Source organism: Pinus tabuliformis, chromosome 4_2 (genome assembly GCF_031772625.1).
Source record: "Pinus tabuliformis cultivar Carrire ecotype Pingquan chromosome 4_2, CPIR1, whole genome shotgun sequence".
In the NCBI taxonomy this organism is placed as follows: domain Eukaryota; kingdom Viridiplantae; phylum Streptophyta; class Pinopsida; order Pinales; family Pinaceae; genus Pinus; species Pinus tabuliformis.
The window spans coordinates 211,344,358-211,476,471 of record NC_142304.1 but is presented as its reverse complement, the minus strand read 5'-3'; the positions used below and the strand labels follow the sequence as shown (position 1 = coordinate 211,476,471).

Genomic DNA, 132,114 nt, shown 5'->3' with positions numbered 1-132,114 from the left:
TTGTAGGACTGCATATGTCATATCTTCAATTTCCATGTCTTCAAGCTCTATCTTTAGTTTTTGAATTTAAAATTTGATGATCCTTGTTGCCTCTCCATGTTTGTGGTTCAGTTCTTCTTTGATCTCTGTTATGGCTACTTTTGCTTTATGTACCAATTGTTCCTATTCAAAAATAATTTCTATAGATGTCCACATGTTTAATAATATTAATACTAATATACTAAATGTAACATCAGGATCACACACTCCTTCACCTCATTACCAATGAATGTATATTTATACGTAATCATTAGGGTCATTGTAATCATCATTCATCTTTTTCAATATTTTATCATATTTTTAATGAAACAATTGTGAATCTTGTAAAAACAAGGATTGTTTATTCCAATTGATTTCACTTAATTTGGAACACCATAAAAGGATTATGGTAAAGACGCAAGCTTTATTTATAAAACTTAGACCATTCAATGACAAACCCTACAAAAAATAGCAAACAACATAAAATACAAAGCTAGTCATGGAAATCATCATTACCCTCACAAGTTTAAAGTGGAAAACGATCTAATTGCATATCCCAGAGAAGTTCAAAATCCCTCACATGAATTCCCTCTTATATTGTCACTAATATCATTGATTATGCATGTGTACTAGACATTCTTCCTTATGTGGGTGTCCACTTATTTTCAATACAATGATTTTATAACACAACTTGAACCACTAATTGACAAAGATCTTCATTTCAATGCAACAATAAAGCAAGACTAGATCCTAGATTAGTGTTTGAAGAACACACAAAATAATCGTATTCATTTGTTTCAACATGTTTAGGCAAGATGATACATTGCACAATCAAATGTTGCACCAAATCCTCAAGAGTTTTCCTCATTTGCATTCTAATGTAATTGAGACTAATGCATTGGAGACCATTTCCCAAGGTGGGGTGGCTAATCCAAACTCCAACTCAAAATTAAATTTCAATGCAAGTATGCACAATGACAAAGTTAATTCAATGCATGTAACCAAGGAAAAGATTTAGAACAACAATGTTGCACCCTTAATGTCAATGACAACAAGGTTGTATACATTGATGATGTGTCAAGTCACCATATTGAGGCAACTCAACACTAGAATGTGTCATCAATATCGCATATGTGCAAAACATGTGCATCCCTCATTGTGCCAAGCACACAACACAACACAACATATCATGTGAATCCCTCTTAGTCACATAATTGGTCCCATGCTAATAAAGGACCTTCAAGAGTTTTCTAAAAGTTTTTTATGTCCTCATATTTTTAGGCAAAATCTTGTCAAATGATTCCAAGTAAATTATTGCACATCTTTCAATGTAAAATCTTATCCACGTACTTATACATGGATCACATCCACATGATGTATTAATAACTATCATAGATCCATCTTAACTTTGAATCTACCAAGCCAAAAGGGATCTAATCTATCAAGATGCAAACCTATTTTTGAGTAACTTGAGGAAAGGTTTGCACCTTGAGATATTAGAAATTATTTATTACACATCTCTATACATAGATTTATTGTTCATTATAATTCTATTAAAACTTGAATGATACATATAGCTATATACATATGCATATGGCATTTTCCTTATGTGGGTCACCACCTATTTTCAACAAAGTGATTCTATAGCACACCCTAAACCATCAATTGAATAAGATCTTCAATTCAATGAAACAACAAAGAAAGACTAGATCCTAAATTAGTGTTTGAAACACACACAAAACAATACAAGATGACACATTGCAAAAGCAAATGTTGCACCAAATCCTCATGAATTTTCCTCATTTGCATTCTAATGTAATTGAGATTAATGCAATGGAGACAATTTCCCAAGGAGGGGTGGCCAATCCAAACCCCAACTCAAAGTCTAATTTCAATGCAAGATTGTTCAATGACAAAGTCAATTCAATGCATGTAACCAAGGTCAAGATTTACAACAACAATATAGAAACACTAGTGCCAATAACTAGGATATGTCAATGACTAGCCTGTATCCATTGATGGCGTGCCAAGTCACCATACCAAGGCAGCGCAATAGTAGAATGTCACACCAATATCACCTATGTGCAAAATATTTGTAGACCTCATTGTGTCAAGCATGCAACACAACAAAACATCGCATGTAAATCTCTCTCATCCACATAATCGGCCCCATGACCTTCTAGAGCCTTTTAAATGGATTTTTATGTCCATGTCTTTTTAGGGAAAATTTTGTCACATGATTCCAAGTAAAATCTTGCACACATATTTCAATGTAAAATCTTATCTACGTCTTTCTACAAGGAATTACATCCACATGATTGTATAAATAACTAGCATAAATCCATCTTAAATCTAGATCTACCAAGCACCAAGAAGGATCAAATATCTCAAGATGCAAACCTCTTTTTGAATGCAAAAATTGAGGAAAGGTTTGCACCTCGAGAGATTAGAAATATATATTTCACATATCTATCTATAAAAATATTGTTATTTATAATTCTATTAAAACTCTCATAATACATATTTATAATTTTTAATATGATATGCATAGAATAGATTATATATTTCTATATATATGTATAAATCTTAGAAAAAGTAAGTTGGGGTTCTCTGAGGTGGTTGGGCATAATGGTTATTTTACCCACCCAATTTCAAATCCCCGCTAGTGACATGATGAGCATTGTTGTAATGGCTTCATGCCTATGAATATTGTTGTATTGGCTTTGTGCCTTGTGAACTCTTAAGTGAGTATACTTGTGGGCTGGCCTGGTATCAGCAACCTCACTCTAGCCCTCGAGCTAAGAGGGAGGCTGATTTCTTTCCTCAAGGAAAAAAATAAAGCTTAGAAAAAAAAAAATTATTGTAAGTTTTTATATGGTTATTAACTAAATTTGAACATGTAGTTTTGAAATACAAATCCTATAAATCAAAATCAAAAGATTGATATCAAACAGTGATGCAAATAATCAATTTGAATAATGAGAGGTACTATTAACCTACCTACTCTTGAATTGTTATACTTACATCTCAATCTATATCACATCAAAATTCTCTTACATATGCCTATTCTTTATTCATAAATATTATGTTAGATTCATAACATATGTTCCTCTACACAAACTCTTTATAGTTGTTTAGCATGTTTCCTTAGCCTCCACCATGTCCTCAATTGTCTTCTCACTTGCAAATGTCCCTTAATATTGTGAAGATTTAGATATCCCCATAATATTATAGAGATACATCTTATAACTCTCCAAATCTTGATCACATTTTTTTATCCATTGTCCTTGTGAGAATATAATATACTATGAACATTTCGCATCAATGCCTTAATTCATTTTTAGTGGGTTAAGAAAACCACTAGGATAAAATAAAGCTTCATGCATCCATGGATAACACACCAGGGCAGGTGAGCATAAGAAATTGTTTGGGCGCTCCATTCATTTTTTCAAATAAGTCCACACGTTCTTTGTCGCATAATGATAAGGAAAATGTCAACAATGTCACTAGAACTATCAATAATTAGTCATGTGTCATATCTAATGAGCAGGATTTTTGAATCCTTTTAGTTGATTCCAATGAATAATCCCAATAACAGATGAAATATATTTGTTGTAAAAAATGAAATATATTTGTTGTAAAAGTTGGCGATGAAATTCCTTGTCTCGGGAAAGTTAAACATAGTGAAAACAAAACCAACCGCCTTTCTAAATATTTTAGTTAGTTGTATAATATGAGTGTCCCCATCAATATGTGTGCATTATTTTGTTTCATGTGTAATGTTTTTTCCGAAAAGAGAAGATCAGCTAACCAATTTAATTATTTAATATCATTTTTAAGGTGATATTGAGTAATTAAATTAATAAAATGATTATTGAGTTACTAGAAATTAAATAAAAATAAACTTTGTAAAAAATCACTTTATTAAAAAAAAACCATTGTTTTCAGAAAACCCATGGTATTTAATAAAAAACTATTGTTTTCAGAAAACCCATGGTATTTTGATAGTCATCACGATAAAAAGACGGCACAAGATCATTTAAGAACATGATTTAGATTATTGTGAGTTGGATTTGGGAGCTCTAGTAGCTTACTGAGTGAGGAGAAATGAGTTGGATTGGGGAGCTCTAATACCTTACTAAGTGAGGAGAAAACCTTTGTATAGTTCCAGTTCTAGTGTTGGAAGACACCCTAGCTAGTGCGATTAGTTTAGGTGGTGTAAGATTCCAGTCCTAGTTTAGGTGGCGTAAGATTCCAGTCAAGAAAAAGAGCCACTTCTGTGGTGAAGTGGTGTTTAGCTGGAAAAAGTGAAATTTTGGAATAACTATTGAGGGTTGAAGAAGCATACATTGTCGATAAAAGAGTCCAACAAGAGAAGGATTTTGGAAAAGACCGAGTTATTCTGGTTTATGTATCAGGTTTCCTATTAAATTTGATATAAATTCCTTCTCAATATTAAATAATATAATAGTTGGATTTCGCAGTTTATTTTCCACGAGCTCTGTGAATTTTCTTGTTAATTTTCTCGGTAATCTGTGGAGTGTATTTTCTTGGTAAAATTATACAATGTATCATCGAAATATTTCTGGAAAGTTTTAATTTTCCACCAGCTCTGTGAATTTTCTTGTTAATTTTCTCGGTAATCTCTGGAGTGTATTTTCTTGGTAAAATTATACAGTGTATCATCGAAATATTTCTGGAAAGTTGTAATTTAATATATAAGAAATATCACAATGAAATCAGAGATGGTTTTCTGTCAGTCGAGGGATTTAGCAGTTGAGGTCTATCATTCGTTTCCAGAGCATGAAATTTTAATGCAGATTGAAACCCTAGTTGAATTGAACAGCCTTAAGAGATACCTGCAAAGAAGAAGCCAGAAGCCCCAGCGCAAGTCGAAACTCTAGCACAAGCAAGTGAGGTGGTTGATTTGGGAACCTTGTCTTACAGGGGCTGCAGTATTATTTTGGCAGGCCGTCGAATTAATTCCAAGAGCCAGGGCCGATTCCATTAATGATTATAGGGGTCGTGCTTATTATTTAACAGAGCCAAGTTCACCAAAGTAGTTGGGCCAATATCGACTTATCCTGAAAACCGAATTTATCCATCTGTATGGACCATATTTATTAAAATTGGGCCGAATTGCCCAATTTGAAGCGGATCTATGGGTCAGGAAATTGAAGTGTAGAGGGCCACAATTATCCGAGGGCGAATTAGTCGTTTGTGCAATTAAAACGAGCAAAAGCAAAATTGCTAACCACTAGCCCAATTCTCAGGAGTCGAGTTCATTTTCAAGGGCACAAATACACCATCTTCAGGGCCAATTTATCAGATGATTGAGGTTGAAATTTCCCAAGTCTGTGGGTGACAAAATTTCCGAAACAAGGGAAGCAAAACGAAAGGTCGAGTTTGAAATGTTGTGGAGGTCGTGTTCTAGCACTTACGGGACCAGTGAAATGCAATTTAATTGATTAAGATTTTGTGGAAATTGCAGCAGCTGTAAATGTTGACTTGTTGCATGTAGCCATAGAGGTCGAGTTGCTCGTGAAGTCACCCTGCGTGGTATGAGGAGAAGTCTGTGCCACCTTTTTTATTACTGAAAACCCTAGCATGATTCTATTGCAGGCCTAGTTGCTTGGAAGACCAACGCAGTGACCCACTAAAAACCTTAGTTTTCTCTCAGGTCGAGCTAGAAGACTTAGTTATTGTGGCCAAGATTTCCAAGCGAAATCACCTGAGGAGAAAGGGTTGAACTACAGCTACGCAGAGATAGTAAGAGTTGGAGGCCGAAATTATCATAACTGTGCTGTCGCATTTGTTTAAGGTAGAGGGTCGAATAAATCATTGCCCAGCATTTCACCAAGTTCTATCTCAGTAGTCTCTAAAGAATTCCACTTTAATAAGATAGTGCCAAAAGCTACAGCATTGCATTTTTGGTTTCCACGTTTTTATTTGATCATTGATGAATTTCAATGTGTAAATTTGATCATTGATGAATTTCAATGTGTAAATTTCGAGCAAAAAAATCTGCCTAAATTCTTAGCAAATAATTTAAGGGGATATTATCGCCAATGTTGAAGACGAAATTGCTGAAGGTTTATCTCTGGCTCTTTGGAAACGCCTTTCCACGTCATACTGCAGAGATCAAATCAAACCCTCGCTGTGGAGGCTAAGCCACATCCGAGAAATAATCAATTTCAGTGTTCGCAAATTCTCGGGCATTTTTCGAGTCCATCAATCATAAGAATACAAGCAGAGTATATTGACCAGCACATTGGGAAGATGGAGTTTTTGCAGTAGCCTTTTATTGCAGGAGACAACCTGGGTCAAGGATCTCCATCACAAGACACCCTCCTTAGCTAATTGGATGAGGGGTAGAATACTTACAAAAGGTGAATCAGACACCTTCCTAGTTAATTCGAGCAGCCTGGTTCAAACAATGACTCACTTGGGCAAACACAGATTGTTGAGACATGAAAATGAGGAGGTAAGACTTGTTGCACATTGTTTAAGTGAGCTTCTAAGGGAGGTCTTGCATGTGATCATCAAAGTTTTTGTGGGCTAAGTGACATTAGAAGTCCTTCCTTCAGTAGGAAGGACTAGGGCTCTAGAGTTGATGGAAAAGGTAAAATCATGTGTCATCATGCTTGATTTAGATTGTGATGATCTTATTCTACAAATGTTTCATCACTTCCTTGATACTATCAGTGAAGCCCATGACATAGCCATCTAGGATCACATAAAAGCGCTGTAGTCTAACGAGGCGGAGGAGTTGCCCGGAAAGTTATGGAAATTCCGGGCATATTTAGAGAAAATCCAGCAAAGGATTTTTGCAAATCCAAGTTATAGTTGTTAAACTTCAAAATTTTAGGTGTCCTAGAGGTTTTTGATGGTGCTGAATCTATTTCCACCATCAAAATCACGATTCAAAAACTGCCTTTACAAGATTTTTTGAAATTTTTTTGCCCAGATTCCAGCCACTTTTGACCGTCCGGGCAATTCCTCCGCCTCGGTAGACAACTCCCATAAAAGCTATCATTATTACCATTATTAATGAGGACGAGATTTCCCAGCCAATTATATCCTTGTTACTAGTTGTACTAAACCAACAATGGGTTATTTCTACAGTTGCTTACAAATTGGTATGAAGCATTGTTAGACAATGTGGAGGGAAATTAAATCTTCACTTGTTTGACATTAGAGAAATTTTGACGTTAAAAATAGGTCTTATAACAAAAAATGTACAACAAAATCAACCTTATAAGAACCAATAAGATTCAAAACAAAAAATGTACAACAAAAATCAACTTTATAAGAACCAATAGGATTCCATTTGATGATGTTCAAACCATGGGGGATGACTCATTTGGAGTGTAAATACATTTTTACTCAAATTTCGAGTTGGAGCACTCGTTGGATGTGGAATTTAATTTTGCATCCAAAGAGTACCCATGTTGCATACTTTTGACAGGCCCTACTACATGAAAAATGTGAACTATTTCACATTTTTCGTGTAGTAGGATCCATCGAAAGTATGCAACATGGGTACTCCTTGGATGCAAAATTAAATTCTCCATCCAACGATTGCTCCCACTCAAAATTTGAGTAAAATCATAGGGAGAATTTGAAAATACAAATTGAAAATTAGTTTTTTCTTTTTTTCTTTTTTCCCTCCAAAACTTGATGAGGTAATTTATTCTATTTTATTATTTCCACTATTATTTTATAATATTTCTTAGGAGGCCCATTTTAGACATCAGAGTTTCTCTAATGCGAGGAGCTGATTGAAGCAGAGGAAAAGGATGAGAAGATTTGTATGGATACCTTCACAGGTGAGGATGATAATACCACTTCACAAATCTCTCCTCCATAGCTTCCAAGGGATAACCATACTCAAGAAGAAATAAAAGAAGGCCTTTCAACAATAAAGGTGACTCAATATTATAGCAAGATAATGCGCTCAAGGCCTTGGGAGTTATGAGTGCTAGAACAAATGCCAATCTTTTTTTATTGGGGGGCGATTAGAGTTTCTAGTGGGGCCACAACAGAAGTCCACTCTTGAATTGTGGAGTAGCCCTCTTCAGACATACATAGACTAGGCATGCAACAACAGGGGTCCACTTGAGCATATTTTCAGGCCACAGATAGCAGATTTGGAGAGTGGCATGGATGGATGGTATCAAACTTGCAAATTGCTTTTACAGGAAGACAAGCATATGGGGATGCAGGTAGGTAATCAGAGTAATCAGAGCATCCTAATTGTAATCAGAGTAGCACAGCGTCAACATGGTGGACATTTTCAGAAGTTGCCAAGAACTAGTAGTAGAGACATTTTCGAGAAGGTCATGGACTTCAAAGGTCTTCTGGGTACCATTGACACATCCTATGGCAGAAGTCCATGGCAGTTAGACTAGCGAGAGATTATGAGTTGGTACCCTATCCAGTGGGGAATTTATGAAAACACTCTTAGCCAAGATTACAACACAACAAGAGTTTTTTAGTATGGGGGTGTCAGATTCCTTAATTGGCAATGGGATGCAAGTGGGTCATTCCATTGCATGGAAGGGATGTGGAGTCTAGCAGCACTGAGATGATACAACAAATATGTGTTGAAGCCTTCCACATACTTGTTTGGGATCCAAGAATTTTCGGTTGGATGTATTCACCCTGTATCAGAAGTAGCAGTAGTTACAGGTTCCCTTGTGTCCCATTGATGCAACAGGAGTTGAGCAGTGCCTTCATCAGAGTTAGTTGGGATCCAGGACTCCAAAGTTACATATTAGAATCGCTTGGGGACAAGCAATCTCGGGAAGGGAGGACTATAATGTCCCTTTTCGAGAATAGAAGACCAGCTAACTAATTTAATTATTTAATGTCATCTCTAAGGTGATATTGAGTAATTAAATTAATAAAAGTAATTATTAGGTGACTTAAAAATAATTAAAGAATAAACCTTATAAAAAAATCACTTTATTAAAAGAAGGAAAAGACCCATGGTATTTTGACAACCATCACAATAAAAGGAAGGCAGAGGATCATTTGAAGACATGATGATTTGGATTATTGTGAGTTGGATTTGGGAGCTCTAGTAGCTTATCATGTGAGGGGAAAACCCTTGTATAGTTCCCAGTTTCAGTGTTGAGAGACACACTAGCTAGACAAGAGAAAAAGCTACTTTCAGTTCTTTAGTGGTGTTTAGCGAAGAAAGGCAAGATTTTGGAGAAATGTTGGAGGTTGAAGCAACATACATTGTCAACAAGGAAGTCCAGCTAGAGAAGGTTTGACGAAGAACAAGTCATTCCTGCTCATCTATCTGCCAGGTTTCCTAGTAAATTTGATGTAAATTCCTTCTCAATATTAAATAAATAAAGTAGCTAGATTTTGTAGTTTATTGTCCACAAGCGCTGTGTAATTTCTCAGTAAAATATTTAGTTTAATAAGGGATATTACATGGCGCTATTCTTGTTAATTCATATATGAAAACAGGCATGCTCTTAACAGATTAGGAGTTGCTTGTAGCACCAATTGAACATCAATACATGACTGCTTACTTCAATCTACTTCGTTATCTTGAGCAGATGGACTCACTTATCCCTTTTTGTCGATTTAACTGTAAAAAGCCATCCAAACCTGAAATGTACAATTTTTTCTATCATAGAAGGATGTCCAAAACACAAGGTTGATGCAACCTGGATGAAAACATGCTAAATTGGGATCTATTTTCACATCCAGATTCCAATGACTTTAATTTAACAACACCCATAAAAGAAACACAGAAGTTTTTCATTGGCATGGAAAGAATACATGAATCGTACAAATTATTGGATTTCTTTCTATGAATGGAAGAAACAGCAGACCAGTACAGAAATACAAATGCTTTCTGGAGAAAGCTCTACAAAGCACCAATGCACAGCCTCAGATGGTTCAAAGATCGATTCCCATAAGCAACCATGTCATTAATATTTATATCTACAACATGGTCAGAGCCAGGTTGTTCACCTTATTGCATTCAGGTGGAAGGTGCACTCCACAGCGCAGATGAGAGGGAGCAATCATACAGAGTGTGTGTGTGTGTATTCACTGTTGGGTACATTGAGTATGGACACTACCAAAAACCCATCTAAACCCTGGCCTGATATGGCATTGGTATGAGATTGCATATTTCAAGGTCACATAAATCACTTACATATCAAATATTGAATCTCAAGACTTATGTGATCTTGAGGTGCATGTTAAAACTAGTTTCAAATGGTTCTCCTTGTTACAAGGTCAATTCATTTTATTGTATTTTATATATAATCACTCTGCTATTGCATCACACTGTTATGGATGAAGCAAGTGAACAAACACCAAATTTATTTCCTCGTGCATGGTAAATGAGTTCATAAACACATGATTATAGGATCACAAAGAAATGAAAATAGACGTAACATGTTCTATGACACAAATGGTTCGATAGACTTCAAAGACACCACCTCAAGAAAGATTGATAACATTATTTCAAGGAGGAAATAATAACTAGATTTAAAACTAACACAGAAAACAATCCTAGGCAAGTGCATCTGGGCAATAATTTCTAAAATAATATTTTCTACATCAAAATATTTTGGAAGCATAACATCCAACACCTAAAGGCTCACCAAAGAAATAAAAAGGAATTCGGTGCAAATAAATTTCACAAAAAAATCACCTTTTATTTATGCACTGATACTGCAACCTCTTTCTGCGTCCAACAAACATCAATAATAACAGTATGTATAACACCCATTGCAGGAGTTTTCCATCTTAATCAAACAGGCAGTTAGATTACTGTACATGACCTAAAGAATCTTATACCTATTTGCATCTTGTATTTGCAAAGGCTGTGTTTGTTTGATAGTTTCTTTTGGTATAATACAGAAATTGACTTGCATATAACATGTCATGCATCACACTCACAATGGTTACTCCTGCAAACTCGCTGGTATTTGAATACAGAGTTCATCTAAACTTGGGCAGTCTCGGATGCTTAAGCAATGTTCATTAGCTAAATGTAACAAGCAGATGAAACATAGATGCACAGAAATGTCCTCAGGTGCAGCCGCTGGGCAATCTGGAGGCAAGCTGCTCAGCAGTCCCTTAAATGACATTATAGTTTCAGGCTTTTCATCGTGTTCCTGTCAAGAAAGTGTGAATATTACAAGTTCGAAAAGAATTTATATCTATTTTTACAAAGAAAATAAAAGCATCACACGAGAATCAGAACCGCTTAACTTCTAAATAAGTCTATCAAACGTGAAGATCAATACAAATGTTATTTTAATGTCTTCAAAAAACAACTAAAGACTAAGCAACACACTGACTGGCACCATAAGAGGCAATCCGCAATAAACAACTACAATATAATGATTTGTTTATCATGGATATAAATAAACCAAAATCGTTTTAAAAGTAAATTTTCCAGCAACCTTTTGATTAAAAGCCCAGAGAGTACTTTGTTATTGTCAATATAATGTGAATAATTCTCTGCGCAAATTGCAATGCCAGTCTGTTACGACATTATCCATCGTTCCAAAATGACTAATAAGTTGCACAAACACTGAAAATAGTGTTTGCAGTTATAATATGTCAATCCATTACATTCAAAACCTATGTTTCACCAAGACTTCATGATGGGGGACCACGGGTGTGGGGAGATGCACAGAGGGGACATGTGGGAGTACCCTCAAATTTTAGGTAAATTTAGGGACAACATGGGGGGAATTCATTTGTGTGTATGTAATCCAAATCTATATTGATCCATACATAATTGAATTAAATAATGAAATATGTGGATCCATATTCATCATTCATACTGATACATGCATCATTCATACTCGTCATTCCTCAATACACCGCAAGATTCAACAATGAAATACATTGATCCATATCCATCATTCACCATTCTGGAATAGTAAATTGATATAACTCAAACTCCAAAGGCTTCTAGGCATCCCACTTTTGAGAGGGGCATGCCCAGAAGCACACTTTTTGGGGAAACGTGTCCCTCAAACTGGAAAACGTTTTCCCCTGTATCTCACCAAAAGCGGCCATGGGAAACATTTTCTCAGGTGTCCCCCGTCCCAGAGTGTGTGGGAAGAATGAGGTGTGTGCACCCCACCTTGGGCTACGCGTCCTCATGGAACATTGTGTGTATGTAATCCAAATTCATATTCAATAATGAAACATAAATATATTGATCCATACATAATTGAATTAAATAATGAAATATGTGGATCCATATTCATCATTCATATTGATACATGCATCATTACTACTCATCATTCCCCAATACACCACAAGATTCAACAATGAAATACATTGATCCATATCCATCATTCACCATTCTGGAATAGTAAATTGATATAACTCAAACTCCAAAGGCTTCTAGGCATCCCCCTTTTGAGGGGGCATTCCAGAAGCACACTTTTTGGGGAAACGTGTCCCTCAAACTAGGAAATGTTTTCCCCTGTATCTCACCAAAAGGGGCCGTGGGAAACATTTTTCCAAGTGTCCCCCCATCCCAGAGTGTGAGGGAAGCATGAGGCGCGTGCACCCCACCCTGGGCTACGCGTCCTCATGGAACTTTGTTCAAAACACCTAGGAAGTAAACAAAATAAGAGTATAGTGCTTCTTCTAGTCAGAGGTAAATGAACATAAAGTACTTAGGTTCACCACCAAGAAAAAATAGTAACAGGGTAAATGGTCTACACAGCAAAAAGAAACTAGACACAAATAATTACGGGTGATGGCATTGTGAGACTACATGTTAATACTTATGTACAATCAAGTTCAATTCTTTTGCAAAGCAACGAATCTACTTTTATTATTACAGCAGTGAGCCCAAGAGTAATTTGAGAATATGATTACAGTCAATTCATTCTAATGGAGAAATTCAATCAATTCAATTCTGAGAATCTGAGAAAACTCTTTTTAGTAAGTTGCACGAAACGCCAAAATGTCTAGCAGTTTCAGAAACGAGGACGGCCCGAAACACAACCCCCGGAAAATGGGAATGCGACCAAAACGTCATATATATATATATATATATATATTATATATATATGACGTTTAGTCAATATTAAATAAATTATAACACATTATTTTGCAAGAAAAAAAATAATGAGACATATAAATGTAATTTTAGAAGGAAATCCAAATTTATATTAACTCGAATAAATGTTTACATGATGCAAATATCCAAAATTAGCTTTTATAGATGAGGCTTTACATCCAAGGCTCCAAAATCAACCTTTATATGTGAGGCTAATCTTGGCTACATTAACATATTATTACTAATAAAACTCCTCATCCTCACCAGCAAAGATAGAACAAGATGCTTGTTCAGCAGAAGAGGCAACTCTACTAGTGCTTCCAATTGCACTTGCATCACCACTAACACAAATATCAAGCGCAGAAAGAGAGAGCTCTAAATCTGGACATTCTGCATCCACATCCCAATGTATGAAAAATGAGTGAATGAAGTGTCTTTTTAAAGAAAAGAAGAGGGCTCATAAGGTTTCTACAGAATTCTATTCTTCTCATCTTCTAGAGAATTCCTTCTGTAATTGTTTTTATTAAATTTAGCTAACATCCACGTAAAAATTGTGTTTTGGTGTTAGATGGGGCCCATGCCCTCTTTCCACTCCTTGAGATGGCTCGATAAGGCCCAAATAAAATTCTATTTTTCTTTCTAGTTTCCAAATCTCACCCTGTTGCAGCTGAAACTCCGCCAAAATGTCGTTGGTCGTATCGTTCGGTGATTCAAAATCACGAAACATTGTATAGTACGATCGACGACATTTCGGGTCGTCCTGGGTACTAGTACGCAACTGAATCTGGCATTTCCTACAACATAGCATTTTCGAGAGTTGGTTACCCTAGTTGTCCTCTATGGATGTGAAGTTTGGGGGAGTAGCATGTCAAATCACAAGTGGAGACAACTAGAAAGAATTCAAAAGCACTTAATCATTAGTAACATCAAAGTCAAGTCAATGGTCCCATATGAAATCCTGTTAGATGAGGCTTGTATGGTTCCTGATGGAGGCTTCAGAAACGATTCATTTGTTAAGTTATTTAAAAAAGGTGGAAAGCATGGATGAGCACCATTGGCCCAAAATGATTGTTGCAGAGGAACTAAAGCATAGGAAAAATTGGAAGAAGCAAAATGACAAGTGGATGAGCAAAGGGGGATATAATTGGCAAGATTGTCCTAACTCTAAAGAGGACATAAAAAATTGGGTGACTGCAACACTTTGAATTGCCATGTGGGAAAACCAGGTTAGTCGAAATTACAAACAAAACAAAAAAAATAAAAAACTGTATGTCAAAAATTTCAAATCAACACAGTCACATGATGAAAATATTTATTTGAGTGTCGCAATCAAGGGAAAGGCTAAAATTTTAATATCGCAGCTAAGGACCGGATCTCACCATCTTAGGTATGAAATAGGTAGATGAATAACCCCCAAGGAAGAGTGGGAAGAAAGAACTTGCATCTTTTGTAGGAAAGGAGCAGTTGAAACCGAAAAGAACTTCATCATGGAATGTCTGGCTTATGAGGACATTCGTAATCAATTTGAAAGCAATTTGAAGGTGGACAGTTTATGCTAGTTGTTTGAGGAAGCAAGGCTTTACAAAACAGCGAATTTTTTTATCAAGATTCATGGCAAAAGGGTTGTTTTAGAGGGAAACTTGAAAATGTGATGTTTTGTTTGGTTTGGAGTTCTAGGTCCCTTAGACCGTTGGGTCTCGTGGACGTCATTAAAATTCCTTCAATTCAATTCAATTCAATGTTAGATCGAAATATGAGAGAGCACGCTAAATTGATAATTGCGCAGAATATGTAGTTCCAATAACCTATAAGGGAGTTGGGTAGCGAACAGTGATGGCACTGTCAGGCCACATGCTAATGCCCCAATTATAATTTATTTCTATTATGCCAAGTAAAGAATCTAGATTTTTCATTAGAGCAATAGGTCCAAGTGTAGTCTGAGAATATAATTCTAAAATGTTATATTGAAATGCAGGAAATGTAGGAACCACAAGTAAACAACTAATCGCTTCCATAAATGAATAGAAACATAATTTTTTATGTATGAATTGGGTAAAACTATTGAAAATCATGATTTCAATAAAACCCTCCAACTAGATCAAGCCCATGGGGGGCAACTCAATTGGTGATTATCGTGATATGAAGTATTGTGTAAACCATGAGATTCAAAAGTTCAAATCCCCCTTGGGTGAAGCCAATTTAAAAAAACAAAAAACAAAATAACCTCCAACTAGACCATATCTAGGGAAATGGGGGAGGTAGGACCAATTGAAGCCCTTGTATTAAAAGATTGAAGAAAAACATAAATTATCATAAGAATAACATATACAGAACAATACCCACAAAACATAGAACAATCGGCGAGAAGATGTTTTGTTAAGGCACCCCTATGAAGGTCACCAGTTCAAAACTCTGTGGATACAAAAAAATCCAACCATGATCAAGGTTGGTGTGGCCTAGGTCGAGTGCAATTCCTGGGGGAATTGGCTTAGATGTTGAAATTTGAGGCAGCTTTGGCATGAATTTCCCTAAGAGAAACCCAATTACCCCAAGGAGAAGCCCAACTACCCAAGGAGAAACCACTTTGCCCCAAAAGAGAATTCAAATGGTTAAAGGAAAATTATTATTCGAATCGACTTAATATTTCTTTCTTTAAATGATGGGACTCAATCTCTATGTGGGCAAGCAATCATCAAGGCATGTGGTAAATATATTTAAATATTATTAAAAGCAAATTAATAAGGTTTTCTTCATGTTGGCCTCACAAAAGAAAGGGTCACTATTAGAATATTCTGACACATAAGAAATAGTTAAGTATAACTTGGTCTAGTGTAGAGTTAGGTAAAGTGTGTTTCTTTACTATGTACTTTTGTAACTTAATCCTGCGGTCACGATATGTAGCGATCCGACGGTCCATTCTCTCCTCGGTATTACCAACACTTGATCCGTGGCTTAACACCCGATTGGTCCATGATCTCTATTTAAAGAGCATGGTGAGTCATTTGTAGGGTAACCATTCATGAGAGAAGCTTATGTAAATTTTCATTCTTTTATTAATGAATTGCCTGAAGTGGTCGTGTTGGCTCAGGCCGTGGACTCTTTCCCTCTTTGAGAGTTTTGACCACGTCAACAATATTGGTGTATTGATCTATGATCTGTTTGTGAGCGGTGTCCTTTGGTGTTCTATCTGAGGAACTTACCCTATAAATTCCTGCATGGTATCGGAGCTTGGACCCAGGTTCCATTACCCGAGTTCCTTTTGAGGGGGTGTTGGAAGAATCACGCACCTCTATGGAATCCGTAATTTCCACCCTGGGGATCCTGGTTATTGGTTTGGAACGTTTACCAATACCTGCGGGTTTTGGTGTAATGGAAAACCTCTTATGATATCAGAGCTATTTGAGGGCCGCATCCGTTGGTGATCCAAATCTGAAGCCGGTAGAACTGCATCCGACTGTCGTTTCCTAGATCTACTGTTACTGACTGCTTTCGGGCCGAGAGGACTGCTCTATTGTGTTAGGAGCATCTGTTCCACTGAGGAACCCCTTTCGTTTGACGCGAAAAGGTTTCCGGTAGCCCTAGCTACGTCATTTTTAAGATTTGGAGGTATACAGTGTTTATTTGCAGTTTTTAGTTATTTTCTCTCTGTTTATTTCGGTTTGTTTAGCTCTTTGTTTTTTTATTACAGGATCTATACCTTTTATTTCTGTGTATGCTTTTTTCCCCACGACTCTATGCGATATGGGAAAATCAGAAACAAAAAGGAAGGATTTTTCTCATGCATATGCTCTTTTCCGCCACCCCCCTTAGTGTGATCTCGGAAAATCAGAAACATTGAGGAAAATATTTAGTTTCCGGCTAAAGCTAACTTCAAGCCATAAGGTTTGTTTTTTTGGTATGTCTGTGCTGGGTTTTGTGTTTTTTGTTTTGTAGGCAAAAAGAGTTTTATCAAGTAAGCATGCACCCCAAAGCTTCAGTGACTAAAAAAAACCCTTCCTTTTTCCAAAAATTACTAACCTTTTAATCTAGCTCACTTGGTCCAAAGCTACTCTATGAGAATGGAGGTCTTGAGTTCAAGTGTAGAGTTAGGTAAAGTGTGTTTCTTTACTATGTACTTTTGTAACTTACAATCCTGCGGTCACGATATGTAGCGATCCGACGGTCCATTCTCTCCTCGGTATTACCAACACTTGATCCGTGGCTTAACACCCGATTGGTCCATGATCTCTATTTAAAGAGCATGGAGAGTCATTTGTAGGGTAACCATTCATGAGAGAAGCTTATGTAAATTTTCATTCTTTTATTAATGAATTGCCTGAAGTGGCCGCGTTGGCTCAGCCGTGGACTCTTTCCCTCTTTGAGAGTTTTGACCACGTCAACAATATTGGTGTATTGATCTATGATCTGTTTGTGAGCGGTGTCCTTTGGTGTTCTATCTGAGGAGCTTACCCTATAAATTCCTACATGGTATCGGAGCTTGGACCCAGGTTCCATTTCCCCGAGTTCCTTTTGAGGGGGTGTTGGAAGAATCACGCACCTCTATGGAATCCGTAATTTCCACCCTGGGGATCCTGGTTATTGGTTTGGAACGTTTACCAATACCTGCAGGTTTTGGTGTAACGGAAAACCTCTTCATGGTATCAGAGCTATTTGAGGGCCGCATCCGTTGGTGATCCAAATCTGAAGCCGGTAGAACTGCATCCGACTGTCGTTTCCTAGATCTACTGTTACTGACTGCTTTCGGGCCGAGAGGACTGCTCTATTGTGTTAGGAGCATCTGTTCCACTGAGGAACCCCTTTCGTTTGACGCGAAAAGGTTTCCGGTAGCCCTAGCTACGTCATTTTTAAGATTTGGAGGTATACAGTGTTTATTTGCAGTTTTTAGTTATTTTCTCTCTGTTTATTTCGGTTTGTTTAGCTCTTTGTTTTTTTTATTACAGGATCTATACCTTTCATTTCTGTGTATGCTTTTTTCCCCATGACTCTGTGCGATATGGGAAAATCAGAAACAAAAAGAAAGGATTTTTCTCATGCATATGCTCTTTTCCGCCACCCCTTAGTGTGATCTCGGAAAATCAAAAACATTGAGGAAAATATTTAGTTTCCGGCTAAAGCTAACTTCAAGCCATAAGGTTTGTTTTTTTGGTATGTCTGTGCTGGGTTTTGTGTTTTTTGTTTTGTAGGCAAAAATAGTTTTCTCAAGTAAGCACGCACCCCAAAGCTTCAGTGACTAAAAAAAACCCTTCCTCTTTTCCAAAAATTACTAACCTTTTAATCTAGCTCACTTGGTCCAAAGCTACTCTATGAGAATGGAGGTCTTGAGTTCAAGTCTTTTATTTTGTTGAACTAATTAGATTAAGTTTGGAAAGAGGGCAGATTTTTTTTTAAATATAACATTATCATTCATTTCCGCACATTCTCGCACTTCGTCGGCATCTTCAACAACTTTTCTTCAAAAAGCCATAACTTCTTCATCCGGAAGCCGTTTTCAGAGCCGTTTTTTTTAATCAGCCTAATTTTTCGGGATCTTTCCATTGGAACACTTAGTTTCAGCGTCTATAGCTTCAATTTCTGTTAAAATGGAAAGTCCATGCCAAGTTATTCTTGACAGCACCAACTACTTCCAATAGTGGTCCTACATTGTGGATTTACTTAGAAGTAAAGGTCTTTACAGAATAGCCTCAGTCCAAGAAACCAAACCGAAAGATGAAGATAAGGCAGCCAAATGGGAAAATATGCAAGATCAAGCACGTGGATTGATAGGGATGTCTATTTCTCCAGACCTTAGATTCCATATCAGAACTTGATACTCATAATGAAGCAATGAAACAGATCACTAAAGTTATTGGATTTAAAAATGAATTTAAAGCCCATCAACTCGAAAAAGAGTTGCTTACATTGGACCCCAATAATTTTTCTTCCATTGAAGATTTTTTGTCCAAGTTCAAGACCCTTAGGCTTCTCTTGGAAGGTGTTAAGATTAAGAAAGAAGATGGTAACCTTATCTATTCCATTCTTACTAAGTTGAGACCAACCTACTCTGTGTTTGTTTCCACCTTCCATTCTACAAGAGAAGCCTTCATTTCTCAAGGACAAGACTACAAGTCCCCTTCCTTTGATGCCTTTTATGATTCTTTAATAAGAGAACAAGAAAAACTCTTACATCTTAGTCTTTTTAATCTTGGAAACTCTTCTAAGAAAGCCTTAGCCGCCCCGCAACAACCAAATTCAAAGAATCCTAAGTCATCGTATCCTAAAAAGAATGGTCCTAAACCAAACAAGGGTCCTAAGCCATTTCAGTCTCAAAATGAAAAATCATTTCAACAAAATGATAAGGCAAATAAAAACAAAGAGAAGAAGACTGATAGACATTGCCACTTTTGTAATCGAGATGGCCACTTAGAATCCAAATGCATTAAGATGATGGAAGCCTTGGAAGCAGCAATGAAGAAGCATAACATCCATTTGGAGCACTCAACAACTTCAACTTCATCTTAAAGAATAGCACTTTCTTCATGTGGTTGTCAAGCATCTTAGTCTAGATATGCACTAAATGTATCTTCTTCTCATTCTCATGAGTGGCTCATTGATTCTGGAGCTTCTTATCGCATGGCGAAAAACAAAGCCATGTTTTTTTCTTTAAATGATTGTCACACCAAAAATATATATGTTGGTGATGATAGATCTCTTAGTGTTGTAGGGACTGGAACTGTTCATATAGACAATGGTCAATTCAATGATGTATTATGTCTTCCAACCTTATCCTGCAACCTTCTATCTGTATATCATATAACTCATTCAGGTGAAGGTAAAATCGTTGAATTTTCACCTCATGATGTTGTAATTAAGGACCTAAGAGATCCTAGACAGATTTTAGCTACTGGCATTGTTGATGATTCTACAAAGTTGTATAAGTTTAACAACTTTGGGTCATCAAATCTTCCCTCGATATTTGTTGCTCATAATGATGAAGTGAACAAACTTTGGCATGAGCGATTTGGTCACTTAAACTATCGCTCCCTTCAGAATCTATGTAAAGAAAATATGGTGATAGGTCTTCCAATGGTATCTTGCAGAGATGGTGTTTGTTCCAGATGTGTACTCGGAAAACATCATCGAGATAGTTTTGAAAAACGTGCCTCTTGGCACGCCTCAACCCCTTTACAACTTGTGCATAGTGATTTATGTGGTCGACTTTCAGTTGTTTCATTCTCTGGCTACAAGTATTTCTTAACTTTCATTGATGATTTCTCCAGACGCACTTGGGTATACTTCTTAAAACTCAAGAGTGAAGTATTTAACATGTTCTTGGCCTTTAAGGCCTTTGTTGAAAAACAATCTGGACATCAAATTCTTAAGCTAAGATCTGATAATGGCGAAGAATATGCTAACAACAAATTCATCAACTTTTGCACTGAGAATGGAATTCAAATGCAACATACTGTTCCATATACTCCACAACAAAATGGTGTAGCTGAAAGGAAGAATTGCACCTTAAAGGAAATGGCTAATTGTATGCTTCAATCTAAAGGACTTAGTCTTAATTTCTGGGCAAAAGCAATTAACTGTACAAATTACATAATAAATCGCACTCCTACTAAGGTTTTAAAGAATATCACTCCAGAAGAAGCATGGAGCTCAATTAAACCAGATGTAAGTCACTTTCGTGTTTTTGGAAGTGAAGCATGGGCCCATATTCTAGATGAGAAACATAAAGCTTTAGAACCTAAGAGTGAAAAATGTATTTTTGTTGGATGTTTTGAAGATGTCAAAGGATACAAACTTACTCCACTTAAGTCCAAAAATGTTATCATTAGAAGAGATGTAAAGTTTGCTAAAAATATATCGGCCTACAAGCCTAGTTCAGCTGATGTGCCACCTCTCCCTATCCCTTCTACTTCTGAAAATATTTCTTCTTCAAATGATGACAGCAAGGATGATAATCCTCCCCCCTTCTCAGGATCCTCCTTCAGCTCCTCAGCTTCCAAAATGGCTATGTGCTACTCGGGATGCAGTAGGTGCTCTTGCCGGTGGTCCTACAGATCAGCGACGTACACGTTCTCAGTTCGATAGAGCCTTTTCTTTACTAGCTCAAGCTTCAACTAATTATGATCCTAACACCTTTACAGAAGCTTCAGGCCATTCAAATTGGGACGCAGCTATGAATGAAGAATATCATTCATTATTGGCAAATGATACATAGGATCTTTTCCCCTTCCAAAGGGACGAAAACTTGTTAGATGCAAATGGGTTTACAGAACCAAGTATGGAACAGATGGAAAAGTTGATAAACATAAAGCTCGTCTTGTTGCTAAGGGTTTTTCACAAGTTGAAGGCATTGACTATACTGAAACCTTCTCCCCTGTTGCCAAAATGAACTCTATCCGCCTCGTTCTTTCGCTTGCTGCCTCTTTCAAATGGGAAGTCCATCAGATGAATGTTAAATCTGCCTTCTTGCATGGGGACTTGCATGAAGAAATCTATATGGAACAACCTACTGGCTTTATACAAACAGACTCCAGCCTTGTATGTCGGCTTAAGAAATCCCTTTATGGTCTCAAGCAAGCCCTCGAGCTTGGTATGCCAAAATGGATAGCTTTCTTTTAAGAACTGGATTTTCTAGGTGTCATTCTGACAACACTGTCTACACCAAGAACATGTGAAGTCCAACCTTAAAAAGAAGTTTGAAATGACAAACTTAGGACACTTGCATTATTTTCTTGGTCTTCAAGTCTTGCAATCCAAGGAAGGTATTTCCCTTTCCCAGTCCAAGTATGCATGTGATCTTCTACGCCATTTTCACATGGAAGACTATAAGCTAGCCCCTTCTCCTTTCAGTCTGAAGCCAAACTTTTAGTCACTTGTACTTCCCCTGAAGTTGATGCTACCTTATACTGTCAACTTATAGTAAAACTTTTGTATCTGACCCATACTCGTCCTGACCTACCTTTCCTTTGTTGTTGGCCTTATTGCTCCATTTATGCAAAACCCACATGAAAGTCATTGGAAAGCAGCTAAAAGAATACTTCGTTATGTTCAAGGTACAGTTCAGTTTGGGATTCATTACAGTGCAGAAGCATCTCCTCTATTGGTTGGTTTCACTGATTCTGATTGGGCTGGTGACCCTGATGATCGAAAGTCTACGGCAGGTTATGTGTTCACTCTTGGTTCAGGACCTATTACGTGGGCTTGCAAGAAACAAAGTGCCATTTCTCTTTCTTCAGCAGAAGCAGAGTATCGTGGTGTAGTAGAAGCTAGTAAGGAAGCCCTGTGGCTTCGTCGGATCCTATCAAAGTTTGGCTCTCAGCAGCAACCTCCGATTACACTTTGGTGTGATAATCAAAGTGCCATTCAACTATGCAAAGATCTAGTCCAACATCAACCCAGCAAACACATTGAACTGCACATGCACTTTACCAGAAAGCTCATTCACGACCATGTTCTTGAAGTGCAATATTGTTCAATAGATTATCAAGTTGCAGACATCTTTACAAAGGCTCTCACAGAGGCTAAGTTTACTAAACTTCGATTTATGGTTGGAGTTCAAGAAGTTGTCACTAAGGGGGGATAGGCTCTAATGCCTCCTTCCTTCTCCTATTGTGTTATATTTGTACATCCTTCAATCTTGTCCCAAGTTGTTCTTAAGGGGGGATGTTAGGATATTCCGACACATAGGAAATAGTTAAGTATAGCTTGGTCTAGTGTAGAGTTAGGTAAAGTGTGTTTCTTTACTATGTACTTTTGTAACTTACAATCTGACGGTCACGATATGTAGTGATCTGACGGTTCATTCTCTCCTCGGTATTGCCGACCCTTGATCTGTGGCTTAACACCTGATTGGTCCATGATCTCTATTTAAAGAGCACGGAGAGTCATTTGTAGGGTAACCGCTCATGAGAGAAGCTTATGTAAATTTTCATTCTTTTATTAATAAATTGCCTAAAGTGGCCGCGTTGGCTCAAGCCGTGGATTGTTTCTCTCTTTGAGGGTTTTAACCACGTCAACAATACTGATGTATTGATCTGTGATCTGTTTGTGAGCGGTGTCCTTTGGTGTTCTGTCTAAGGATCTTACCCTGTAAATTCCTACAGTCACGTTGACTTTAAGGCACCCCTTGGCTCCTCGTCGATTTGTACAAATAAAGAGCCTTTGAGAGCTCGTTCACCATCACAATCACATCGCATCTTTGGAAAAAGATATTTTGATTTGGCCACAGCATATAGGAGCTATTTCAAGAGCAAGAAAAGACAAATTTTTTGTGCATCATTTATGTGATTGCAAGGCCAAGCTTAGGAAGAATGTTGGTAGTGTTTGAAGGGCAATCCTGTGCATGATTTGTCGTGGCAATTCTCTACTTAACATACCAAAGTTTTTTTGTCTTTTGGAAGGAGGCTTGAGCCCTAGTCTGGCGCTGATTTCAAGGCATATTTAGTGTCAATCTTTTGTCAAGCTATTGGAGGGTTGACACACCTAAAATAGGGTTGTTCTTGATATGCCGAGAGGTCTAGTGAATTGGTGGAACCAGGTTGCATTCCTCGATGTTAATTTTCATATTGTTCTAAGTTGTTTCAATTACTTTAGCCCAATTAAATTCTTCAATTAGCAATATTTTCAATAACAATTAATGTTTTCAATCATCAACAGTAATTGAAGATAGAACAATAAATGCAATGACAAAGGAGACAATCAAAACATCAACAAGAGACACCAGGTTTGGTCAAAGACCAGGGAAAAACCCCACAAGGGGGAAAACCCTTTGAAATTCTTCTTCTATTAGATTTCATAAAATGTTCAGCAGAGAGTGCAATGAGCCCAATACAATATCACCCAGCAAAGTTCTTCCAACAATATTCAAAAATATTTTTTTGGCATCAATATAGATCAGAGACAACTCTTCCTATCTGCGGTCAACTACGGTCAAATTTCAAATTTTAGCCCTACTTTCCAGTCGCAAGGAGGAAGGGGTATGCGTGCAACTGAGAGCTTCTAGTCACTACCTTGAGCCTGCACGCTTGCGGCTACATTCGAAAATTTCCTTTGACAAGCTTGCAGCTGTGACCCGAAACCCTAGAAACATGTGTGAGCTTCAGACCTTGTAATCTCGGACTTGTGAGAAACAATTTCCTTGACCCAGCCTCACACCTGTGCAAACCAATCAATGAAGAAGAGAAGAAGATGCTTTGGTGATGTACAAATGAGCTTGAGGTCACTTATATTTATAGGCTTTTAAGGGTGTCTAATTTGTTGTTAGGGCTGACCTATCCAAATGTGCATATGTGGGCTTTTCTTCATAAGTACACTTTCCCTTAACCAAATTGAGTGCTTCAATAGTCAAAATTGGTCCTCTCGAAAATAGGAATCTGCTCCCATGGTTGGAATTTGTTATTGAGCTGTCAAATTAACACTCCTTCTTAGCTAGGGAGAAATTCCAACTACATCATGTAATAATCATGTGTATCCTATCATCATATTATGTCCCATCTCTGTTCAATTCTATCTGCTGAAACATTCTCGAATCTAAAGAAGAAGAATCATCGAGGAGCATTAGCTACCACCCTCTCTAACGTTGGAGAGCACATCTTAATCTGAAATAATATTAGGGAGCACATCTCAACCTAAAACTACATCGAGGAGCACATCTCAACCCAGAATCTCATGGGACAGCTAAACATCTTCAACCCCATATCGAGCAATAGGTGATATAGAGGAGCACATCTCAACCCATCTTATTGCCTACTGATCTTCCCAACAATGTCCCTCAAGATTCATGTGATAGAACACTTGCATCATAATCTGAGCTTGGGTGAGATACTCGACTTACCAAAGGTAAGGATCACACACCTTGAGGCCTCCTCAACCCGTTGGCCAGACGAACAGGGACAATCCCAGCAAGCCCAGCTTGTGGGTATGATGCCAACTGGGGTATACTCTGCAAAGACCAAGATAGGGGGAGATACCCGACTTGTCAAAATAGACAAGGATAACACACACCCTATGGGTGGCAGATAGGGGTGATACCCTATTGTCCAGAGATCCCTCCACCCCAAGAGCCCTCCATCTCAATTCCACACCTTAGGAGCTCAAACAGGGGGGAGGAGTTGGCTCAGTGTCCTCGATCAACGATGCCCCTTATTAGGAGGGGTCACATCTGTCAGTCCAAGCTTCTCTCTGAAGACCAAGAACTTCCCTTTCAGCAAAGCATTGGTGAGAATATTTGCAATTTGCTCATCTGTTGATATATGATGGAGCCTAACAGATCCTCTTTGCACCATGTCTCGAATGTAATGATATCAAATCTCTATGTGCTTGGAGTTGTCATGAAATACGGGATTCTCTGCCAGACGGATCCCACTCTTGTTGTCGCAATATATCAATGTAGTGTCTAGGACCTGCTCAAATAGCTCTCCAAAGAGCTTTCTCAACCAAACTGCTTCGCAACTAGCCATGATAGTGGCAATTCTGTCTCGGGATACTTAGTGCTATGGACTTCTACTTCCTGCTCATCCAAGATATCATGGCAAATCCAAGGTTAAAACAACATCCAGACGTACTCTTCCTGTCGACAACGTTTCCTGCCTAGTTAGCATCAGTATATCCATAAAGTCGAACATCTCCGACAAAATATCTAAGACCAAGGGTGAATCAAATGTGCATGATGGAGAGGCTCAGTGATGAACTGACTCAACATGTTCACTGCATAACATATGTTCGAACGAGTGTTCACTAAATATATCAAATCCCCAATCAACCGTAGCTTCCAAATCAGGGCCTTTAGCTTCTCCACATAACTTCTTGAAATTCATTTCCATTCCAAATCTCTCCAACAGCTTCACGACATATTTTTCTTGTGAAAGGAAAATCTCACCGGGCCTTTACCGCACCTCAAGGCCTAGAAAGTAGTGCATGAGTCCAAGGTCCTTCAATCTGAATTGAAAGCCTAGCTCCCTCTTACACTCGATCGTCAGGGGCTCACTACCTGTCAACAATAGATTGTCAACATATAAAACCAAAATCATGGCATACCTTGGACTACCTGAAGTAGAGGTTGGGATCGGCATTGCTTCTTGTGAATCCAAGCTTCACCAAATAATTGTCAATGCAGGCGTACCATGCTCTGGGGACTTGCTTCAAACCATGCAATGCCTTCTTCAACCTACATACATCTATCTTTCGATCCTCTACTTCAAATCCCTGTGGTTGTTCAACGTACACTTCTCCTTGTAACATACCATGGAGGAATGTCGTCTTCATGTCCATCTGATGAAGGGTCCATGCTTGACTTCCGGCAAGAGAAATTATCGAAAGAATGGTTTTATTTCGAGCCACAGGTGTAAATATATCTTCTCCCTCTTTTTGGGAGAATCCTCGGGCCACGAACCTTGCCATCAACTCCATGTCGGATCTTGAATAGCCACTTTGAAGTAACCACAGATTTCCCCTTCACTCTCGCCACAGCATCCCATACGACATTTTTCTTAATTGATTATTATTCTTCTGCCATAGCATCCTCCTAACTCATTCTTTCACGGCTTCTTCAAAGGTGGGAGGTTCGACTTGAATCATAGTGCTCATGGCCGCAACATATCCATGGTACCTGCATATCTTCTTCCTTGCGCTAAATGATCTTTGGACGGGAACTCGTCTCTCATCATCTTGTTGTGTCATTGAGCCAAAGTGGCTTCTTCCTAGTGGGAGAATCACTTGGAGGAGGATCCAAGGGATCCATAGGCTCCATGGGATGATCAACAATGTTTGTTTCGAATTTGGACATGAAAGGGCCATCTAAAATATCCATATCATCATTCCTCTTCTGAGGAGGAGGAGGTAGAGGAAGGTCCCTTGCTTTCCCAAGGGCAGCATCGTCATCGAACGTTACATCCCTACTAATTTCAACCATCCTTTGACCAGGAATATATATTCTAAATTCTTTAGAATTTTCACAATATCCAACAAATGTACCTTTTCTTCTCGTAGCTTCTAGCTTGTTTCTTTTATCCTTTAGCACATGGAAATATACGGGGCAGCCAAAGATACGGAGGTGGCTAACATTGGGCTTGACACCTATGAACACTTCTTCCTAGTGGGAGTATAGGGCACAATCGTCTCTTTATTGATACCTTCCTTCTTGCAAAAATCAATGAACTCCTTTGATATGTACTCTCCACCATTGTCAGACCTGAATATCTTGATTTTCTTCCCTGTTTGATTTTCAACCAAAGCTTTGAACTCCTTGAACATTTCAAAGGCTTCATCCTTGTGCTTCAAATAATATATCCACGTCTTTCTTGAGAAATCATCAATGAAGGTGATGTAGTAGAGATGGCCACCAATAGAATGCACGGGCATCGGACCACATATGTCAGAATTAATGAGATTGGGGATGTCATTTGTCTTGTTCTCACTAGAGGGGAATGGTCCCCTTGTCTTCTTTCCACCTGCACAACCTGGACATACTCCATCATGTTGGTCTTCAACATCAAGAATACCAGAAACCAATTTCTTCAATTTGGTAAAAGCATCATAATGTAGAAGGGCCAATCTTTAGTGCCATAGCTCGCTTAGATGATTAGTATCATGGCAAGAGGCCTTTCAGTGACTATAGAGTCCTTCAAATCTGGATCCCAATGTAAAGGCATCTCTCATAGGTGATCCAACAGGCCAAGTAAGAACCTTTCCCTTGATGAAGGCAACCCTCATGCTTTGTCTTCCATGTGAAAAAATAGACGCCCAAATTTCTACTACAGCAACTGATTATGTTTCTTCTATTTGTTAATTACTGAACAAAATTATTTATTGTTTCCTACAGTAAACACTGAAACTAATACACTGTAGCCTTCACCATTTAAATAAAATGTGGAAACATGAAACTGAACAAGAAAGAAATATACAACATATCTACACAGTGATTTTTGGACAAATGTCCCCTGAAAAACCCAGTGTGGGAAAATTGGTGCAGCAGCTAAAGAGTTTTATTATTAAGCAGTAGTAATTTCTAAATACAATCTCTGGATGCCCTGCTACTATCCAATACAGAGAATATTACTAACAGAGAGATAAGTGAGACTACCTCACACTATCACTGGAGATTTGACTGATCCAGCCACTAAATGAACAGCCCCTGACTGCCTCTGTGCAGTCACTACGTCAGCCTAGTGTCACAACCTCTAGGGACTGCGTCACTCCTTCTGTTGATCGATTTGCCACCCACGAACTTTGACTTTCACCTCCCGGTCTCACACCCCAGCGTCTGGCATCAGAAATCGATTCCTCCAGCAAATTTTCAGACCTCCTCAAGGCTCTGCAATTGCCTCTGCGACAGCCTATGCTGCCTCTGCATCAACCTCTTCTGGCTTTACGTTGCCTCTACCAGATCTCTCTATGCCTCCTCTACTGAGTATTCCTGAATCAAGAGAAATCTCCAACCAGAACGATCCTTGCCACTCACTGCAAAATCTCACTTCGAATTTCTCACTAGCAGTTGCTCTGCTTCAGAAATTTGATCTTTTGAACTTCACTCGATGTATTCTCCAAGTGCCCCTCAAGCATCTTCTTATATCTTTTTGTTGGACAACCAACGGCCCAAATTAACTTCTAGAAGTTTCACCCACGGTTAGATTAATACCCTTTAATTATTTTAATTTCCTAAGTTTAGACTTAGGGTCCCATTAAAAATAATTAATTATTTTAATAAAACTGACTCCGGGTGGAATTTCCCAAAACGATTTCTGCGTATTGGAGAATGAATGTGTCTAAGCCTCCCTGCAAATTTTGAGACTTAGAGCACATTCGATGCTACCAGAAATCAACATTCCAAAGCGGATATTGATACCAAATTCTTCTTCAATCCCAGCAAAAATAGATTCCATGGAATCCAAATGAAATTTGACAAACCTAAAGCCTTTGACGGGATGAGTGGAGTTGTCTCTAAGAATAATTTTCAAATTTGACTACCTCCCTACCAAATTAGAGAGAACTTTCTTATACCCAGAGAAATTATGTGTGGCCCCACTATCAGCCAACCTGTTGCCACTCAAACCAGCAGGGGACCTAAAGGGGTTCATAAAAGGGCAACTACTAGTTAAAGGGAAACTTTGGAGCCCATTGTCACCACAGCTAAGTCTCCCTACTCTTTACGAACTTTCACTGATGGGAGGAGTACCGATAGTGTAGGGATTCTCTTGTAAAGTATATGTAAATGGATAGGTGAGAAGTGACCCTAAAAACCCTTTCCCAAGGATCGAGTGAAGAATGGAGCTTGCTTGCTCTTTAAGCAAGGGACTTGGTCCACCAGGGATAAGGGGTGAGGATTGCAGGGTTGAGGGAGAAGGATAGGCTTATGAACAAGTTTCTCAATCCCTATAATCTTTGGGAAAATTGGATTCCCAAATGGTCCTTGACAAATAGTCTTTATTGAGAAGTGGGACCACATGGGGCCAAGTGGACACAGCCCAGATTCGAGGATGGAATGTAGCAATTGATGATGTTCCTATCCTGGACAACGGGAGGGGAAAGGAACAAACAAGAATACTTTCTTCAAAAGGTTGAAATGATCTTATTGATATCTAGGCACAATTCGATCCTAAAGCTAGGGCTTGAAATTCCCAGATATTCCACCATTAGAATTGCCTCTAATTTGGAGGAGAGGGAGGGGACCCACCACCAGAGTAGCCTATAGGAGATCAAACTTTTTTCTAGGGTCAATCCCCGAGAAATTGATGCCTTAGGTGACCTAATGGGGCTAGACTTGGGGAAAAGGTCAAAATGGTTAAAAGACGGTTCAAATGATCACCCTTTTTGAGGGATTAGTGCCTAGGTCACTTGGGGATATGGAGTCAAGGATAATGATGAGTAAGAACTTGGTTTCTTGATCAAGGATGCTGAGAAAGTCAACTTCGTCCAATGTTCAGAGAAAGAGAAGAAAAGTGACCTTCAAGCATTTATACTTCAGCAAATGATGCAAGCTTCTCGAAACAAATAAATCTCTAGGACATTTCATTCATATAATGTTGGCCCATACATTAAATTAGCTAAAACATGCTCAATTCCACATTTCGGTAATGCAGTAACTAGCCCTAATTTTAGCAGTGTGAAGCAACAAAAATAATAGCATCAAAATTTACTTACAACGTTATAGAGTATACCCAACCAACATTTCGTTTGCTCAATAAAGCTCCAAGACAACAGAAATAGCCCAAATCGATACATCAAAATTCATCCACCTCCAAAAATATCCACCAAGGAAAAAGTGTGAAATTTCTGTATGATTAAAGAGATCCCAAGTCAAGTGACGATACAAATGAATGTATCTAACATCAATATATAGCCTCCTAAGGGATTCAAATTAACCTATGGGCCTACATTAGCCCCTAATAATAAAAATAATGTGCAAATAAAACCCCTATTGGTGACAAGCCCACCAAACTAGCTCATAAGTTTAAAAACAAGACTCACAAGGGTCCAAATAATGATACGTGCATGTTGTAGGGCCCTCTAAAGGCTCAATAATATCCTGAAGTGCCATATTGAGAAATAAATTCCTCGAAATATGATGGACAAGGGGGTGGCCCCTCCTAGAGGTTTTGTGAATGCCTCCTTGATAGACTTGTATGTTGCCTTCTTATGAGGATCCTATATAATTCAGGTTTGGCCCTAGGAGGCCTAATGTGTGATGTTTTGTGTCTAATTAACATTGTACATAGTATCTTAGCGGAACATTTGATGAATATCTAAGAAGAAGAAGACTTGATTATTGGGTTTTTCTCCCTGTGGGGTTTTGCCCTGGTCTCTGACCTAAATCTTGTTTTCTCTATTGTGTATGCTTTTCTTCTAATGTTCTTGATTGTTCCACTATATTGTTGATATTAATGTTCTCCCTATAATTGCTTATGATGATATGGAGTGAATGTAATGTGAAAATTGTTGAAAAGATAAAAAGTGCAATTATCTACCGCATAGAACTATCTGGCCTTAAAATTAACATTATATACCTTTGGGTCACATTTTGTTAGCCAAAGGCTAGTCCCACAAGTCATGGACAAACTAGCAAGCAAAAAAAAAACATATGTGGAATATTTCTATTGTAGATTGTAGTGTAGTTAAGCCTAGGTCGGGACCAGCCTGTCTATTGGATGGAAGAATGATCTACCTATAGTGGGATTCTATCACTAGGATTGTTTATTTCCCCCAAAAGTGGCTTCCATCCTCAACCCCTCCCCATGAGGAACTTGAGCCCTGGTTCTACACCTCGTGTGTTGTAGACTGTAACATTAATTGCTTATTCATAGGTCAAGGAAAAACAAAAAAGGTTGAGCAGAAAAGAAGTCAGCAACATTAATATTCTTTGGGCGTACTTTGATGTTGCCTCTCAAGTGAATCCTCTAGTAGGAGGCTCAAGAGGAATCTTTTGTCTTTCCTCAAATTCAAGCATAGCTTTTTTGAGGATATACAACAGCAGATGACAGCCTTCTCACATATTTATTTGTATCTTATATAGAGGGACAGCTACACAGTAGTGGATAGCCTTTCAAAAAGGGCACTGGGGCCGGAGTGCAGTACGTGGACCATTTCAATCTTTCAGGATGGGCACATTGTTAATCTCCCTCATGCAGCATGGATTTAATTTACTCCTTCTGACAGTGGACAAATTGTAGATTTTCCTTTTGAAAGACATTTTTTTATATTTTTTGCCCTTCAAGGCTTCAAGTCATAGAACAGCCATACTTCTATAAAGATACAGCTCAGGGATTTGTAATAGTGAACAGTTTACAGTCTTCAGATTTTGATGTTGAAAGTTGTAAGTAATGTTCTTTTAAATCAAGGAACAGTTACCTTTTTTGATATAGCTCACTGATATATAATGATGCATGTATACAGAGCTGTTACTCCATCTGGCAACAGAGCTTTTAATTTTGGCATATGACAATGTGTTTGTATTTTATATAAATGAAATTACAATTTTTTTTCTACGACCTGGGGTTACAAGCACACAATGGACTACTTGTATGCATAGTTTTAAAAACCGGAATCGGTGACGTGACCAGTCCACGTAATAAACCGGGTTTCAAGCCGGGACTGGTCAGATCTCAATGAACCAGTCTTTAAAAAAATACATGAAATAATTAGTTTTTAATTAAAAAAAAAAAACTATTTTTAAGATTTAAAACCATGATTCGAAACCAATAGAGACAAAATATGCAAGGTTTACTCATCTATATACCATGTAGAGGTGAATATATCAAAATGGCATCGAGTGCAATACATATCAGCGACAAAATACATAATCAATGAGGGCTCTAAGTGGCCTCTAGAGTCTGAAAACAATGCTCTAAGCTATGGGGCCACTGACCTACTACAAGTCTACATATCAGTGATCAACAACATGATCACTCCTCACCATGATCAAATTCATCACCACTACTAGACGAGATCATCAACATGAGCTACATAAATAATATGGCCCAGATTTTGAAGACTCCTAAAACTCCTCTACAACTTTAGGAGTAGCAGTAGTAGCAGCAAAAATAGACATCAAAACTACAAATCACTGATCAACATGGTCACTCATGAAACTCATCATTGGTTCATTGCTACTAGAAATGGGATCATCAACAAGAGATACATAAACATCATCTAGCTCAAAATCTTCAGACTTGGATTTCTCAACCTTATAACATGATAGAAATTGAAAAGGTTTAACATGCCTAACCAATGATTTTGGTTTGAGTGAAGGGTTCATCTGTTATGAATAAATATATATGAAATAATGTGAAATAATGTAAAATAATGTAAATGATAATAATCATAAATAATTATTAGTTAATTAAGTAATTAAGTTGAAGAGGCATGTCTAAATGAAACATGACTCTCCATGAAGAGACACTTGCTTGGTATATAAGCAAGCCTCTCACATCATTCTTATTCACATTTAATATATAATATTTGTATCCTTATGGATATCTTGATATTCCAAGTCTTTTGGAGTAATTAATCTGTAGAAGGAACTTTGTTCGCTTCATTTTGTGTCAAAGCCACGTTTGGCTGATCACCAGGACTTTAGCAATCAACCTGTCATCAACTGTATTACCATCGTGATTCCAGCGTTTCACTACCAGTTTCTGGAGATTCTCCATACTACTGACAGACCTTTGGCCATTGAAAAAAAAAATATATATATATATATATATATAAAAGAAAAAAAGAGAAAAAAATAATAAATTTATATAAAAAAAAATCAAAATCAAAATCAAAATACAAAAGAAAAGAGATTATAAAAAAAAAAATTATTAAGGATAATAGTCTTTGACGATTAAAGAAAGAGAGAATGAGAACGGGCGGGAGGATGGAGGCGTTCCAGAGTGCTAGGGTTTCAGGAGCGATTTTCTGCGCCGACGCGGCTCCAAGGATCTTGACTTGCAATGGATCGAATAATCGTATGGCCGCTGCATACACTGGAACCGTTGGTTCTGTCTGGTATTGGATTGGATCTACAAAGGAGAAGGGTACCAATGGTGTGCAGCGACCGGTGTGTATTCCCTCTCGCAGGATGCAGGGAGAGCTCCTCAGGACGGCACCAGAAACCGCAGGCACGCAGATGGTTACCCCAAAACATCAGATTTTCTTACTGGTTCTACTTGATACGCCCTCTTGCGCGAATGGTTTTTACGCCTATGGGAGGAAAAATCGGTTGGCAGTCTCCATGCTCCATCTTGGAGAGATGCGGATTCGATCTGATGACATAGGGCGGTTCTTTAAGGGAAGAGCCGGAGATCAGTTATGGGACGGAACCAGTGAACGCCTCTCGTGGCGTATGGAGGCCGTTATGCACTTTGGTGCGCAGGGATGGGCTCCAACCCTCTCGCCGCTGCATGTTCTGTTCATTTCCAGGCAGCAGGGTATGGACAAATATAGTAGATCCGGGGTGGGCTTACCAGAACTGGCCAGATCAAGGCAGAAGCACAATGAAAACTTGTCAGATCCAGAACACAATCCTGAAAAATGGGATCTGATCAAGTCAAACACAGCAGATCTGAAACAAATCTTCATCAGATCTGCAGAAGGCAAGCACATTTGTGTGCAGATCTGGGAACAAATGAGTGTGCTGGAGCTGAAAAGAGAGATCCAGGAAAAACTAGGAATCCCAGCTGTTCTTCAAATCCTAATTTTTGCTGGGAGATGCATGCAGGAGCAACACTCTCTACAGTACTACAAGGTTGAAAAGGATTCAACTATTATTCTCAGTCACCGATTGAGAGGTGGATCCAAGGGAGCTCCTTCAAAACCTACAGGAAACTACCGAGATGCAGCCAAAGGGAAAGAATCTTCAAAGGGGAAAGAAACCACAGATGCCAACATGCCCCCAGGACAGTATATTGTGGATCAAATGCCAGAGAGTCCCTCCATCTTGCTGGAAACTCCAGAGGTAAAGTATATTTTTACAGATCTCCAAAGAAACGCTGTTATTTGTAGATTTAATGGTTTCTGGCCTAAAACGGATGCATTGTATCAATGGATCCACACAGTATGGACCAAAGACTGTCATATCCACCTCTGCTCGAAGGGTTTTTTCATAGTAACCTTCCTTGTAGCAGAAGAAAGGGAAAACATATTCAATGAAGGACCATGGTTCTGGGGCAGTGCGGGATTGTTTGTTACCCCATGGTTCCCGGAGTTTGATGCAAATACTATGGTGGTGTCAAGGATGCCAGTATGGGTGAGGTTGCATAATCTCCCGCTACATTTTTGGCATTTCAAGACCTTAGCAGCTATAGGGAATACCCTCGGAAGAATGCTAAAGATTGACACAGAGAGGCACATAAAAGGAATTTTTACGTTCGCTAGGATATGTGTAGAGGTAGACCTTAGCCAAGGATTACCTGAAAGCATTTTTCTGAACTTCAACAATATACAGTGGAAACAGCCTTTGGACTATGAGAATACAGCATTCAGATGCAGGGGATGTCAACAAACAGGCCACCTGTTCAATGCATGCAAAAACCTCAATAGGGGCAAGCCACAGCAAAGAAAACCCAAAGGATGGCAGAATATAGATGATGTAAAAAAGAAGAAAGCTGCGGAAAAGAAAGCTCCTTCGGTAACAGAAGACGAAGAAACAGAAGCAGAGGAGGATGATATCACCATAGAGGAAGATGAAATAGAAAACCAGAAGGAAAAAACAGCAGACAACAAGGCTTCACAATCTCACTCAGAACAGACAGAAACACAGCAAAATCAGACAGAGAAGATAAACATGGATCAAAGCATGGGAGGCATCAAAAGGCAGCATCATTCGGATACTTCAGACTCAGACAAAGAAGCAGGGTCTCCGAATGAAACAACACAGATAGTCATTGCTTCGATCGAGCCTTCTCTGGGAGAATGGCGCTAGGTCGAAAAGAAAAAGGGGAGAAAAACTTGAAACATCTGCCGGTTTTCAGGTTTTTCAACCCTTTTTCTTTTTCTCTTTTCTTTTCTTCATTTTGTGCACGTTAGGTTTCTAACGTGGCGTGGGGTGCGTCTGCACTCGAGCCCTTGTGGCAATCTCATGAATGCTTCATTGCATCTACTAGTGTAACTTTTTCATTAATTCTTTTAATAAAAGGTTACCGTTTTTTTCTTTGGTAAAAAAAAAAAAAAAAAAAAAAAAAAAAAAAAAAAAAAAAAATTATTAAAAAAAAGGTCTATTAAAAAAAAAAATATATATATATATATATATATATATATAAAAAAATCAATATTTAAAAAAACAATTGAAAAAAAATCATATAAAAAATTAAAAAAAAACGAATAAAAAAAGACCTCGGCCACCTGAGAGCGGACTAACCCACTTGTCCACGTGACCATACGAAACGACAGACCCTTGAGCCGTGACAACTTTGTGACACCCGAGAGCCACCGAAAACCCCCACCAAAAACCTCCACCACCGCCATCACTGTTGCTGCTCAACTGCCCAACCAATCGCTCGACAAACCCCACCTATAGAGCTCCAAACACTATCCCTCGACAACCATTCCATCTGTTTTGCATTCGTTGTCTCTGTTGCACACAACCATTGCCAACGCATGCCATCAATGTTCATTGCCTCCGGCAGTAAACGAGTGCAGATTGAACGGTAACAAATTAATTAAAACATCAGTGCTACGGTTTCATTGTGAAGTCAAAGCCACGACTCATTCTTACCGGTTCGCTTCCATACTAATGTATACAGTCATTAAGTTAGAATCGATTCCATACCAATTTGTGCAGTTGCTTTGTTGAGTCAAAGGCGGTGACTCATATGTACAAGGTGTGACTCTTTACCAAAACACAAGGCAATTAAAATAAGTTGTTTATTGAATCACTACTATAGTACTAACTATTGGTAATAGTCAAAGGGTCATGTGCATCACAAAGTGTATTATTAAGGTCAATTAGAAATAGAAGAGTATTTTCACCAACAACAAAAAGAAGTATTAAAGTATTGTAATATAAAGGTTCTCCTTAAAAGGATTTAATTTATTAGAAATATATATAAATTGAATAATAGATATAAAAAAGTCGAGAATCCGAGTGGTGATAAAGTATTCAATAATAATAATGGTCGGTTCAATAAAGTGTTAGATGGTGTTGATAGCCTTAATCGTAAAGTGGATATTGAGGGTTTGTCGGTGGGTAGGTCAGGTTCCTTTCCTCAGGACAATAAAGTGGTGAATCTGTCGAGTTTCTCTTTTCCGCCCGCGGTTTTTAGTCTCTTAAGGAAGGGTCTTAATTTTGCCTTAGCTCCCAGGAAAATCCCGGTTGAAGACATCATTTGTGATGTAGAATATGGCATTAAGAACCTTCCTGATAAGATTAAAGACACGATTAGACAGGATTGCGCCGTTGCCCTGAGGAGGGCTAAGCCTCCCCGTAGCAATATTAGCAAGGCTGAGTTTGAGGCTCTGAAGACCTTGAACGAAAATCGGGACGTTGTGGTCTTAAAAGCGGATAAAGGTGGGGCTGCCGTTATCCTGGATAGAGAGGATTACAGGACTAAGATGCTCGACCATCTCTGTAACAGTGGGAGTTATAAGAAGCTTTCGAAAAATCCCCTCAAAAAGGTTTCCAGAGCGGTCGCTCGTGCGATCAAGTCGTGCAATTCCACGATTCCTCTTGCCCAGAAACTTATTGAGGGTAACCCCATCACTCCTAGGATTTATGGTCTTCCTAAAATCCATAAGGATGGGGTCCCCCTGAGACCCATTGTCAATACCATTGGTGGTCCAACTTACCTCCTGGCCAAGTTCCTCGCTGCTAAGTTGAGACCCTTGGTTGGGAAGACTGAGTCCTTTGTCAAAGACTCAGCTTCTTTTATTGAGGATCTTAAGAAAATTGAACTTGAGCCTGAGGACATTCTGGTAAGTTTTGACGTGGTCTCTCTTTATACTTGTATTCCTATCAATGAGGCCATGAAGGTAATTAATAAGCTAACTGACCCGGATACGGCTAAGTTAGTTGAACTTTGCCTTACCTCCACCTTTTTCAGCTTCGAGGGAGAATTCTATGAGCAGACTTGCGGAGTTGCCATGGGCTCCCCCTTGTCCCCTGTCGTCGCTAATCTCTTCATGGAGGAGTTTGAGTCTAAGGCTTTGGCCTCCTCTCGTCTCTTACCGAAGCTTTGGAAAAGATTCGTTGATGACACTGGTGTTGTCTGGTCTCATGGTCCGGTCGAGCTGGATCGTTTCTTCAGTCACCTCAATAACCAGTCCGCCGCCATTAAATTCACGATGGAAAAAGAAGATAATGGTTGTCCTCCGTTCTTAGATGTTATCATCTCAAAGAAGGTGGATGGTTCCTTTTCTCATCAGGTGTTTAGAAAGAAGACGCATACTGAACAATACTTGCATGCGTCTTCGCATCATTTCCCCGCTCAGAAGTTAGGGGTCCTTAGCATGCTTGCCACACGTGCTGTTAGAATTTCGGATGAGGAGAGCCTGGAAGCGGAGAAGGCTCATCTCCTGGATGTCTTTGAGAAGAATGGTTATAATAGGCACCTAGGTCATAAAGCCTTCCTCAGGGCCAAGAAGGAGCCTTCCATCCGAAAGGTTCCCAAAGACTGTACCTTGGGTGTAAATCTTCCTTACATCCAAGGGACCACAGATAGGATTGCGAGGGTTCTGAGGAAGTACGATGTGCCCGCAACTTTTAGACCTCTCCGCACTATCCGTAGCTCCCTCAGGTCTGTAAAAGACCCTATTGACCCTAAGGACATGAAGGGCGTCTATGTCATTCCCTGTTCCTGTGGGACCCCTTACATTGGTGAGACTGGTCGCTCTATCAATCAACGGATTAGCGAGCATTCGGCTGACTTAAGACATGGTAGGACCAAGTCCTCAGCCTTGGCTGAGCATGCGGGTAAGACTATGCATCATGTTTGTATAGAAGATGCTCAAGTCATTGCCAAAGTTGCGCAGTTTCACCATCGCAAATTTAGAGAGGCCCTGGAGATTGAGAAAAGGCCGATCAATCTTAATAGGGATGATGGCTGGAAGATTAGCAGTTGCTGGGTCCCAGCCTTGTCTTCCTAGCCTCCTCCTTCCCTTTTGTTAAGTCTTAGGGTTTCTGTCTTCCCTCTCCTCAAGTTCTGGTTTTGGCGGGTTTATCTTATTATTATGGAGTGCATGGGGTATTAATATAATTTCCGGCTTATTGTATTAACCTTATTCCAAGGGGTATTTCAGAATTAGATTTGATTTTTACCTTTATCTGATTTCCTTATATCGAATTAATAAAGACCCCCTCTTTTTTAAACCTTATAAGTAATAAGATAATTAACTAATAACATAGTTAATAAAAATAATTAATGAATATAATTATTAAATTAATGATAAAAGGTGATCTAGTTTTACCAAATGACCCTTAGGTTAAATGGTAAACAAGAAATTAATAAAAATATATGATAACATGAGATAATGGATATACTTTTAATAAACTTGTACTTTTATTTTACCTAATGTAACTATATTCTAGGAATATTAATGGTTTAACTAGAATACTATTTATTGTTTTTAATAATATTAGAACTATAAATTATTAAGAAAATATAGATTATTGTATAGAACTTATTATTTTAATTTCGAATGGGCCTTTACATTTAAATATTAAATTAAAATGATTTTTTGGATTTAAACTTTTACCTATGATAACTAAATCCTAAGAACAATTTAATAATATTTAATCGTATTTAAATAATTTGAATAATAATAAATATAGGTTTTATGAAGATATAATTGATTAATGACCATTATATTTAGTTTACCATTATTAATTTACCATAATTTATTAATGACCATTATATCTAGTTTACCATTGGGTCCCTAGATATAAACAATTATTATTAAATAAATACACAGATAGTAATTTAATACTATTTATTTGTAATTAAATAATTTACGAATAATAAAAAATATAGGTTTTTAATAAATATGTAGATTTAATGACCATTATATTTAAAACAATAAATTTATTGTATTATTCAATTAACTAATAATAATATGTCTCTATTAACAATAAAATTATTAGTTTGACTTTGGTCATCAGGTCAAAATTAGCCGTTGCAATATAGTCGTTGGAGTCTCTGCACACTCTATTTAATCAAGCTAAGCCAGATTAGTTCTTCATCTTGTCCTGACGATGAACCACACTGGTTGGTTCGAAACGCGTCGACATAAGATTGATTATGTGATTTTGCCGAAGATTACTAAACAATGTTATGGATCACAGAAGTCTAAATTCCTTAATATATATATATTAAGAGGAAATCAGTAGAGTCAAGATTATTTAAAAAAAAAGATGACAATATTTGAAATATATATATAGAAAAAAAGGATTTATTTATAAAAAAAAAAGTGATTTAAAAGTATTTAATATTCAAGAAGCAAAATGGAACCTAACATAGAAATGAAGGCCAAAAGATTCCCAGAAACCTTACCCAGAGACGGTAAAGCGCTATTTAACATTAAAGGAACTCTCACAGGAAAAGACGTTATTATTTCTATTTCTCCGGCAGAAGATACAAATTATATAACACCTAAAATCGCATAACTGAAAAATTAGACTTTTTTGGCAATAAAAAATATGATATAGCTAATTTACAGTTAAACATTGAAGATTATACATTTGTAGCGCAATTCTTAGTTCACGCCCTATGGAACAATCAAGGTGACATTATTTTGGGATCACCCTAGATGGAAACGGTAGGATCTGTCATCTTAAATATGAAGAAAAAGTTTCTAACATTTTCTTACAGGAAGAAGAAAATAGCATTCCATGATGTTACACTGAAACCAAATTCAGTAACGCCAGAAGATATATCAAATATTTCAAAACTAATTTCTCAAGAAGGTAAAAAGTATTACAAAATATGCAAAATGAAATTGACAAAATCACTGTTGATAGAAATGAAGAAGTCTTGCGACTTAGGGATCATAGTGAAAAATTACTAACACAAATTAAGAAGCTTAAAAAGGACAAAAAATCATTAACAAACAAGTTAGAGCAACTTAATCAAGAAGTATCGAAGTCTATAAACATAACAGTCCAGGTTGAAGATAAGGAACCGATCCAGTGAATGTCACAACTCAGGAAGAAGACAAGCAAGTTGAAGAAAAGACACGCTTGGATGTTGTAGTTCAGATGATAAACACCCCAAGTGAAGGTTTGGTAACGAGCTCAACAACATCCTCACAAGAAGAAAATAAAAAAAATTCCCTATCGACATCTGAATCATGAGAGTAGAAAACTCAACCATGCTACGTATCGGGACCATTCAAAACAGAAACAACAACCTGATGTTCCAGAGAAGAGTGATGTAACCTCAATCTAGTCCTATGATGACAAGTCGTTACAAAATTCCATTGATCAGAATATTAGACAGAAGATTAATCTAGGATGGTCTGATCCCTTCTCAGTGTGACAGTTTTGTTGGTGACTTAGAAGATCATATCAACATGTATCGACAAATATGACAGTTCCGAGACAGAAAGACATTCGAAGCCGAAAAAAAGATCAAGCCTTTTTCATTAACAAGCTTTGAGGACAAATCTTTTTGAAGAGAAAGGCAATGTTATGAATAAATATATATGAAATAATGTAAAATAATGTAAATGATAATAATCATAAATAATTATTAGTTAATTAAGTAATTAGGTTGAAGAGGCATGTCTAAATGAGACAGGACTCTCCATGAAGAGACACCTGCTTGGTAGCTTGGTATATAAGCAAGCCTCTCACTCTCATTATATCATCATTCTTACTCACATGTAATATATAATATTTGTATCCTCTTGGATATCTTGATCTTCCAAGTCTTTTGGAGTAATTAATCTGTAAAAGGAACTTTGTTCGCTTCATCATCTCCTCAACCTTATAATGTGGTAGAAAACGATTAGCATGCCTAACCAATTGTTTTCCTTTGAGCGAAGGGTACATTAATCTGGATATCTTGATCTTCCAAGTCTTTTGGAGTAATTAATCTGTAAAAGGAACTTTGTTCGCTTCATCATCTCCTCAACCTTATAATGTGGTAGAAAACGATTAGCATGCCTAACCAATTGTTTTCCTTTGAGCGAAGGGTACATTCTTGTTAAGGCCATGGTAGAGGAGTTCAACAATCATTACCACCAACATCAACAAAGTTCAACAATCAATGCCACCAACATCAAGGTTTTAAAGGGCTTCATGCTCTTGATCAAATGCCAACCATGATAGAATCAAATGGAAACATTGCAAACCCCCAAACCATGAAATCCTGAAAACCATTAAGTCTTCTGAATTTTGAGTGAAATCTAAAATTCTAGTTTCTCCATATGAAATTCAATGAGGTCGAAACCACTCTCAAACATCCTCAATCATTTCATGGTAATGTTAAAAATTTAAGTAAAAAGATGAAAATGAAAAACAAAGGAAATGTCACTTTTCTTAAACATTACCATTAATTGCCAACATCGTTAGGGTTGAGATGTGTCAAAAAATGACAGGGGAGGCATGCTTTTCTTGGAGTGACTATTTTTGGAGGAAAACAACCCCAAATTTCCCTCAAAACAGCTTCAAAACTCAAAAAACTACATTATGTGGGGTTTAAAGGTGCCCTGGCAATAAATCTATCGGTTTGTGATGGAATTGGTTGATTTGACCATAAACCGGCCAGTTTCGTCATAAACTGGCCGGTTTGGTCCGGTTTTTGTGAAATTTGGGTGAAATGGACCCTTCAACCAGGTTTTTTGGCCGGTTTGACTGGTTTCCGGTTCAAGCAAGTCGGTTTTTAAAACTATGCTTGTATGAGACCATGGATCAGGCCAAGGAAGCTATCTATCGCAACTACGAATACAAGCAGGAAGAGGGATTCACAAAATGAACCGAGATCCTCAATTAATAGAGCTACATTACTCTCTGTCATCTAGTCCACGCAACATGGCTTAACCTCAGTCACACATACTATTATGCATCTAGTTTTAGATTTGATACCAAGGATATGGATGTGTTCAAAAGATCATGTTAACTATTGCTAAATGATTGGAGATTTCCAAACAAATGGAGATATATAGGATAGTTGTTGGTACATTTGGTTATGATAGGCCTATCCAAGATAGGAGCACTAGGATGATAGGTTAGCTTAAGTACAATTTCTTTCAAACTTTTAAATTTCAATGTTTTTCCTTTCTATCTTTGTTACTTGAGGGAAATATGACTTGTTGTCTTTGCTTTCCATTTATTCATTATAGAAGTTTGGTGGACAAGATATGGTAAAAAAATCCTAAAGTGTAATGTCTCCATTTCAGTTTCCCTTATGATGCAATTAGGATGGATTTCCAGGGTGTGTGACAGCCAGGTCACAAGAGTGAGAATTACATCATCAGTGGACCCGGACCATTTTGGATGAATTTTATGGGGTCTGATGGTGTTCTCTCACTATATTTCATCATCGAAGTCAATTTTGCATAGATCGTTCTTGATTCTGTTGCATTCTGATGATTCTCATAAAACACGGTTATTATTAGCATACTTAATTTAATACGTTGAAGGTATCATTTGGGGAGGATTATTTGGAGAAACACCTTACAGGATAGGATGGTGAATAGCTCAATGGAACCAAAATGAAGAGATCTACAAGATGGGATGGTGAAAAGCAACTTCCAGTGGTCGGAGGGAGCATGTTGGTCATTTTATTAGTCATTTTATTAAAAGAGGGGAAAAGTGCTTAATTGAGAAAAGGGTCGGAAGGGGAAAAGTAACTTAAATAAAATAAAATAAAAAGTCACTTAAATAATGTAAAAATGAGAAGCTTCTAGATCAGGAATAAAATAATAAAATATAGTGCTTCTAGAAGGTTGGAGAGTTATCTATCAAGTCTTTAAAAAAAGGGGAAAGCATATCATTTGGGATATCTTGGAGTTGTGATATTTTCTATTGGAGAGGTTTGGGAACGTGGTTCTCATCTTTCAGCAAGAACCAGGACGAAAAACCTCGGGTTTCTTCGTGTGAGTTAGACGAAAACCCAACCCAATGTTGAGGAGATTTCATTCGTAAATCTCACAGAGCTTCGACGAGAGACTAGATCTAAAGCGAATCTAAGGATTGGAGTGGAGATCATTCAGATCTCTAACTTGGGCAATATTTCCCGTTCAGATTTGGAAGGTCAATGTCAGTGTTCCAATAGATATTTTGGAGACCACATTTTATGTCTCAACTATTGTATTGGCATGTAATCTTGCTCCTGTAATAAATAAATTTGAGTCTATTTGTTGCAACGTTACTAGTTATTCCTTGTGTTGCAGTGTTTTATGAAATTGTCGAAGTAGTAGCATTAATTAATTTTTTGGGTTTTATATTACTTACTAGCAATTTCTCTTGTATAAATTGGTGAATATTTATGTTGTTTTTGGATAAAATTCACAGCATAATTTTCCTGAAAAGAATTCCTGAATATTTTAACAAAATATTAAATCGGGATATTACAAAAACTTACACAAGCTTGGCATTTGGGTTCTTAGCCAAACTTCCAGCTCTACAAATTGTGAGCGCAATTGGAGTCGCTTTGAAAAATACACTTCAAGAAACACAAAAGGTTAGAAATGTTCAAATTTAAATTTAAATTTTTTATAATTTCATTAATTTTAATATATGCACACAGGCCATCGTCCTCTAATTGCAAAATGGCCCCCATACAAGTTAGATATCCACCACCTTAATGACATGGTCTATGTCTACTATGACCTCACACTTTGGGTGAAGCAAATTGATAAAGCACTCAACATTGTAACGCCCCCAATCATTTGAGCATGGAGTTATCTTCCTTCTAGCCTAACTCATCTCCTTTAGGCTAGAAAAAGGGAAAATTACTAAGGGAACAAAGAAATGTTGCCTAAATAATATAAATAAATAAAAGGGGCAAATGTCACTTAGAGAAAATAAGGAAACATCCACTTAACTTTATCAAATAAAATAATAATAAAGGTGCTTCTAGAAGATTGGAGAATGTCTCAACAAGTCTTTAAAAGGGGAGACGAGGCCTCTTCACCGGCATCCTATTCTATTGATTATTTTCTTAAATTCATCTTAGCTCAAGGAAGCCTAGCGCAAGGGCTTAAGCGAAACTCTATGTTGATTTTGATGGACTTCGAGTGCCTTGCTAGTTAGCTCTTGGGGGAGATCACTTCAGGTCTTCAATTTGTGTTTATTGCAAGTGTTGGAGCAAGTTTTTTGAAGAAGAAACCCTCAACCTGAAGATTAAATTTCTGAACAACATTATTGTATTTGCAAGAGGTTTGCTGAGGCTAAATTGCTATCATTGAAGGAGGCCGAATTCATAGTTTCAAGAGTGTCAATTTTCCAAACTCAAAAGACGTTGAATTGTTGGTTTTGAAAGATGTTGAATTAATAAATTTAGAGGGAGGTCAAATTGCATTCTCCAAGGAAGTCGGATTGCCAAGTCAAATAATTGGTCAAATAGGAGGAAGTTGAATATAATTGCATTGATTCCCCAAAACGCTTAGGTTATCTTCTCTTGGAGGCCAATTTACATTGATTTCTTAGAGGGCCAAATTTGTGTCATTAAGTGATTTGAATTGATCAATCTAGGAGGAGGATGAAATTCATTATCCAAAGGGGCAAGATCATCGATTTATTGAAGGTCGCATTAGTTGTTGAAAATGAGGTTATTGCCAGGGCTGAATTTCCATTGTTATCATTCTTTGGAAGGTTGAAACCCTTATTATCGTCAGGAGGTTGAATTGTCGTCAAACCGGATGCACTTTCTTCACAAGGTTGAATCCATTTGTTGAAGTGGTATCAACTTGTTGAAGCCGAATTAATTTGCAGAAGACCAACTCCTCTAGGGAGTCAAGTGAATCTATTGAAGTCAAATTTCAAGAGGTTGAGTTTATTCCTTGGGAGGCCGAGTTCGTTTTGTTGGAGCTGAGCTATTCTTACAGAAGTGTAACCTGATCCTCATTGGGCAGAATATTGTTGTAATCTCATAGAAGAGTTTCAGGTTCTAAAACCCTCCCTTGTATAACATCTTCAATAAAGAATCCAATAATGTTTTGTTTTTCCCTAATTGATGTTGCATTATTCATTATTGGATCAAAAATTTATGGGTAAGGTTGTAGCATTCAGTGTTCTTCTTATCAGCTATTAATATGTTTGTTGAAAATTCCATAGTTCCTTTACTACATCTCTATTATCCAATGGTGATAATATTGCCGAGATATCGGCGATTTTCAAAAATATCGATATTTTCGGCGAGCTGAAATAACGCCGAGAAAATATTGCGATATTTCTGAGAAGTCGTCGATATCTCGTCAAAATAGCATGCGACGATAGGAAATATCGTCGGGTAGGCTGGTTCGTGGCTAGAAAAGGAAAATTTCTCATTATTTTTCCTCATTTCAATTTTTGAGTGTTGGAGAAGGGGAAGAGCTTTATGGCGGTTGTTAAGGAGGGATTGAGGATCAAAAAGCCATTATCACCACCAACTAAGAATTTTTTGTGGATCAAAAATTGAAGAACAGTGAGATAAACTTCATTTCTTCCATTAACAGGTATGTTCCTAAAACCCTTATGTTAATGACCTTTTTCATAGATTTAGGGTTATGCTTGCTTGCGTCTTTGCCTACCAACATTTTGCTTCTTTGTTTTTTTCCATTTGCTATGATTTTCAATGTTTTAAAACTCCAACTCCGGTTCAAAAACAGCTGAGGGTCGACTCTGACTCCGACTCCGACTCAGCGGGTTTGATCTCAGTGACTCGGTCGTTGTAAAAAATACATTAAATACTTATTCTTTTATAAAAAACATAATTTTAAAGATTTTCATTCATGTTTCCAAACACAAAGCTTTAGAATATAGAGAGAAGACAACATATGATCAAAGTAGGCTCATGAATATATATCAAAATGGCACCTAGTGCACCAATACAAAGTTCATACTTAGCCACCAATGCCAAGATTCTTTTCTTCCTCAGCCTAAGGACAATCACTAGACTACAACAACAATAATACCAATTTTTTGCCCCTAATGAAGTCTCAAAACCCTTGATTTAATTATGGTCAAGGTCTAGAACAAGCAGAGGTAAATATGTATTTATTAGTCCATTGCTAGAACGTTTGCCTTTTTAAAAACATTGTATAGCTCAATGCATTGGTTCAGTTTTCTAATTCATGCCACTAAGATAACCATACTTCGGCCTTATAATTTTCAAAACCTTCTCATAGCGATAGATTACTTTAGGGCTATAAATATGCAATAAACAACAACCCAACCATTGATATGTAGGAGGCAGAACAACTTTTGACAAATTTGCTTCAGGAGTTTTGTCAAAGAGTCGAGTCGGACGAATTGTTACCGAGTCGACCGAGTCAACGACTGGCTTGGTAACAACAACCCGGCCAGCCGTTCTGTTTCGGCCACTGAGCCAACCCGGCCAAGCATTGGCTCGATGTGACACTCCGACTCGGAAGTTTTTTGAAACAATGGATTTTCATGCCCATGAGCCAATGCAAGGGTTTTCTCCATATTTGAACAGCAAGCTTCATTTATTTTTTCAACTTTCTTATGCACCCTCTTATTGCAATTTTTCATTCACATTGCAAATAATATAGTAATTTTTTTTAAATGAGTTGGTTATTACTTATTATTTTTTGTGTTGGGGATTTAATGCCAATTTTTTGTTTTTTTGGTGCCCTAGATTTGAGTTAGTCACCACGAATATGCCAAAAGCCTTGGACCCATTTTGGGAGTATGGGGAGCCTAATGGTGGGACAAATCAGGCATATCTATCATGCAAATTTTGCGGGACCAAGATGTTAGGATGGGTTACACGATTGAAATACCATCTGGCTAGACTCCTTGAACATGATGTAATGCCTTGTACGGTTTCTAGTGTGGAGCAATGTTGCATTAATCGTTATCGGGATATATCACCGCAAGGAAAAAATCGAAAAAAAATCGTAATTATCGGGAAATAATCGGAAATAATCGGGAAAAAATCGTTTGGTACAAAAATATTCATTTTTTTCATTTTTTTTCATTTTTTTTCAATTTTTTTAATATCTAAACCATCTACAACATAAAATAAATACATTGACACATAAATATGATAAAAGAACTAATATATAAGATGTTCAATATCATTTCTAGTTCACACATAAGATTGAATCATGTCTTAAATAGTAAGTCCTGACTCCTGAGTCCCAACTCAGCCTCAAAATATCAACAAAAAATATAATAATGCATCTCATTATGTCATAATGTCATATACAATAAAATGAAGAAAATAACTAAAGTCTAATCCTATTGATTTCCTCTACCCCTCTTGCGAGAAAATGCCACAGCTTTCCCTTTCCCTCTAGATGTAGATGTTGGTGCTGGTGGAGTTGGCAGTGGAGTCTGTTGTGCTCTAGAAGCTGAAGAACTAGAAGTAGGAGCTATAGCAGGTAGACCACATCCTCTACTAGTGGCAGGGGTAGCCCGGGCAGGTGGTGTCACCTGGAAACATTACAATCTCCCAATCCTAAAATCCTGAAAAACTGATAAGTCTGTTGGATTTTGAATGAGATCTAAAATTCTACTTTCTGCATATGAAATCCAATGAGGCCGGAACCACTCTCAAACATCCTAAGTCATTTCATGGTAATGTTAAAAATTTAAGTAAAAGGATGAAAATGAAGATTAAGGAGAATGTCACTTTTACTTTAAGAATTTAACATTACCATGAATGGCATATCAATACTAGGGCCTAGACTTGATCATTAAGCTGCCCCACTCAAAAATTATTTGTTTCTTTCAAAAAAATTGCATTTCGAACATTTAGCATCCCTTATAAAATCGCTCTGCCCCGACCCTCAATGATAAATTTGGAAAAAATCGCGATTTTTTCAAATTATCACGATTTTTTCAAAATTATCGAGTATAAAAAAAATTCACGATTATTACTCACGATAATATCGGCTTCAGGAAAAAATCGCGATAAAACGATAATATCGCGATATTATCGCGATTTTCACAACACTAGTGTGGAGGTTATACAAAAAACTCTTGAAGCAATTGATGAAAAAGACAGAAAGATAGCTGTTAGGGAGAGAGCACTAGTCTCAGATAGATAGTTGCTAGTTTTATTTGTTTTGCTACATATAAGTTTATAATTCATGATGATGAGATACTTTTATATAGGTGATGTTATTTTGTATTCGTTCTCCACATTTGAGTCTTTGATTGGACAATTATCAGGGATTAGCAGGATTTGGTATCGCCTTTGATGTATCATTTTTATTTTACATCCACTACATCATATATATCAGTGCTTTTTTCATATTTATGTGCTAATGTATTTATTTCATGTTGTTATTGCTTTATATGATTTAAAAAAATGAATGTATTATGCATTATTTATGCTTGTTGATAATTGTCGATATTTTCGTCGGTATTGTCGATAAGATGTTTTCTGGACCCTCGCCGATATATTGCCGATACCGATATTATCAACACTGTTATTACCTCTAGTAAACTTCCTAAAAGGAACATGATAGTGGTATTCGAGCATGATCTTGTCTAGTTGTGGAGGTATGTTCAACAGGTTGACTTCTTGACTCGTGCACATGACCTTGGGAGATAGAGAAAACATGACATATAGGTGATACAGGTACAGGGGTAGGGAAAGGGAGAGTGTAGATTGATCTAAAACATGAGTCACCCAAGCATAAAGAAGGGGATTTTGTAATGACCCATTTCAATCTATAAGCAAAAGAGTATTAGCATGCATACGATGTATGCATATGATAGCTACATATACATACATCGCATGCCTTGCACTAGTATACTTATTAAATAATGAGGAAAATGTTTAAATGAATGAAAAGGGGCTAAATAACTAAATTATTGAGAAGAGAGATATTACATAAAATCTGATACTCAAAATATACATATTAAATACTTCCTACTTATAAGGTTGTTAAATCAAATTTACAATTCCAATGTTCCTAAGGTAAATATTGATCACTAGAGTTGAAATTATAAGTTAATTATTGTTAATATATATATGTATATAAATATATATTTATAAGTTAAAATCTGATTTGAGAAGCCTGCGTATCAGTGTGCTCGGCACTGGTAAGAACCTAAAGTGGTCGGATCATTTTAGAAGTCTTCAAGTCTGTATATGAGTCCAGTCATATTCTGAGGCAGAGCCTATCTTTCGCCAGGTAGCCTTCGGTATTGCTTGTTCCTTGCGAACAGCATAAAGCCCGATAAATGCGAAGATAGTCAATCTCTGATAAAGAATCTCTCTGTAATCCTGAAATCCATTCTGAAATAATATGAGTATACCATTCTGCATTTGAATACCTTGCGCATTTATATTGTCTGTTGTGGTAGTAGTTATCTTTGAGCTTTCATCCGAAGTTCACAGGAAGTTCATCATAGGTTCACCAAAGGAACGAAGGGACGCCAAGGCCATTGTTAGGCGAGGAAGCCGTTGTTGAGGTTGTGAGAGCGTGAAATTTCTGAGTAGGTTCGCGCTGAGTTCACCACTGGTTCACCAGGAGTTGGCTATCAGAGATAAGCGAAGAGACGCAGCAAGTAGCAAGCTTGTGACAGAAGCCCCTGCTTAAAATTGGTATCAGAGCCAGTAACGTCTGGTTCTTGAGGTCGGTATTCTATTCTTAAACTCATATAGAATGGATTCATTCCAGAAATCTGTATCATTCTGTGAATTAGAAGAGAGAGAATCTTTGGCTGAAGAAAATCCACTGAGAGATATGTTTGCTTCAAGTTCGAGTCGTGTCTTAAACCAAGCTGAACTTGAGTATGAAGAAAGTCAGCCATCTGCCCGATGGGAATTACCTGTCATAGCTCCCTCAGAAGTTTATAGTGATATATCTATGTTTCATTTAAAAGCAGTTACTAGAATCAGCATAAAAGAGTCTGTTAGCCAAATCCAAGAAAACTCAAGTGTGATTCAGACTATTCCCTTATTAAATCCTAAAGCTTTACAGGCAAAGGCCAAAAGATTAAACACCAAATATTTGCATTTAGGATGCATAAGAATCGGAATCAGCCCTTTAGTTCACCAAGGATTAAATACTTTTGTGTTAGCTGATGTTCGTGGCCTTACACACAACAAGTATACTGATTCCTTGATCGGCGGAATTATTACTCCACTTTCCAATGGTCCAGTCTATTTCGACTGTTTTCCTAATTTCTCTATCTATACTTTTGATGAAACCATTGACCAAATCCTCCAGCTTCAAATCCAAACCACTGGTTTCAATATGCATCAGAAGAGAAATAATATTGCCATACATATGAAAGGTTGTTTTCGCCATACAAATATTTTATGGCCAACCATCTGCCATACTCCCAGTCGAGATTCTAAGTCAAGTGTTGTTATTATGACTGATACTAAAAATCAGAAGATCGAGCATCGAACAATCCGGTGGGAAGACTTGACTTTCCCTGAACACTGGTTAGTACAAAACCCAAAGCCTCTGATTCCAAAAAGAATTACCTCAGCGGACATCAAAGGAACCCAATCTTCTGCAGTCTTATCCTTTCCCAGAAAATCTACCATCAATCGCCAAGGCATTGAATAGGCTTGTAAAAGTTCTAAATATTACAGGGATCCTTCTACTATAGATACTGCATATTCCAATTCTTCCTCCTGTAAACATATTTCCCTTTTTGAATTTGCTCAGATTGTAAATTTTGCTTCTTTAGAAGTTAAATGCCCAAAATGCCATAATAATGTAAATTTGCTTACGCTTGCTGAAACTGCAATCCATGCAAACCTAAGTCATTGGATTCGTCCTAAACCCCTGTGAATCCCGAATCCGACGAATCCGACACGATTCTGTCCGGATTCGTGTCCAAATCACAGGACACGTCGTGTCCGAGGGCGTGTCGCGATTTTCAAAAGTGTGTCGCGATTTTAGGACACGTGTCCGGTTTCCAGGACTCGCTAAGCTCAGCGCGGGAATGAAAAGGGCATCTTTGCTCATTAAAATTGTCATTTTCCAAGTGATTTGTGCTGTTGGAGCAAGGAGTAAAGCATTTTGGCAGCTTCATGATCAAGTCTAAGTCCTAGTATTGATACGCTATTCATGGTAATGTTAAATTCTTAAAGTAAAAGTGACATTCTCCTTAATCTTCATTTTCATCCTTTTACTTAAATTTTTAACATTACCATGAAATGACTCAGGATGTTTGAGAGTGGTTCCGGCCTCATTGGATTTCATATGGAGAAAGTAGAATTTTAGATTTCATTCAAAATCCAGCAGACTTGTCAGTTTTTCAAGATTTTAGGATTGGGGGATTGCAATGTTTCCATTGAATTTTGTCATGTATTAGGGTATCAAACTCATATTTAATCAAGAGCACCAAACTAAGAGCTTCTGAATATGTCGCTCCTGCTCCCCACTTTCGCTCCCACTCCCAAGTAACATTGTTCCTGATGATATGGGTCTGGACACCACTGTTGAGTTGGCATTAGACAACATGGATCTCAATGATCCAGTGCTAGAGCCTGTTAGATTTGATGACTTAGAGGGGTCAACCTCCATACCAGCAGATGCAGAGGTGACTACGGATACAGCGGAGTAGGAGGATGTAGAGGAGAGCAGTGGGGACCATGATGATGGGGACAGTGATGCTGATTCTGATGCTGATTGATGCCTTGAGGCTTGTATACCTGTAGTTGTTTTATATTTTTTATTTCTATTTGCCATTGGTATTGCACCAACACTACCTATGTAACACATTTTGATTTGATGACTTAATGAGAAAACTACAGTTGTCAGTGTGTTTATCTTACTATCTTGTAGTTGTAAGTTGTCTTTCAGTTATGAATTATGAATCATGATTTAAATTTTTAATAGATTCATGATTTAAATTTTTAATAGATTTATCATTTATGTGACCAGTACCACTGACATTTATTTGAATTTTGTATGTACTATGCATGCCAATAGCTATAGATGAAGATCTATGTTTGAAATCAATAAATTTGTATCATTAATTAAAATTTGTGTAAGAAATATGATAATATCTAATTTTTAATATATATGTATATTTTTTAAATATATATATATATATATATATATATATATATATATATATAATAATAATAATATATAACGTGTCCTGTTCCGAGGGGTCAACGTGTCCGAATCCGACACCACGAATCTCGAATCCTATGTGTCCCGAATCCCCGTGTCAGGTGACTTCGATGCAAACCATAATCCTAGATCTGGTACAGCTCCTCCTTCAACCTTTGTAAATCCATGCCCCAATGCTACATGCTCAGACATACCTTTCCCTCATGAACAGGAGTTTGATCATGTCCTCATGATGCATGAGATAATCACTTTGGAAAGAGAAGATCCGAGATTAACAGAGATGATGAGTCTTATGAGACCAACCAAGCTCAGATATGGTCTAGGCCACCTAGAGCAAGCAAATGGACTTATACCACCATGTAGATTTGGTCCAGTCCCTGAAGACTGCAAAAAGCCTGCTATAATGGAAATGCACAAGTTCTTTTCCCTTATGGATGGATGTTTAAAATCTGAAATAAGTGCTAAATGGATGAAAGAAATGCTTAATTGGGATTTGTTCACTAATCCCCAAGCAGAAGAATTTGATAAGACTTATACTCCTCATGAGAAAAAGAAATTAACTGAAGATTGGAAGCATTTTATGGAAGTTAATAATTCATGGATATCCTTTTATTCTTGAAAGGATAATATTTCTCTAGTCAATGTTCTAACTGGTTCATCATCAACTACTTTAGTTAATAAGCATGCTTGGACAGCTTTAGATGGAAATAAAGTAGAAACTCCTTCAACATTTCCTCCATTCAAAGGAATTGTTATTGGAGAAAACCAGAATGCAACCGAAGCCTATAAACATATTTCCCTTTTTGAATTTGCTCAGATTGTAAATTTTGCTTCTTTAGAAGTTAAATGCCTAGAATGCTATAATAATGTAAATTTGCTTACGCTTGCTGAAACTGCAATCCATGCAAACCATAATCCCAGATCCGGTACAGCTCCTCCTTCAACCTCTGTAAATCCATGCCCCAATCAATGCTCAGACATACCTTTCCCTCATGAACAGGAGTCTGATCATGTCCTCATGATGCATGAGATAATCACTTTGGAAGGAGAAAATCCGAGATTAACAGAGATGATGAGTCTTATGAGACCAGCCAAGCCCAGATATGGTCTAGGCTAATGGCCTTATACCACCATGTAGATTTGGTCCAGTGAAGCAGAAGAAACCTACCAGCCTACAAAAGAAAAAGTTTTAATGGCTGCAACAGAAGAAGATGAGATAAAGATTTTATCTTAGATCCGCGCCATGGAAGACGGTGAAATGAAGAATCGACTCACTGAAGCACTTATGGACCAACTCAAAACTAGAGCTTCAAAAGATTCAGGTAAAAAGTCTTTATTTATTGATGCCTCATTTGAAAGAAACACTAAATCATTTCAAAGGCACCAAGAGAGACCTAATAGGATGAGTTCTTTCACATTAGGAGAAGTGAGTCGAGAGATTCACAATATTAAAACAGAAATTGCTGCTATGAAATCCCAAATAGCAGAACTTCAAAAGGGAAAGCAGTTAGATAGCAGAAAAGAAGAAGACAAGCCATGGGATACCACCCAATGCAGCAATCATCAGCAAATTGAAGTTGTTGAAGGATTCAAAGATCCAAACTTTAGATTCAAAGAAATGAGGCTTCTGACCATCTCTTATTAGCAGCATCATATCAGAATAAATATCTGTATTAAAGGAGAAATGTCTGAATTGATTGCTCTTCTTGATTTAGGAGCAGATATCAACATTCTCAATATAAAATCCATTCCAGCAAAATATTGGGTTGCTGCAGAAAAAAAAAGTTGTGGGTTTAGGCAACAAAATGCTTAAATATGAAGTACCCAAAGCATCTCTTTGTTTTGAGCATCACTGCATTAATTTAAAATTTGCAGTTGCAAATATTCCTGTTGATTGCATCCTTGGAAATGTCTTCTTAGCTGCAGTAGAGCCTCATGGCTAAATAAGGTTAGATATTTCATATCGGTTCCCACATCAAAAGGAACCAGGAAGAAAATTGAATTGCCATATATTTCAAATCAAAGAATTTCCACCATGGTCCAGACAGTGCAGAATCTGGATAAAGTTGAAGTAAGATTGTCAGAACTGAAGGATCTGAAATCCACTCTCAGGATTGAAGAGCAGCTCAAACATCCTCAAGTGAAAAGCAAGATTGGGGATTTGAGAAGGCAAATTGAAGAAGAATGTTGCTCAGAAGAGCCTAATGCATTCTGGCATCGAAAGCAGCATACAGTTGAGCTCCCTTACAAAGAAGGTTATACTGGTAAACCTTGTAAGAGCAGAGCAATCCCTATGAGTAAAGAATACAAAAATCTCTGCGAACAAGAGATTAAGCAGCTCCTTGATAAAAAGCTTATCAGGGAATCAGACAGTCCCTAGAATTGTTATGGCTTCTATGTCAGTAAGAGAGCTGAACGGATCAGAGGAATTCCAAGACTAGTGATAAATTTCAAACCTCTGAATTCAGTTCTCGCAAATGACACATATCCTATACCACACAAAGGAGATCTAATCAGAAGAATAGCAGGAGTAAAATTTTCTCCAAATTTGACTTAAAGGCAGGATTCTGGCAAGTCGCCATATCAGAGAAAGACAAATTCAAAACTGCTTTCAGCATACCAGCAGACCACTACAAGTGGAACGTGATGCCTTTTGGATTGAAAAATGCGCCATCCAAATTCCAAAAGGTAATGGATAAAAATTTTAAGCCATACTCTGATTGGCTTATTGTGTACATAGATGATGTGTTAATATTTTCTAAAAATATTTAGGATCACTTAAAGCATGTAAATATCTTTAAAAATCTGGTTAAGCACAACGGTCTCGTGCTCAGTAAGGAAAAGATAGAGGTCTTTCAAACCACTGTCAAATTTCTAGGGCATACAATCTCCAATGGACAGATCTAAGCATGCATTGGAGTTCGCTGACAAATTCCCTAATGTCATAATCGATAAAAATCAGCTGCAAAGGTTTTTGGGATGCCTCAATTATGTCAATAACTTCTACCAAGACTGTGCAAGTGATAGAAGAATATTGAATAAAAGATTGAAGAAAAATCCTCCAGAATAGACAGAAGTCCATACTAAGGCAGTACAAAATATTAAGGCCAAGTTAAAGAGACTGCCAATTTTATATGTTGCTAATGATCTCGCATTTAAAATTGTAGAAACAGATGCAAGCAACACTGGATGGGGAGGCATTTTGAAGCACAAGCATGGAGATACTGAACAGATTATTCAGTTTGCATCAGGAGTATGGAATCCAGCAGAACAAAACTATTCTACGATAGAAAAAGAAGTCAAAGCAGCCTGGAATTGTATCAGTAAGATTGAAGTATATCTCATCAATAAACCATTCTTACTAAAGACTGATGCATCAGCTTTACAAAAAGTCCTGACAAAAAACATCGGAAAGGCAGGAGAAGCAAAGTTTGCCAGATGGCAAGCACTATTTGCCAACTTTGATTTCAAAGTTGAACACATCAAGGGAAAAAAAAATAATCTTCTAGATTTTCTTAGCAGAGAAAATTTTGAGCATCAAGATCATGTTATGATGATTGTCACCGAGTGGAACCAAAATCAAAAGCAAGAAATACTACGAACCATCCCAGATAATCAAGATTGAGAGGAATATAAAAACAACTAGAAATCCACATGGCAGCTTAGAAATAAAAAAATACTCGACGCCAACCTACAACCACATACTGACATCTAGCACCTTGTGCCAGAACGGAAAGTATATCGTAAAGGAAGTAAGTGGATTCATGACATGGTCTACAAAAAAGCAAGAAGAGATGTCGGTATTGCAAAAGTAGTTTTGCAACAGAATTTCCATGACATCGTTGGTGTCTGGTACCATGGAGGACGAAGCACTGGGATACATGAAAGATACTTTTGTATCTACCGAACCAGAGACCTTGACTGGAATGAGTAAAGATATTGGCCAGTCCAGCCATCTGCATTATGGCCAAAGGGTGATCCTAAGGTTATTTTTCCTGACACTGTGTATGATTTTGCAGGTTATAAGCAACTTTGGTGGGACTTCCTCAATGTCGATGACAAAGAAGAAACTCACTATACAAAGTTAATATTCAGTGCAACATGCAAAACAGAATTTTGCCAGATCCAGAACACAAAACAGACACAGCGGATCTGAAGCAAATTTTCATCAGATCAACAGAAGGCAGACACGTTTGTGTGCAGATCTGGGACCGGATGAGTGTCTTGGAGCTTAAAAAAGAGATCCAGGACAAAATAGGGATTCCAGTTGCATTACAAATCCTAATATTTTCTGGGCACTGCTTGCAGGATCAACATACACTCCAGCATTACAGGGTGGCAAAGGATTCAACTATCACCCTCAATCATCGATTGCGAGGCGGATCTAAGGGAGCTACCTCAAAACCTACAGGTACCTACCGCGATGCAGCCAAAGGGAAAGAATCTTCAAAGGGGAAAGAACCTACAACTGATAATGCACCACCAGGGCAGTACATTGTAGATCAAGCGCCAGAAAATCCATCCATCTCGCTGGATTTACCAGAGGTAAAAAACATATTCTCAGATCTACAGAAAAATGCTGTTATTTGTAGATTTAACGGCTTCTGGCCTAGAACCGATGCTTTGTGCCAATGGATCTACACGGTCTGGACAAAAAACTGTCATATAAAACTATGCTCTAAGGGTTTTTTCATAGTAACCTTTCTAGCAGAAGAAGAAAAGGAAAAAATCCTCAATGAAGGGCCATGGTTCTGGGGCAATGCGGGACTGTTTATTACCCCATGGTTCCCGGAGTTTGATGCCAATACTATGGTGGTATCAAGGATGCCAGTATGGGTAAGGCTGCATAATCTTCCGATACATTTTTGGCACTATAAGGCCCTAACAGCTATAGGGAATGCCCTTGGAAGAATGCTAAAGATTGATACAGAGAGACACATAAAAGGAATCTTTACTTTTGCCAGGATATGTGTCGAGGTAGATCTTAGCCAAGGACTACCTGAAAGCATCATTCTAAATTTCAACAATTCACAGTGGAAACAAACTCTGGACTACGAGAATACAGCATTCAGATGCAGGGGATGTCAACAAACAGGTCATCTGTTCAATGCATGCAAAAGTCAAAACAAGAGCAAGACTCAACAAAGGAGGCCAAAAGGATGGCAGAACATAGATAACGTCGCAAAGAAGAGAGCAGCGGAAATGAAAGCCTCATCAAGAAAAGAAGACGAAGAAACAGAAGCAGAAGAGGATGATATCACTATAGAGGAAGATGAAATAGGGAACCAGAAGGAAAACACATCAGACAATAAGGCTTCACAGGTACAGATGACAAGCGTGGACCAAAGCATGGGAGGCACCAAACGGTATCATCACTCAGACACTTCAGACTCAGACAAAGAAACAGGCCCTCAGAATGCTGAAAAACAGTTAGTCATTGCCTCGATCGAGCCCACTCAAGGAGAGTGGCGTAAGATCGAAAAGAAGAAGGGGAGAAAAACTTGAAAAATTCTTTTTTAGTCTCTCTTCTCTTCTCTGTTCTTATTCTTTGTGCCCGATTGTGTGGGGTGCGAAAGCACTCGAGCCCAGGTGGCATCTTACGGAATGCTTCATTGCATCTGCTAGTGTAACTTTTCATTAAATTTTTTAATAAAAGGTTACCGTTTTTTTTCCTTGGAAAAAAACATGCACTTTCCAAAGAAATCAACAATGCAAATGGTTCCGAGATTGGTGGCGTGACTATGGTGTGAACAAAACTGCAATGGGCCCTATATACCATACGAAATACTGTCGAAAGCATTGTGACTTATGTTTTGAACAAAATATTGTAGAATGCTTTCATCCCATCTACAAAACTGTCAAAGAAATGACAGATCAAGAATGGTCTCCATTTCATGATTTAAACTATTCACTCCAACAATACATGCGTGAGCATCTAGAGTGGTTGGTTTTAACTAAAATTAAACACCAAATCGTTTTGGGAAAACCAAGGATTGTCTGTAGGATATATACAAAAGCCTGGGATGAATTATTGTATAAAAGAAATAGATTCCCAGAACTGACTGTGTTCTGACGGTTCACATGGGCTTTCCGTAAAAAGCATCCATAATGTACTCATGATGTCCAGTCACAAGGACTCAATTGTGGCGAGATTTCCCGTGGGCTTTGCTGTACTAAAGCATCCACTGTGTAAATAGTTCATGTATCATACTTTAAGTCTTTTCTCGTGGGCTTTGACATAATTAAAGCACCCACTTTGTATTGTCAGAATCCTTTTCCGTAATATTTACTTTTCCGGACTAGAATCTTTGTGCGGATGTCGCTCTGGCGTTACCCGAAAGCAATGATTCCATCCACCTTTCGGTCAGTTTACTGATAACCCACAGTAATGCTTTTCCCCTCTCATTTCTATATAATGAGGGTAAGGCTCATTGTTGGCGTATCGAGTCTTAGAGTATCTTAGAGAGTGAGTCTGATCTGAGAAGCCTGCGTATCAGTGTGCTCGGCACTGGTAAGAACCTAAAGTGGCCGGATCATTTTAGAAGTCTTCAAGTTTGTATATAAGTCCAGTCATATTCTAAGGCAGAGCCTATCCTTCGCCAGGTAGCCTTCGATATTGCTTGCTCCTTGCGAATAGCATAAAGCCCGATAAATGCGAAGATAGTCAATCTCTGATAAAGAATCTCTCTGTAATCTTCAAATCCATTCTGAAAGAATATGAGTATACCATTCTGCATTTGAATATTCTGTTAGGAGAGGAAGATGTTGTTGAGGCCGTGAGAGCGTGAAAGTTATGAGTAGGTTCACGCTGAGTTCACCACTGGTTCACCAGGAGTTGGCTATCAGAAATAAGCGAAGAGACGCAGCAAGTAGCAAGCTTGTGACAGAAGCCCCTGCTTAAAATTGGTATTAGAGCCAGTAACGTTTGGTTCTTGAGGTCGGTATTCTATTCTTAAACTCATATAGAATGGATTCATTCCGGAAATCTGTATCATTCCGTGAATTAGAAGAGAGAGAATCTTTGGCTGAAGAAAATCCACTAAGAGATATGTTTGCTTCAAGTTCGAGTCGTGTCTTAAACCAAGTTGAACTTGAGTATGAAAAAAGTCAGCGATCTGCCCGATGAGAATTACATGTCATAGCTCCCTCAGAAGTTTATAGTGATATATCTATGTTTCATTTAAAAGTTGTTACTAGAATCAACATAAAAGAGTCTGTTAGTCAAATCCAAGAAAACTCAGATGTGATTCAGACTATTCCTTTATTAAATCCCAAAGCTTTACAGGCAGAGGCCAAAAGATTGAATACTAAATATCTGCATCTAGGATGCATAAGAGTAGGAATCAGTCCCTTAGTACATCAAGGGTTAAATACTTTTGTGTTAGCTGTTGTTCGTGATCTTACACACAACAAGTATATTGATTCTTTGATCGGCGGAATCAGTCCCTTAGTACATCAAGGGTTAAATACTTTTGTGTTAGTTGTTGTTCGTGATCTTACACACAACAAGTATATTGATTCTTTGATTGGCGGAATTGTTGCTCCACTTTCCAATGGCCCAGTCTATTTTGACTGTTTTCCGAATTTCTCTATCTATACTTTTGATGAAACCATTGACCAAATCCTCCAGCTTCAAATCCAAACCACTGGTTTCAATATGCATCAGAAGAGAAATAATATTGCCATACATACAAAAGGTTGTTTTCGCCATACAAATACTTTATGGCCAGCCATCCGCCATACTCCCAGTCGAGATTCTAAGTCAAGTGTTGTTATTATGACTGATGCTAAAAATCAAAAAATCGAGCATCAAACAATCCGATGGGAAGACTTGACTTTCCCTGAACACTGGGTAGTACAAAACCCAAAGCCTCTGATTCCAAAAAGAATTACCTCAGCCGACATCAAAGAAACCCAATCTTCTGCAGTCTTATCCTTTCCCAGAAGATCTACCATCCATCGCCGAGGTATTGAACAGGCTTGTAAAAGTTCTAAATATTACAAGGATCCCTCTACTATAGATACTGCATGTTCCAATTCTTCCTCCTGTAAACATATTTCCCTTTTTGAATTTGCTCAGATTGTAAATTTTGCTTCTTTAGAAGTTAAATGCCCAAAATGCCATAATAATATAAATTTGCTTACGCTTGGTGAAACTGCAATCCATGCAAACCATAATCCCAGATCTGGCACAACTCCTCCTTCAACCTCTGTAAATCCATGCCCCAATCCTAAATGCTCAGACATACCTTTCCCTCATGAACAGGAGTCTGATCATGTCCTCATGATGCATGAGATAATCACTTTGGAAGGAGAAGATCCGAGATTAACAGAGATGATGAGTCTTATGAGACCAGCCAAGCCCAGATATGGTCTAGGATATCTAGAGCAAGCAAATGGCCTTATACCAGCATGTAGATTTGGTCCAGTCCCTGAAGACTGCAAAAAGCCTGTTGTAATGGAAATGCACAAGTTCTTTTCTCTTATGGATGGATGTTTAAAGTCTGAAATAAGTGCTAAATGGATGAAAGAAATGCTTAATTGGGATTTGTTCACTAATCCCCAAGCAGAAGAATTTGATAAGACTTATACTCCTCAAGAGAAAAAGAAATTAGCTGAAGATTGGAAGCATTTTATGGAAGTTAATAATTCATGGATATCTTTTTATTCTTGGAAGGATAATATTTCTCCAGTCAATGTTTTAACTGGTTCATCATCAACTACTTCAGTTAATAAGCATGCTTGGACTACCTTAGATGGAAGTAAGGTAGAAACTCCATCGACATTTCCTCCATTCAAAGGAATTGCTATTGGAGAAAACCAGAATGCGGCCAAAGCCATTCCTATGGTACAGAAAGATGACAATGCTTTAGGCATTGATGGCAGAATACAGAAGGCAAGTGAGCAGATAAATTGGACAAACACAACAATCAAAGGCCTAGAAATCAATATAGCTAAAGCAGCAGAAGTCAAAGAACAAATTGATACTGTTCAAGTATCAATAAATGAAGTGAATAAATGTCTGAATAATGTACAATATGATTCTACTATTATTCACTCATATGCTAAAGAATCTTTGCCAAAAATAGGAGTAGAGGATAAATTATTTGACCACCTTGATTCAAATAAAAGTTTTATAATTGGTTTGACAAATAAAGTAGATAAGATAAATTTGTCAAAAACAGAAAAACCAGTTCCGAACTCCTTTCTGTTCAAAAGAAATATAAAGATGCAGGATCCTATCAAACCTATTAACAGGTTCCCAACACTTTTTCCAAAAGAAGTAGCCACGTCTTCATAATCTGAGGCTACTGAGAAAATAACCATTGCATCTTTATTCAAGGGTGAAGAAGAAGAGAAAAAAGAAGAGAAAGATCCTGACACTAGATCTTTCCCATTTATGAACCTCTCAAGCATAGGTTCAGTACATATCTAGCACCTGACTTGGAAGGAAAAGGTAAGCTCCCTGAAGCACATACCTTTTTCCCAGATTCTCACAGAGAATGGAACATTGACAGCATGAGTGTTGGTCAAATCAGACAGCTCATAGACATGATGTACACTGAATACAAACTTATGTGTCTAAGGGGAAAGAGTGAGATTGATGCTTGCAGGACAATCATACAGTGCTTCACAGGCACACTTCTCAGGTGGTGGGAAACAGAGTCATCTCCAAAACTCATAGCAAAGATGGAAGAAGAAGTACTAAAAGATGAAAATGGAGATGTCATACATAATCCAGATGGCACCACTATCAGTAATATGATAGGAGCATTGACATCAATGATCCTTGAACACTCGTGTGGTAATGGGACAAAAATTGCAAATAAGAATGAAGTCATTCTTATGAACCTGAAATGTCATAAAATGTCTCAGTTTGAAGACTTCCACAGAAACTGATGCCTCATTTGAAAGAAACACTAAATCATTTCAAAAGCACCAAGAGAGACCTGATAGGATGAGATCTCTCACATTAGGAGAAGTGAGTCGAGAGATTCACAATATTAAAACAGAAATTGCTGCTATGAAATCCCAAATAGCAGAACTTCAAAAAGGAAAGCAATTAGATAGCAAAAAAGAAGAAGACAAGCCATGGGATACCACCCAATGCAGCAGTAATCAACAAATTGAAGTTGTTGAAAGATTCAAAGATCCAAACTTTGGATTCAAATAAATGAGGCTTCTGACCATCTCTTATCAGCAGCATCATATCAGAACAAATATCTGTATTAAATGAGAAATGTTTGAATTGATTGCTCTTCTTGATTCAGGAGCAGATATTAACATTCTCAATATAAAAATTCCAGCAAAATATTGGATTGCTGCAGAAAGAAAAGTTGTGGGTTTAGGCAACAAAATGCTTAAATATGAAGTACCCAAAGCATCTCTTTGTTTTGAGCATCACTGCATTAATTTAAAATTTGCAGTTGCAGATATTCATGTTGATTGCATCCTTGGAAATGTCTTCTTAGTTGCAGTAGAGCCTCATGGCTCAATAAGGCTAAAAAATGGAAAAGTTGGATATTTCATATTAGTTCCTACATCCAAAGGAACCAGAAAGAAATTGGAATTTCCATATATTTCAAATCAAAGAATCTCCACAATGGTCTAGACTATACAGAATTTGGATAAAGCTGAAGCAACACTGTTGGACCTAAAGGATCTGAAATCTACTCTCAAAATTGAAGAACAGCTCAAAAACCCCCAGATAAAAAATAAAATTGAGAATTTAAGGAGACAAATTGAAGAAGAATGCTACTCTGAAGAGTCTAATGCAATTTGGCATAGAAAGCAGCATACAGTTGAGCTCCCTTACAAAGAAGGCTATGCTGGTAGGGCCCTGTAAGAGCAGAGCCATCCCTATGAACACAGAGTATAAAGATCTTTGTGGAAAAGAGATCAAGCAGCTCCTTGACAGAAAACTTATCAGAGAATCAGACAGTGCTTGGAACTGCTATGGATTCTATGTTAATAAAAGAGCAGAACAAATCAGAGGAATTCCAAGGTTAGTAATAAATTACAGACCTCTGAATTCAGTCCTAGCTGATAACACCTATCCTATACCTCACAAAGGTGATTTGATCAGAAGGATAGCAGGATCAAAAATCTTTCCTAAATTTGACCTCAAGGCAGGTTTCTGTCAAGTTGCCATATTAGAAAAAGACAAATTCAAAACCTATGTTGCAGGAAACGTGGTATAGAGGAGCATTTCCGTACGGAAATGGGTACGAAATGCGGAAACGCGTTTGGTACGACCGTGAAACGCGTTTCCGACTGTACTGCCATGTTTCCCGAAACGAAAACGTGGCCAGTACGGCCAAAAACGCGTTTCAGGGCTGTACGACCCACGTTTCCTCATTAACTTGTGTTTTTTTTAATTTTTTTTTTAATTTGTTTTTTAATTTACTTTTAGGATATGTTAGTGACTTCTTGTTGCTTCTAGATGCGTGTCTAAAGTTATAAAAGTGAATTTTTGCGATATGCAGTTCATCAGGAAGTTTTAGCCTTTAGGGATATGCAGTTCATGGTAATGTTAAATTCTTAAAGTAAAAGTGATATTCTCCTTTATTTTTCATTTTCATCCTTTTACTTAAATTTTTAACATTACCATGAAATGACTCAGGATGTTTGAGAGTGGTTTCGCCCTCATTGGATTTCATATGGAGAAAGTAGAATTTTAGATCTCACTCAAAATCCAGCAGACTTATTTGTTTTTCAGGATTTCAGGATTGGAGGGATTGCAATGGTATGGAACTTGCATTTAATCAAGAGAACCAAGCCCTCTATGCAGGGGAAACTCCCAATAATCAAGATCATGTAAGGTACTAGGGTATGAAATGTGTATTTAATCAAGAGCACTAAGGTCGTTCGACTATGTAGGAGGAGACTCCCAATACAACAGTGGTCCTTCTAAAGAATGGGATGCGGATACAGAAAATCCTAATTTGGATCTCTCTCTTGCAGCCTTATAGTCTTTATTGTACTTGTAGCCTCATATATTAATATAAATAAAGGCTGATTTGAGATTTGGATATATAATAAAGGTTGCTTTTGGATATTCCGATATTTTTATTTTCATTATGTGATCATTCATGAGTAAATGTGATGTAAATTAAATCTTAATGTTTAAGTGTAATAAATTATAATGTATCATTTATGCTTTATGATTGCACATATATATATATATATATATATTCGTGTTTCCCCGTTTCCAAAATTTGGGGAGGTCGCGTTTCGTATCACTTTCTATTTCAGAAACTCGTACCCGTTTCCCCATTTCGTGCAACTTAGTTCAAAACTGCTTTCAGCATACCAGTAGGCCACTACGAGTGGAACGTAATGCCTTTTAGATTGAAGAATGCGCCATCCAAATTCCAAAAGGTAATGGATAAAATTTTTAAGCCATACTTTGATTGGCTTATTGTGTACATAAATGATGTGTTAATATTTTCTAAAAATATTCAGAATCACTTTAAGCATGTAAATATCTTTAAAAATCTGGTTACGCACAATGGTCTCGTGCTTAGTAAAAAAAGATAGAGGTCTTTCAGACCACTGTCAAATTTTTGGGGCATACAATCTCCAATGGACAGATCTCATTACAGAAGCATGCATTGGAGTTCGCTGATAAATTCCTTGATGTCATAATCGATAAAAATCAGCTGCAAAGGTTTTTGGGGTGCCTCAATTATGTCAGTAACTTCTACCAAGACTATGCAAGTGATAGAAGAATACTGAATAAAAGATTGAAGAAAAATCCTCCAGAATGGACAGAAGTCCATACTAAGGCAGTACAAAATATTAAGGCCAAGGTAAAGACACTGCCAATTTTATATGTTGCTGATGATCTTACATTTAAAATTGTAGAAACAGATGCAAGCAACATTGGATGGGGAGGCATTTTGAAGCAGAAGAATGGAGATACTGAACAGATTGTTCAGTTTGCATCAGGAGTATGGAATCCAGTTGAACAAAATTACTCCACGATAGAAAAAGAAGTCAAAGTAGCCTGGAATTGTATCAGTAAGTTTGAAGTATATCTCATCAATAAACCATTCTTACTAAGGACTGATGCATCAGCTTTACAAAAAGTCCTGACAAAAGACATCAGAAAGGCAGGAGAAGCAAAGTTTGCCAGATGGCAAGCACTGTTTGCCAACTTTGATTGCAAACAACGCAAGTTTAAACGGTTATATGTCTTGGGCTATGTGTATATATATAATAATAATTTAATTATATAATTAATTTTGTTATTATGTGAGATTAGGATACTTTCATCTCTTATAACCTTTCCAAAAATCTCATATAGCACACCGTCATCTTCGTCTCTCTCTTCAAGAAAATAAACATGTGCGTAAATCCCTTTTTAACTTGCTAGAGATAACATTATATATATACGTCATGCTAGAAAAGGCGAGGACGAGAGACAACTCTGAAGATATTTTTGCAGCGTCCCAATCTCTCATGCTTGCGGAATACATCAAACAAATTTCAAGAATAAAATAAAATATATAAAAAAAAAAACGGAAGAGACAAGAAACTTCAACACAGTCCTCTTCACTTGTCTATAGATAACTATTAGCGAGCCACAGAAAAATTGTTTTTTATTCTTCACTTCATCATATATTTCTTAACCTTTACATTCACTGAATACTTGTCCAAATAGAGGTATCGAATTGTTTACTTATACTGGTCATATCAACCTGAACAGTCATATCTCTTTGTGTTTTGAATTGGGGCCGACCATGACATGTTCACCATTATTTTCGCTCTTAGAAATAGAACAGTATATGTAGGGACTTATGTGCATAGTGCTTTATGATAATAAAGTCTTAGGATGTGTACTTATGTTAAGGTGAAAGGTTTTGTTTTCTTTTATCATACAAATGCTAGCCTTACGTGGAATAATTGGTAGGGTATGTGATGTGATTTTACAATTAAATTTTATTATAAAATAATATTTATTAGTCAATTGGCAATAGTTTAAATGAAATAATATACCATATATGAAAACCATTACTAAATAGTAAGGTTGGATATATTATACTATGACAGTTCACACTTGATAATTTAAGTGTGCTATCAAATTTTAAAGAAAACTCCTAATATTTCATTGAATGAGAGAACTTTAAATATTCCAAGGAGTACTTGTATATTATGAGGAGCTTTCTGTATAGGAACCAGATTTAAATACCCATATATATTTCCTCTATCAACGAAGTAGTCATTTATCAATGACATAATATTAAGTTATTTGCTAAGATTTCATTATCGTTGTGAATTACTTCATTTGAATCAAATAAATTTTTAAAATGAAGGTTTGATATAAATTTTGACCATTTGTAGTTTTAAAATCATATTTCTACAACGTTGTTTAAAAGGGTTGCATAAATAAAAGTAAAATAGAATATATTTTCAAATTAAAAGTTATACATTTAATTTTAACATTTAAAACTTAAAATAAGATAATATTTCGAAGTGATATTACACCCATGGATCGTGATAAGTATTATTGTGCATTAGGATAGAATACCATGCATTAGGACAAGGAGGTAGTGATGCCACCCTCCTTGACCTCAGTACCAGTAAGACCTGCCTAGCAGGTAAAAATAACAACAACAAAAAAACTATACCCGTTTGTGAGCTTGAATTTGCAAAATTATATATGTTAAATCTAAAAGTATACCTCAGATTTTCATAATTTTATTATGTATCCAGGAAAAGCTACGATGGTAAGGACATATCGACGACGACGACATGATCGGGTAGCATCGCCATCGCCATCACTGTCACCACCACCACCACCGAGACCATCATCAACGCCAATCGCTTCAACACCTGAGTTAACCATTATAATGCGCTCATTGGAAGCCATCTTGGAAACATTAAAAGGGTCGCCAATAGCTAATACCAAAGAAGAGCAACCTCAACTTGAAGAAAGAAATCCAACAGAGCCCAAAGGTTCTGATTATAGACAATCAAAGGAAGATATTTCTAGGGAGCTGTAGAAAATTAAACTCCCAGAATTTTCAGGAGGACGAGCTAGAGAACGTGTCGAAGCATGGCTAGAAGGAATGAACAGATGTTTTGCGTTAAGAGAATACTCTTCTACCTCCAAGACGAAGATTGTCGTCTTTCAATTAAGGGAAAGTGCCTTGGTTTGGTGGGGAAATCTGGAAAAACAATTACACCTCACAACGGATAATGTCCCCTAGGAATTGTTCGAAGAAAGATTTTGCGCTAAATACTTACCACCTTACTATCAAGAGTAGCAAGTCGTCAAGAGTAGCAAGTCGGAGGCTTTCATACGCTAGTCCAAAGTAAGAAAACAGTGGAGGAATATGAGATAAGGTTTATGGAGCCTCTGAAATATATTCGTTATCTAGATACTAACGAATGTCAAGTTGAACACTTCGTATATGGATTAAATCCTCGCATTAGGGCCATGGTTAGGATGTGGAAACCATCATCAATAGCTGAGGCAGTTGAATGTGGTCGTTATGCAGAGGAACATCTGCAGATCAAAAGAGATGTTAAGCCGGCCACGATTTCCAAGAAAATCTCCCCAAAACTTCTTCAGGGGAAGTAGCTCAAGACCACCTCCTTATGGTAATAGATTTACCCCAAGAGGAGTAGAGACGAGATCTCATGGCAGTTAATACTATAATTGTTGAATCATCAAACACAAGTCCATGCAAATCTCAAGGAACTGCTAATAGAGGAGGAGGAAGTAGCACAAGAGGACAGAGCGCCTTGTCTAGAAACTCACAATTTGACTCAAGGGGATCACCCCAAGTTAATTGTTGGGGATGTGGAGGACCGCATTTTCAACGTGATTGTCTGGAAGCTTCGTCAAGTATAATGCATAGAGCAAGAAAAGAACCATCATCAAATACCCAAGGTAATCATAGAATCCATGCAGTAGTCAACAACAATCAGGCAACACATCAATCCACTGTAGTGGAATCCTTAGGTATTATTAATGGCATAAAACTCAAAATCTTATTTCATAGTGGTGCCACTGATAGTTTCATTTCGTCATATGCATTAAATAAATATGGGTTGGCAGCTTGTAAGCAAAACGATATTAGACAAGTGGAAATGGCTTCAGGAGAAGTCCAATCCGTAGATTTGAGTGTCAAGGAATGCAAAGTTGACCTAGGGATCTGTTCGACTAAGTTAAAAGTTTATGTCACAACCCTAGTAACTTGTGACCACGTCATAGGGATGGATTGGTTAGAAGCTCATCAAGCATGGGTAGACTGTTACAGAAAAACAATTCTCTGTATAAATGATGAGGGAGAGATGATCCAAATCCAAGGTATTAAGAGGAAAGTATCTTTACGCTTGATTTCAGCATGCAAATGAAGCATTGTTTAAGAAAAGGTTGTCAGGTATATGCAATTCAAGAAGCAAAGAGAAAGGACCGCTCTTAGAACAATATTAAGTATTATCCAAATTTCCAAATGTTTTTCCAAAGGAACTACCAGGATTACCTCCCAAAAGAGAGTTGGATCTCACAATAGAATCAACACCTGGTACATAACCAATCTCTAAAACACCTTAAATAATGGCAGCTTCAGAACTTCAAGAATTACAAATTTAGTTAAAAGAACTATTAGATATAGGACACATTCGACCTAGTATTTCACCGTGGGATACTCCTATAATTTTTGTCAAGAAGAAGGATGGTTCCTTGCAGTTATGCTTAGACTACCCAGACTTGAATCAAGTTATAGTAAAGAATCAATATTCAATGCCTCGAATTGTTGACCTCTTCGACCAAATGAAGGGAGTTACTCTCTTTTCAAAAATCAATCTACGATCAAGTTATCATCAACTAAGGATTAAGGAAAGCAACATCTCTAAGACTGCATTCTGAACACGCTTCGGGCATTATGAGTTCACTGTGGTACCATTTAGGTTGACCAATGCACTAGCAATATTCATGAACCTTATGAACGGTTTTTGCCGCAAATATCTCGATCAATTTGTACAAGTCTTCTTAGATGATATTCTCAACTACTCCAAGAATGAGAAAGAGCATGAAGAACATTTGCGGATAGTATTATCTTGCCTCAGAGAACACCAGTTATATGGAAAGTTATCCAAGTGTTCTTTCTTTCAAAAAAAGATTCATTACTTGGGTCATATTATATCTGGTGAAGGGATCTCAGTAGATCCTGAGAAAGTAAAGGCAATCATGGAATGGTTGATACCGAAAAATGCGCATGAAGTGCGAAGCTTTATGGGTTTAGTCGACTACTACCAAAGGTTTATAGAAGGGTTCTCCAAAATTGCAAAACCTATCACAACCCTCCAGCATAAAGGAGTTAGATATGAATGGACTGAGGGATGTCATAGAGCATTCTTTGAACTTAAAAAATTATTGACCAATGCACCAATCTTGCGGGTACCTGATATGGACAAAGATTTTATTGTGTGTATTGATGCATCCAAATAAGAATTAAATGCAGTTTCAATGCAGGATAGAGACGTAATAGCATATGCCTTAAGGAAATTAAAACATCATGAAGAACTCTACGCCAAGCACGATTTAGAGTTAGTCGTTGTAGTGCTAGCTTTAAATATAGGGAGACACTATCTAGCACTGAGAAACTTTATGCTCAAAAGAAACCATCAAAGTCTACAATAATTGTTTACTCAAAGAGACTTGAATGTTAAGCAAAGACGATGGAGTGAATTCCTAAGTGAGTATGACTATGGAATTTCATACATTAAAAGAAAAGAGAATGTAGTGGCAGATGCTTTCAGCAGAAGACCTCATATATTTTCCCTCATACCTATCAAGGTAGACTTAAGGCAACAAATACTAGAACATCTCTTGAGAGACAATTGGTATTTAAAAGTAAAATCCGAGCTCGATAGTAAAAATCCAACAGAACCTAAATTTGAAGGATATGAACTAGAAGAAGATGGAATTTTGTGATTCCATGGAAGAATGTCCATTCTTGATAATGAAGATCTCCGGAACACCATCCTCAAAGAAGCCCACAGAGCACTGTATTGTGCACATCCTGGTGTAAAGAAAATGTATGCTGATACAAAGAAACTTTTCTTTTGGATAGGCATGAAACGTGATATTGTTCAATTCGTTGTAAAATGTCTTGAATGTCAGCAAGTGAAAGTTGATCATTGTCACCCAACAGGTCTCCTACAACCTCATGACATTCCTATGAGCAAATGGGAGATAATTTCTATGGATTTTATTGTCGGGATACCTCTTACTCCACAAAGGCATAATGCCAATCTAGTTGTGGTGGATAAATTAACGAAAAATGCTCATTTTATCCCCGTAAGAGATACTTACGAAGTTGCTAACGTAGCTCGGGTATTTATAAATGAAATTATCAGATTTCATGGAATACCTAAGAAGATCATATCAAATAGAAATTCACGATTTACTCCAAGATTCTGGACTTCTATGCAATTAGCTTGGGAATTCAACTAAATTTAAGTACAGCTTATCATCCTGAGACTGATGGACAAACAAAAAGGGTGAATCAAGTACTAGAAGATATGTTAAGAATGTATATTATGGACCAGCAAACACACTGGGAAAAGTACTTGTCCTTAGTCGAATTTTCATACAATAACAATCACCACAATTCAATTGGAATGCCTCCATTTGAAGCATTGTAAGGCAGACCTTGTAGGACACCGTTAAGTTGGGACAGGTTAAAAGATCAAGCAATAGTGGGGCCAAAATTAATTCAAGAAATGGAGGAACATGTAAAACAAATTAGACAACGGTTAAAGGAGACACAAAATAAACAAAAGAGTTATGTCGATACTCACAGGACAGATAGGAATTATGAAGTAGGGGATCAGGTTTTCGTCCGTATCAAACCAAATAAAAGTACTATTTAATTCGGAAAAGGAACGAAGTTGTCACCCCGATTTATTAGACCATTCAAAATCCTTGAAAAAGTTGGACTTGTCACCTATCGTCTTGCACTGCCACCCCACTTGCATAAAGTTCATAATGTATTTCATGTATTTGTATTAAGACATTACATAGCTGACAAATTTCATAACCTTCAATGGAAGGAACTGCAGGCATCAGACGAGGGAACCATTTCAGTCGAACCATCACGTATACTGGAACGTAGGGTTCAACAACTCAAGAATCATTTGGTAGACCAAGTCAAGGTCCAGTGGGACAAGTATAGCCATAGATTGACCACCTGGGAAGATACAGAGATACTTAAAACTAGTTTGATATGATCACATGTAAGAATGAAATTTTTATGTTACTGGAACATGATATATGTTATTTGCTTAATTCTATTGTACGTGGATACCAATATAAATTAACATTGTTGAATTATGGATACCAATATGAAGTTTAGTAATTGATTAACCTTGTTATGAAATCTAAATTATGAATTATGTTATGGATGAGAGAGCTATAACTTTATTTCATTTATGCATATCGACATGATCGATGAGATAGATATAAAAGAATGATTACATTTTAATATGAAAGTTAATAACATGAGTTGGATATGACCAAGTATGTTATATCGTAGATAACATGTATGAATTATACAGAAACTGTTTTTACTTTACTTTAAATCAGATACTTAAAACTAGTTTGACATGATCACATGTAAGAATGAAATTTTTATGTTACTGGAACATGATATATGTTATTTGCTTAATTCTATTGGTACGTGGATACCAATATAAATTAACATTGTTGAATTATGGATACCAATATGAAGTTTAATAATTGATTAACCTTGTTATGAAATCTAAATTATGAATTATGTTATGGATGAGAGAGCTATAACTTTATTTCATTTATGCATATCGACATGATTGATGACATAGATATAAAATAATGATTACATTTTAATATGAAAGCTAATAACATGAGCTGGATATGACCAAGTATGTTATATCGTAGATAACATGTATGAATTATACAGAAACTGTTTATTTTAAATATATTAATGCATATGTTATGATATGTGGATAAGTGTTTACATTGCAGATAACATGGTTACCAAATGACCATGTGATGACAAAATCTCCAAGAATAATTGAGACTCAATAAGATTCCATGATAGGGTGTTGACCCTGGTTCTACTAGGAGGGGTGGAGGTATTGCCCACCGTTTATCCTCCAAAACATGGAGTCATGGAAGGACTGTGTGAATCACGCTCCCCTAAACGTGTGATGATAATTGTCAAATGCCTACTGGACAATCAAGTCGATATAATCGACGCTAACACCCTTAAGAGTCTATGAATTGTTGGATGAATATAACTGACACCATGGCATACTCCAGTGGAGGACGGATAGGAAGGGAGTGGAAGAGATTAGGAAGGATAAAATGATTCTAGAATAGCTTGGGAGCCGAGTTGGGGCAGGGAATGACTATTAAGTTTACAAAACTTTAATTTTTCAAACAAAAAAAATTCAATCTTGAGATACAATCCTTACATTACCACGCTAATCACTAAAGCAATTACTGATATATTATATAAACCCTAACATCGGGACGAAGTTTTCTGAAGGAAGTATGTAATGACACATTTCAATCTATAAGCAAAAGAGTATTAGCATGCATACGATGTATACATATGATAGCTACATATGCATACATCGCACGCCTTGCACTAATATACTTATTAAATAATGATTTAAATGAATGAAAAAGGATTAAATACCTAAATTATTGAGAAGAGAGATATTACCTAAAATCCAATACTCAAAATATACATATTAAATACTTCGTACTTGTAAGGTTGTTAAATAAAATTTACAATTCCAATCCTCCTAATGTAAATATTGATCACTATAGAGATAAAGTTATAAATTAATTATTGTTAATATATATGTATATAAATATATATTTATAAGTTAAAGTTTCTAAATTAATATAACAAACATTTGATATATATGTATAACTATTGATTTTTTTATTATAATTAAACTTTATAAAAGTTAAAATTATTAAGTTCAAAAAATATCAAACATATCAAGATATATATATATAACCTCACCTCCCTTTACATGTAAAGCTAATATCTGTCAAATAAAATATGATGAGGGCGGTGACCGCCAAGGAAAGGTATTTATCCCAAGCACGCAGAGATACCAGGGAAGGGGTATTGGGGTAAGAAAGACTAGAAGGAGAATGGGAGATCTGAATCAGAGCTGGAGATTCGAAGCAAAACTTGAGATTTGAGCAATTATTCTTGAAGCTTTTGGGCACGAGGGCCAAAAATACTCCAATTGGGAAGTATTTTGGAGTTGGGTACCAAGGTTGTGCTCAGCTTGGCTGGGAGGATTTGGTCATTTGGTATCGGGAGCAATTGGGGCTACATCAACACGGAATCGACGTCAAACTCGGAAACCAGGTATGTATATGTGAATTAAATTGATAAATTATGCCTAGATTGTAATTGGTAAATTCTGTAGAAATTAGTGGTTTAAATTGTGTTTGGTCCTTACAGATTTGACCACACAAGAAGATACAGGACAGATGGGGAGTCAGGACAGGGATGAAATAACCTCAGATCCTTCTCAAAGCTCTGAATGATTTGGTGAAAGGCCAAAGGGAGAGAGTGAATACGTTGAGGCAGCAAAAGAGTGGTCGGCTACAGGATAACAAGGGTAGTAATGGAGAGTCAAATGCAAGTGAAGGGATAGGTACATCGCGGAGTTTACCTACAACCAATCCATAGAGTCATCCTCACATTTACAATGGGCTACCTAGGTCCACTATGCCTAAATTTTTGCCTGCCAATACAATGGGTCAGGTAGATCAAGATGATCCACCATTAGATGTCTACTTCCAGGAGTACTAGTTGATGGGGGGCGACTTCCAGGCTACAATGACCTTTAACGAGTTTTGTAGTCACAATGGCAGAAACGGGGGCTTTAACAAGGCGTCCACATAGAACATGTTGTTGCAACATACAGTTAAATTGACTCTCTGAAACTTTGATGGTTTCGCTAGATGCACAGTGAGAGCATGGATTCAAAAACTTGACACTTACTGTCATTTGAACCCAATGGTGGGGACGGATGCTATCAAGCTAGCCACCCTACACCTAGAAGGGGAAGCGTGTGATTGGTCACACAATGGGATGACTACATTGGGGCATGCAAGTGTAACCTCATAGGAGGAATTCACACAAAGGGTGATAAAGCGATTTGATAAGAGGGATCTTGAGATACAATTCTAGGAATTGGCCCAGCTCAAGTAGACAGACAGCGTTCAGGCCTATATATCAAAGTTTCGAAGGCTAGCAGTGATGGTGACAAACATATCATAAGCCAGACTAGTCATGCTATTTATAGAGGGGTTGGTTGAGCCACTGTGTGGGTGGGTGAAGGCCTACGAACCCACCTCCTTACAAGTTGATTATTTCCATCAGCAAAGCACGAGACATGCACGATACAGTCCCTAAGACCAAACTTACTCAACCAACCTTTCAACTAGAAGGTAAACAGATTAGACCTCCTAAGAAGGAGTGAACCGAAAGGATTCAGTTGGATGAGGACACGAGGAGAACGAAACTATGTTTTACTTGTCAAGAGCCATGGGCACCGGGACACAGACGTGTAGGTAAGGATAAAGCTCACTACATTGAGGTGTTCTCATACAGTGAAGATGAGGAGGTTGAACAAGAGTAGCCACAAAAGGAGGACTTCCGAGAGGGTAAGGAAGAGCAACCTCGTGTTGGATCTAAAGGTGGAGTTATTGCTTCACTTACAGGTGTCCTCAAGTTCCACACACTCAAAGTTAGGGCACTATACAGGGACAGAGAGTAACAATATTGATTGATGATGGGGCTACCCACAATTTCATAGATGTCAACCTTGTGTCCAGGAGGGAACTAACCACTGACGAGTTTGAGGGGTTTTCGGTGGTGATACTAGCAAACAATCGTATGGAGTGCACCAAGATCATCCCCAAGTTGAATCTAACAATGGGGAATTACACAATGATAGATGATTTCTTTGTGGTTAATGTTCTCGACACCAATGTAGAACTGGCAGTTCAGTGGCTCTACTCTATAGGGCATTACACTAGTGATTATAGGGAGATGGAGATGGAGTTAATGGGACCAAATGGAAAGAATCTAGTATTGAGAGGTATGCACACCTATCTGCCAAAGGTGGTATCATCATACAAGATGGAGGCAGATTTGAGGCATCAGGAGATTGAATGGGCAATGGAGTGTCAGATCACCGATAAGAGATCAGCAAATCGACCATGGCAGTATCTAATAGATATTATGTCTCTATTGCAAAAGCATCAAAGAGTTTTTGAAGACATTTCCCCAGGTAGATCTCCCGATAGAAGTTTTGAGCGCATCATTGAGTTAGAGGAGGGGGTCCAAGTTGTTATCACCATCCCATACCAGCATCCAAAGGCCTATAAGGACGAGATCAAGAGGGACATCCAAGAGTTGCTTGCATTGGGCCCCCTCCGAGATGGACACCAGGTTCTTCTTGCGATTAGGTACATAAAAGAGATTCTTGTAAATGAATAGAGTTACCCTCATTCAATTGAGGGGTAACATTCCCTACACCCTTTTTGGGATAGGTGGCATCGACTCCAAGTATAATCCCATGATTGTTTCTGTCTCTACCAAATTCGAGAGAGCACCCTTCAATCTGATGAGGTGCCTTGAAGCACTACGATCAATAATCCAAATTCCCAAAGAATCTGAAGAAGAGAGCCAATACAAGATAACGCTTCTTTATCTTATCAAAAACAACACTTGATTCTTCATACCTGGGGTTCCTTGCTTTCTTTGAAGAGTCGGCCATTTCCTTGATGACCTGCATTACCTGTCATTCCTTTGATCATTGAAGATGTCTCTAGAATGATTGTTATCTTCATCAAGAGATGTGTCTTTGCCATTCGGGCACTCCTTCGTATAATGGTTGAACTTATTGCAACCAAGGCATCTACGTTTCCTTCCACCCTTAGATCCAGACTTCCCTCGGTGAATTTGAAGAGGGATGAGGAATCCACTGATCCTTTTGTCCTTTCCCAACTGTCTTCGGTGATTGCTCTTTCACTCTTGCTTGGGCATTGTCTTCACCTCAACTCTGATACCATGTTAAATTTTTTTCTATGCTTAGAGCTATTTATTTCAATTTTCACAGTTAGGTCAATATCTTTTTCAGATTAACAATCACATCCGCATTAAAGTAAACTGCAGATAGAACATAAACATAAATCGCAGAAGACAAGCCAAGACAAGAAGACACAAGATGTGGCGCTAGCCAAGGACAAACCCCAATGTGGGGAAACCCTTGATCAATTCTTCTTATATGTTCTTCAATAGTTCAACAGAGAGAGAGAGAGAGATAGTATGTTTACAACAGAAGTCAACACTTTGACTTATCTATATAAGAGCATAGATCATCTCTAAGAAGATGATACATGAGATCAGTTGAAGACATGCTGCTTCAACTGATTCTCCAAGGTGACTCCTTCACCTATCGATGTGTTGCATTTCGTCATCATGTTGCACCTCACCGCGCTGCACCATGCTGCTCCCATCATCACTATGCTGCATCTCATCACACTTCATTAATCATGATTGTACCCATCACTATATTGCATTATGTACCATTGCTGCACCATGTTGCCATACTGACCTATGCGTTGGTTGCATCTTGCTTGCTTGTCATCCCTAGCTTGCTTGTTGTCCCTAGCATGCTTGTTGTTGCATGCTAGTTGTCCCTTGCATGCTAGTTGTAACATTGCATGCTTGGTGTATTTGCTGCTAAGTACCATACAATTGTCCCAATATTAGTTAGTTGTCCCTTGCATGCTGCTCTCCTTCAAAGACAAATGCTTTGGTTGTTCCAGCAGTTCCAACAATTTCAGTTGTTCCCGACAGTTCCGGCTTCTGCCCTCTACGTCAGCTTCCCAGCCTGTTCCGGCAAATCCTGGCAATTCCCGCTGTTCCCGGCAGTGCCAACAATTCCGGCAATTCCAGATATTCTGGCTATTCCCGGCAGTTCCGGCTTCTACCCTCTGCGTCAGCTTTCCCGACTGTTCTGATAGTTCTGGCTATTCCCGGCAGTTCCGACAATTCCGGCTTTTCCCAGCAGTTCTGGCTTTTCTCGACAGTTCCTGACAATTCCGGCTTCTGCCCTCGGGATCAGAGCAACGTTATCCCTTAGGATCTCTCCTCCTACTAAAACCCAAAGACAAGTAGAGAGGAAGAGATCCCAAGTGTGTTGAAATGACTTGAAGGCCACCTCTATTTATACTAAAACGTTGAGAACAAGTGGGGTTTATTTGGTTGCTGGCCGACCTTGATGAATTGTCCCATAACACAAATAAATTCATATCTCCATGAATACTTATCGGAATCGTATGATATTTAGATCAATCCTACACCTCTCGATGAGAGGGATCCAAGAAAAAAATATCAGCTTCCATTAATAAGATGACCCACATGGAGTTTGGCCCTAGTTGCCAATTTTAACACTCCCTCTCAACTAGGGAGAACTCCATCCGATGATCCATATGTCCGACTGTATTATCTCTGCCATCAGTGCCCTGCACTGCTCTGCTCTGCTTTGCTTTGCTCTGCTGAACCATGAAGAAGAAGAATTGATCGAGAATGTCACATACCATTCTCTACTAACCCGAAGTCAGTTTCATCTGAAGAGAGTGTGTCACATCACTATTATTGGCCCAAAGTCAGTTTTATTGTTCCCAGATCAATATCACCAGAGAGTGTCTCAAACCACTCATACTGATCCTAGATCAATTTCATTGATCCCAGATCAGGTTCATTAATCCCAAATCAATGGAGGTCATCCTAGCATAGGGAGTACGGTAGATACATCAATGCATCCATCGATAGTACTACTATGGTCCCTAACCCCATGTCCCTGCTCATTGATCAGATGAGAGGTACTTCCCATGAGTCCTAGACTGCATGGGTAGGATGCCTCGACAGGAGAACTAATCACCTGTCCACAGGAGAACGAATCATCCTGCCCCACAGTCGCCACTGAAGAACTAATCATCCTGTTCCACAATTTCCACGAGAGAACTAATCATCCCGGCCCACAGGAGAACTAATCATCCTGTTCCACAGTTGCCACGGGAGAACTAATCATCCCGGCCCACAGGAGAACTAATCATCCTATTCCACAATTGCCACGGGAGAACTAATCAACCCGACCCAGAGGAGAACTAATCATCTTGTTTCACAGTTGCCACGGGAGAACTAATCATCCCGGCCCACAGGAGAACTAATCATCATGTTCCACAGTTGCCACAGGAGAACCAATCATCTCGACCCACAGGAGAACTAATCATCTTGTTTCACCGCTGCCGCGAGAACTAATCATCCCAGCCCACAGGAGAACTAATCATCTTGTTTCACCGCTGCCGCGAGAACTAATCATCCCAGCCCACAGGAGAACTAATCATCCTGTTCCACAGTCACCACGGCATATCACAGGGGAAGGTTGAACCTATCATCCTCTACATAGTGCACCACCAGGGGAGGGTGAGTCGCCCTGTGGTCGTATGTTGCTCCAGTAAGTACCCCAAGCCCCCCAAAGCTCCCAGAGCTCAATGCATGCAACATGCAAGACCCTTATAAGAAGGTCCCTCAACGACTCCAATTCGTTCGGGAAAGTCACAGATTTGACCTTTCCTCGGGGCTTTGACAAAATGTTTGCGACCTGGACATCAGTCTCAATGTGATGGAGCCTCCTCGCTCATCGACTTACCATATCCCAGATAAGGCAGTATCTGATGTCTATCTGCTGGAGCAATCATCGAATATGGGATTCCTCAATAATCGAATCCCCCCTCTGGTTGTCACAGAGAATCACAGTGGTATTCATCATGTGTACAAACAGCTCACTTAAGAGCTTCTGCAACCATGCAACTTCATACGAGATCATACTCATAGCTATGTATTCGGTCTCAACGGTGCTTATAGCAACCGACTTCTGCTTCCTGCTCATCCATGGTATCGAAGCAGAACCCAAAGAGAACCAGCGCTAAGAAGTGCTCTAGTGATCCTCCACACTGCCTGCCCCGTGAGCATTTGAATAATCATGCAACTTCATATTTCTAGCAGTGTATCTCAATACATGAGAGATTATGCCCCGAAGATATCTCAGAATATTCTTAGCACCAATCCAGTGAGGCTCAACCAAATACGAGCTCACCATGCTAACTGTAAAACATATGTCCGGACGGAAGTTCACCAATAACATCAATGCAAATGAGTTTATGAAACTCAGAGGCATTTCCCAAATCTAGTCCAGCATCATCGCCATATAACTTCTGAAAGTTAAGATCCTCAAGGTAGTCACAGGCTTGCAGTTTATCATTCCACATCCGGAATCCAACTCCCTCTTACTTCTGCAAATGAGAGGGTTTGCACCCATCAGAAATAGGTCATCCTCTTAAGGTGTCGGTATGAGAGGTCTCTCATCCACAACCTTCGGGTAATGGTTTGGATTGGTTTCACTACTAGTGAATCTCAGCTTCATCAGACAACTATCAATCCTCTCATACTACGTCTGGGGTGTTTTGTTTCAAGCCATAGAGGGCTTTCTTCCACCTCTATACATGAGATTCCCGATCATGAATCTCAAACTCCTCGGGTTGTTCCGAACCTGTGGACCTGCTGCATGAGGGGAATGGTCCCCTTATAAGATTTTCCTTCAGTACATCTCAGACATGTACCTTCTTGCTCTTCTTGAATTCAGGCATCCCTATCACCATCGGACTCACATCGGGTAGGGCCCCATAGGTAGACCTCTGGTGTTATCAGTGTTTTTAAAACCGGAACCGGTGACCGGACCGGTCCACCTAATGAACCGGTTTACCGACCGGAACCGGTCTAACCGGGACTGGTTTGGTCTAAACGAACCAGTTTTAAAAAAATACATTAAATAATTAATTTTTAATGAAACAAAACTATTTTTAAGATGTAAAACCATGATTCCAAGCCAATAGAGACAAAATATGCAAAGTTTGCTCATTTATATACCATGCAAAGGTGATTATATCAAAATGGCACCGAGTGCAATACATATCATCGACAAAATAGCAAAATACATAAGAAATGAGGCTCTAAATGGCCTATAAAGTCCAAAAACAATGTTGCAAGCTATGAGGCCATTGGCCTACTACAAGTCTACAGTGTACACATGATCAATCATCAAGTCCATCACCACTACTAGACACAGGATCATCATCAGGAGCTACATAGACATCATCTGGTTCAGCGTCTGAGGATGCCTCAGCCTGATCTGCAACCTCAGTATCAATGCCACCAATGACATCAAGGAGAGTACACAAGAATTTGCTCAACAATAAGCTCAGTTATGTATAATGTACATCCAACATTTAGCAGGTAAACCTGGAAGGTAGTACAAGACTCCCCAAGTCTAAAGATATGCAGACTAAGTCTGCAGGGGTCTTCAGTTTCCTTTACAATCAATCAATTCACACATTCATTGCTGCTCTATGACTGCTGCCTACTGCTATTCTCACTGCATCTTCCTTTTGCACTTCCTGCTCCCTCTATGCAACTGTTCACTGCTCCCACTGATCCAACTGTCCACTAACACTGCTGTCACTTGCTTACTCGTAATACCAGGTTACTGCCATCAAGAGGATTACTGTGTCATTGCCACTTTCACTGTCCATAGATCATAGCCATACCTCTCTGTCATGCTGCAGTCATCACTGTTGCACTGTTTGTGAAGTCACTGTCATGAGTCAAGCCATACAATCCTGTCATAAGAGTCTTTACAAGATCTCTGTTTTCTTGTCATGAAAGCTTTGCCATATTAAGGTAACTGTCGTGCCAGGGATTATGGTGTTATGTAAGGTTTGCAATCATATCAAGCATGCAACCCAAGGAATAATGATATATGTTTCAGAATCACGTCTAATTGAGGTCCCTATATTCTGCTTAACAATCATTATGTGCCATGATAGAGTCCTGCACATACTGTTGTAATGTGATATCTGAAAGATGTCTTAAGTGCTGAAACTTGTGTTATCTGTTACTTCTCTTGGCTCCTCTCTTGGATTAATTATTACCTTAGGTTTGTATGTATCCAAAAAAACTGCTACTGAGCTGCTGGTTCAAATCTTTGATCACAGATTCACAGGTCACAAGTTGTGCCTAAAACCGGCCGGTTTTGTCCTAAACCGGCCGGTTTTTACCGGTTAGGTCAAAAAATCGGGCAAGTGATGGGTTAAACCGGGTTTTTAGGCCGGTTCCGACCGGCCAGCTAGCTAACCGGCCGGTTTGACCGGTTACCGGTTTTTCAAAACGGTTTTTAAAACTATGGGTGTTATAGATGCGATATGTCAATTGACATGATCCCCAATGGACCATCCTGCAGCTTGATACAAATTGCCAACCCTGAACCCATGAGAAAAAGCATCTTTGAAAATTCTATTTTTTAACATGTACCTTTCCATCGATGAATGCCACCCTAAAACCTTTGACTTCCATTTCCGAGATGGACACCGGGTTCTTCTTGCAATTAGGTACATAAAAGAGATTCTTGTAAATGAATAGAGTTACCCTCATTCAATTGAGGGGTAACATTCCCAACACCCTTTCTGGGATAGGTGGCATCGACTCCAAGTATAATCCCACGGTTGTTTCCGTCTCTACCAAATTCGAGAGAACACCCTTCTATCTGATGAGGTGCCTTGAAGCACTACGATCAATAAGACAAATTCCCAAAGAATCTGAAGGAGAGGGCCAATACAAGATAACGCTTCTTTATGTTATCAAAAACAACATTTGATTCTTCATACCTGGGGTTCCTTGCTTTCTTTGAAGAGTCAGCCATTCCCTTGATGACCTGCATTACCTGTCATTCCTTTGATCATTGAAGATGTCTCTAGAATGATTGTTATCTTCATCAAGAGATGTGTCTCTGCCATTCGGACACTCCTTCGTATAATGGCCAAACTTATTGCAACCAAGGCATCTGCGTTTCCTTCCACCCTTAGATCCGAACTTCCCAATGAAGTGATCTTTAGGTAGGCCATTAGAAACTTCGATTGCACCATTCTGATAATATTCTCTGCTTCGACTTCACCCTCGGTGAATTTGAAGAGGGATGAGGAATCCACTGATCCTTTTGTCCTTTCCCAACTATCTTCGGTGATTGCTCTTTCACTCTTGCTTGGGCATTGTCTTCACCTCAACTCTGATACCATGTTAAATTCTTTTTCTATGTTTAGAGCAATTTATTTCAATTTTCACAGTTAGCTCAATATCTTTTTCAGATTAGCAATCACATCCGCATTAAAGTAAACTGCAGATAGAACATAAACATAAATCGTAGAAGACAAGCCAAGACAAGAAGACACAGATGTGGCGCTAGCCAGGGACAAACCCCAATGTGGGGAAACCCTTGATCAATTCTTCTTATATGTTCTTCAATAGTTCAGCACAGAGAGAGAGAGAGATAGTACGTTTACAACAGAAGTCAACACTTTGACTTATCTAGATAAGAGCATAGATCATCTCTAAGAAGATGATACATGAGATCAGTTGAAGACATGTTGCTTCAACTGATTCTCCAAGGTGACTCCTTCACCTATCGTTGTGATGCATTTCATCATCATGCTGCACCTCACCGCGCTGCACCATGCTGCACCCATCATCACCATGCTGCATCTCATCATGCTTCATTAATCATGACTGTACCCATCACTATATTGCATTATGTGCCATTGTTGCACTATGTTTCCATACTAACCTATGTGTAGGCTGCATCTTGCTTGTTTGTCGTCCATAGCTTGCTTGTTGTCCCTAGCATGGTTGTTGTCCTTAGCATGCTACTTGTCCCTTGCATGCTAGCTGTAACATTGCATGCTTGGTGTATTTGTTGCTAAGTACCATACAACTGTCCCAATGTTAGTTAGTTGTCCCTTGCATGTTGCTCTCCTTCGGAGACATATGCTCTGGTTGTTCCAGCAATTCCCGGCAGCTTCAGCAATTCCAGCTGTACCCAGCAATTCCGGCAGTTCCGGCAATTTCGGCTGTTCCGGCTTCTGCCCTCTGCGTCAGCTTTCTCGCATGTTCCGGCAGTTCCCAGCAGTTCCGGCAATTCCGGTTGTTCCCGGCAGTGCCGACAATTCCGGCAATTTCGGCTATTCCCGACAGTTCCCGACAATTCCGGCTTCTGCCCTCTGCGTCAACTTTCCGGCTGTTCCAGCAGTTCTGGCTATTCCTGGCAATTCCAGCTTTTCCCAATTGTTCCGACTTCTGCCCTCATGATCAGGGCAACGTTATCCCTTAGGATCTCTCCTCCTAGTAAAACCCAAAGACAAGTAGAGAGGAAGAGATCCCAAGTGTGTCGAAATGACTTGAAGGCCACCTCTATTTATACTAAAACGTTGAGCACAAGTGGGCTTTATTTGGTTGTTGGCCGACCTTGACGAATTGTCCCATAACACAAATAAATTCATATCTCCATGAATACTTATCGGAATCAGATGATCTTTAGATCAATCCTACACCTCTCGATGACAGGGATCCAAGAAAAATATCAGCTTCCATTAATAAGATGACCCACATGGAGTTTGGCCCTAGTTTCCAATTTTAACAACATGATTCCTTAATGGCAAGGCATCTGCACTTCCTCGAGACTTATAGAGCTATCAAAGAGAGACTCTAATTGAAGGGTCTCAAGGAGGACATCCTAAGATATGTCCATGAGTGTGGCACATGCCAGCAGAACAAGGAAGAGCACACGCATACAATGGGTTTGCTTCAGCGATTGCCTATTCCAAAACAAAAGTGGGAGAGCATCTCAATGGATTTCATCATTGGGTTACCATCGACTCAGGGGAGAGATTGCATCTATGTTGTGGTGGACAAGTTGACCAATTTTTCCCATTTCTTTGTGATTTCTTCCAGCGATTCAGCATCTCAGGTAGTGGAGTTATTCTTCCGAGAGGTCTTCAAGTTGCATGGGTTGCCCAAGACCACTGTTAGTGATAGAGATAGCAGGTTTATGGGTGTATTTTGGCAAGAGCTTTTCCAATTAGTAGGTACCAACCTCACATCCAGCAAGAGTTATCATCCCCAGACTGACAGACAGATAGAGATAGTCAACAAATGGTTGGAGGGTTAGTTGAGGAATTATGTGACAGGGCAGCAGAAGGCATGGGTGAGTATTGTTATAATACCACATATCACATGTCGATTGGGATGTCACCATTCAGAGCTTTAAATCATTACGATGTCCCTTCATTTGCAGAGATGGTATTTGGAGATAGCCTAGCCCCAAGAGCTAATGATTGGATCCAAGAGAGCCAAGACATCCTCAAGGGTCTCAAGGATAATTTACAACAAAGAACCAACAAAAATTGTATGTTAATAGACACCGAATCGAGAGGAGTTTTGAGGAGGGAGACATGGTATACTTGCGCCAACAACCTTATAGACAATCCACCCTCAAACAAAAGGGTGCAAAGAAGCTAAAGCCATGATTTTATGGGCCGTAAAGAGTCACCAAGAGAGTGGGAGAAGTAGCCTATGAGCTTCGCATAATGTCTTCCACATATCTTGCCTGAAGAAAGCACTAGGGCAACAGAGCACATCTTCGCCTGAGTTGCCTCCGTTGGATGAGAAGGGACAATTGGTGTTGGTTCCGGAGGAGATATTGGAAACGAGTGAATGGAGGCTGAGAAGCAGGGTCATCAGGGAGTACCTTGTTCGATGGAAAGATCTACCGATGGAGGCTGCAACATGAGAAGGGGAGCGAATACTTCGGCATCCAAAATTACACTTGTTTTAGGACAAACAATCTTGGGTGGGGAGGACTATAATGTCCCCAATCATTTGACCATGTTGTTATCTTTCTTCTAGCCTAACTTGTGTCCTTTAGCCTAGAAAAAGGGGAAATTACTAAGGGGACAAAGAAATTTTGCCTAAATAATATAAATAAATAAAAGGGGCAAAAGTCACTTGGAGAAAATAAGGAAAACTCCACTTAAGTGACTTTATCAAATAAAATAATAATAAAGGTACTTTTAAAAGATTGGAAAAAGGTCCTGACAAATCTTTAAAACGAGAGAGGCGGTCACTTCACCAACATCGTATTCTATTGATCATTTTCTGCAATTTGTCTTGACTCAAGGGACTCTAGTGCAAGGGTTTCAAGTGATACGCTAAGCCAATTTCGATGGACTTTGAATGCCACCCTAGTTATCTCTTGAGGGAGATCACTTTAGGTCTTTCATTTGTGTTCATTGCAGGTGTTGGAGTGAGTTTTCTAAAGAAGAAACCCTTTATCTGAAGATTAAATTTATGAGTAGGGTTATTGTATTTATAGGAGGTTTGTTAAGGCCAAATTGCTATCACTGAAAGAGACTAAATTCATAGTTTCAGGAGTGTCAATTCTCCAATCTCAAAAAGGCCAAATTCTGAAATTGGGGAGGCCAAATTGTTGGTTCTAAAGGAGGCTGAAATTATTGTCTCAAGGAGGCCAAATTAATAAATTCAGAGGGAGGTTGAATTGCATTCTCCAAGGAAGCCGGAATGCCAAGTCTAGGATGAGGTTGAACATAATTGCATTGATTCTCTAGAAGGCCAAAGTCATCTTCTCTTAGAGACCAATTTTCATTGATATATCAGAGGGTCGAATTTGTGTCATTAAGGGATTTGAATTGACAATCTGAGAAAAGGTCAAAATTCATTATCCAAAGGGGCAAGATGACCAATTTATTGAAGGTCACATTGGTTACTGAAAACGAGGTTATTTCCAGGGCCAAATTTCCATTGTTATCATTCTCAGGAAGGTCGAATTTTTGTCAGGCCAAATGCACTTTCTTCTCCAGGTCGAATCCATTTCTTGAGGCCACATCAACATATTGAAGCCGAACTAATTTGCAGAAGGTCGAGTCTACTTGGGAGTTGAGTCCATCTATTGAAGCTAAATTCATTTGTTCATGAGGCTAATTTTATTCCTTGGGAGGTCGAGTTCGTTTTGTTGGAGCTGAACTATTGTTGCAAAAGTGTAACTTGATCCTCATTGAGCATAATATTGTTGTAATCTCATAGAAGGGTTTCAAGTTCTAAAACAATCCCTTATATGACATCTTCAGTAAAGAATCCAATAAAGTTTTGTTTTGCCCTAATTGATGTTGCATTGTTCATTATTGGATCGAAAATTCTCAGTGTAGTTGTAGCATTCAATATTCTTCTTATCAGCTATTAATGTGTTTGTTGAAAATTTTACAGACACGGATGCCATTTCATTGGATGTGATTAACACCATGAATCCATGGAGGGTGGAGACCAAGAGGCCTATCATGGGGTAGGTACCAGAGTGGTTGCGGCATGATACTAATGTCTTATAGAGGAGGAAAAATCGAAGGAAGATGTTCCAATTCTAGTAATGACACATTTGGAGGAGATTGAGAGTAAATTGCAACCACCACCACCACAAAGATAGGTATCCAGGGGAAGAATCAATAGACATCCATCTTCAACTTTTCACCTTAACCCCAACAGCTTCCACCTTAACCCGAACAATTACACCTTCCACCAAAGGCTTATCCTCAACACATCCACCTATTGCTTTCAAAGGAGGATGGGTGACCCTTGCGCATAAAAGGGGTTGAGGGAATTATTCATTCCTTAGTGCATTGACCTTGTGGTATCTAGATGCCTCAAGATGATTCATCTCATGAGATACATTTTTTTGTTTTGATGTGATTTTGTGTTATTCTTTCAAGACTAATGACTTGGGATAGATATCATATTTCAGTATCGATGTGTGACATATCACTTCACATCTTATACATCTTACATAACAGTTTTATTTTCATATTTATGTAGCAATGTGTTTGATTGATGTTGTTGCTTCAGATGTTTAAAGAATTGAAAAACCAATGATTATTTTTTCACTTTTTTAAGTTTCTCTATATTTTTTATATTCTCCCCGACATTGCCAAAAAGTTATATTTCAGACCCTCATGGATAAATTTGCCAAGACAATAAATGTGACACGTCTCTTCCAACTCAAGTTGTAAGAGCGCATTGTTTTTTTCAATGCAATAAGGTCAGTCCATTGAGAAATTAATGGTAGTAAAATTGGGGTTAGATTTCTCTTTCTTGATAATTACTTGTGAATTGTGTTGGCTTCTCTTACTTATTTGTTATATTATCTTTCATTAAGCAATTACCAAATTATGTGTGTATGAATATCACAAAAACACAAGACACGAAATGTAAGCGCTCTGCCCAAGAAGGGTCCCATGAAATATACAATGACTCTAATAACTCAATCTTAATCCTAGGAGTCTGCAATGGGGACTTTGACTAATAAAATGATGAACCAAGCATGAAACCCATGCTTTAATAAGTCATTGTAACAATAATAAAAAATTATTTTTCATTTTTTTATAAATACATTTATGAAGACCAAACCTAGTTACATTCTTCAACACTCCCTCTTAACTAGGGAGGTATTCATAACAAGTACAAGGAAGATCTCAAACTATATGAACTATGAATAGTTTAGGCATCGCAATGCCATGGACTAGATTCCTGACCAGGGCAATCTATCCAAGGTCTCTCAACAGTTTAAGCACCACAATGCCACGGACTAGATTCCTGACCAGGGCAATCTATCCAAGTGGGACTATGATGGATTAAAGCTTTCAGCCTCTATAGGTACCATCAGGCCTAGTTGCTAACCATCAAACCGGGGATCTTGGTGCATATCTGAGGTCAGAGCTCCATGACCAACACCACCCTCCCTACTTCGGGAACTAGACATCAACACATAGTGTCGGCCAGATGTCCTCCCAAGCAATGTGTCTCGCACACAAAGCCTCAACAAATATCTTCCAAACTTTTACCATCATCAACAAGATTAGCAATATCAACTAAACCAGGCATGCTTCTAAGATATTCAAACTTCTTATTAGGAAGAGACTTTGTTAGTATATGAGCTACCTAATCACCTGTCAGGAAATATTGTAGCTTCACGATCCCATCGTCCACCAAGTTCCTAATATAGTGGAACTTATTGTTGATATGCTTCATCCTAGCATGAAACATGGGATCTCCAGACATCTTGATGCAACTTTGATTATCACATTTTATCACAATAGGATCTAGAGGCTTCTGGAACAAATCTGTCAGAAGCTTCCTCAATCATACATCCTCCTTTCCTACTTCACATGCAGCCACGTACTCTACTTCAGCACTACTCAAAGCAACGAGATCTTGCTTCTACTCATCCATGAGATTATGGCAGATCCCAAACTAAAGCATCCACCTATAGTGCTTCTTCCATCGGTCTCACTGCCACCTCAATCAGAATCTGTGAAGCCAATCAGCTTGACTTCCTTGCTATTATACTTTAGGCAGTGATATATAGTGCCACGAAGATATCTCAATATATGCTTGGCATTTATCGAGTGATTATGAAAAGGCTCCAATTGAAACTGACTAAGAATGTTCACAGCAAAGCATGTATTTGGCCTACTATTTACCTGATACATTAGAGAACCCACCAACTGACAATAGGAAGTAGGATCCACGAGACTTCCGTGAGAACTCCTCAACTTCTTCAGATTGGTGATCATAGGAGTAGTCATGGGCTTGGAATCCATCATCCCAAATTTCTACAACAAATTGATGATATACTTTCCTTGCCTCAAACATATCTCACCAAGATTTTGCCATACTTCCAAACCTAGGTAATAGTGCATCAGTCCTAGATCCTTCATCTCAAATTCGGCTGCTAGCATCTTCTTGCATTCTTGTATTATTCTCCCCACACCTGTAATGAATAGATCATCCACATATAATAGAATAATGACTGGCTCAATATTCACAACCTTGATGTAGAGATTTGGATCAGCGGAATTCTTCACGAACCCAATTCTTAGAAGGTATGCATCCATTCTTGTATACCATGCCCTAGAAGCTTGCATCGAGCCATATAGGGCCTTCTTGAGTCTAGAGACACGAGTATCTTTGCCATTTACTTCAAAGCCTTCAGGTTGCTCAATGTATACTTCCTAATTGATGGTCCCTGCTACACAAAATATTGTCACCATGACTATTTGCAGTCAGTATGGATCTATCATCATTCATATTGTCCTCCTAAGCAAGTCTCAAACCTCAGCTCTTCATGTCAAGCTTTGAAAATGAGAGAAAGACCTTAAAAATCATTAAAGCTCTGGTTCCGCACGTTCTCTCACTGTTGCCTGCGGTCCCGCACCCCCTGTTCATGTTACCTGCAGACCTGCCCGCTCTCTCTAAAGGAGTGGGTGCGGACCCCTGTGAAAGTCAAAAAGGCGCAAGTTTATTCTTAAAAACTCACTATGGGTTAATTCTAGATGATTCTAGAATGAATCTTGACGTGGATGGTTCGCTCCTAGGTGGTTCATGCATCCCAAAAGTGAAGGAGCTAATCCCTTGATGAGAGGAGCTATCCCTTTGAAGGAGGGCTTTATCCCTTTGAAGGTGGACCTAGTAACTTCCCTCCATTGCACTATAAATTAAGGCATTTGGCTGGTTGCTAGGGAGGTTAGAAGCTGAACATCTTTTAGGGTAAATGCTGTTGGAATTGAGACTTCCTAGTTAAGCTTGAGAGGAGAGATCACATACCTTTTGGCTTCATTGAGAAGAGAGTGAAACTTGTCAAAGTAGAGGAGACTTCTTGCTGGACCCTGGGAGGAGCTTGTACAGCATCAAGGCATAAGGTTGTAAAGTTCTTCTTTGATTTAAGTTAATACAATCAGATTCATTTTTCTCAACAAATTGTCTTATGTGATTTGTTTCATGAATTCCTTGATCATCATGATAAGTATGCTTTATTATATTGGCTTTTCAGGTGCTATTTAATTTGTGTGCTTGTTTGTGTTTGCAGATTCTCTACAAGGGAGCTCATTTGGATCAACGGAGCGAGGCTTCCACAAACTTGCATTGGACCCAAGGTAGGCCTAAAACACTTGTTTGCCTTTATTTATAAATTGCATATTTAGAGAAAGATAGAATTTGTTTGGTTTGCTTGTCGCTAGATATCATTAGATACTAGGGAGGTCGGTCTTGTCCGCAAGAACGACTTATCCGGCCGACAGTCCCATTCAAAAATGTTGTCTTCAAGTCCATTTGATAGATATTCCATCCCATTGTAGCATCCAATGAAACCAAAGATCTAAGCGTAGTATACCTTGCAATGAGTGCAAATGTTTCTTCATAATATATTCCTTCGTTTTAAGAGAAACCCGTTGCAACAAATTTGTCTTTGTATTTGTCTATACTTCCATCAACAACGTGTTTGATCTTGTAGATCCATTTTGAGGTGACAATCGATTTGTCACTAGGTCTAGGAACGATTTCCCAAACCCATTCTTCATGATGGAATATAGCTTTCTTCCATACTTCTTGATGAGCAGCTTCTTCAAATGTAGATGGTTCAGCTTCAATTAGTTTTGTCATATATGCAACATATCCAAAATATCTCTAGAGCCTTTTGCTTTCTCTAAAGGTTCCTTTCGCAGCTCCATGTCCTTCAGCATCTTCAAGAGTAGTTTTTAACCAATTTGGCCTCTTCCTTGTGTTCAGTATGATCACATAGGTTGAATAGGCTCACTTGGTCCTTCTTCTTGAATTGTAGATGGATTGTCAGGTTGTACTTCTTCTTCTTCAAATATGGGTAGATCTTCGTCATCGGAATCAATAGGAATGTCCTTGGATCTTTTGTAGGCATGATTTTCATCAAATATGACGTCCCTACTTACTTCAATGTGTCTCCCTTGAAGTAGATTCTATATGCCTTTGAGGAGAGATTGTAGCCAATGAAGGTCCCTTTGATGCTTGTGTAATCTAACTTCTTCAGTTTGTCTTTTGCAATGTGTATATAGGCAGGACTCCCAAAGATTCGTAGGTAGTCCACACTAGGCTTCTTACCTGTGAATGCTTCCTCAGATGTAATATTTTCAAGGATCTATGAGGACTTCTATTTTGAATATATACTACTGCCATTGCTGCTTCTCCCCATAGAAATCTTGGTAAGCCTTGATCAAGGAGCATTGTTTGTATACTTTCTTCAATTGTCCTATTCTTTCGTTCGGCCACTCCATTTTGTTCGAGATAATAGGGAACAATAAGCTCCCTCTTAATTCCTGCTTCTTTACAATATGCAATCAATTCTTTAGAAGTGTATTCCCCACCATTGTCGGATCTCAAAGTCTTTATTTTTCTTTCGGTTAGGGTTTCCACTTCACATCTAAACTCTTTGAATTTCTCAAATACTTCATCCTTTTTCTTGAGAAGGTAGAGCCATGTCTTTCTAGAGTGATCATCAATAAATGTTACATAGTAAAGATGACCTCCAAGTGATTTGTCAGACATAGGCTCACACCATTTTCGGATCTCAAAGTATTTATTTTTCTTTCGATTAGGGTTTCCACTTCACATCTAAACTCTTTGAATTTCTCAAATACTTCTTCCTTTTTCTTGAGAAGGTAGAGCCATGTCTTTCTAGAGTGATCACCAATGAATGTTACATAGTAAAGATGACCTCCAAGTGATTTGTCAGACATAGGCTCACACACATCAGAATGTATGAGGTCTAATATTTCTTTAGACCTTGTTTCACTATTTGAAAATGATTTTCTTGAATGTTTGCCCAAAAAGTATCCCTTGCAAACTCCTTCACGGCCTTCTTGGATATCGAGGATGCCGTGAACTAGTTGTTTAAGAGTGGCAATGACCTTATAGTGAAGATGACCATATCTTCTATGCCATAGCTCAATGGGATTGATTTCCATATGAACTAGGGCTTGAGGAGGTGGTGTAATTATTCTTTTTCAAACTTGGAACATATAGTATGTTGTTGAGATGTTTTTTGCTCCATTCTCCAACTTCAAAGATGTTGATCCCAGGCCTCTAACAACATAGCTTTTGTTGTCTCCCAATTCCACTACATGAGAAGATGGTTCCTTTGATAGAGTTTGAAGTTGTTTACTTTCCCCTGTCATATGCCTTGATGCTCCACTGTGAATGATCCATGCATTATCATCATTACGTGAACCTGTAAGTGCAGCTAAGAATTCTTGAATTTTGACCCAGCTTCTTGTAGTATTGAATCCCACTCTTATCATAGGGGGAGTAATCATTTCCTTTGAGCCAGCAAAATGATCTTCAATCTTCTTTGACCTTATCTCTGATACCATGTTGAGAAATTAATGCTAGTAGAATTAGGGTTACATTTCTCTTTCTTGATAATTACTTGAATTTTGTTGGATTCTTTTACTTATTTGTTATAATATCGTTCATCAAGCAATTACCAAATTATGTGTGTATGAAGATCACAAAAACACAAGACACAAGATGTAGACACTCTACCAAGAAAAAACCCCTATGTAGGGGAAAACCCAGTGAAAATCTCTTCCTTCAATAGTTTTTCCTTAGACTCTTCAACCTAGACACAAACCTCCTCCACACCAAGTCAGCCCTTCCTTCTTCGATCCAAACCTTCGACCTAGCAGCAACATCACTTTGACCCCAGCGACTTCGACTTGGCAGCAACTGGCAACAGCAACAGCTTCGACTTTGACAAAGAGACTTTGATCTCCTAAAGTAGCCCACACGAGAGAGAGATAGACAGCCCAAAACTTCGATTTTGTCCTTCCCTTCCTTCTTGACCAACTTCGCACTACTTTTAGCCTCCTCCTTCAACTTCGCACTTTTTCCCAGTTCTTTCTTGGATATCAAACTTGTGGGAGAGAGTGTATCCAAATGAATTCAATATGCTCCAATATATAGCTTCTGGTGAGGTCAAATTGCCCAGTTGAGACCGACTTGGTGTGGAGGTGACATAATTCATTTTTGACTCAAAAATAATTCTTTTTACATAATTCAAAAGCCCAAGAAGGGTCACATAAAATATACAATGACTCTAATGACTCAATATTAATCCTAGGAGTCCACAATGGAGACTTTGACTAATAAAATGATGACCCAAGCATGAAACCCATGATTTAATAAGTCATTGTAACAATAATAAAAAATTATTTTTCATTCTTTTGATAAATACATTTATCAAAACCGGGCCTAGTTACATTCTTCAAAACAGTCAAATAGCATGTAGGCTCCAAGATACCACTGTTGGACATCATGATATCATTAGCCACTTCTAGGGCTTAGATGTCAAGGGAGCTGATGGTTGATAACAATGTTTGTTTAAAGCTTCTTCCTGATTCACTTTGAAGCCTTATCTAGTTTGATACTTTCGAGTTCCTAAGGTTCGGATGTATCTCTTTGAGCACGCACTTTGTACTTTTTTATATCTTTTGTAACTTTGTTGTTATCCTAGGAGATGCTTTAGCGCACAAAAGGTTTATGCATCTTTGTACTTCTTGAAATCCAATTGGCCAATTACAGCCACTAGTGGACAATAACAATTAAATTAAAGTAAATGTGTCATAGTAGTGGACGTTAAAAATTAATTCAATTATCTGTGCATAAATATAAACAGGAAGAGTCAATAGATTCTTGCTGGTTCCAGAATTTGAAAAAATAAAGTGGGGAGTACTGTCTGTGATTACTAATAAGAAAATAATATCTCAAAACTTGTAGTAGTTAAAAGTTGGATGAGAACCACTGGACACATGCAGGATCAATAGGATCAATAGGAAGTTGGAACCCTTCCCGCTTGCATTGCATACTATTTGTAAAAACAATTCTAAAACAAACAAAAAATGGCATACCATTTCTGATGCCCTCCAAAAGTCTTGCATAGAACCCCGAAGTGTCTTTTTCAAAACGTGGACATCAACTTGTTTTGATGTTTTGTCATAATCCACTTCAATCTTCTGAACCTGCAAAATAAATGCACACACAGTTACTTTGGCTAGCACGTAATGGATCAATTGAATTTTTCTAAGTACTGAAATGAATTTTCATAAAATTAAATTTCTATTTAACCACCACTAAAGAAGCAAAGCAAACAAAAGGGGCATGATCAAATTCAGTGGAATCTCAATAAAATTGCATTGTGATGAATCAGAAAAGATTTTCAGTCATTCAAAGCTATGATATAGGAGAAATATCCTCACCGTCCTTGTTTTCCAGTTTCATTGTGTCATTCAAGAATGAACAAATCATACTTCAAAACCAAAACCATTTCCTACCAATACACGCCTTGGAATAATTTATATTACGGCTATCTTAGTTTCTCAGTTTTATTCCTGTCTTGATACTGGTAATGAATGATCATGTTCACACTTCAAATCATATGTGCCATTTCAGCAGAAATTTTCCATTTTCATTACATTTCTTCCTTCAAAGCTGATTTTTCTCATCTGAAGCTCCTCTCTTGATTTTTGATTGCTGTTCTTCTCTTGGGTTCTAAAATCTCATACCAGAGCAACAGGTGCCTGTTGATAGCATGACTCCATCTGACACTATCAAAATGGACACGAAATATGTGATCATTATAGGTTGGGCACCTTGATCCTAGCATGATAGTTATTTATATAGAATCGATTGAATTTCATGCTAGAATAATTAGCATAGAAATAAACATGTGTCTGAGACCCTCAGACACTCATTTATTTGAGATTTTATGACAGCTTTGAACTTGCATGCCTGTATCATCTTACATGGTTACGATATACATGTGAGGATAGTCCATCCTGTATGGTCAATTGCAACACTGTATTAGAAGTATAACCATAGGTATTCTAGATAATATTATTAGCAATGTTATCAGAACCGGAACCAGGCAAGGATCAGACAGGGACTGGAATACTGGCCAGAAAATCAGGTTGAAGAACTAGACAGAAGAGGATCAGATAAGGGTTGGTTCATATTGGAGCAAGCCGGGAAATATTCAAAATCAGCTGGTTAAGGATAGAATAAGCCAACCTACCTAGTTTATAAACCAGTCCAGAACCGGTGGGGGGTAAAATGGTGCAGATTAGACAGCTTCAATAACGATGATTATTAATTATAGGCGTGTAGGATTACCATAAATGAATGCATCATAGACAAACAGGCTAATAGCTTTCCACACAAACTAAGAATCTTCGATGGTAATTTACCAATGCTAGGGGCACATCATTTGATCGTACTGTGCATGAACCAGTCCAAAAGAGAAGTTGAATGCAGAATACAGGATGCCTTGGAAAATTAATGAATGATTTTCACTGAAATATCCCCAAAGTCTGAAATTTAGGGAGAAAAAATTTAACTGGACACAAAATTTATAAATGATCTTTACTAGAATATTGCCAAAGTGTTGTATTTAGACGGATAGAAGTCTTCACTAGACATACATCAACAGGATAATGAATGAAAGGAGTAGAAAGACCATTAAATTATAACTGAAGCAATAACAGCTTGTTGTCGGCTACTTACGGCAGCAGAGCACAAAAAACATAAGAGACATACAAGATAGTGCAACCAAGAGATAAAAGTAACATGCAGTTCATATACGAAGCCAGACAGCAGTATAAGTTGAAACCAGTGGACATGGTTGGAATGGAGTATGTATTAACGACCCTCTTCAGAATTCTGACCTTCGAAACTTTTAAAAAAATTGCTGTTTCCATATTGAAACTCTGAAACTTGACTGAAACATGTTTCAGTTTCTATGAAATGCATTTCACATGTCGTAAATGTGTTTCAAACTTTCATACAAACTGTAACGCATTTCAATGTCTGTACAATGCTTTTCCGAATGAAATTTGTCTAATTTTGCTTTGATTTAATTGTTGGGAAACACATTTTTTGTTATATTACCTAATCAGAGGTTAATTATGAATTAACGTGACATCTAGAAACCGCTAAAACCAATTTTTTTCTTTAAAAAGGGTTTCACTCTCAATTTGCATCAAAATGATGTTAATTAATGGTGATGTTAAATTCTTGAAGTAAAAGAAGTTTTCACTTGTACTGACATTTTTAACACTACCATTAATAGTCTCAGGATGTTTTGAGAGTAATTCCAACCTCATCGGTCTTCATATGCAGAAAGTAGAATTTCATATATTCAAAAATCAGCAGACTTAACAGTTTTCAGAATTTCCGGATTATTTTCATTACATTCTATCACATATGAAGGTATGGAATTGGTAGTTAATGAAGAACGCTAAGCCCTTTATGTACCTTCATGTTAGTGATATTGCTTGTTGGACTCCTCTATCGTGGCCTTAGCAAAAATAAAACTCGAACCAAAAACATTGATTAGGCATGCTAGGCTTTTTGTAGCATATTCTGAAGCTTGGATTAGGTAGTTTCATCAAAATTGGGTGGTGTTGACCAATGTCCCTAGAGAATTGAGGTAGAGGCAAAGAGTGATACTAATGATGAGAATCCCAATGTAAGTGATGGTGGAACATTGCTTGTCATTTATGTTTGTCATTTAACTTGTTCTTGCTCATTTGTTCATAATGATTTATTTCCAAGTTTTCATACACACAAACATATATCACATTTCCCCATTTCCAAATTTTTGGGAGTTCATGTTTCCAGTGTGTTTCCATTTCAGAAATACACACCTGTTTCCCCATATCATGCAACTTAGCAGTAAATTCTTTACTATACACATATCAATATGGCAATGAATGAGAGCAGAGTAGAAAGAAATAGAAATTACAATCAAAGAGATAACAGATGGCTGCAGGTTATTTGCGCAGCAAAGGATAAAATGCATAATGTAGCAGAGACATACAAGACATTGAGACCAGAAAACAAAGGTGAACATAGAAGTTCACATACAATACCATACAGCAAGAAGAGGTTTTCTAGTCCAAGGATGAAAGTAGTAGTGTTCAAGCAATCACTTTCCTAGTAACCACGAAAGGAAGGGAAAAATCTTGCCACTTGATTCAATGACAATAAATCACATTTTATAAAAGGAACATGTCTTCTCATCTAGGAAGAAAGTTGAAGACAAAATAACGTCCACCAACATGAAATCATTTGTACATTTATGGTAACCATCAAAGAAAGCATCACTCAACAAATTCCAGTCTTCAATAATGAGGTAGCCTTGGCATAGAACTTCGGTGGCTTCAACCAAGCTTATATACATCAAAAAATATCAAGGATATCATGAGAAATGCTGTTAAATGCAAAATTGTTACAACAGATTATTGGAGAAGACTTTTGTGACATGACAAGCAATCATGTAGTAAGAAGATGTTGGTAATGCTTGCTAGAAAGATTAAAGTAGTTCTCCATGACAAATGTGACATACCTGCCTCTATAAAGCAACAAGGGAAATAAATGTTTGAACATGTGAAGTGCCCCATAAATATTGTCCAATATAAGAGAGCAACCATTCTACATGCAATGTCATTTAAATGTGTTGGAAAGCTTCTTTATTATATGATGTTGAACTTAAGGAGGAATGTGAATAGCAAAGATTCAAGTGAGAGTATTGTAATAGGAATAACCAGACCTATATAGCCATTTTTTTAAAGGATAAAAACAAGAAATGCAACTAAAAGGTAAAGAGAGGTTTGACACAGTAGAAGATGCATAGCATGTCAGAAATGAATTGTTATTCTGTAGTGCTAGCAACACCAGATACACATTCGGAGTCCACACAAAGGTAAATACCCAATGACAAAGGGAAATTTTCACTTCTCATCCAAGCTACAGATCAACTGGAGTGCTGGAGTACATATGGGAAAGTTGGAATCAATGACCCTATAATTAAGGTTCAATTTTCAATGAGGCCACAAAGCGCACTGAGAAAACCAGAAGCAGTTTTCCTGCAAACAATCTGTAAGAGTAAAATTAAAAAGACTGTATTCCCATTCATTTCCTCTGACCACCTAAGCATTTTATGAGACCAAAATATGTTTATGACTGGAATGGAAACAATGAAGAAAAAACAAACTATCATCCAACAAAAATAAAAATAATTCCACCAGCAACAAAAGTCAGGATCTGATAATAGACAAGGGCAACATAATGATATGATATTACTATCCCAGAATTCAAAATTAAACATTAAGCAGGATTGGATGTGACCCATTTTGTTTCATTCACAATCTCATTCCTTACTTTTCTCTCAAAAAAATTCTATTTCTGAGACTTCTCTGCCTTGAAATTGCTTCAACTTTTATAAAGGATGTATGGTAGAAATTTGAAAGTAAACCTTGAAAGATATTAAAAGTCACTGACAGCAAACAGATGTCAGAAACTCGAAGAAGCAATTTATAAAAGTAACCCAATTGCAAAATCAAACCTTTCGAGGTTGAGCAACCATTTTCTCATTTGAAAATTCCTCCTCAATATCACCTTGTGCATCATCCCAGTTAGGCTCAAACCCATCCTCATTGCCCCACGTACCTGATGGTTCAAAACTGTTGCTATTTTCAATAGAATCGTCTGAAACAAAGGATAAAGTAGTTCTCAGTATAATCTCAAGACTCTGATTAATTAAATTATAATAGTACTGTAAGATTTCCATCAGAGGTAGCATCAAAAAAGCAGATAATGCCCAAAACTAATCAGAAAATAAAAATATAAAAAGACGACACTTACCAGATACTTTTCTTCCATGCCTCCCAATACACTGCAAACACAAAACATAATAAGATGAATGTAGAACATAAATGTGGGTTCATTAATAGTGAAAACAGAAATTTGTATCATAGTTATGTAGCATAGAATGCGAGGATGAAAGAAAAGGTCCCCTTTTATGGGGAAAATAAATGAAAAATAAGGCTCTAGCATAAACTAAAAACTAACAAATTTCAACTAACTTTTAGGCCTTATTCTACATGCTGGCCACCCCCTGCTGTTTCAAATATACAGATTTGGAACAACTGTAAGCAAGCAACCTTAAGATCGCTGCATCACCAAGTCCACATTTTTTATATGAATGAGGAAATCAATATTTTTTCTAGTTTTGCTTTGTTTAATATTTTATTGGTTTCATCCCCTACAACAGCACCTGGGATTTTGCCCTCCCCTCTCCCATTGCAGAAACTCATCCCCAGGTCCTCCCATATCCCCATTCCCATTCTTTGAAATTCACTGATTCACTGCAACATAGCATAATGGTATGCCCAATCGTAAGTGCAATATACAAGACTAAAGTTCAGCAGTAGTACTCCAAGGAAAATGTGTTTACCATAACAGAAGGCAGTAAGAACAGCTTTACAAGCCCCTCTGGTTGGTAGTGACAGTCTTCTGGAAGAGTAGTTTTCCCGGAGGAGCTACTCTGAGGCAATAACAATGACCGCTGATTTTTGGGTGGAGCAAAGGCAGAACCAGTCTCAGTGTCAGGACGATTCAAAAAATCAATTGAAAATGGTTCCCTTTTTCTTCTCTTTAGTTTATTGTCATTTGAAGATGCTTCATTCCCAACATCTGAACTTTGTTGTACATCTGCATAATATGGCATGCACCAACCATCAGAGATTCCTATTCAGAGAACTTGATTAAATTAAATGATGGTTGGAGTAAGAAATATCCATAAGGAGTTAATACATCCACCTTTAACTCTCCGATACTTCCAATGATCAGGACCAGCCCAAGCATTTGATCTGGATGACACCCCCATCCCTAAAAACAAATAATCAATTGTTTTTTCACTTAATAAATCTTTATTGTACTCCAACTCTAATTCACCATAACCCATCTCCTAAAAATAAAACACTATTTCAATAAGGTTTTATGAAATATCACATGATATCAAAAATACTATCCATATGTAAATACTAAAAACAGAAGTGGTGACTTAATTTATATTATTATAAATGACACACAAACCTCATTGTCAGGCCACTTTGAAGTAACAACACCACCAGAAACAGAGTCCAGGCTATTCAAGCCATCATCCTTCAGAACTCCACCATTGTCATTGCATTCAAAGTCCTGAGGGCTTACATCAAAAGCTTCATCCATTCCAACTTCTTCATCAAGGCTTTCTTGGTTATCAAGAGAAGAATCAAGTGTCTCATCTTCATTTTGCATTGTGAGAATGGCCTCAGCTGAATTCCGGTAAGGATCATCAAACAATCTTAGAATTTCCTTGAGTGTTGGTGAGATCTCCCTTTTAGTTTGTAAATCCATCACCATTTTCTCAATAAATCTGCATCACAAAAAAGGTCAGGTGCCATTTACAAAATTGGGATAAGAAAAGTAAAAACCAATCTTTTGGCAGCACTGCTGGGCAGGTAGCAGTGCAGGCAATACCTTTTATGAAAGAGATGTTAATTGTCTCAAAACTCTCTTTGTTTTGTGTAAATCCAGATTTCATACTTTTCCCTGGAATGTCCCAGGAGTCAAACACTATCCGGCAATCATTGTAAACACCAAGGGTGTTGAGAAGAAGACCCTTGGCCCCTCCCTCGTCAAATTGTGCAGAGGTTTGATGATACAAAGGATCTACCGTAAAAGCAACTGTAGAGAATAAAAGCTAATGCAACGTAAGCATTAAATATGACAAGATTTCCACATAAAAGTTTCAAAATCCTAATATTATGAAGGAAATAGAATTACCCATCCCTCCGTGCTAAGAAATTAAAATATTACCATCAAACTTCTTTACATTCAATGACTCAAAAGAAGGTTCCAAAGTACTCGAGGGATCTGATATCTGCAAAATAGATTGCAAAAAGATCATGTCATGTATAATTTTCTGCCCCTTCAAGAATTTCTAGGTATTAACAGTTTTTGACAGACCTTTTGGAAATTCTTCTTCCCATCACTTTGATCTTGATCTGTCAATCCATTTTCACCCTCTTCACCATTTCCTGGAAATCATTATTAAGTATTGAGTCAGTGGATGGATGCCCGAGATACCAGCTCATAATTTACTGGCAAGTTATTCTGATATAAACTACAAGATATGTCAAAGTCACACCAATGCAATTAATCCTAGATGATATTATTCGTAAAGCCATTTTGAAATAAAATGTTATTGGCCTCTTCTTTTAGATATCTCAAAAAACACATTTTAAGCAATTTGACGCTAGCCTAGGGATCTGCATATTTAATGTGCCAGAGAGTGGTACAGAGAATGATTGAAGCTGATTATCTTCTCTTGTGTCTAGCATGCTTGAACCACATTTTTTTTTCAAGTTCTAAACTGAGATATACATCGGTAGTTTTATTATCACTTTAATTGAAGTTTTCAATTGGGATCTATTACATGGTATCAAAGAAGCAATGTCTTTATTCTAGCTACTAGTACTATTACCACTTCAACAACTATTACCAACATTTAAAAAAAACAGCAAATTTACTCTCCAAACAGCTCCAGAGCAGGGAACCCTTGACACATCCGGCTACCTCTCAGTCCCATAGGAATGCCCAAAGACCTATTCAAAGTTTCTTCTTTCCGACCTTGAATGCTAGGAGTATCCTTCGCTCATACGTTCCCCCAGGATCATATGATCAGATCCACTGCTGAGCCCAGGGGACTTAGACAACGAACCTGTACCCAGCTTCACCTCCCTTTCCACAAGTAATTAGATGTAGGAGCCCCTGACATCTCCAGCGCCAATGCCAGACCTTACCATCTCACTAACTCATTCCTTTTTAGCAGGCCATTGTGCTGCAGACTATTGAGTATTTTGTATTATACAGCAGTCTCTTATATACGTGTTGTTGCAGCACTACCACTGGTTTCTTTCTCTCTATATGTTATTTTTAGCATTTTTTTAAGGAGATGCACTTGCACTCCCACATTGTAGTCATACTGACTGTACTCTTCTTCAGTTCCATTGACCTACTTTTGTGGTCATCAGTTGGACATTGATAAATTTACTTACTCACTCACTCTTAAGCACCTGGAAAACCACACCTAGAACATATAAGTCAAAGAATAATTGATAAAAAAATGGAACAGGGGAGAACAGAACTGAAGACAATATATGCAAAGATCTCAAGGAAAGGGAATGAAATGTATTGCCTAAATACTACTGCTCAGCAGACAAGCACAGGAGACACCTCACCTGCCAACAAACGAAGTCCAGATGAAACCACCTCTCACAAAGCAAACACCAATTTAGTATATTGACTAAAACAATAAGTATCAATAATTAATGAGGCAACACGTTTGATGCCTTCGATACATTCCTTTTGTGTTTGTTCTCTCCTTCATTCCAAAAGTATACTTACGTTGCTTAAGTTATCAGCCAATTGAAATAAGTATGAACACGGATCCCTTCACCCACAATTGTCCATGTAACGCAATAAAATGTAGGTTGATTCAACATCAGTAGAGTTCAGTTTCTTCCTTGGTGTTAAAACCTATATTAAGAGGCATAACCACAAAGATTTTAATGATAATTTTTCTAGACGGTGCTAATGTTCTAGTTTAAACAACAGTAGGCAATTTGAATGGATTTTGAATGGATTCCTTCATTGTTTTTTTGATCGATCTTAGATTTGAGTTGAGAAATAGATTACACAACTAGGAGAATGTGCAGTGCAAAATAAACGTATGGGATGGGCTGATAGAGTAGCTAGGTGAAAAAACATAACTAACTTAGAAAGAAAGGTAGAAATCATATTATTGTCCACATATACCAAAAACATTCAATGGCACTAAGTTAGAATATGCATCACAACAAGGGGTAGGCCAATTAGGCAAATCGAACTCATTAGAGATGGTATAAATAAATGAGAGGTGATTCATTTCTCTCATTGTCACTTGGATTGGGTTATTAGCTCTTGTGAGAATTTTGCATTCCCTTATGGAGGACGAGTTTGGTTTCATGGAAAGAATTTTGATGTTTGGATTCTATCTTCTTGGTCTTGGAGCTTCATTATTGGCATAATTTGATGAGTGGATATACTAATTTGTACATGTAAGTGATATTTTTCATGTTTATTCTTGTTACTTACTTTGTGACATGAATGTTGCTGGGATTTTCACTATATAGGTCTGAAATTTAATACTATTCTATGCGAAATTGTTGAAATTTTGGTATTTTGAAGCGTTGCATCATTGCATGTGTCATGTATGAATGGATGAATGTTCCTAGAGGTTATCTTTGTTGAAAATACCTTGATAAGTCATCAATTATTGCATATTGAAGTATAAAATCTTCTGGCAGCTACTCTCATGCCCTAATTGCCATGCGAAGTTGTCTAGAGGTCTCCTTGATTGGGTATAGTCTCTCCAAATCACAAGTTCATCTTGACTCCATCTCTCCCAAAGGCAAGGCACTAATCCATCCACTGGTGGTCACCTAAACGCTTATCTTTCTTGCCTCCTCTCTCTCTTTCTAGGCCTAGCCACCATAGGTCACCTAGGGCATCGAATAAATCTCATTGTAGCCATCAAAACACCTCGATTTTTGGTCCATAACTGCGCTAGGGTTTCCTCTAGAGGCCCTCCAAATTTGAAGCAATTTTGACAGGGGATCCCAAGATATAGCAAGCCCTAGCTCAAGGACCATTTCTTGCCCTAGGTTTCCCTTGGCTAGTGTCCTCATTTGGATCATTGCATTTAATCCTTAAAATAAAATGTGTCCTTTGATCCTCTTCTCTTCTCTAATTAGGTCAAGTGCCTCCTCAGTTGATCAACTCCATATCCTTGACCTAGTTCTGGGCCCAGTTGGTCTTTTGTGGTCCCGCAACTTTATAACTCTAATTTCACAAAGATCACATAAAGGACAATTCTCCATAAGGATTTTCCGGCCTAGGAATCATCTTTACAAGATATACTCCCAAACCCTAGCCTCAGGAATCTTCTTAGCCCTTCCTAAAGAGCATATCACCTTGCTTCCTGAGCAAGAAAGCCATATAATTGAGTCTCTCTTGTGAATATGCCTTAAGAATCACTCCTTATCCTCTTATTGATCCATTCATCTAGTGATTCCCCTTACATTGGGTCTCCTCCTATCGGTGAAAGCTTGTAAAGAGCAGGGAGCCTTAGCTGAGGTGACAGTGGGCTATCGATGTGTTCCTGCCCTTGACCTAGTAGCTGCTCCATAGGATCCCCCCCTCCCAGGATCCCTGCTAGTTTGAGCGTTAATAGGCTCCATGAAAAGCAAGAACCATATCCAATCCCTTGGAACGTAATCAACCCAAGGGTGATCAAACGAGCCAAGTCAAAGCATAGTATGTGATAGATCTATGGTTTTTATCTTGAAGACACATTATCAAAGAGGGCACTTTATACTAGCACTTCAAATAATCACTAGAAAAAAGATGTGATACATCTAGTACACCCTAAAGGGCCCCTAATGAGTGCCACATTAATGAACAGGGACAACAACTCTTTGCCAATGTATCTAAAAAGAGCTTAATGGTGCCCAGAAATTCCTAAAAAGGGAACAATTGCCCCTTGTCTCATATCAAAAACATATGGAAGATAAAGGGCTCTTTAAGAAACAAAGCTTATAAATATGCTTCTCTTGATGGATATGTTGTCATGTCTTCACTCTCTACTAATCCAAGCACACACCCTAAGTTGTCAGAGGAAATTCTGTAGGTATTTCTAAATTTGCACTTTTAAACATTTCAAAAATTTCACCTCGTTTACTTGATGTTCCCCAAATCTATCTCATAGAACTTTCATCCTTATGGCTAAATTTGAAACATTTGTTGCAACAACAAATACTTCAACTCTATTCAACTTTTTCACTAGGCAAGTTCAAGAAGTTAGGCATTGAAAATATAATTGAAGGACAGATAAATACACATGCCTTAGAGCACAATCTCAACCAACACACAGGCTTGAAATTACTTTTCTGATAGCAGGTTCATAACAATCCTAATTATGTTTCTTAGCTTCATCTAGGCATGCTAAAACACATGACATTTCAGCCCGGCTATACCAACAAATCGCCATATTAAACGGACATGAAACTAACCATTAAACATAAGTATAAAAACTTTGATTTTCAATCTACAACATATAAATTTATGGCAGATATAGTACACTTCATCCATTACACGAACGAAAATAAATCTCAACACCTTATATCATACAAAGCAAGTACAACAAATCCCTTCAGCTCATCCCAAGCAAGGACCCTACAATTTGCTCCCAAACACTAGGTAGGGCATCAATTGTCAACAATAGACCCTAACCAACAATATGAAGGATGGCTAGGCATCCCACCAATTATCCAGACACACTAAAGGCTCCACGAGAAGCTAGCATCAACACCAACTAGTCCACCCTTAGATCTCTCACTTGCACCCCACAAGCTATCAAGGAGATTCACCAAGTATGCATCACTCCACTAGCATCCAAGTGCTACAATTCTTGCTCTAGGGCTTCATCCCAAAAACCCTAGGTCTAGCTTACAGCAAGACTTCAAGAAAATCCTAGCACTAAAATCTTCTCTAGGGGTACTTCACACAAACCCTATGTATTCCAACTCTTGTATCACACAAGCACAAAGACTCCAAAACCAATACATCAAGATTAAAAGTAAATACTTGAATAGTTTGTTATGACAAAGGAGGAGATAGGCCAACAATATATAAGTGCTCTAAGGCCATAACAACCTATTCTAAGTCACTAGACTAGGTCCACAAGTATAGCACTCCTCTACCAAGAGAGTACACATCCTTAGATGGTTGAGCACCAATTCCCAAGTGAAGCACTCTCCAATCTAAGCCTCCATATGTCAAGCACTCCTCATCACAAGGATCCACAATCTCCAAGACAGGACCCCAAGCTCAACACCCTTCCATGTGTGTAATTGGTTCCACAAGCAACCGCTAGTGGAGTGCCCTCCAAGCAAGACAGCCTCAAGCCTAACACTTTACCTCCCCATGCGTAGCATGTGGTCCTAAATCCAGAAGGGCTAAGGCACCCTTACTCCTCATGCCTAGCACTCTTCCACCAGATAGCTCAACCTTTTATGCCAAGCACCCATCCTCCTCAACATGCACCTATGTAGATGTCAACCACCACGTAATATAACTAGCTCCACAAGAAGTGTGGTTCCTCTAGCACATATCCCATGAGCAAGCAACCACCTATAGTAAACTCTCCAAATGTCAATCAATCAAAATAGTCTAAGATAGAACAAAGGGTTAAGCTTTCACCATGCATCCCACCCATCACATGAAGCACGCCCCCATAATCTTATCTTCTAGCTAGCTAAGGTAAGACCAACACCTTGTCTAAGTGAAAAGCATTTTGCATGGCAAACATGTCCCTTTATGAGGGAAAGGCCATCTCTTTCATAAGGAAAAGTAGATGAGGGGGCATGTAAGGAGGATTTATGTGGAAGAAGGTGATTAATATACCTACTAGCTATAAGCATAACAAGGCTTTTAAGAGATAACATCTTTGAATATGCCTCTTTAAAGTGGAATGAGTTTTGAAGGTGTTATCCCTCAAGTTGTTTCCACTCTCACAAGGTTAATGTCAAGGCATAATGTGTAGGAAAACTCCCTACAATGTTTTAGACCTCAAAGCTAACTCCTAGGTCAGGAAGAGATACCCTCAACAAATAAAATATTTTCTTTGAGCACGCAAGCCAAGTTTTTCAAATATGGTACACCAACTCTACTTGTTTACTGTAAAAAAATTTGAATCCTACTTGTGTTCTTCATTTTAACAAGTTATTTTCAAAAATATTCAGAAAATATTAATGCAAATACATTGCAGCCTACACCACTATACAGATCAAGTACTGAAAAATAAATGAGACAACCACACAAAGGACACACTTATTTTTGGACTAAACGTCCCCGAAAAACCCAATGCGGGAAAATCGGTGCAGCAAATATGAGGGTTTTATTATTAAGCAGATTTTTTAATACAACTAGGGTGCCAAATCCGGCTCACCCAACAGAGAATAAACCCGGTAGAAGTACCTCTATCCGGAGACAGATATTTTGGCGAATCCAGCAACTAGATGAACAAACCCCACAAGTGACTACGTTGTCCCTAGTATTGTGCAGCGATCGCTACTCCCAGCTCTGCATTAGAACTGTGTCACCTCCTATAGAAGCTGCGTCGCCCTCCCAGTGAGCCTTCCCGGCTCAAAAATCGATTTGTTGAATTGATGCCCGATCTGCCTCAAAGAAACCCCAGCGCTACATCTATGTGACTGCGTCAGCTCCTCTAGCCTCTGCGTTGCCCTTCTGGAGTTGCGTTGTCTCTCCCTGGTGTTGCTCTGCCTCTCTGCTATGTATTCTCGGCCTTGGACGAAAGTCCCTCTGCCAAACTGCCCCTCTCTGCACTAGAAGCTCACTCTGAAATTCTCAGCAAACCACGCCCAGAATTTCGATCTAGCTCAAGTGTTGCTCTCTCTGTGTGTGTTCTCCAACTGACCCCAAGCCTTCCTTTATACTTTTCCTGTTGAGAAATCAACGGTCGTGATCTAATCTCTAATCAACGACTAAGATTAAATTAGACTTGATCCTCGTCTCTTAGAAGCTTCTCATCCATATTTTCATTAATATTTTAATTTTCCTAAGTTTAGACTTAGGAATCCCATTAAAAATATTAATTATTTTAATAAAATACAATCAGGGGGGAATTTCACCAAACGATTTCTAGGTCTTGGAGATCTCATGTGTTGTAGCCCCTCCACAAAATTTTGGGCTAGAGCACATCCGATGTTACCCAAAAAATAAACATTTAAATCATCGATCTATTCACCCATATCATTTGCCTGAGCTTCCTGCAAACATTGTCCCACCAAATCAATCACTTGATTCACAAATCAATAGCAATAAATGATTTGATCCATTATCGATGGACCACAGCTATGAGGAGCTAAAGAGGGGACACCTTCAACCTAGAGGACACACAGGATTTAGACCATAGCACCAAACTATTAATCATGTTTTCACACTCTAGGCCAACATTGAGGAGGCTAAACATTGATCTTCAAAATCCTTATGTTGCTTCATTTACTTTTGAAAGGCATTCAACTCAGTCGCTAGGGAGGCCCTATTTCAGAGACTCAGAGACACTGGCATCTCAAAGGTTCTCATCACAGATATCACACACCTCTATGAATCCATACTTTGCAAACTTTGCACAGCTAATGGAGTTTCAAACTTCATCAAGAGTACCAATGGGATTAAGAAAGGATGCCCTCTTTCCCCTACACTAATATGCAAGTCCTACTAGAAATTCTATTATAGCAACCTTTGTGCTCCCTCTTTCTATTCCACACTATTGTACTTAACAGTCCCTTTGACCTATTCATGGTCATCTTGTTGGATATTAACAAAATTATCTAATCGTATCTTCTCCAAGTCAAGCAATGATAGTCAATGCCTTTTGTAAGCTTCTAGAAAAATCCCAAGAGGTTCGTTTGAAAAGGGATCATTAATACCTTAGTGTTTTGATGTACAAGATCATAACCCGAACTCGTGGCCATTTTGTGTTATAATGTCTACAATCATGGGTAATTCCCCTTAAAGAAATCATGGCAATCTCAAGTGCCACTTATAGTTAAACAATGATGTAAAAGAATTCCACATATGGTGCAAAATATATGCAAAATTTTGTAAAACAAAAGATGAGTATAACCTCTATGAATGGTAAAGGTTCCAAAAGCATATGCCTTTATTATGTTATTAATATATTATCTTGTTTCTAAATATATGTTAAGAAAGCACTAACAAGAAGCCAAGATACCTCTTCACTCCATTGCAAAAGAATGGAACTCTTGACCATCATTTAACCAAAAAACACTCAAGTGTCAAACCAAACCAATGACACTCTTCTGTAATATCATTCAAACACACATTTGCTATATCAAACAAACCATTCAAGCAAGATGGATGGCCAACATTTCAAACTTCTAAGTTGTTGCATATGTCATTTGTAAGATAATCTGATGTTATGACGATAGACAATACAAAAGATATTGATGACTTCCCATGCCCATCAAAGTCCAAGCATTCAACAAACATCCCATCATGGTCATAAGCGTCACAGTAAAAAAATGCCTTACGGCATAGTAAAATCTTCAAATATGTTTGCATGTTATTTCAACTATGTTGAACAAGAGCATTTGAGGAGGGAAATGGGCCACAGCTATGATCTTTAGCCCTAAGACCATAAACAACACTTTGAGGTACCATTTATATGCATGAAAAACATGTCAAATGTTCTTTTTTTTTTGGGGGGGGGGACTATAATAGCATTTCGTATTTGTGGATTGGAAATGCATTTCTTAAGAAACAACTTGCACTTGTCAAGAAAAACATGTTTCAATTAACCAACAAAAAAGGGGAAAGTTTAAAACAAATTTAAAAATAATATTATCTATAATAAAATGTAAAAAAATCATTTATAAGTAAAGAAGAAAAAGGAGGTCGATTTATTACCCCAAAACTTGATTGTTATAAATTTTAAAATGCATCATTTGTATCACACATTTGTGCTATGAGTTGGCTTCAGACCTGGAAGTTGGAGCTTGGACTCTAGAACTTCTTTTGTGTACATCAAACTTGCACTTGGAAGCTGGAGGTTGGATTACCTTAGACTTAACTCCTTTCAGATAGGCTCTAAGTCTTTCTAGTTCTATTACTGATCCTGGTCAAGGTCGTGACTCCAACTCTTTCACCCCATGATGTCAATTGAGCAGATGGAATCAATAACTTAGTCTGTAAGTGACCTAATTTATCACGTTTGAAGTTTGAACTAGACAGTGAACATTTATGATTTTGATGTAAATGAATATGAACAAAGATGAAAAATACCTGAGAATTTCCATTTCACATAATATACCTTCTCAGCATTTCTCATTTCTGGTAGCAGATAATTTTAGGAATGTGTCCATCAATGAAAAATAAAAACAGACCGGAGTACCTCGAAGAGACACATAGCAAACATGTAAGGAGAAAAAGAGCCTAACTTGGCCCACCCAGATCTTAGAAGCCTGTTGAACCAGATCTAATCTGTCAATTTAAATTTGTATTGAAGATAGAAACAAAAGTCTGTCTACATATGTCTTTTCTTTCGAAAAATGATAATCCAAATCTTCCACAAAGTGAAGTCAAAACTCCTGGGACGTTTAGCTTTGGGAATTCTCATGTAAAGCCTATACAAGAATGCTAAGAATAGAACCTAAGCTAATTGTCGTGAACTCACACCAGTCTATTGCCAGATCACAACTTAACAAAGCATATTAAGCATTATTCATGAAAGTTTATGTATTCTAAAAAATAAAGCATGTTATAAGCACGACCACACGATATAATCTTGCACGCCACATATTTGAATGAGGGATAGTAAAGAAGATTTATAACATAGAAGATGGCAAACCATTATCATTTTGATCTCCTGTCCCTGTACGATTGATTCCTCCGAGGACCTTGTATGCTTCTGTGTGCACTGAATCCACTCTCAGTGAGTAAATCTTTACACCGGCTTCCAATGTGCAACTTGCCTGCCAAATTCACGACCCGCCATTTACTTAACAGAATTACATCCAACCAAAGAACAAACAGGCACAAAAAAGGACCACATAAACCGTCGCCTCTTTGAAGACGAAATAAAATCCAACCTTTTGGAAATTGGTCTCTGTGTCGTCATCATCCACTTTGATAATATCACTAAGGTGGTCAATCAGGCTGAGCTCCCAGGTATTCCGCTGATTAATTTTCTGAAAAGAATAAATAGACTATTGTGAGGGAACATAAAGATGGCATTCTTCCCACACAGGAGTTATTTATTTAGGGCTTCAACTGGAATGCTTATCAGATGAGCTTGTAAAGACGGAAGTTTCTTTTTTACCATTTGTTGTAAACATCAGTTGCTAAAAGGCTTTGCTTCATGGTTTTACATCATTTGACAAAATAAAATAAAATAAATGCTGTACAAGTAAACAACTATGCCAAGTAAGATAAACTAATAAGGTATTGGGGTTACATTTTCGCTGGCTAACTTGATGCAGTTTTGTAGGAGGTCTAAGATCTGATCTTTCTCAAGGAGATCCTCGTCCCGTAATTGGGAAGAAATGGATCTGCCGATGCCTCCTGCGCCACCGTTTCCATCATTTCCAAGCAGAGACTTCTTTCTGTTGGCTGCGGCTCGGACCGCGCGGGCTTGAGCCCGTTCGAACTCGTCATCGTTATTATTCAAGAGAAGAACACGCGCAGGCGACTGCGTCCTCGCTTTCAGAGGCGTTCTGCTCTTTTTCGTTACGTTCATCTTGCCCATCGGCTGCTGCTGCTTCTCACCTTCGTCAAATACTGGGGGAGTGAGCCGGATGTTTCAGGCTAAAAACCTTTGGTTTATCTATAACCTTTGTATTGGGTGGAACACGAAGTCGTGGGATCGATTAGCGACAGCAGCTATGTTGTTCTGGATAAGCAGAGAGGGTAAAGGAAAAGAAATGAAGGGGCATCCATGAATAAATAAACAAAATGCTCAATCTGAATGGTAGAAGCAGAGGCAAAGCAATGGACCTCAAACAGTATTGACTTCTCTGAGTATAACGCATTCATTTAATTTGTCTGAATTTCAATATAATTTCGCGTCATTTCATTTGAAAGCCGTTTCCAGTTTAAATTCAAATTTCAAACGGGAGAGCGGTTTCGCATATGCCGTATTCCTTCCGCTTCTACGGCTATGGATCCCGTGTTGACTTTCGCCATTGAAATCAATATATAATTCAGTTATATTTCTTTAATTTTATTTTCAAATGTGTGCAATTATAAGAGAAGTTAAAAGTTTTTTATTATGAAATTTACTTTGGCTATAGTAATTTGGTTTATTTTATGATATTTCATATTATAATTTTAATTTGATTTATTTATGATCATTTATATGTATAATTTTAAAGAAATTGCAGTAGTGGAAGGGGCTGAATTTGGTTTATTTTATAATAATTCATATTATAATTTTAATTTTATTTATTTTATGATAATTTATATGTATAATTTTAAAGATATTGCAAAAGTGGGAGGGTTTTTTTTTATGGTTCTAAGAATGATAAAGTGTTTATGTGCTCATGGAAACTTAGTTATATGACAAATAATTGAGTATAGATTTATGGTTTTTATGAGGGTTTTTTATTGTCAAAGAAAAGCAAGTGAAAGAATTCACAATCCTAGGAGACGACTCGCTCATTTTGCAACATTTAGATAAAGGTTTAATGCCAAAGGAAAAATATCTAGAAAATATCATGAAAAGAACACGAAAAATGGTAAAAGACATTCCATCAATAACATACTTTCATGTATTATGGGACCATAACAAAGAAGCAAACAAGTTCGCTAATGATGGATGCAAATTGAAAGCAGGAGAATTGTGCATCAATGGCCAAATTAGACCATCAATTATCCCTTAACGGAGTCTACTAACTCAAAAAAAAATTAACTCAATGCAGGTCAACTCATTAGATTAGATTCATAGTCATTAAGGACTTTATTATCAATCAATAGTTTTATGTTTTGTAAATGTTGTGTATTGTTGGGACAATTATGTAAGGTATAGACCTACAAAAACCCCATTTTTGTCACTTTGCAATATGCTCCTTAGGAAAGTTTAGCATTTCTCTCTGATAAGAAAAAAATGATAGAAATTTTGAAGAAATTGATATGTAATTCTTGATCTATTTGCCGCAAGCCAGGTGCAAATTTATAAAATATAAATACTCTTTCTAGTTTAAAAAATAAAATAATTCCCCGTTGGGGCTGAGTATCGAGGCTGAGAGCAAGACAAGGGGCATTAATCCCTACACACGCAACACAAGATGAGCAAGAAGGTGAGTAAATGGGCCTTGGGAATGAGCCTAGAGAATGTTCTCAATGCAGAGGTTATTATAAACAATAGGGGAACTAGAGAGGTAGCTAAGGTGGCAAGAACGGAAATGAAATTGCCAGTTCAGGATACCAGGGTCCGCCATAAGGCAAGTATCCTCGGCTTCTACTCTGTTGTCCTTCAAGGGGGGCAGTGTTGGTTCTCAAACCCAGCTACGTTTAGCATTATGAGAGCTCCAAGGCTTCAAGGGGTTCCTATTTTGTGGGATCCTAGTGTGCAACAAGTGAGGATAAGGACGGTGAGGGAATTATGGCTTGAGGCTTGCCTTCATCCATGGAAGGTTCGGTGGGAGCCAATGGCATTGTCATTTTCGTGCTGGAGTGACCTCTCATTGCCCTGGCTATCGTAGGTGACTTATAACACTCCTATTTTCCTGTTGTGGTTTTCTCTATGCTGCATATTCTCTTTTCATGTTGTCTCTAGAGTCCTGGGTAGACTATCCTCTTGCTCACAACAACATTTAGGGTTAGATATCCTAGCTCCCCGGTCAATGAGTTTTCTCCTGGTTAAAGGAATTTTATGGTTAGAAAGTGTAGTTACAGAACTGGTCTCTCAGAGGCCTAAGCGTATCTCGGTTTCAAAGGGGGGGCACCTGTTCCCAAACCCCATGGGCCTCGACACATTGGTGAATAGAACAATAGACCACAGGGCCTTTCAGTGGCAGGCAAGAGGTGCTCCCGCATTTCAACAAGGGAGGAAGTTGTGGAAGTATCGAATGCAGGTTTTGGCTCCTTCATTATGCAACACCAGAGAAGACACCCTAGGCGTGGAGGAGGTAATCAAGGTCAAGGGATTCATGAGGGTTGTGGGGAGTTGATAGCCCCTCTCAGGGACTCGCCTAGGCAAGTCATTTTGACAACCTTTGACTCCTTAGAGGCGCAAATCCACCTCCTCCGACATTTGGTAGACCGGCTAGCCCAAACATAGAATGAGGACCATGCAAACCTAGTTGGTTTTCTTGATGTTATCTTCCACAACCAGTGATGCATCATTGATCGTCAAGCCACCCTCCAACGAAATCAGCAACAGCTTAAGGATCATTTGAATAATTTTGAGACCTGCATGTCTCATGTGGAATCCCACATCCATGAGGCCTTTCATTGCCCTAGTGCTAATGGTAGAGCTTATGAGGCAAATGCCTCTAATTCTATTCAGTTGTGAAGATAAAAATCAACTTTGTATATTTTTTGAATAGTTTTTGTGCATGGTGGGCAGTGGATAGAATGAGACCCTATTTTCCCTGTATTCTTTATGATATGTTTTGCTTGTATTTAAAGGCCAACAAATCCAATCGAAGTGAGGTCATTTTTAGGTTGCAGAAGAACTCCTCACGATGTATCATTTTCCTGATTTAATAGAAAATTATGGACTTACAATAATAATAATAATAATAGAGACATTGAACTAAGGTGGAATTTTGATAGATAAAAATAATAGAAACACCCTACAATTTATGTTAGTATGAATGAGATGTTATAAATAATGTGACATAGTATATAAAAGTAAATTCACCATGTGTATATTTATCATGCAATTATTTAACAATTATGTTTATGAGATCCACTAATATTGTAAACATCCTAATTAGTATAACAATCATGGTATCTTAATATTTATGGGTAATTGCACATAAGAGGTCACAACCAATGTAAGATAGTACAAAAGAAGAGAGGAGAATTTAAATTCATAGAAACTATTCTAGGAAACCAAATATAATACATCCAAAATATTTATTAAGTCCATTGTTTATTGCCCCAAGAGATGTGAGACATGTTTTATAGCATAGTTGTTGAGGAAGATATGTAACTTTCATGTTAAACAAGTTAACATGACATGTAGATAATTCGACCTAATAAAATATTTTTTTTAAATAATAATTTGATATGAACAAGGTGAGATGTCATGCCACTAGAGCATACTAGTTTCGAACTACACCTTCACTCTTTATATGTTTTAATTATGTTTTATTGTAGTCCAACAGTTAACCAATTATGCCAATTCAAATATATAAAGGACAACAATGGACATAAGTAATATGTATTCAATTAGGAAACCTAACTACCTTAACATTGATTACAAAGTTACAATGTGTTACATACACCAAGCTCACGACTCATACATGAGTGCACATAACTCATATAGAGTTTTCCCCAAAACAATATGCATGACCTGCCATCTGTCACAACCTGTTGGCTCCCTTCATGCCTTCATGTTATCATGCCTTTCAAACCATGCCAAACCCTTGGCAGAGGAATTCGTCCTTTTGTCTCTTGACTCAAGTGGTCATTCACTCAAATAGTTCATTCCACTCTTTTTATCACACACCTATCTTACCTTGGACTGAACTATGATGTATTTCTCTTGCACGGTTGTGTTATCCTTCAGTTCATTCCATCATTTGTATATATACGTGATCACTCCCATTCATGGAGTGTTGTATCATTCCACCTTTAGAACAAGCTAACCCACTCAACATTCATATTCTTGATTGGACACGGACCCATGTGCCCCTTATCACATGACCACCTATTCATTTAAGCTAGGGTGGTATCGATCCTCATTGATTACTCACTTTCCCTCAAGGCACTTAGTTGTATCATGTCATGCTCTCCACCATCCACCCAACCTTGTCACAAAGTGAGGTCACGCTGCCCACACACATATCATGCATCCCAAGTCTTGGGCATGGGTTCCTTAGCACATTTATTGGCCTAGGGCATCCAACATGCCTAATATGTCATCCATTTCTCCTATTGAGGGGACTGGGCATGCCACATGCTCAGTCCATTTGTTGATCTATCTTAGGTCATTGCATGTTATGGGGGCATGCAATAGAACTTGGTATCGGGGATCCAACGTCCTCCCCCACCCCAATTCATAGTCCTCCTCTATAGTCGCAATGCAGGCACTCCACGGTACTTGTTCTCAAACTCATGAATCATATGCCCACATCACCATAGTGCCTTCTGAGACTCCCAACAATCCTCCTCATCTAATTTGTCCTTCCAATGGACAAAATACTCATGTTGTTGGTTCTTGCCAACACCAAAAATCCTATGTGACAAAATCTTCTCAACCTTCAACTTGGGTAGATCGACAATCACCATAGGGGCACATGATGGCTCAACTTAGCTTGGATCATCCATGTTTATCCAACATTGATTGAGTTGATTGATATGGAATACAAGATGATGAGCCTTTACGTAGCTTCGACTTATACATGACATCGTCAATCCTCTCAAGTACTCTGAAGGAACACTCAAACCTTTGCACCAATGATGGAGCCACCGTGGTTGGTGGCTTGAACTAATCTTTGCATAACCTAACAAAGACCTGACCCCTTGTGTTAAACTCTGCATCACATCTCTCATGATCTATATGTTGATTCATTCTCCCAGTTGAGTCATTCAAATGAACATGATCCATCTCCAACCTATCCTTCCAACTTGTCATGAATCATAAGTGAGGAACTCCTCCTATAATAACCCTACGTCACCAAATGTAGTGTCATGCGTTGTTGTTAATTCATTAACTCAAATGGACTTTAGCTTGTTGTTGAATTATTCTACAAGTTATAACTGAATTGTGTTGCATCCAACATATCCTGTCAATTCGTTTAATCAGCTCATACACAATGTCAAAGTAGTCCTCCAATAATCTTGTAGTTGTTTTAGATGTTCATGTTAATGTCTAATCAACATAATCTTTTTGTATCAACCTCTATGAAGTTAAGGACAATATAATAATGAAATCAGTCTTTTGGCAACCTCTCAAATATAACAGACAAATAGAGAATAGGATGAAATGTATGGAGAATATAAGAAAATAGAATATAAGATGAAGAGTATGTAAATAACACCTTAACATCTGTTAGGATAGAATGTGTACTAAGCAATTGAATTCAACAACAAACCAGATATATTTGGTTTTAGGTACATGAATTTTACTCAAAGGCATATTGAAAAAGGAGGATCATGTTAAATACAATGTAGCAAACACACACACACACACACACACACACACACACACACACACACACACACACACACACACACACACATATATATATATATATATATTTATATATAAAATATAAATAAATATGATTAAATGAAAAATGTGTCTTTTCAAAAAATCATATCCATTAGTACGAAAAGGAACCTACCTAGTTATTTATAATTGGGGTCCATAATTGTAATATCATCATTCTTCTACATATTTATCATTTAATATATGACTATACATCTATTAAATAATTCTACCTTCAAATACAAAACAATATTGTTTGTTACATTGGTATTACAACCATTGATCTAGCCAAACTGTAAGTTAGTTTCACCATAACCTTTACTTGTTATTTTGTACAACCATTCTTGTTGTCATAATCAACTATTGATTTTCGTACACTATGACCATTCCTTCAAATCCATACACTATCTGAAACGCCAACTGTAATCGCCATAATTTCCATTATATTGCCTGTAAATCCTACAATTTGTGTCTCATTCGCCCCCCATACAAAGTTGTTGCTAGACATAACCATTGTTCATACTATCATCGTTTCATACATCTTATGCCATCACAATTCATTGTACAATATGTTGCCACAGTTGTCAATTCTCCAATTCAAATTCCATACATGTTAGCACTACATTGTTGCAGCCATTAATTGGGTCCCATATGGTTGTGTCTCCTTCAATATTCTTTTTAAAAGTTTAACCTTGCCATTCACTATCATATTTGTATAGTCGTACAAAGATATCATATGGTTGCATCTTCCTAAATTTGCTTATTTTTTGGCTTGGAATTTATATAAAAAAAGAGTCTACTTAGGTAAAAAGTTAATTTACACCTTCATTTATAAAGTTAGATTATTAAAGTGAAAAAATTAAAAACTTTATATAAAGTAAAATTATATTTTAAAATTTTGTCTTTTTAAAAAAGATATTTAAAGATAAAAGGTGGGGTACATAAGGAAAAAGGCTAACCCCAACTACAATATGGTTGGTAATGATGAGCTTCAAGCAGAAGTTAATTGATATAGGGATGAAGTTAATGGTGTAAGATATTATCCCAGTAATGTTGAAAATGCATAAATAGAGTTGGGAGAAGGACAAAAAGAGATAATTAGTAAATATATATATATATATATAAAGAGACATAATTGACAAGTTGATAGATGATTTCAAGAATCGATGATAAATCTCATTAAGAAAGAGAAATAATGAGAAGCATGGAACAAAAAGGACTTAACTTGCAAGGAAAAATAATTGACTAGCTAACCAAAAGTGTAAACACATTAATTGCAGAACCTTTAGCTTACCAAAAACCAATGTCAAGTCAAGAATCACAAAATACAAGTTACCACTGACATCAAGAAGCACCTAAAGTAATTTTTTTAGGTAGTAAGTATCACATAAGTGTTCCAAATAGAGATTATCAAATAATTAAAAGGACTTATCGAAATATGATGGTAAGGACCATAGAGGAGCAATCGTCTAGGTCAAAAAAATGGAAGGTGTCGTTGAATCAAACCCCTCAATGGGTGAAGGAGAAAAATAATGACAACCTCCAATAACTTTGAAGTGGAAGATAATGATTCGTTTTTGCAGTAGACTAGAAAATGTGACACTCATTCTTTTCATTGGTGAAGTTTCATAATTTCCTTATTAAAATGTTTCCATGACAAGGAAGATGATGGTCTATACAACAAATTTGTTCATATTAAACATAAGGGAAACATGAATGACTACATGCACGAATGAGAATTTTTTGCCACAAGAAAAAATGGATTCATAGATGAACAATTGCAAAAGATGTACATATGTGGATTGAAAGATTACACCCATAGTGAAATAAAGCTATGGAACCTTAAAATAGTTGAGGATGCTAGATATGTAGTGAAATTAATTAAATAAAAGAACAAGTTCAAAAAACCATCATGCATTAGAGAAGATGAAAACTAGCATCATGACTCAAATAAGAAAGGGGTAAACAAATGTATATATTATGGTGACAAATGGCCACCAAGGCATAGATGCAACAATAAGAAACTATGTACTTGTGAAGCAAAAAAGGACTCTGAAACATTTAGTAGTGAATCAGAGAGGGGGAAATGAAGAAAGAAAATTGTCGTAAGTGTGGAAAAAAATGGACACCTAGACATAGATGTGAAGACATGTCATTGTGCTACTATAAAATTGTGGATGGAAGACAAGTAGAAGTACATAAGGCATATTATGAAATCATTGTAGCATACAACAGAAATTCATACCATGGAAATACACCACAAAAAACATCACTAGCTTCAATCTCATGTGCTTTACCAAATAGAAATGAGGACAACAAACTTCAAAGAAAGATAATTATTCCAAAAGACTAATTAAACCACCAATTGCAAAATATGTTCCACTACATCTAAAAAAGGAGAGGATCCATGTAAGGTTCCCCCTTGGAAAATGCTTTAATTTCTCCCAGAATATTCTAAGTTTTTGTTGATGTTTCAGTGAGGGGTTTCATCAAACCGTTTGTAAACACCTTGTTGTAGGTGCACTTTTCACAATTTATTTCTAATAACAAATACACCATTACATGTCCTAAAATTGCTTCAAAATAGTCTTGAATGACTTATATTGAACCCAAAAATATATTTAATGTTGGTACTAGTGTGAATAACATTAAATCAAAGCATAAACAACCTCTCATTAACTTGGCATAAGCATACATAGTGAATGACAAGAGTAGGAGAACCTAGCGTATTTGTCCAACAATTATAATATTCAAAATATTAGTCCTCTTTTGTGTGATTATAACAGTCTTATCTTCAAGACATACAACTCCAAAATGGCCATGAAATCGACCCCTTTCACGAGAAATATCAATCCCCATGCATAAATTGTTGTATAGTCCTCTAGGCCAGTGTCTTGACAAAAAAAGATATTAGAACTTGACCATAGTAAATGACAGTTGGCTTGGTCCTCTCAGAGTAAGAACTCGTCCCTCTTTTGGTACTATACTCGTCCACCCTACAAGGTATAATCTCTCCAGTTTGAAGTGTGTTGCTCAACCAACAATAAAAGGGAACTCGACCCTCCAATATCCAAGGAACTCAACCCCTCTATGAACTAAAATTAACTCAAGCACAAACCATGTCACTCAGTAAAAACAAATAGATATATCTCGACCCTCTGATAACAGTAATAACTCAACCTTTTAACAACTCCTCACACAACAGTGAACTCGACCAACAATTGAGAAGGTACTCAACCCTCCTTCTAGAGCACCCATGACATCAGATTCATGGCTAACTCATCTAACATTGAGAGAGGCATACTTAGCCTCACAAGAAGCTCAGATCTAGAACATTGACTAGCAAGAGGCAATGGCTTTGGCTTTAGCTGAAAAGTTTAGATTTAGCCTCCAAATACCATAGATAGCCCAGTGTGCAAATATTTCATTGAATACTCAACATTAGAAGATAAAATCAACTGATAACATTGTTGCCTCCGTTATCTTCCAACAATCTTCTTCCCTGATGAACCACAATAGCAAAATCTAAGTGATTTCGCTCTCCAAACTAGCTAGGAAGTATGACCTCAACACCAAAACTAGCAATATGCAAGTAAGGTTTCCAAAACACTAGGCTCTTCTCCAATAGCTCTCCATCATTTTTATTATCAAATGACAAAAGACTAAAATGAGGAGAAACTCCTTATTTTCCCCTTTTTATAACTTATTTGCCAATTTTGCCACCTTTTTACCCTTTTATTTTTTATATAGTCACTTTAGTGGCTTTTTCACTTATAAATTAAAAGTGACTTTTCATTAGCCTATGACATGTTACCTTTTCGTCACTTTAGCATTTATAATGTTTCTCTCAAGTGAATCATGTTCCCTTAGTTATTTTTTCCCCACCTTAGCCTACAAGAACTTTATTAGGCTAGCATAACCCCCCTTTATGCCACCTAAGCAGTTGGGAACATTACAATCCTCCCCGCCTAAGATTGTTTGTCCTCAAGCAACTTCAACTCCAAATGTTTGAGCACATGTTCACCTTCCCAAGTGGCATATTCAACAAGAAAATCCTTCCACCTTACCAAGTACTCCTTCATAATCCTACTCCTCAACTTCTGATCCCTCATCTCCTGAATTTCCTCTAGAACCAAAACCAACTCCCCTTCTTCATCTAAGGGTGGAAGCTTGCTAGAAGTAACTAAAAGCTGCCCCAGAGCCTTTTTTAGGCAATAAACATGGAATATGTTGTAACTTTTACACCCCTTCAGAAGCTCTAGCTTGTAGGCCACCTCCCCAGCTCGTCTCGCAATCCTATATGGCCCATAGAACTTGGGCTTCTATTTTTCTGCCCCCTTCATTTTGAGTAATGAATGCCTGTAGGGTTGTAGACGAAGGTACACCATGCCTATACATCAACGTTATGCTCTATCTTGTGTCTGTCTACGTAGATTTTTTTTGGTTTTGAGCTTTATGAAAGTTGTCTTTAAGGACATGTAGTGTTACAGGTCATTTTATTGCATCCAATTAAATGGCCTGAAAATTGGATCAATCAACATCCATGACACTTTGCCATTATCCCTTTGCAAAGCCCTAAGCATTTCCTCTCCAAGAAGTCTGAGTTTCTGGGTCAATCAGCACAAAAACCATGTTTTTCACCCTAGCACATCTTGCACTTCAGTCCACCTGTAATGGTTGCAAGTTGCATAACTGAGCACCTACACTAATCAACGCAAGTTGCTCTACTTTGTAGGTGCAATGATTCTAGAATTTCGTGAATATATATATATATATATATATATATATATATATATATATATATATATATATATATATATATATATATATATATATATATATATATATATATCTATATCTATATATATATAGATAATGAAACTTATCCTTCCAGAAGCTTCTAAGGTGGTTTTAACCATTTACCATTGATATATATCTCGAATTTTTACTCTAGAGGTCTTATCTCTTATCTTTAGAGCTTATCCTCCTTCATATGTGGATCTCAAGCCTAGATTGGTAAATCCTAAACTACCACTTTTACCTTATAAATTCATTGCCTCCCATAGAGTCTAGGTTGGCTTTTGGAGATTACTAGTGCCCTCATGTTGCTACTTTGAGCTTAAGGAATCATCCTCCATTAATGCATTAGGGTTGAGTTTGAAAGTTTGCTTTGTGGCAAGGAAAGACAAGACAACTGGGGAGACATATATAAAGTCAAGCATCTATAAATGATTGTAACTATCTCCTTCTTTTATTAATACAAAAATCATTATGTTTTCTTATACTTGTGTCATGTTGATGCTGATGTATTTCAATGCCATTTGACTCATTGATTAGAGACATTAGTTTATGCTATGTGGATATTGTAGTTATCTTGCTTGTTTTAGTCATTTTGCAGGTTCCATTTATAACACTTGGAGCTAGAGTTGGAGCTTAAAAGCAAGGAGAAGAGGAGGGCTTACTATAGATTCCAGGTAGGTCTCTTTTCCGTATTCTAATCTCTCTAAGGAAATCATAGATATTTTTTCACCTATTGTTTCTAGATCAGACCACTAGATCCAAGGAGTTCATTTTTGTTTGCAGAAGTGAATTTTCCACATAACAACTTGGCGACTCCATTAGGGACTGAGATTTCCCTTAGTGGTTTCCTTGGCCTAGTCATTTTTAACCTTTCAAAGCGACCTGAATTGACTTATTCAGATAATAATTGGCCTTAAGAAAATATAATTATGAGCTTGGTAGGTTTTTTGTGTCGTCTTTTGAACGAAATTAGCCCCAATGCACTCTTTGTTCTAAGACAAAGCAACCCAGTGCAGTCTCTCCTCTTTGGAAGTGCAATGGTTCGCACTGGTGCCCATTCTGCACATGTGATGGTCCTGTAGAATGAAAAAAAATGCATTTCTTTACCTTGCTCTCAGTTCTAATTTGATCCAAAAGATTTTCTTGAGTCTCTGAATTTGTCTGTGTCTCTGTAAAGCCATCATTGTGTTTACATTTGATTTTGTTTGCCTTTTATGAGAGTTTCTTTGATTTTTTTTCTTATCAATTAGGTTTTTGAAAACATTAGGCTTGATTGTTGATTGGATAAAGGAATTTTTATATTACAATCCCATTATTTGTGAATTCTTTCATCAATGATCTAGTTGCATTTTATTTTCATCACATTGGAAAATTGAAAAGGAAAGGAAAGAAAAAATAATTATTATTTACATTACATATAGGGTTTTGAATTGAATTGGAGCAGTTACATTTAAATATTTGTTTAGGAAGAATTGTTTGTTGCATCATTGATTGTTGAGTTATTGTTTGTCTTTTCCTTCTCGTAGATAGATCTTCATTGAAAAGTGAAAAAGTTCTTGTTATCATACTAGTTGCATCATAAGAAATTCAAGTGAACGTGTACTATGAGTCTTGAAACTGAAACATAATTGAAGATCAATTTTAAAATATACTTAATTAACCTAAGGAGCATTTGGAACATTAACGACACACATAGAGGTTTAGGCTAGAGACATGTCCTGATGTCTTTAAATGTAGGAGTTATTGTTACTTGTTCGCGTTACATTATGGGGGTAGTTGGTATTCCACGAATGTAAGTATATTAGATCATTCTCCACATACCCTTGGGTATATCGAATGGCGCTCCATGTATGAAAAGTATATTAGAATACTTCTTGTCGTACATGACACATTAGACAAAACTACCACGAACTATGCTTCCATGTACCTCCAGATTTATTTTGGAAGTCCCCTATAGGTTGTTATCCTGCCATAGGTAACCAATTCAATCACCTTGTCTAATGTGATATATCGAACACAACATTCATGGAGATTGCCTACACGTATTGGAAATAATATATTGCAGTTCACAGTTACTCGGTAAATCCTTTTGCCTAGTTACCCCTGTTTTGATTTATGTATGTTGTTAGTTTCTAAAATTGATTAATCCATCATGGAAGAACACCCTCAACAACCCCGTCATTCGTGTAAAATGCAAAGATTGTCTCCTTTACCTCCAGAGGCAACACCTGGTCGTCGTAAGAATAAGAAGACGTAAACTACCTAAACTGTTACTTCAAAAGATTCCCCTTCTGGAACTACACCTGAAATCAATAAACCAGAATCACACTTCCTATAAGTATTGAACCTGAAATTACATCCTTACCAACTAGTGAGCCTAACGCAGTCAAAACTGAAACCTTTGAAACATTACAACCTGGGGTCATTGAACTTGAAATTTTGGATTCAAATACTTTACAACCTAAAGTCATATAGCCTAAGGAACCTCAACTAATTGAACCAATTACTTCGAGGTTGTCTTCTTCTCTTACTCTACCTTTGTCTCAACCACAACCTATATATTTTGGTCCTTACAGAGAGCAACTTCCACTCGATCTTTTGAGTATTGAGAAAATTACTGAAGAAGAGTCTCAACCTTCATCTCCTGTCCATTTAAGAGGGATTCCTCTTTATCAAGCTCATCCTTTTCTTACCCCTCATACTCAAGCACAAGCTCCTTCACCTAAGACTCCTCATTTCAATTCACCTTTGAATTTCCCTCAACAAACTCCTTTGAGAAGTTTAACCATGACTGAGTCAATGACGATCTCTCAACCTGTGTCTACTATCATGAGTGAGTCAACCGAAGTTGCAACTACTTCTATGTTTTTAACTTTGCCAGAAACCCATTTGCATGGTGTCCCATCAGTACCGCCTAGCTACTAGTCACTATTTGGAACCTTTTCTTGTGCATCAACTAGTCCATGCGTTAAGAAAAATACTAGGAGGGGGGGTCGGGTGTGCAGTGAATCAATATTTTACACACTTCAATTTTTCAATTTGTTATTATGATTTATGTATTCTATTTTCATTAAGGAAACAAGCATATGTATGCAACTGTGATCCATGCAACCCGTGTATATCCAAATAACTAGTTTATCATTAATTGTTCATCTTTAACCAGTGCGTCATTACTTCATTATTCATTAATTAAGCAACAATAAAGAGCATATAGAACATCAACATATAAGAAACATATCAACACACACGAACACCAGGATTTTAGGTGGAAACCCAACGTGGGAGAAAATCATCGTTATTGTCATCTTTGTCTTCTTCTTTTATTATAAAGGAAAACTACTTACAATCTTGTATTGGCATAGACTCCAACCAGTACGCAAACACCCACCTGCAAAAGGATACAACCTTCTCTCGTTCTCTAGCACCTACTGGAAGGGAGCTACAAGCCCCTAAATTTGTTTACCGACTCCTACTAGAAGGGAGCTACAAGCCCCTAAACTTGTTTACTGACTCCTACTGGAAGGGAGCTACAACCCCCAGAACTTGTTTACCGATTCCTACTGAAAGGGAGCTCCTACCCCCTTTCTAAATGTTGCTACCCTTAGTTCATTGTGGACCACTTTTTAGAATGTTTCAAAATGGATCCATCTTTCAAACAATCGTCAAACCAACCTATAGACCACCTTTCATCAAATTTACAAACTGGACCCATATCAACCATAAACCAAAACAAACTAAAGCATTGAATATGAGACAATGTCACACTATAAATCAATTGAAATTCTGAAGTATCAACTCACTGAATGCATAACCCAACCAGAAACAATAAATATCAAATTATGCACACAACAGTACTAAATAAGACTCGCGTATATATGTGCTTTCTTTATATAACACCTGTGTATAGTTCTCAAAATAGTGAATACTTAAATCATTATTCATTGAAACATTCATAGACCATTTCATCAGTTACAGATCATAGAATCAATCATAGATTTCTAAACCAATTATAGATCATATACTCAGTCACACTTTTGTCCCATTAAATTCAACCAAGTCACCTCAATCATGATAAAGACACCATTGACACACAACAACAAGTAAACCATATAACATCAAATGTGAACATCAATCATTATATGTGTAAGCACTAATAAACAAATCAAACCCTAGTTTATGAACATGACTTCCATAAGGAATATCAGCGTATGTATGTGCTTCTCATGCACAACAACCACGTACAGATTTGCACATATTGATAATTATTTCGCAAAATATATACGCGACCCTTCCAAGTTGGATCCGTGTATGTACACAACTATGCCCAGACATACCTGCGTATAGATTTGAAAAACTTTTGCTACAAAAACAATTACACTTTCTGCAACCTTGACTACCAATGCTACGAACTTCTGAATAAATTGTTTAGATCATAGCATCACAATGTCATCAATATTAGACATTTGCAGCAAGTAAATCAATTAAGCATACATGTCAACATATTTCATATCTTTCAGATCTGTCTTCTTCTTTCTCCATGGTGCACACTTATTTCAGATCAAATCATTCATAGACAACGCAATACTTGTGCACCTAACACTTTGATCTTCATCTCCTTACATAGCTTTAGGCTTAGCCAATCCCTTAGTAATGTCATTGGTATTCTTTGATGGGATCAGATAACTGTTGTCGCACTCATTACTATGGGCCAATACCATGGTAAAGACCCCTGGTATTCAAGTTACCATGGTGTGTATTTTGTATGCGACTTTTCTTCACAATACCCGTGTATGTACACGACCCTTCTGCATAAGATCCACATATACTTTCCTAAACTTCATATTCAACATCCATATATCTCTAATCTGTCATGTCTCTGTTCATCACTTCTGTAGCATCTGTTCCAACATGCATAATCATCCTGTTATAGTAATGTTGACATCTTTATCAAGTAGGTTGCCATCAAGGGCAACACATTAGCCATAATGCCAACAATCTCCCCCTTTGGACTTGATGGCAACCACTTTGGTGTTTGGTTACCATTAAACCATCTACAAACACACCTGCAAATACTAATGCTTCTTACCAAACTCCTCCAATCATTCTTCTCTTAAACACCAAGCTTCTCTCCCCATTTGACATCAAGGGTAAGGGGCTGACCAATGTTGAATAAAGACCGCCTTTTTAGAAACTGCAGACTGACCCTGATCCCCCTGATCATGTGTTGAAGATATTCAAATGACTCAACGAAAAATGACCTTTGACTCATTATTACATCAATTGCCCAAAATAATGGGATTACATACAAAGCATGAGTTGATCCCAATAACTCATACATGACTAAATATTACAACGATTACATCATGGGTCTTCACATGACCTTTACATCAAGGGAAATATATGACATATATAACCAATAACCAGGACCTCAACAATGAGGGTGTAAGATCATGATAGTTATCAACAACCTCCATATATCATATAGGAACCTGCAACATGAATATTTGATAGCAACAATATAATGATAACATGTAAATTTCTATAAGTAACAGTATAAGTATCAGACATGAGCAAAGATATGCAACAATATATGCTTGTGGAACCATAATGCCAACAAGGAGCTTTAGGGTTATAATAGTTGTTCCCCCTTAACGAACAAACTACAACAAACTAATGATAGCAACAGAAGACCATAATGATGAATGCATATAGGAGGCTCCCCCTACATCTATGTCATTTTACCAATCACTAATATATATACACGACTGTTTAACTCAGAAACCGTGTACATACACGATTTTCCTTCACATCATCAACATATAGAAAGTAAAATGTAGTAAGTCTCAACTCCCCTGAACATGAAATACCTATCATAATAATTAGCAGAGTGATGAAGCAAGAATAGTTCCTAATATATGTTTGAGATATTCAAAGGAATCACGTGGAAGTGGATTTATAAATATATCTGCAACTTGTTACTTTGAAGGAACATATTCCAGTTTAACCTTTTGTTCAAGCAACTGTTCTCTCAGAAAATGATATTTGATTGGAATATGCTTGGTTTTTGAGTGCATAACAATATTTTTAGAGATACTTATGGCACTAGTATCATAAAAAAGAATAGGTACAGGTCGAGGACAAGTGATTTGAATGTCTTGCAATGTTTGCATAATCCATAGAAGTTGAGTCTAACAATATGAAGTAGCAACATATTCTGCCTCGACAGTAGATAGAGCGATGGAGCTTTGTTTCTTGCTGAACCATGATACCAATCGGGGTCCCAGATAAAATTCTCCTCCACTAGTGCTCTTGCAATCATCCATATTACCTTGCCAATCTACGTTTGTGTAAGCATGAAGTGTAAAGTCTACATTTTTGGGATTCCATAGACCAAAACCTTGAGTTCCTTGTAGATACTTGAATATTCTCTTAACTGCTTGGAGATGAGATTCCTTAGGATTGGCTTGAAATTGTCCAACAATTCCAACTGGATGTATAATGTCTGGTCTTGTACTTATAAGCTAGAGAAAGATGCCAATTATAGATCTATATTCCAGTTGATTGACTGAAGGAGAATCATCATTTTGACTAAGGTTGTATCCTGTTGCCATTGGTGTGCATATTGACTTGCAGTTGAGGTACTTGGTTTGAGAAAGAAAGATACCATTCTCAGTTTGTTGAACTTGAAGACCAAGAAAGTACGTTAGTTCACCAATTAGAAAAATTTCAAATTATTGTTGCATAACTGAAGCAAATCCTTAACTCATAGATTCTACATTGCTTTCAAATATTATGTCATCTACATAAACAACAACTATTAAAAGTTTATATTTATCCATTATAATATATAGGTTGTTATACGCATACCCATTGTTGAACCCTTGTTGCTGAAGGTACATGTCAAAACGATAATACCATGCATGAAGAGCTTGTTTCAATCCATACAATGTCTTTTTAAGTTTGCACACAATATTTTTATCATTTCCAAGAATGAACCCTTCAGGTTGTTCTATATAGACCTCTTCTTCTAGATCCCCATTTAAGAATGCAGATTTGACATCCATTTGATATACTTTAAAGCTATGAAAACTTGAAAATGCAAGAAACATTCTTATGGCTTCAAGTCTAGCTACAGGTGCAAATGTTTCTTCAAAGTCTATCCCTTCCTGTTGAGCATAGCATACAAGTCTTTCTTTGTTTCAAATTACTTCTCCATTTTCATTCAATTTGTTTTTGAACACCCATTTTGTCCCAATAATATTTTTATCATGAGGCCTTGGTACTAATTCCCATGTATGGTTCTTTTCTATTTGATCAAGTTCTTCATTCATTGCCTTAACCCAACATTCATCTTTGCTTGCTTGATTCACATTTTGAGGTTCAATTGTGGATAGTAAGGCTAGGTAACTAGAAGTTCCAACAAGAGTTCTTCTAGTTTGTATTCTTGCATCCTTTTCACCTATAATTTGAGATTCAGGATGATTTTTCTGAACATACCTTGAAGGAGTCTTTTCTAATGTATCTGTATCTTCATTTCTTTCTTCTGACGCTTCTCTATTTCCTTCTTCTACAACCTTTTGGCTTGTAGTAGGGAGAGGTTCATCATCTGTTGGTCTTCCTTTTTGGTACCTGTGGATGCTTCATCAATTACAACATCTATGCATTCAATAATCTTTTGAAGCCTTTTATTATAACATTTATATCCCTTGCTTCTAGAAGAGTATCCAAGAAGGATTCCTTCATCAACTCTAGATTCAAATTTTCCAAGCTTATCATCATTGTTCTTTATGTAACATTTTCTTCCAAAAATTCTAAAGTGTTTGACAGTTGCAGGCTTACCATACCATAGTTCATATGGAGTTTTATCACTGTTTACTTGAAGATGAGCTTTGTTAAGAATATTCATGATTGTATGTGTTGCTTCCCCTAGAAGGTATGCAAAGTTCCCGCCTCATCAAACATGGCACATGCCATTTGTTGGATTGTTCTGTTCATTCTTTTTGCTACTCCATTTTGTTGAGGAGTCTTAGCTATAGAAAACTATCTTTTGATGCCATGTTGTTCACAAAAATTGAAAAACTCATCTGATATAAACTCTCCTCCTCTATCAGATCTAAGACATTTGATTTTCAAATCTAACTCATTTTCTACCAGAGCCTTGAATACTTTAAATTTATCAAATGCTTCATCTTTATATTTTAGTAAGCCAATCCAACACATTCTTGTAAAATCATCAATGAATAATATGAAGTATTATTCACCATGAGGAGACTTCTTTCTCATAGGACCACATAAATCAATATGAATAAGTTCAAGTGGCTTACTTGAAGTACCTTCTTTAGCATTAAACTGAACTCTAGTTTGCTTACCAAATTGACATGATTTGCAGATGTTATTTTCAGGTGGAGAGATGTTGGGCAAGTCACAAACTACTCCCATTTTGCTTGATTTGTATAATTGAGAAAAGCTAAGGTGTCCCAACCTTTTGTGCCAAAGCCAACTTTCTTCATATTTGCTTAAGTAACAATGTTCTTGGTTGCCTTCCAAGACATAAACATTATCTGGAGTTCTTGTTCCCTTTATTATGATCTTACATGTATCCATATTTCTTACCATGCAATTCTTTGATATGAAAACAACTTCATGCCCTTGGTCACACATTTGACTAACACTCAACAAGTTATGTCTTAATCCATCAACAAATAAAACATTTCCAGCCTTGACCTTTTTCTTTAACAACACGGTTCCTTTCCCTTTGATAGTAGCAGGTGAGTTATTACCAAAAGTTACATTCTTTTCTTTCTTTATTTCATTAAAAGACATAAACTTATCTTTGTCACTTGTCATATGCTTTGAACATCCGTTGTCAATGTACCACATATTTTCTTGATCTCCTGCATACAAAGCTAGACCACAATTTTCAGAGTCTGTAGTTTTCTTTTTCCATACCTTGGGTGTTATTATCTTCTTCTCATGCTGGTAAGATGGTCCCATTCTGCTTCTGCATTCAATTTCTTTATGACCAAAGTTATTGCATAAAGAACATTCAATTTCATCTTGAAGAGGTGAGAAAACATTATAAGAATATTTCTTTGCCCCGATCTCATTCTTTTGTTTTCTTGCTTCTCTAGTCATAATATTTTTATAAGTGACACATTGAACAACTTTGTGACCAAAATTATGACAAGTGAAGCATTGACCTTTAAAATAGGAGTAGTATAATACCTTCTTGAGTAGCTTCCCCTTTGATTATGGTAAGGTTTTTTTGCTTGAGAGATATTTGATCCTTCATTATTTTGCCGAGAGCTATAATTCTAATGACTCCTTCCTTTTACAACATTAAGATAACCTCCTATACTTGTTTCAGAAGATTTTATAGTTTTTGTTGATTCACCATTTGAATTGTATCCAAGACCTATCTTAATTAGAGGAGAGTGTTGCACTTTGATGATTTCATCTAAAGTCTCAGATCCTTTAGCAAATCTAAGATTTAGAGCCCTTGTTTTCTCAAGTTTCTTTCTTAGACCCACTATTTCAAGTTCTAAACTTTCATTGTGTCTTTCCTTTTCTAGAACTTGTTTCTTCAAAGCTTCTTCAGCTAATTTAACTTCTTCTAAACGGATTTTTAGCTGAGTTGTTTCTTCAATAAGAGTATTTTCCTCACAGATACCCTTTTCTTCTAGAGCAGCCATAAAAACATCATCATATTCATCTACACATTTTTCTTCAAATGCCATAAGCAATTACAATCTTGATCATATTCAACATCTTCATTATTGGAAGAATATTGACTATCTTCGTGAGTATAAAAACTTTTCGTGTTATCAATCCTTCCTTTA

At 37.6% G+C, this 132,114-nt stretch overlaps 1 protein-coding gene across 1 annotated transcript; it reads right to left on the bottom strand.

The window, feature by feature from the left end:
* Positions 1-10,958: 10,958 nt before the first annotated feature.
* LOC149168858 (condensin complex subunit 2-like) lies at positions 10,959-112,114 on the bottom strand. The gene is made up of 13 exons (XM_089428449.1): positions 111,551-112,114; positions 111,186-111,284; positions 110,945-111,068; positions 101,419-101,489; positions 101,269-101,332; positions 100,924-101,136; positions 100,504-100,820; positions 100,228-100,375; positions 99,863-100,119; positions 99,271-99,301; positions 98,972-99,114; positions 94,479-94,589; positions 10,959-11,171 (listed from the first exon to the last, which is right to left on the bottom strand). Exons 1-13 carry the CDS (start codon positions 111,839-111,841, stop codon positions 10,959-10,961), a joined length of 2,082 nt encoding a protein of 693 aa, XP_089284575.1. The 5' UTR covers positions 111,842-112,114.
* Between the last annotated feature and the right edge of the window lie 20,000 nt (positions 112,115-132,114).

Coding starts and splice junctions, on each gene's coding strand:
- LOC149168858 (XM_089428449.1), bottom strand. CDS start 111,841: ATGGGCAAGATGAACGTAACGAAAAAGAGCAGAACGCCTCTGAAAGCG. Junction 111,285..111,550: donor TCAAGTTAGCCAGCGAAAAT/GTAACCCCAATA, acceptor TATTCTTTTCAG/AAAATTAATCAGCGGAATAC. Junction 101,137..101,268: donor GAATGTAAAGAAGTTTGATG/GTAATATTTTAA, acceptor TATTCTCTACAG/TTGCTTTTACGGTAGATCCT.